This window comes from Ovis canadensis, chromosome 1, assembly GCF_042477335.2.
Source record: "Ovis canadensis isolate MfBH-ARS-UI-01 breed Bighorn chromosome 1, ARS-UI_OviCan_v2, whole genome shotgun sequence".
In the NCBI taxonomy this organism is placed as follows: Eukaryota; Metazoa; Chordata; class Mammalia; order Artiodactyla; family Bovidae; genus Ovis; species Ovis canadensis.
In genome coordinates this window covers 72580329-72702224 of record NC_091245.1, presented here as the reverse complement: position 1 = coordinate 72702224, position 121896 = coordinate 72580329, and the positions used below count along the sequence as shown (strand labels likewise).

Sequence of the window (121896 nt, the reverse complement as noted above, 5' to 3'; positions counted from 1 at the left end):
TAGCACTTTTGCGCATTTTCTTTCAAAGTTGCCCTGTTCATTTCTGTTCCAAGCGGGCTCAACGACAGGAAAAAGTTTGACTCCTCCTCTCAAGCAGTTTGCCGCACCTGGTTCCATGATCTGTTCTGGCACAGCAACTGGTATTTGCTAAACAGAACTCTTACACTAGACTCTCAGGGATAGAAACATGTCCTAAGTATGCAGGAGAAAGTTCTGGCCAGAGGCAAAGCTTCTGAGGCCAGCAGACCTGGGTCAGTATACTTCGGTCTCTGAGTTTTGGCTTTCTCACCCCTAAAATGGATGTGATGTCTACCTACGGGTTGTTTGAGAGGAGTAAATGAGAACGTGTTTGGGAGGTGTCTAGAACAGTGCCAGGCACTGATGGATGAGGAGAGTTCTGTTCCCTTCCTCCTATCAAGTTATTTGAGATCTGAGGGAAAGAAAGTGATGCGTTGGAAGCGGGACCATGAAAGGATGGAGGCCCTTCTGGCCTAAAGGATACAAGTTTACTTAGCTCTACACAAAAGATCTGGCTCAAAGAAGCCTACCGATGAGAGAGAGAGAGAGAGAGAAATAGAACAGTCACCTGGGTTTTTGGATTAGCTGAACCCCGGATAAAAGATGCTTGTGAAAAGGAGTTGGTGCGAATCCAGAAAATGGCTTAAAATGCCCAGGCTCTGCCATGGCACATTCCCCACTTTTTTTCCGTACTGCACACCCAGAGTGAGCTCGAATTTGGCCCGAAGCCTTGACTGTTCCCAGGACGGCAGCAGTGGAGAGGTCAGCCCAACAGGTGTGGGAAGCTGCAGGGTAAGGGAGGAAGAAGCAGGTGTCGGAGGAGGGGGGCCCCCCTTTCTCGGGCACAGGGGCTGCAACGCTGCCCCCCGCATCGAATGGAGGGGTCTGCCCGCCATCTGCGCGCGCGGGGTCTGCAGCCAGGGAGCAGGCAGGAGGCGGTGGATCAGCCACGGGTCAACCCTGGCGGGCTTCCCTCGGCAAGCGGATGCCTGGAAGTTGACGCGAACTCCGGGCCTCTGGGAAGCCCCCGGGAGCCAGGGCGACTCCCATCGCGGGACAGACCTCCACCGGCGCTGCCTGCTCCGCCGGGCCTGGAGGAGGGGCCGCTTCGCCCCAGCGAGGCGTGAGAGCGGGGACCCGGGCCAGAGACCCGCGCCGGGAGGGAGCGCGGCGCCCGCCGCCCTTCAATTGGCCGCGCCGCCCCCTCTCCGGAGACGCGGGAGGCGGCGGCCCTCCATTGGTCGGGCTGGTCGGCCAATCCCTGAAAGTCCGGGGGAGGCGGCGGGGGGCAGTTCGTGCGGGACTCCGGAGCAGAGCGGGAGCGTCTGGGGTACCGCGTCCGGCCGAGCAGCCGAGGCACCGCCCGCGTCCCGCCGCCGCGTCCCGGCGACTCCTGCGGCGCCCAGGAGAGCGAGCTCCGAGCATCTTGTAGTGCGGCCACTCCTCGGGGCCAGGAGCGGGGAAACCGAGTGCAAGAAACCCCCGGACCCGAACTCAGCCTCTTCCCGCCGCGCGGATCATCATGACCCACTTCAACAAGGGCCCTTCCTATGGGCTCTCGGCCGAGGTCAAGAATAAGGTACGCCTGGGCTCGGGTGGGGCGGGACCCTGGGGCCAGAGCTGGGAGGCAGGGCGCCGCCCCGGGACCGAGACCCGGGTGGCTGGGGCCGCGCTGCTCCCCGCGCGCCTTGGCTGGCGGGCTTCGCGGATAGTAGATGTCCGCGACAGTTTCTGCGCGTCCCCGTCCTGTCCCCGGCTCCAAGCGCAGGCTCCCGGGCGCTCAGCTGGCTTTGTTCCAGCGCCGCGGGCCGAGGCTAGCGACGGGCGGTGGGTTCCCAGGCTCTTGGAATCCCTCAGCGCCGTCCCTTGGTTCCAGAGGCGGGTCCGCGGCTGCAGGACGCACCCCCCCGGGAAGGGGGCGCTCCTGCCTGGTCATTCGCCCTTAAGTGGGGCCCGTCGGCGCGGCTGGGGACCCAGCGAGCAGCCTCCGCCATCCACCCCGGCCCCGGCCCCTGGCAGACCCTGGACCTTCACACACTCTAGCCCCCGGGCGGAATTCAAAGCCGCGAGTAAAGTTGGGCGGTTAGTGGGCAAACTGGGTCCCCATTGTTCCTCGCCTCTTGCCGGGTGGGAGACCGCTGAGCGGCCTCAGGCAAGGGCCTTAGGACCACCGGAAGGACGCGAGCCGGCCAGAACCCTTCCTGGTTTTCGAATCCCGGTGCCAGTTGCTACTGCTTTTGCGGCAAGAGGAGACAAAGCCTGAGCGCGCCGCCTCGGGGATATCTGCTGTAGCCTTGAGCTTTTTTTTTTTTTTTCCTTAAAAAAGCCAAAACACTGAAGTTTGTAGTACGTTAGACTTTAACGGTATCAAGGAAATCTTCGTGCGTTGCTTTTGTTCAGGGTTTATTTGCCGAGGTGGACTGTAGTTTGGAGTGATTGGGCTTTGGTTAACCCTCGGTTTTACCACTTTGCCCAGCATAAGAATGCGTTGAGTTTATCTTTGGGACTTTCGGTCTGGGAAAGAGATGAGAGGCGTCCCCCTCCTCAAACCCTCTCCTTCCTTCCTCCCTCCCTGCATTCCAAGCCCATGACATCAGGGGTTTCTGAGGGGAGAGAACAGCCAATCCGCGCGGAACTGCGCACAGAACGCTCATTGTCTCCTTTCTGCTGTTCTGGCCAAAGCGCCACAAAGGAGGGCTGCTGTGGTTTAATTCCCATTAACCTCCCGGGAGCCGAAGCATGTCAGGATTGCCCCCCGAACCGTCCTACCTCTGGTAGAATTCACCGGCATTGTCAGAACTGTAACATCCCAGCTTTGGGGGTGAAGTGTGGAGGGAATTACCTAAGGATTGTCACACCCCAAGGGAGAATTGTGGCTCTGCTCAATCCCTGATACAGAGTCTCCACATCATATTATCAATTCAGTTGTTACTAAATTCTAAACAATCTTTGAAGCAAGCAGTTGATTTTAGTTTGTGTATCTAAAATTGAAATTTAGATCTTTTGCCTTGTCAAGTGTGTTAGATAGCGGTTTCCTGAACATTGTTTAGAAGAACAGAAAAGTGAGTGGTTTGTGAGTACAAACCCCACCAATTGAAAACCCCTAGACTATTGTGTTGTTCTTTCCAAGGTTTGCAAGTGGACCTTTAGGAATCCTTTCAGTGGAATCAGCGTGTCCAATCTGTTGGATGTAATAGCCTGGCCTGGCTTGTGCACATTAATTTTAATTTGCCCTTGAGATACTTGTATGGCAACCCTTAAGTCTCTACCTTTTGCGTTGTAAATGAGGTACTGACCTTGGCAGTCCTTCAAGTGACTGACTTCTCTTGGTGGTTAATATCATCTTTTTGCTGATTAATGAAGCAACTTCTGCCCCTTTCCTACTTATTATTGAGTAGACTGAAGGAAGTACATAGACTGAGGCTAGATCATTAATAACTGTAATTATTATACATTTTTAAAAATAGTAAAACCTCAGCTTTCAGGATCTTTGGAAAGTTGGTTTTCACTTTTGGTTTGTATAACTGTGGGTTTACCCCTTTAAGCATCAAACCAACCTTTAATAACCCCTTTCATTTATATGGTTCCTTCAGACTGTATCCTTTCATAGGAAGTCTTTTGATCTCCACAGCAGAGCAGCCCTCTGAGATGGGGAGGATTCCTGGGATTACCCAACATCATTTACAGATCAGGATGCTGAAGCTCAGAGAGGTGTGATTTGCTCAAGATCACAGGAGAAAGTTGGAATATTCTAAGAATTTTAACTTAGAGTGATGTCTTAGTGGAGTACTTAGGGCTGTTCTGTTACCATTCACTGTTGTCTATCCCCCTCCCCGCTATTTTTGCTGTCCACCTGTCACTTCCTGGCATCATGATTATTCATTTAATGCTGTTTTAATTGGGCTTGGAAATCAAATATCCCTGTCTGCTAATTCTTTGTATGAGATAATGCGTTTCAGCTGAGGGCTCAGAACCACCTGATGAATGGGTCTGTGGAACTTGAACTTTGACACTGCTTTATTTGGATAGCTTTTGATTTCTTCTTGCTTTTTCTCTGTGTATTGCACAACATAACTTGCTTTTTCTCTGTGATAGATTGCTTAAATGTCAGTTTTGGTGTTTGTTTTTTTTTCGTAAAACCTCATTTAACCATGTGGGGGGTGGTAGTGTGATATGGACCTTGGAGTGAGACAGATCTGGCTTCTAATCCCCCTTGCCACTTAACTGCCTTGAGTGATGTTGGGCAAGTTATTTGATATTTCTGTCCTAGTTACCTAATGAGTAAATGGGGGAAGTAATAGTTACCACCTCTAAACTTTGTGTTACTGAGATGTGTCTGGCTTGTAGTAAGTACTCAATGAGTATGTTGTGGATATTCTTATAATAGAAAATTAGCATTGGTATTATATTTCTTAGACTTGTATGTCACTGCCTGTTTAAATATTCCATTTTATTTTTAAAAAGGCTTTAGTCTGTTTATATTTGAGCTGGGAAAGCAGTTTACCAGTGGATTGAGGAAACCTTTGATCTCAGATAGCTTTAATTAACAAAATTTCAAGGGAAAATCAGTCAATTTAAGATATTTGTTTGAGAAGATAATAATACATGGCAGAACATACAGATTTTTTTTTTTGTTTTTAATTGGCAAAAAGATGTTTGGAAACAGCCTAAAAAAAAGTAGAATCCTTTAGCCTGCAGTATAACAGTGTCTCTCTAATAATGAAAGGATTATAACTTGCAATCTACAAAGACTATAATGTAGTAGAAGGTCCAGGAAAACATAGAAGCTGGTGTAGATAGTTCAGTGAGAGGTGGGAACATAAAGTAGAAAGGTCTTACATGGATCATACAGGTTGAGCCAGGCCCTTGGCTGCATCTAAGGGACCAGAGGTAAATAGCTCTGTGCCATATGAACCATGGAAACGTGACACGCCCTGAAGGGAAGCACAGCATTTCCAACACTTGGTGCTGATGTTGGAGTCAGGGTGCATGCATGCGTGCTCGGTCCAACTCTGTGACCCCCACGGGCTGTAGCCTGCCAGGCTTCTCTGTCCATGGGATTTCCCAGGCAAGAATACTGGAGTGGGTTGCCATTTCCTCCTCCAGGGGATCTTCCTGACCCAGGGATCGAACCTTGCTTGGTCTCTGGCAGCTCCTTCACTGGCAGGCAGATTCTTAACCACCTCGCCACCTGAGAATCCAGGGTACTTTCTTGTAAAGCTGAGGATGCAGTGAAGTATGCCCTCACCAGTCTTAGAGCAAGTGCTGCAGGGGGCAGTTACAGTTCTCAGGGAAGTGGAGGAGTTAGCTGTGAGGCAGGAGTGAGTGGAGATGCAGTGATCTTACCTGGGCATGTCTTTGGGGGAGGGGTCTAATTGAGTATTAAGAAGTATGGAATTCGAATGCACATTCTCACAGTTTCTGCTCCCAGGGAATGTCTGATTTGAGCAAAGTAGCTTCTCACACAGTCTTTTTGGTTTCAAGATGGTATCCCTCAACAGACAAAAAACACTTTAGACGATTTACTACTAAAATTGTAAGTCTTTAAAAGGTAAATTTGGAGAAGGAAATGACAACCCACTCCAGTACTCTTGCCTGGAGAATTCCGTGGACAGAGGAGCCTGGTGGGCTGCTGTCCATGGGGTCGTACAGAGTTGAACACGACTCAAGTGATTTAGCATGCATGCATGCATTGGAGAAGAAAATGGTAACCCCCTCCAGTATTCTTGCCTGGAGAATCCCAGGGACAGAGGAGCCTGTGGGCTACCATCTATGGGGTGGCACAGAGTCCAGACATGACTGAAGAGACTTAGCAGCAGTAGCAGCAAAAAGTAAATTAAGCAATCACAGAATAATAATTAAATATCAGTTCAGTTCAGTCACTCAGTTGTGTCCGACTCTTTGTGACCCATGAATCACAGCATGCCAGGCCTCCCTGTCCATCACCAACTCCCTGAGTCCACCCAAACTCATGTCCATCAAGTCAGTGATGCCATCCAGCCATCTCATCCTGGGTCGTCCCCTTCTCCTCCTGCCCCCAATCCTTCCCAGTATCAGGGTGCTTTCCAATGAGTCAGCTCTTCACATGAGGTGGCCAAAGTACTGGAGTTTCAGCTTCAACATCAGTCCTTCCAATGAACACCCAGGACTGATCTTCTTTAGGATGGACTGGTTGGATCTCCTTGCAGTCCAAGGGACTCTCAAGAGTCTTCTCCAACACCACAGTTCAAATGCATCAATTCTTTGGCACTCAGCTCTCTTCACAGTCCAACTCTCACATCCATACATGACTACTGGAAAAACCATAGCCTTGACTAGATGGACCTTTGTTAGCAAAGTAATGTCTCTGCTTTTGAATATGCTGTCTAGGTTGGTCATAACTTTTCTTCCAAGGAGTAAGCGTCTTTTAATTTCATGGCTGCAGTCACCATCTGCAGTGATTTTGGAGCCCCCAAAAATAAAGTCTGACACTGTTTCCACTATTTCCCCACCTATTTCCCATGAAGTGATGGGACCGGATGCCATGATCTTCGTTTTCTGAATGTTGAGCTTTAAGCCAACTTTTTCACTCCTCTTTCACTTTCATCAAGAGGCTTTTTAGTTCTTCACTTTCTGCCATAAGGGTGGTATCATCTGCATATCTGAGGTGATTGATTTTTCTCCTGGCAATCTTGATTCCAGCTTGTGCTTCTTCCAGCCCAGTGGTTTTCATGATGTACTCTGCATATAAGTTAAATAAGCAGGGTGACAATATACAGCTTTGATGTACTCCTTTTCCTATTTGGAACCAGTCTGTTGTTCCATGTCCAGTTAAATATTATTACCAAATGTCCCATTGAGACCCTGCCAGCCTGCCAGTCCAGTGCCATTTGGACAAGCAGTTTGCTCACTGATCAGAGTAACCCCAGGGTGATAGTGGACTCCTGATGTAAATTGTGCTCTAAGGTGGTCTGCCTTGTTTTGCTGCTAGAGAATCCTGATAAAAATGTATGGATAGGTTTAGCTTTAGCTTTTTTTTCACTTTACGGTTCAGTAATAGCTTTTTAATTTAGAACTTTTTATTATCTCTTTATACCATCAGTAGAATCTTTGTCTTATTCACTGGTGAGATATCTCAAAAATCTATCTTTTAGAATACAACTTGGCACATAATGGATGCCCAATAAGTATTTATTGATTTAATGAATTTATTAATCAGGAATGGGTTTTACTGTCTCTAGAAACCGGAAAGTAGCAGTGTTTGAGAAGTCTATGTAAAGAAATTCTATGGTACAAGTGTGAAATTTTTGAAGGATGTGGTGATTTTTATAGTTAATTTTTCTTCAGTTTCTTTTCATTGTTATTACTACACTGAAAATTTATCACTGAGATAATTCCTTCTTGTTGTTGAAGTTCTTTCTTAGACTCCCAGGTTAGGGAGGAACAGTAGAGATCCCCTCTGCAAGACTCTGTCGGGTCATCTCCCAAAAGGCCGCCCTGTGAAGAGGCCCTTCAGCCCACCTGGATATGTGCCAGTCCTGGCGGGGCTGTACCATTGCAGTTTGCTTGCTTTCGGGGTTTGTTTTCCTGTCGTGACCAAAACAATTAAAGGAAAAACAGTTTGCTGAATTGAGAAGATGTACCTACTACCCATTTAAAATGGTGGTTGGTGGTTTAGTTGCTAAGTCGTGTCCGACTCTTGCAACCCCATGGACTGTAGCCTGCTAGGTGCCTCTGTCCATGGAATTCTTCAGGCAAGAATACTGGAGTGGGTTGCCATTTCCTTCTCCAGGGGATCTTCCCAACCCAGGAATCAAACCCAGGCCTCCTGCATTGCAGGCAGATTCTGACTGAGCAACGAGGGAAACCCAAAGAAAACACAATTTGCTGAACTGAGAAGAGGTACCTGTTACCCATTTAAAGTACTCAGAATTATTTACTCTGGAATATTAATGAGGATCATTATCAAACTCACTATCCTATGATCTACAGCTTTTTACATTCTTCTCTTTGTGGAAATTGTGCTATTTGTCTACCTCTGTCCTTCAAAATTCCCAAAGTGAGCTTGACAGTGAAGACCTTGCTGGAGCCATCATCAACAAGAGTCAGATCCTCTATTTCTGTAGGCGTTTTCCCTTCCCAAGTGGAGTCATGAGATCAGTCATTGTTTTCTTTCACTGCACAACATATCAGGAACCCCAGTTAATATATATTACATTAAAAGAAAAAAAGCACAGTTGGGTGGTTTCAATTTTTCAGCCAGTCATGACCATTATATCTAAGAGAGAGGGGAAATGCTTATTTCTCATCTCAATATGACTAGGTCATGGGAAGGAGCTTGTTAGAATTTTTTCGCAGGTTTGATTTTCTTCTAGGCATCCTTCTATAGCGTATACTATGTGCCTTGGCTTTCCTGAACTCTGAGCTCTAGCCATGTGGGCTCTTAACTGTTACTCATGTACTTGTGCTTAGGTTTTTGATAAGAGTTTTTTGAGCCTGCAGTTGATTCACGCTGTTTGTGGGGCCTGAAGCTTATACAATTTAGAGTTCATCATTACCAAAAAAAAATATTTTGCACATTTTATGAAAACATGACCATGGGAATCTTTGTGAACTTGAAGATGTCAGGCGGGTCCCCTGTAAGTTCTTCTCCATGAGAAAGTAGAACCTGGTAGCCCTGGAGGCTCTGACTGGCTCCTAATCTTGGTTCTGCCTCGTACCCTGTGACTTTGGGCAAATAACCTCTCAGTGTCTCATCTGTAAAGTGTGGATATGCTAGTACCTGTCCGTAGGGTTTGGGGTGAAATAAGCAAGATAATCTGTGTAACATGTTTCAAATAATACCTAGAACCCAAAGTACACGTTATGTATATGTTAGTAATTGTTCCATTTTGCTCTGCTGGTTAGGTTCAGTCCTGTGTTTTCCCCAGCTTCTTTCACCTTCTAGATTTTGAGATTATCTTGAGAACTTGAACATTCATGCACCAATCTGTGTCTGAATGAGGCTTCTGGCAGATAGGGGGCTCCAGAGCCAAGCAATATCTCTCTATTTCTAACTCAGGACTGTGCTCTGCTCCTGCGTCCTGATCCACACCTCCCCCAGCAGCCTGTAGTGGAGTCCTGCAGTGAACCCTGGGCTGTGTCCCGCGTGTCACACCGCCCTCAGGGCCATGGACTTCTGTGTAGAGCTAGAGGCCTCGCTTTCTGGGTGTACCAGTACTTTGCTTTTTCTTCCTAAGAAATTGATTTCTGTTAGACAAGATACACCTTTCATTTCTGGATTTCAGACAGGGTGGGTATCCTCTGCAGTGGACTGATAAGCATATTTACCTTGTAGTATTGTCAGTGGAGGCCTTCAGTCTTAAATGGTCTTAGGAAGGTTCTCCCTAGACCTGTGTGAAGCAAGTCCATGAGGAGAAAAGACTTAATTCCTAGGTTCCCCCAGGTTGGTAGGGAGGGAACCTCTTCGTCTTCCTTCCTCCCAGGACCAGGAAGCTTCAGGGTGTGAGTGTGAGGCAGGCATATCCGCCCTGGGGAGGTTAGGAATTAGGGATGTGCGTCCAAAGAGAGGAGGCCTTCTGGGCAATTCATAACCTAAGCATTTATGGCCCTTTCCTCTCTTCACCCACACGTCTTCTAGGGGACCCCAGCTGCTGAGTGGCTAGGCACACTGCTATGATATCATTGTTGTTTCTTCTTTCCTCTTCTCAGATGTTTGCACACTAATCTTTCATCATTATCTTAAGCCTCTCTGCCTGCCTAGTGCTGCAGAAGGCTCCTCAATTGGATGGAGAGAGCGTTTTATGATTGCAGTTTTCCCTCCTTCCTTTTGTTTCACGTGGGAGGAAATAGAGAAAATAATCAATACCATGTGTAGTGAGTCTCTTATAACTCCAACATGTGATTCTACTTTGGAAGCAAAAATAGCAACAGGAATCATACTTCTAATTGAGTATAGAAACTCTACTTATATGAAATAGCACATTTTGAGCTTGTTGGAGTCCTTGGCCCTTAGGAGGTGAGCTGGAACCTTAGGGCGGCTCTTCAGAGTGCTCCCACAGCCAGATCTCTCCCCCTGAATGGACACGCCTTCGTCTCTGTCTTTCCCTTTCTTCAGAGGCCTAGATGTGAATAAAAGCCCCTCCCGCAACCTCACCTCAGACAGACAGACAGACAGACACACACACACACACACACACACACACACACACACACACGGGCTTTGCACACACACACACACACACACACACACACACACGGGCTTTGCCTGCCAGGTGTTTGTTCCTAAATTTCTTCCTCTCTGGACTTTGTTTTTTTCATTTTCTGTTTCTCCTTTCATTGACAACTCTGCTGTTGACATCCTTTCCAGCATTTTCTAAAACATGCATGTGGAAGCAAGCTACTTTTTATGGGGGCCAGTGGAAGAACTGAAATGTTTTAGGTCTGAGGCATCTCTGCCAAATCTGTTATTATGAACTTTTGAACCATGCTGGCAACACCCTTCAAGACTACAGATTCTGGGGCTGGTTTGAATCGAAGCCGCAGCAAGTTCACGGTGCACCGATCTGCTGCACTGATGGTGCTGGTTGTTGTTGGATGCCTTCTCACATCTCCCTGAGTTGGAAGGATTTTTTAAGCCACAGAGTCTAAGGCACCACCCCGTTCTCAGTTCTTAATCCTTTGTCTGCAGGCCGCAGAGCTGCCTGTGCTAGCTTAGAGAGTTCCTGTCTCAGCTTAGTTAGAAGGGTGGGAGTGGGAGAACATTCAGGGGTGGAAAAGACTCAGACTTTGGAGCCACGCATGGTCCAGATGAATCCCTGCCAAGCCTGTGACCTTGGCCAAGTCATCGCTGCATGAATATGATGCATCTACCTTGGGATGCCATCTTCTTTGCTTATGAGAAACTCTTCTCTTTTTTGATCCTTATTTTATGAATGAAATATTTATCAGGAAGAATGCAAACAGTACCAAAATATGAAAGTAAAGAAGCGAAAGTATTCTGTATCCCTTACCCCCACCCAACTGCTTGTACACCTTTAAATATCATTTGGACATTTTAGAAATTGAATTATAGTCTATCATGTGGACTTCAATTATGTATTTATTCATTACTTCCATACTGGTGGATATTTCCTTAAAAAGTCACTTGTGTGGAAAAGTGTATAACTTCTGATCCAACATTTAAATATGTTCATGGATATTGCCAACTTGCTGCCTAAAAAACAGTTGACTAGTTCCCACTAATGGTTCAAAAAAGAAGGGAGATCTCCTCTTGATGTTAAAAACAGACAAAACTATCTGTGAGCAACCTTGTCGAAATTCAAGTCACGGGCTTTAGTTCTTTATTTTCAAGTCTTGATTCAGTGACATTCGTGGCCCCTCCCCCATCTGTCACCTCCACCAGACTCAAGTGGGGGTTGGCAATGAGATGAGGCTAAAGAATGGAGTGAGGGCATCTCTTTTTATAAATTATTTGACTGTAATTTTTTTAAAAATAGCTCAGTTGGCATCAAAATGATAACTTTATCAAAATAGCTATCAAAGAGTAGCTGGATAGGAGTGGCCAGCAAAATGTAGATAGAAAGTGAAGGGTTAACATTTATTGGGGTCTTAAGATTTATGTAAATGAGGTCATTGATCCTTCTCAGCACCTTCTGATGTGAGTTGTTATTAATGATCTCTGATTTACAGGTGAGGAAGTGGGCATGGCAGAGATGAGATTCTAAATAGAGCATTCAGTTTCCGGGGCTCATGCTCCTAACCATTTTAATTTGAGGTCAGAACTCAGGGCAAATTGGCATCTCTCAGAGGAGGAGGAGAAGGCAGACCAGAGGGGGAAGCTCCAGATCTTTTAACAAGAAGTCAGAAGGAAGAGAGGTGGGAGGGGGCCCCAGGAGTGCTGCAGAGAGGCCCAGAAAAGGAAACAGGCCACTGGACTTGGCCATGGAGAGATCACTGGTGACCTTTTAAGAGACCATTTTCAGTAGAGCACATTTCTGATGGGAGTGGAGTGGGGTTTAGGAATAAATACTAAGAGAGGAAATGGAGAGGACTGTCGTGATATAGAAGAGAAACAAGACCGTGTTTGAGGCTGGCAGCAGGTTCAACTGAAGATGTGCTTATTTCATTGCGCTTGTCCATTGATGGACGGGATAAAGGCCAGGGCTCAATACACATGGCAGGTGGGAGCAAAGCAGCACAGAGAAGAAGCTTTGCCATGAAAAACTGGGAAGGTATTGGGCTGGCCAAAAAGTTCTTTCAGATTTTCCCATGTTTCAAAAAGCCGAATGAACTTTTCGGCCAACCCAATAAAAAGGACGAGGACCAGAGAAACAGAACCGAGGTGGATAAGACATCCCTTTTTCTGTTGCAAGTGCTGTGTTGCCCTTCTCACAGAGCCCCTGATATCTGATGGCATACTCAGCAGGAGCAGGAGAAGAGGGTCCAGGCCAAGGCCTACGTGTGGAAAACACTGTTGATTCAGCCACTTCTCTGCTTAGTCCTCCTGGAGCCCCCTTTGCAGCCTGGGCACTGCTGTCTCTTCATTCCCTTCCTTGGCCCTTGATTGGAAAGGATGTGAAGTTGGGTTGATTTTGTTATTTGTGCCTGGGTGACCAGCAAGCCTTCACGACACAGCATCTGGGATACCTTGGTGTTGGGTGTAGCCATCTGATGGAGGCTTCCGTGCTTCCAGAGAAACTCACTTTTTCCCTCCCTTTCTGTGCTCTCAGATTGCATTACAATCAGGTACAATGTGAAGTTAGTTTTTACTGCTGAGATGCAAGAGTGCCCTCATGGAAAATTCCTTCCCTCTAGTTTTCTTGGGGGAAGAAAAAAGGCAGTGATAGCTTGAACAGACAATACATCTTAAGACCCTCATGAACTATCCCTAGCCAGCATCTATGCTACATGTAAAATAAGATGTGTCAATCCTGTTCTTTGCTGATTGTATAAAGCCATCTCTCCAATGGGTAGACTCCATCATAGTAAGCAGAAAAGGACCCCCAAGAGGAGCTCCCCTGAGAGCTAATAAGATGGTGAGGTCTGTTTCTCCTTGGCCTGCTTTCCACTGTTGTCCATCAGAAGCTCAGAGTAGGGGGCAGTGTGTGTGTTCTGACTCTGTGCCAGGGCAGGCAGCTGGGAACACTTGGGTGAGCATGGTCAGGGGGCTTCCAAGCTGGGGAGAGACGAGTTTACAGGTGACACTTGGGAGGTGAGGGTGGATTTCATGCCTTCTTCCTCAGGTCATAATGGACTCCAAGACTTATCCTATGAAGCAAACTTGCCAATGAATAGACATTCTCAAGCTACAGAAAAACTACTGCCATGATACTCCTTGTAATTACAGAAAAAGAAAGGATTAATCTTCAGTCCTATTCGCATGCCTGACTCAGATTATTTGAGAGGCTTCTTGGGTAGCACAGTGGTAGAGAATCTGCCTGCCAATGCAGGAGATGTAGGTTCAATCTCTGGGTCTGTGAGATCCCCTGGAGTAGGAAATGGCAATCTGATCCAGTATTCTTGCCTGGAAAATTCCATAGACAGAGGAACCTGGCGGGCTCCAGCCCATGGGGTTGCAGAGTCGGACACAACTGAGTGTCCGAGTACGTGTGCATGCACACACACACACAGAGTTCTATGAGGACACAAGCGCCTGAAGATCTTGCTTAGTCCTAAGTTGTGTCCTTGCCTGTGCTGCCTTGGTGCACGTCGTCTCCCCGCTGTGTGCCTCTAGTTGGCTCCCTAGGATTTCTGCGATTTATCCAGGGTCCACCGTCTGTGTGGCATTCAGAGTAAATCACTCCCTCTTCTATATGACGTCCATCTACATAGTTAGACGGTACTAGTCTGTTTCGTGGGCCCCCAGAGACCCTTCTAGGTCAAACGGAGCTGTTTCCAGCTGACCAGTCTCATGATAGGCTATATACGGTTTTCCTAATCTTTTCCCCACCCAGTTTGCTCCTTCTAGAAACTGACCCCAGTTTGTCAATGTCTTCTTTTAGAGTGTGGCACACAGAACTGACTACCAGGGCACAGTGGGATTATTAACTAACTCTTTTGTTCGACTACAAAGCACTAACTCATTCTGTTTTGATCAATGTCATCATCTGATGAGGTGGTTTGAAGGAAGATTCCAATCCGTGCTTTGGCAGGTTGATTTTTTTCAGTCTCTAAAGTAGGGGTGATAATTGCCTAAGGCTTTATAGTTCACATACTCTTCTCACATTTGTTTCATTTAAATAATCCTTTCCTTGATTTACCTCATGAGGCTGCTTTCATCAAACAAATAAGATGAGCAATAGTGTGTATTTTATAAATAATTGTAGACCTCTGCAGACCAAGATAGCATTCACTTTTCTTAGGATCACTGAGTAAGCATTACTAGTTAGTTCTAGAACTTTGGGGCAGGATTTTACATATATCTTGAAGAATTTGTTTATTAAGCTAGGAGCTTTCAGAATTCAAAAGAATTTTGTTTCTTTTTAACTATTCCCGATTTATGTTTTGTAAGTTTAATAAGTGTGTCTAATAGTTTCAAATCATTAATTACCAAAACAGAAGAGCAGAGATCTCACTCTTAGCCTCTGGGTGCCCATCCCTGGGAGCCCCTCCCGCCTTGACGTAGATCAGCACAGTGGGCACGTTTGTTGCTTCTGACCTGGCCCTACTTCTAGAGTTACAAAATTGGGCTTCAGGAGTGCCATAGACATAAGGGACTTTTATCAGAAAGTAGAACAGATATGTCCCTGGTGATCCATCTAAGATGACTAGATTGGTAGATCAAGGAGATGTGATGCCCCTAAGAGCCAGGCATTCACATGCAGATGCCTTTCGGTAACGAGAGAGATTTTTAAATCTGTGGCGTTTCCCTAGTCTGGTAATAAAAAAACAATTTGCTGAGTATCCACTATGGCAGGCATGGGCTGTAAGGGTGGGAAGGTGAGTGAAGCCTGCTCTGCCGTCAAGAAGACATAGGCAGGTGTTCTTAGACGTGCCTTCATGTCTTCACTGGCTCCTGGTGGTGACTGTCCTGCCCACTGAGTGCCAACACACCTTTCGTGGAGTCCACTCAAGCACGACAGCCAGGCTCTTCAGCCTGTAAGGGAGAGGCCCTTGTGTTTGGGCGAGAGTGGGGAGGAGTGGGCTCCTCTCTAGGTTCCTATTAACTACTGTTTGCCCAGATTTCTTACACAGGGAGCTATTCAGTGTGCACATCTTTACTCATTATTTTTGAGTCTGGATTTTTCTGGGAATCCAGCCTCTGTGATTACTTCCTCCTTGTGTAAGTTTTAACTTTCTAAATCTGCTTTTTAACTATCTATACTCTAAACTCTGTAGTCTGATGGTCATCTGCTAGACAGAGAAGACAAAGTTGGCATCCTGTTGTTTCTGCATTTTCCTGCCATTGGTTAGTCATACTGCTTGCTTTGGGCCCTGGATCAGCCCCTCTTAAGTTATTTTAAAATCTCTAATTTCTTGTTAATTTCACAGTATCCATATGTTGAGTCATAGTGTTTTTGTATTTGTTTGACTATACATATTTGGAGGGGAAGTTTCGTGGTGGTGCCATATGTTGCTACCTTGATCTGAAGATTCAGCTGTACCTCTCAGAGATGCGCCCACATTTAAAACGCCCTTAGATGTTTCTCCGGTTTACCCCAGGCAGATGTGGATTTCCATAGCTGGGGAATATATAGTCATTTCCTGTAAATATTTAGTAAGTTCAGGCCATAAGATGTGTCTCAGATTCTACAGTGAACTTGAGGAAGCTGCAGTCTGCCTTGATATCAATGTAAAGTGATTTCCTCTAGAATTCCTACCCCCTACTCCCCATAAGATATAAACCTGCCTTTAATTTTTTAAGTTAAAAAAAAACTTTTTTTTTTTTCCCCATTTAAAAAAAGTATGTTAAAGTTACAGTTGAGCCCCGGATCCCATGCTTCTCTCTTCCCTGGAGAAGCTGTTGTCTTGCACTTGGTATTTATCATTCCCACAAGAGCCAATTTTAATCCAGTGTTTAAAGTTGAGGATAGTACCAATTTCTTTTTTTTCCTTCAATTTTATACTTTTTATTATTTATTTGAGAAATTTTTTAAAAACTTATATAACTTTTAAAGGTTATGTTCCGTTTATAATTGTTACAGAATCTTGGCTATATTCCCCATGTTTTATAATACATCTTTGAACCTACCGTACAACCAACAGTTTGTACCTCCCACTGCCCCATCCCTAAATTCCTAAATTGCTCCCCCCCAGGTGTTAACTACTAGTTTTGTTCTGTGTGTTTATGAGTCTGCTGCTTTTCTGACAAACCCACTTAAAAAAATCCTTTATCCCTTTCACCAGCAGTAATCTGAGAAGAATGCGAATTTGGAATGCAGACAGGCAGGAAGGAGAGTGAGATGTGTGGTGATGGGACTGGACAGGAGCTATGGGCAGTGTGTGGGATGAGCCTGACTGCAGTGGCATGTTCCTTTTGAATTGTGGATGGTAAAGAGAACAGGTCAGTGTGGGGTTTGGTTCATACAGGTCTGTGCTCAAGCTTGAAACCAGAGGGGAGGGGGCAGCCCGAGCACACTCCATAACCAGAGGGAGTTGGCTTCTACTGGCTCTTGAGCCTTGGTGTATGTTCACTATAACACATCAGCAAGCTAGATGACACACCCACAGGTGCCCTGACTTAAAGCCCTGCAATCCTGCAATGAAGGTCAAAACGTGGCACTAGCCCAGTTCCTGGAAATCCCCACCCCTTCCCCAAAATAGCTAGAACTCTCCTCCCACTCATTCAGTTCAGTTCAGTCGCTCAGTCGTGTCTGACTCTTTGTGACCCCATGAAATGCAGCACGCCAAAAATCCCATGGGTTGAGGAGCCTGGTAGGCTGTGGTCCATGAGGTCGCTAAGAGTTGGACACGATTGAGTGACTTCACTTTCCCTTTTCACTTTCATGCATTGGAGAGGGAAATGGCAACCTACTCCAGTGTTCTTGCCTGGAGAATCCCAGGGACGGGGGAGCCTGGTGGGCTGCCATCTATGGGGTCGCACAGAGTTGGCCACGACTGAAGCGACTTAGCAGCAGGCCTCCCTGTCTATCACCAACTCCCGGAGTTCACCCAAACTCATGTCCATCGAGTTGGTGATGCCATCCAGCCATCTCATCCTCTATCGTCCCCTTCTCCTCCTGCCCCCAATCCCTCCTAGCATCAGAGTCTTTTCCAATGAGTCAACTCTTCGCATGAGGTGGCCAAAGTACTGGAGTTTCAGCTTTAGCATCAGTCCTTCCAAAGAACACCCAGGGTTGATCTCCTTCAGAATGGACTGGTTGGATCTCCTTGCAGTCCAAGGGACTCTCAAGAGTCTTCTCCAACACCACAGTTCAAAAGCATCAATTCTTCGGCGCTCAGCTTTCTTCACAGTCCATTCTCACATCCACTCATTACCCTATGTAATTGTTGTTTGGTTACATAGCTGTATCTGACTCTTTTGTGTCCCCATGGCCTGTAACCCACCTGGCTCTTCTGTCCATGGGATTTCCCAGGCAAGAATACTAGAGGGTTATGCCATTTCCTTCTCCAGGCGATCTTCCAGACCCAGGGATCAAACCTGCATCTCCCGCGTGGGCAGGTGGATTCTTTACCACTGAGTGGCCTGGGAAGCCCACCCTATGAAATTACCCACCTCTGTAAAAACTGACAACCCCATATTCTGGGGCCACTCTTTGCCTTCTGAGATAGGGCACACTCTGTCGAGTGAGTTTCTAAATCACTTCTTATCTATCATTTTGTCTCTCGCGGAATTCTTTCTGTGATGGGACATCAAGAACCTGAGCTTCATTAACTCCTGAGACCATATGTGATCTCAGTTAAAAGATCAATTTGAGTCGCCATCTGAGTTGCACAGTTTCAAGCTGGTATAAATGGCTAGTGTTAATTCGGAGGGGGGTGTGTGTGTGTGTGTGTGTGTGAAGCACTGAGATGGGCTTCCTCCTCACAGTGATCTTGGAAGGAAGAAGACTACTTGTAAGAAATGAGGTCGCCAGAGTTAAGTTACTTAGGTCACTCTGGAACTGGAAACACAGTTTTGAAAGTTGGACTTCAAAGCATCTGATCTTTGGTCTGTTGTATCCCCAATGTGAGTACTTAAAAATTTACCAAGGTGTGTACATGCTTGGGAGATCTGTTGGGGGAGGGGTTTAAGGTAGGTAAACCCTGTTAAAGCCTGTTCATTGTGTTGCATGAGGTATCAATTGGGACAAGTGAAAAAGCAAAGGAAAGAAAGCAGCATCTTGATATTTCAGTTGGAAATTGACTATTTGTTTCTTGTTTTGAGGCTGGTGGTCCCCATCTTTCTATTTTCCCTTTAGTTTAAGTACTCTATTCTTTTTAAATACCCTTCTTTATTTTCCATGGGGTCGCAGTGAGTCAGACACGACTTAGCGACTGAGTAACAATAATTCTTTTTTTGGTGAATGTCTCAATACACCTTGTTTAGTATTTGTCTCTTTCCACTAGAACTTAAGCTTTTAGGGCAGAGTCTTTGCCTTTGAATCATGCCTATTACACAGTCACCATTTGAGTGAAAGGAAAAAGGAATACAGAAGGAAATTGAAGGAAGAATCCGACACACTTGGATCACTTTAAAGAAGGAAGCTGACATTGAATGTGATTTTACTTAGAGAGTTTGGGGTAATGCTGGATTGTCCCGGTGGCTTGAAACAGTCTAGTGAGAGTTCAGGCACAGCTGAAATTTGGGGGACGCTGTTGTACCTACCAGAGATAGAAACCTGTCTGTCTGTCTGCTCCAGGTTTTAACAACAGGGAAAGAATAGAGATGCAGACATAGAGAAACTGACGTGTGGGCACGGACGAGGGGGTTGTGATTTGGGAGATTAGCATTGATAGATGTACACTACCATGTGTGAAATACAGAGCTAGTGGGAAGCAGCTGTGTAGCACTGGAGCTCAGCTCAGTGCTCTGTGATGACCTAGGCGGGTAGGATGTGGAGGTGGTGGGAGTGAGGCTCAAGAGGAAGGAAAGTGTTGGTCAGTTAGTCTAGTCTCTTAGCGCCCCCGTGGACTGTAGCCCGCCAGGCTCCTCTGTCCATGGAATTCTCCAGGCAAGAATACTGGAGTGGGTTGCCATTCCCTTCTCCAGGGGATCTTCCTGACCCAGGGGTTGAACCCAGCTCTCCCGCATTGCGGGCAGATTCTTTATACCGTCTGCTCCACTAGGGAAGCCCCAAGAGGGAGGGGATATATGTATACATATCGCTGATTCATTTCATTGTACAGCAGAAACTAACACAACATTGTAAAGCAATAATACTCCAATTTAAAAAGAAAGAAGAAACTATACAGAAAAACTCCTGTACAAAAAAAATTGTATTGTGAGAAGGAATATATGGGAAAGACACGCCCTTATTCTTTAGTAGATTCTAGGATATCCTGGGTGTGAGTGGGCCCTCAGACACTTCTCGTACGTATATAATCCTCACTCTTCCTCATGCCAGGCACCACTCCATCTTTCTACTAAATCACCCCTTGGCTGGACGCTCCATAGTACAGTGTGGGAACAGCACTTTCAGGTCAGTTGTTGAGATGCTTTTGAGGCTTGGTTTCCCTTGTTACTCAGTGTCCCCTTGTAGGGATTCCGAGGGAAACTTCTCAGACTTCAGTGCCAGGAAGGGCTGGGCAATTCCTAACAGCCGGCAGGAGCAGGCGTTTATCTGATCTCATGTCGCCCTTTACTCTTGGGAAGTGTAGGCCCTCAGGGCCTGTGTTTTTGAAGGGGATCTTTTTCTAGTGCTGTTTTGCACACAGTTTATTGTAAGAGAAATGCGATCTGGAGAAGACTTGCAGACAGGACAGGCTACCCCTGGGGAGGTGGGAAGGATGTGGGATTTGGGGGAGGAGTGAAGAGAGACCTGTACTTTAAAGTGTGTGTGTGTGTCTGTGTCTGTGTCTGTGTGCATTTCCTTCTCCGGGGGATCTTCCCGACCCAGGGATCGAACCTGAGTATCCTGTGTCTCTTGCACTGCAGGCGGATTCTTTACCTGCTGAGCCAACAATTTGTTTTCCTCATCTTTTTCCCAAAGAGTCTTTTTAGATGTTTTTCCTAATTGCCTCCTAACCTCCCCCAAATTTAATACAAAAGAACAGTTTGTTGGGGGAGGGTCATAAATGATTGTAATATCTAAGAATGCGCTGCTCTACATACTTAATTTTTTAAAACAAGTTATTTTAGAAATCCAGAAGAAAGCTCACACCACTGGAGGGCTGCGCTGCCTTTGAGCTGTAGGGTGACTGCACACGGGGGCTCTGGGCTGCTCTGTGGAGAGCGTGGGAAGGAGCAGGGGCTGGAGCCGCTGTGGGCCTGGGCCCTGGCTCAGAAGCACTGTAACAGGAGGATGGTCTACGCCATCAGATGCCCGGGAGCCTTTCTCCCAGTCTTCATTTCTGCTTTTTGATTGTATTTGGCAAGGTGGGGGTGTTTGGTGAGCTTTTGAGAGAAGCCTCCAACAGGTGTTCTCTGCAGCTGTAGGAAAGTCATTTGCAAGAGTGTCTTGGTGTGAGAAGAGTTCGTAGGCCCCGCGATAGAGAACTCCTGGGCTTTAGGGAAGGAGGCAGGGCCATATGAGGAACCAGGGACTGCCGCGGACTTGAAAGGACCAGGCAAAAATTCCGAAAGCTGCTTAGGAAGGTCAAATAAAATAAATCTTAAAGACTAGTATAGAAGTGAATGTTTATAAACAACTTAAAGGAGTGATTTTTAAACAGACTAAAGTGAAGTTTCCATAAGGTATTAATGAGATAAGATTAAGTAATTTTTAAAGGTAACTTTTTTGGTGCAAGGAAAATAATGTCAGCATTTGCTTACTGCCTGATGTTTAGAAGTGAAAGATTTTTAGATAAAAATAGTAAGTAAATTTTATTGGCCAAAGCCTACTTTTTATTTTTAATTGCTCTCAGTCCCTTGATTTTAAAAGATGTGCACAACAGTTTAAAAATAACCTGTGTAGTTAATTGCAGTAGTTTGAGGTGTATTCTAGTATACTTTTAAAGGAAATTTTTGATTTCTGCATCCAATGGAACAGAACTGCAGGCTAGAAGCTGAGACAAATTGAAATAGATTTTTCTCCCTAGATGATTTAATACATTTTTTAAACTTTAAAAAAGTACACATTCCTGCAGGATGCAGCATGCTTGGGGCTGGTGCATGGGGATGACCCAGAGAGATGTTATGGGGAGGGAGGTGGGAGGGGGGTTCATGTTTGGGAACGCATGTAAGAATTAAAGATATTAAAATTTTAAAAATAAAAAACTTAAAAAAAAAAGTACACATTCCTAAGTCTTGAACTCTATTAAGCTGACACTTATTAGCAGTATTTGGGCAGAAAAATCCTTGCCTCTCCTTCACTTAAAGGAAAACTCTTAAGTGAAAACCAATCATTACATGATACGGAAGCATACCTAGTTTTCATTTTTAGTTTGTCACTTGGGGTGCTGAGCTTTGCATATATGAGCTTACGATTTTTTTCTTTGCATGTGCTATTATTACATTAAATCTCTGTCTCAGAGATAGTCAACAAGTGGTCTAGAGCCCCACCTATAACTAGTAAGGGTTTGAACCCAGGTCCCTCTAAGTCCAGGCCTTGATTTTTCTCTCATCACTCTCTCGATAAGTACAGTGAACAGAGGAGATAAAAATTCCTCTCTGGTGTTCCTTCTGGGATATTTCATGTTACATCGGTAACCACTCTGTGGTTTGGGACATGGCGGCACCGAACCTGTCAGAAACATTTTGAACACAGGAAATGTAAATATGCTTTTACGTTTTTTTGGTGGACTAATAATTGGTCGGATTCGGTTAAGAATTACCACCACCAAGAAAAACAAAACCCCTCCAACATAACTTCCATCTCTACAATTGAAAATATGAAGAGAAAGAATTTCTTTTAAAATTTTATTTTGGAGTACATATAGTTAACTATTGTTAGTTTCCCTTGTATGGCAAAGTGATTCAGTTATATCAGTACGTGTATCTATTCATTTTCACATAAGAGAAAGAATTTCTTTACAATTTTTGCTGATTAACCAAATTATTTAACAGAAAGCTTAGAATGGGAGCAGACCTGGTTCACTTATTCAGCCTTTCTGCTGTGTAGACAGGAAATGATTCAGAAGTGAGATGAATTAACCAGTGGTCCTTAGCAAAATGGGTAGAGCCAGGCTTCAGCCAAGGTAGAGCTCCTCCTAGCCTAGGATATTGTGTTTCTTTCATTCATTGAAATGCTTCTCCCAGTTGAGAGTGCTTTGCTTTTGAAAAAAATTCAACTCACTCTTAGATATTGTTTGTCATAGCTGTGCTTAAGGTGGAGAAGGAAATGGCGATCCACTCCAGTATTCTTGCCTAGAGAATCCCACTACTTTCTAGTTTTCTTCTTTGCTTGTCCTTTTCCGTCCATTTTCCCCTTACTCCCAAATTTATATAGAGAACTTGTTTTCTAGCCACCTAGAATAGGATTTCAGTGTGAAAATAGAGCCAAGTCTTAAATTTTTTCCAATTTGTTACTTATTCCATTTTCTAACGGTGCCATGCGTGAATAGGTATATTTGGTGTGTTGGAGGAGATGTGTTATCCAGGAATATTTGTCTGAGGTATATATAGTAGGAGATGGCTCGCTCCTTCACACCAGAGGCTGTGTGTTCCCGAGGCAGAACCTTTGAGCATCACTACCTCCTTCTCCCTCTTCGCACATCTAGATACCCCTGTAACTCAGACTGGCAGGAAGTCAGAATAGATAGATGTGTGATTTGGGGGGATTGGGGGTCCTCGTGCAGGAAGTTAACACAGTATTGTGCCTGAACTATCTCATATAAACTAATCTCCAAGCCAAACCTTAATCCGGGAAACACTGCACAGTGTTACTTACCTTAACTTGAAAATATAAACTCATTGAATTTCCATTTTCGATGGCTGGTCAAGTAAATCTACAGCTTAAATAAGTTACTATTTTGTCAAAGGCTGTTGAGCTTTTTCTCTAATTTGGGGAGCAATGCAGATGATAAGGACTGCTGTCTCAACATGTATGCGTGCTAAGTAGCTTCAGTCGTGTCTAACTCTTTTGCAACCCTATGGACTGTAGCCCATCAGGCTCCTCTGTCTATGGGATTCTCCAGTCAAGGATGCTGGCATGGGTTGCCTTGCCCTTCTCCAGGGCATCTTCCTGACCCAGGGATAGAGCTGCGTCTCTTATGTCTCCTTCATTGACACTAGCACCACCTGGGAAGCCCCTGTCTTCTTAAAGGACACAGTAATTACTGGAGCAGAAGCCCCAGTGTGGTGGGGGAGAGGGGAAAGGTTTCCTCTGTGTCTGGGATAGACTGGAACTTGAAGGGCCTCTCCATGACAAAAATGTCATCATGCCATCTCATTTCTTTCAGTCATATGTTATAGAAGCAAACATTTCTACCAGTTCTTTCCACCTCCATCAATGCTGCAGCTCACTCCCAAGCTTACTGTGATGGCCATCCCCCTGGGCATTGTCTGTGGTTTCACCTGTGCTAATGAGCAGAAAAATGACATAATCTTTCCTTCTTCCCAGCTGTGTTCTCCTTAATAACTCTGTTTGACCAGCCTGTTTAAGGACTGACCCTGGGATAAGGAAGAGCTTAAGAACTTGAGCATGTGATCTTTAACAATATTTACATTTTATTATTATTTTTTGTAATTGAGGTTTATGGTTTTATTATGAAGGGATCTTTTAAAACCTGCTCTTAGCAGGTATTTTTAGCATGTATGATAGTAAAGCAGATATCTGTGTTGGTAATGTTGCATTTATTATTGAATTCTGTAAGTAAAGAGTTAACTTTTCTTTTACTTATTAAATGGTTGGGTGTTGGAGGCAGTGCTGGCTACTAAGAGTCCAAAAGTGAATTAAATGCTTTTCCTTCCTGTGTGGAGTCTAATAGGATATAGACCATGCATAAGCAGAATTTCAATATTCTACTGTAAGTACAGTAATTATTGTGAGGAATGTGTGTGTATATGCGTAGGGTGCAGTGTATTTTGCCAAATAGACACAGAAACACCCAAACTTTCTAGGCAACAAAACTATTAGACTGGTAGGTATTGGCCAGTTGCAGTATTGTGTAAAATAGTTGCATGTATCAGAATCCTGCCCCTCGTACTCTCTCTCACTTCATGTGGTAGCTGATGACTTAGTCTTCGATGTTTAATGTTGCCGATGCCATACTGAAATACACTCTTAGCCTGTCACTTCCTGTGTGTCGTGAATGGGAATCTGTTTTAGCTTGATCCGTATTTTCTCCCTCTCAGTCCCAGCTTCCCTCCATGTGTTGTTCATCATTTTGTATGACACCTCCTTAATCACAAAAGTTTTATTAGTTACTGAAGCTCAAATGGTTAGGTTTGTCAGTGAGCTCCAGTGAAGGTAATTTACTTCAGGTCACAGCTATGGTCTGAATGAATAATTAAGAAGAAGCCAGCAGCTTTGGGTGCTTTAGTGTGAAACTTCTAAAGTTAGTTAACTTGCATTTCAGATTGCTTCCAAGTATGACCATCAGGCAGAAGAAGACCTCCGCAACTGGATAGAAGAGGTGACAGGCATGAGCATTGGCGCCAACTTCCAGCTGGGCTTGAAAGATGGCATTATCCTCTGCGAGTAAGCCTTGGTCCTGACGTGGCTGCTCTTCCAGTCCTCCCTGTGACCTCTGTCATGCCTCTTGCCCAGTCCAGGGTCTCAAAACCTTGATATTCTGCAAATGTTTTTAATGCTTTCCTTTACTGATGTTAAAAGGACCAACTTTACATTCCACTCCTTGTTATTCCAATAAATACGCTGTCACTTAATGCTTTTCCTTTCAGACTCATAAACAAGCTCCAGCCAGGCTCAGTGAAGAAGGTCAATGAGTCCTCGTTAAACTGGCCTCAGGTAACAGCCAAGTCAGCAACCCCTGATTCTAGCTGGTTACTCTCTATGCAGCAAGAACTTGGTTATAGTTTTTAAATAGACAATTTAGCAGAAATCTGTGCACATGACTATACTTGGTTCTCTTATAGTGTTACTTTTAAAATGTTTCCATAATTACCTAGAATTAGTTCTGTGGCTCTTAGATGTTTAGCTTAGAAGTTTTCTTATTCTGTATTTAGTCTGTATACTCTCAGGAGTTGACACAGCTTACACAGAGAAATACGACCTAGACCACAGGATGGATAAGGGAAAAATCAAGGAATTTAACATAACCATGGGTGGACTGTAGAACATGGTATTAACCTTAGTCGTTGTTATGAATGTGTATGACTAAGTAAAATTGAATCTTTTGTCTTGAGCATGTTTTGAGATATAAGAGAATAAACATTTAGTAACCACATATTTTTTAACATTTAAACACAATAAATTGTGCATTAATGTAATTTTGTACCATTTGAGAAAGAAAATTCCAGTCTTGGATAGTTCAGACACTGAATTCTTTAAAACATGTAAGGAAGGTCTTGACTTTAAAGAAAAACCCTGACTGCTTAAAAAGACCATTATGTAATCTACTATGAAATACTCTTTCCCTTTTTCTAAGAGAGCTACACTTACTGTGTATCTGGTCATGAATCCTTGCCAAGTAGCTTTCTGCCTTGCATCTTGTATTTAGTCATAAAGACTTAAAATTCCTAGATAATATGAATGTCAGTGTTTAGCTCCAAAAGTTATATGCTTTTTTTTTTTAATAGTTGGAGAATATTGGCAACTTTATTAAAGCTATTCAGGCTTATGGCATGAAGCCACATGACATATTTGAAGCAAATGATCTTTTTGAGAATGGAAACATGACCCAGGTTCAGACTACGTTGGTGGCCCTTGCAGGTCTGGTACGTATATGTCTTTAATGGCTGTTTAAAGAAATCCCTACTACATTGGTGATTAATTGCGTCTTTGCCCTCATGGGAATTCAGGCTAGGCCTGTCTCTCTGTAATTATTAGCTTTGGAGAAAGGCTGCTGACATCAGCTGCCTAATACTGGATAGCTTAATTAGAGTACTCACGTTTCAGAGGTCTCTAGTGTGGTTTGAGTGGCCGTAGATATTTTTTTCACCACAAGCTTGGGTCTTACCGAACTTAACCTTTATCTCTGGACCATATAGTTTCTCTGTTGTTCTTCTGTAAATCTCTGTTGGCAGAATCTCTGTGTAAGTGTTCCTTTTCAGTTAGTGTGCATATTTCTGTGTAGGCCAAAACAAAAGGATTCCATACAACCATTGACATTGGAGTTAAGTATGCAGAAAAACAAACAAGACGTTTTGATGAAGGAAAATTAAAAGCTGGCCAGAGTGTAATTGGTTTGCAGGTGAGTAATGTGGTATTGGGGCTTCCCTGGTGGCTTCAGTGGTAAAGAATCCGCCTCCAATGCAGGAGATTTGGGTTCAGTCCCTGGATCAAGAAGATCCCCTGGAGAAGGAAATGGCAACCCACTCCAGTATTCTTGCCTGGAGAATCCCATGGACAGAGGAGCCTGGAGGGCTACAGTCCATGGGGTCGCAAAGAGTCGGACACGACTGAGCGACTAATACTTTCACTTTTTCATTCTTGCCTGGAGAATTCCATGAAGAGTAGAGCCTGGCGGGCTACAGTCCATGGTGTTGCAAAAGAGTCGGAGCTGACTTAGTGACTAAACAACAGTGATGTGGTATTGTTTATTATTTTTCACCATCCAAAATTGTCTCTTATAAGTAAGGAATAGATATATACATTTTGCGGCTTATACAATTTTTCTCCATTTAAAGCTGGTTAGACGATGATGGTTTTAGAAGAAACCTCAGACATGTCCTCTGACTTGGTAATTGTTTCTCCAGGAAATGTTTTTTTTTAGTCCTAATTACATTGTCCTAGTTTCCAAGAAAACATATTTTATAAATTCCTAAATGTTATTGACCAAATGAAGCAATTTTACAAAACCTCAAAGCCAGTCGTTTATTTACCCTAAAGCATGGTTTGTCAGTCCTGGGGAGTTCTTCATTCAGGTATTTTTTTCCTGTATGTTGTTCTCTTAGAGAATGTCACAGAAACACCACTGCTAAATGCCTAGTATGCTGAGGGCTTTTCTATCTGATCCTTTTGGACACAATGCCTCTCTGTTGATTGAGTCAAATGAGGTGGATCTGTTCATTAATTTCAGCTTTATTGGAGTATAACTGACAGATGAATTTGTTTTTTACACAGTACAAAATTGTACTGATGGCGAGAGATTACAAATATGAATTTCCAAACTGGAAATATGAATTTCCAGTAATCAGTTATTTAAATTATGATAACTGATTACTCAAAAAAAATATGATAACTCCATAAATGGAAATAGTAATGAAAAGATGATAAGAGTTCAAAGATTAAGGAAAACAAATCAGGATTATAAAATACTGTCAGCTTGATCCTAGTTTTATTTTTTAAATGCACGTGCATATTTTTGTGTGTGTGTATTTATACGTATATGTATCTGGATATGTACACAGAAACAAGATACACAAGAGAATGTCTAAAGGCTAGAACTATAGTGATTTTCCCCCCTTTCCTTTTTGCTTGTATTTTTTATCTTCTCCAATAAACAGGTTTGACTTGTAATAATACAGCTTTCCTTTAATAGATCATTGTTTTTAAGGACAAAAGCCCAACAGTAGAAATGTGTCCCCAACTAGAACAGGGTATGCTGGTTAGCCCTGAAGCCATGTTACTCACAGTGGAGAAGAAAAGTTAAAATTTTCTCTGAACATGGTTGAATTTAAACTCTTCATTCTGCCTCTCTCTGTCTAATGATATGTGAATTAGAGATATAAAATATAGCTTTTTTCTCCTAAAAATGTTGATTTTAATGACACTTAAGTCCTTGCTAAGCTGCCAGACAAGACACCTGGCATTTACTATCACATTTTATACAAAACACATCTGGAGTAGAAAAGCATGTTGTTGAGCCAGAGATTGCTCTGTCCCTTTAAGTGGCTGAAGCAGGTACTCCTTAATTTGGTTGCCTGTGCTACAGAGTGTGGGGGAAAGAGTAGCATAGGAAATTATTCACAATTCTGCCATTGTCGTAATTTTATGTGTGTCTGTCCTCTTTCTATGTGCACATTTTTATCTGATTATGTTGTGAGGTTTTATATCCAATGAAGTCTTTGAAATTTTTCTTTTGCAAATGAGCACCTTAAAATTTTATTTGTAAAAGCATAAAGGTTTTGTATTTAGTTAATGGCAACCTCAGCTCTGGAGGGGACTTGTCAATGGCGTCCCTTCTAAGAAATCTTTTTTAGCAGAACAGAAAGTTTGGTTGTGTCAGATAGATTGTTGACTTCTGATAAGTAGTGATTTTATTTTTAACTTAAAAGATGGGAACCAACAAATGCGCCAGCCAAGCAGGTATGACAGCCTATGGGACGAGGAGGCACCTTTATGATCCCAAAATGCAAACTGACAAACCTTTTGATCAGACCACAATTAGCCTGCAAATGGGCACCAACAAAGGAGCCAGCCAGGTAAGTGATACCTTGATTATACTTGTTTCAGAGAGTACAAAAGGGCCATTTAAATTCACACTTAACCTTATTCTTATTAACCGAGTTCAAAGTGGTTATTTTTGTGCGATATATATAGAGTATACTCCTTGAGGAAAGTAAGATTTGCTGAGAAAGCAAAAGGATCAAAGGGCCTTTTCTGTAGCCACATAAGTACCGTGTGGCCCACGGCTGTTAACGGCAGTAAGAATAGCTGGCATTTCTACCAAACCAGAAGAAAAAGAGACTTTTTTTTACAGTGTTATTGCTCCAAATCCAAGTGAATTGCTCTGACTTTTATTTATTTCTAATGCTTCTTAGTTTTAAAGGAGCCCTCAACAAACTTGGTAGGTAAAAGTATCTACAACTAGCTATTTTACTATCTACAACAACTATTTTACAACTAGCTAGCAACCTGGTAAATGTGTGAACAAGTGGATGGAAATCAGCGCAAGGAGAATGCTATTAATAGTATTCTAACACTATGCACAATGGAAGTATTTCCTGTGAAAAACAGGTCACCAGTGCCTCTCAAGGAGGTGTACCCGTGACTTACATCAGAGCAGGACACGTCTCATGTCCAGCAGGAGTGGGGATAAGGTTTGGGGGAAGCGTTGCGCCGTGACCCCATGAGGCGTGCTGTTGTTGCCCTTTATGGAGCTTGTCCTGTACATGGGCTCTGTCTCAGAGCTGCCACTCAGGTATTTTTTACCGATTAAATCTGAAGCATGTGCTTGGCATAAATGAAGAGATGAGGTGAGTTACCAGCCTGTGAAAAGGCGGGGAGTAGATGTTCTGAGATGGCTGGCTCTTTGGCACCTCAGAGCCTCAAGTCCTTAAGGACTGCTCAGAGTGAAATATTTTTTTTTAAGTTATAATATTTTGAGAAAGATATTTGCTTTACACAGTAGTAAGAATTTTATATTACACATTGTGTATGTGTGTGCTCAGTTGTGTCTTGACTCTTTGCGACCCCATGGACTATAGCCGGCTCTTCTATCCATGGAATTCTCCAGGCAAGAATACTGGAGTGGGTTGCCATTTCCTATTCCAGTGTGATTTTTGTTCAATGTATTACAGACTTTTGAAATTGGTAACCTGGATAGCGTGTATGGTCATAGTAGGCATTCAGGTATAGCTTTCAGGTATGCCAGCATTATGCCGGGTTTTTCTATTCTTTGTGCCCAGTCTTCTCCCTGGGCACAAAGTAGGTGGTATTGTCTCCATCTTGTGCGTGAGAACCCTAAAACTGAAAGTAAATTAACTTGTCTGAGGCCACAGAGCAGTGTTATAGCAGAGCAAGGACTTGAAGGGAAGGACTGACCTAGCTTGAAAGCCAATGAATATTACTTTGTAAGAGAGATTCAGCATCGAGATATTTTGGTAAGCTAGCTTTACCCCTGAACCAAATGAAAGTTATTAGTGTTCACGTTCAATGTGCATTTCATAATTTAGAGACTATTCACAGGAAAAGATTTTAGCTGCTGTTTTGACTTTGCTATGCTTTAATCCTAGGCGGGAATGTTAGCACCGGGTACCCGAAGAGACATCTACGATCAGAAGCTAACATTACAACCCGTGGACAACTCGACGATTTCCCTACAGATGGGTACCAACAAAGTCGCTTCCCAGAAAGGAATGAGTGTGTATGGGCTTGGGCGGCAAGTGTATGATCCCAAATACTGTGCTGCTCCCACAGAGCCTGTCATTCACAACGGAAGCCAAGGAACAGGAACCAATGGGTCAGAAATCAGTGATAGTGATTATCAGGCAGAATACCCAGATGAGTATCATGGCGAGTACCAAGATGACTACCCCAGAGATTACCAGTATGGTGATCAAGGCATTGATTACTAGGTTCACAGAGGCGCTCACTGTTTAGCCCATTGTTCTTATTCGGTGAGAACCAAGCTAGCCTTGAGTAATTTTTATCTTGTCTTCCTAAAACACTATTATGCTTATTGTACCTAAAGGAACTATTGCCTTACATACATTCCTTTTTCCTTTTTCTGCCTCTTCCCTAAATAGTTGCCTTTTAGTGCTGTGACAGTTAAATCCTACAGCATAACCAGTAACTCACATATGAAGTAAAAAGGAATACTGTGAAAGGGGAGTACTCTTGTACAGTCAATTCTTTCATTAAAAATCTATGCATTTTTACAGTCCTCTACTTAAACTGGTATTTTCAAACAATAGGAAGCTATTTTTTTTTTTTTACAGTTTAGTATCTTGTTTCTACATGGAAGACTAAACATGCTTATAGCTAAATGTGGTCTTTGCCAACTAAATTTAAGATGCAGCGTTTTAGAAATTTACATATCAATGTTTCTGCAGTATTGTTTGCTAATTTTTAAATAAAGTCCTGATCAGTGTGCATTTGTGATTATATGTGTACTTATTTTTTACCTAAGCCGACGAGATCTTTTCCGAGTGGTGTTTCAAAAGGAGCATGTACAAAACCGGCCTGCAGACATCAAAGTCTGGGGGTGCCTTTGCTCTTCCTGTTTGTGCCAATGTATCGATGTAGAATTGCTCTGTTTTCCTCCACTGTATTTATTGCTGCATTTCTCAGCATAAACCTATCCCATTGTATTTTTTATAAATAAATATTTTTTTTGAACATTCATACGAGCCACAGGCTGATTATTTTTCTAGCTAATTTCAGATGAGTAGAGTCAGACTTTTTTTTTTTAAGTATTCTTTCCCAGGTATTGTTACAAGATACTTTAACATTTCTTTACTGAATCTACACACCATTACTGGGACTGAATGCTCTAGACAAAGCTTAAAAAAAGGAAGGGACCTGCCCATTGCACACAGGAAATGCCAGCCAGGATTCAAACTATCATTTGACCCTTTGCTTATTCCATTGTCCTTCAGCTGCCTCTACCTCATTCTAAATCCAATTTGGAATAATCTTAAAATCATCTTGGGAAACACTGGGGATGGGGTGGGGTGATTTTATGTTATATTCTAGGGTGAATGATACTAAGAAACATCTGGATTAGGAATAGGACATGCTGTTTAATAACAGATGAGGATTTATAATAAGTTTAGCAAAACCTATGGCACCCCACTCCAGTACTCTTGCCTAGAAAATCCCATGGATGGAGGAGCCTGGTAGGCTGCAGTCCTTGGGGTTGCTAAGAGTTGGACACGACTGAGCAACTTCACTTTCACTTTTCACTTTCATGCATTGGAGAAGGAAATGGCAACCCACTCCAGTGTTCTTGCCTGGAGAATCCCAGGGACGGGGGAGCCTGCTGGGCTGCCATCTATGGGGTCGCACAGAGTTGGACACGACTGAAGCGACTTAGCAGCAGCAGCAGCAGCAGCAGTAGCAGCCTTCAGTTATGACATGGAGGAGGTCGAACATCTAAGTGTTGTAATGATAAAAAAACCCAATCATGAAGAAGAGACAAGTGGTTAACATACTTTCAGATGTTTTCTCGGCCAAGTGATTTCCTCCGATAGCACTGGCTCTCTCAGGCCTTGGGGGTGAACCATGCCTGCTTGTTTTTCGCTGAGGCAGATAACAAGGACATAGGGGTGTCTGTACCCGCAAAAGCAGCCCAGTTGACTTGCTCATCACACAATGACTAAGTTTTACGCTTCAGAGAAACTGCTCTGTAAATTCTTTTCTTAAAAGGAGACGAGTTCAACTAATTCGATGGTGCTGTTTAAGGGAAAAGTCATAATCTGCATCTGTTATAGGAGACCTGAGCCGCCACGGCAGTTTTCTGCCCTCCGTGAAGAGGGGTTTAGGGAAACATATTTACTGTTTGCCCTGCCAAATAAGCCAGACTGGCTGTCCTGTTAGGAGAGTGGGTAATTCTGTTTACCTGTTCATCTAGTTGAAGCAAGGCTGCCCATTAACATGTTAGATGTTCCTATTTGTTTAAAGCTTTAAAAAGGAAAAACAGCCCAAGGACACCCCTCCCCCCATTTCTCTACCCACCACTGAATCTAAACCTGGGAATGGGGTCCAGGCGGAACTTGAAATCTTCCTCTAGGCAGTCCTCAGGTGGGCCGGGCTTGGAAACCACTTATGCAGAACGTTTGCTCATTTCTACGAGGTGGCCTTGTACTTTGAACAAAATTTAACTTCACATCTGGTTAAACTTGTGCCTCTTCTATGCCATGCCCATCAGGTGGTAGTTCCAGTTACACTGTTGGTTTTAATTGTCCCTAAATTGAAGAATTGTACTTCGAAAAGCTGTAACGTACATAGCTCATTTCCAGGAGTGGAGGATTAGGAAAAAGTTCTCTGTAGTAGGGCAATATTCCAGAGATTTCTGCTAAGGTTTATTGATTGTGAGTGAGGAAGTCCTTTTCAGGGTGCGCTGAAATGAGTATTTACATAATGTGCTTTTTTTTTTTTAATTGACCTCATAAACAAGGTCTTAAAAGATTTTTCAGTCTCATTTGGTGCAAAAAAGGTTGCATACTTTTTCTGTGGTTCTAGTATTGTAACGTGGGGACAAAAACAGTGGCAAAGAACTGGGGCCACATTGGGCCTTATCGTTTATCCTGCGCACAGCTCTTAGGAGAAGGAAACTTTTTCAGGTACAAATACCTGATGGGCACTTATCTCACAATGGCCGGAGTTCTGTTCCCTCTTCGCTTGTTAATGAGTTCTTGTTTCTCTGTGCCCTTGTGTTTAATTTATTGATCCTTTTTACAAAATCCTGAAAAATAAAAGAATGAGTTAGACCAGTGTTCTGTATCCACACTGATTGGCAGTCATTTACGTGGCCATATCATTTTGGGGAATTTTGTCCTTAAAGTTTTCCCTGTTGAACTAAAATATCTTGGGGGGTAGATTTCAAAGTGGGTTTTTAATTAAAAACAAGTGTAAATTGTAGAAAGAGACCTAGTTAACTTCCTAATACCATAAGAACAACCATAAGAAGCACGTTCTTTGGGATACATACCAAATATGTTAAAGTGTTGTATTTTTATGATCTGTTGGGAGAAGGATACACTTATTTATGAAACTATAGAAGTGTTTTTAAACATCAGTGCCTGGCTGGACTAAGGAGTGCTTTGCATTCTCTGTTTCAAAGCAGAAGGGCCTTAATGCCTAGATTTTATGGTAATCGAGCGAAAGAAAATTGTTAAAATGTTACTTGACAGAGACAACAGAAAGAGATGAGAAGATTCATTCAGCTGTTAAAATATTCCTGTCTACACAGGATAAGGCAAATATGCAACAACTGTGTTGCAAAAACTGTTGGGAACAGCTGCCTGCTATTTCCAGATAGGATGGGGGCTCTACTGAGGGTGTGGCTTTTCTCAACCTTGTGCCCTGGTTAACAAAGGGCCTCAGAATCACAGATCTGTCAATAGTGGCCTTGAAGGTGATTGGTCTCCATGGGAGTGGGCGTTCCCTAAAATACAACGGGTATGACATGATATTTGGGGATGCAAAAATACCTTAGAAAAAAGATCAACTGTGAAAGCTCTGGACCATACAAAAGGCCAAAATAAGCCATTAAGACCAGTAGGGACTTGGATGGCTACTGCACCCAAAATACCTTCTACCCTGGGTCATTTACTAAGTGCTTAATTGTTCAGCTTCACTTTTCTCCAGGAAGGTTTCAATAAGGGAGGTGGGATCAGCCTCAGAAAATACAACGCAAATCTCACTCTCAGGACATTTGGGTCTTGTGGTGGAAGCTCACAGAGCCTGCCTACCTGGGAGAGAAAATAAGCTGGGTACCAGCCTCCTTTATGTGCGAGTCAAACACTTTCGAGATTATGAGGATGGAGGTTGAAAAAGGAAATGAGATGTTTACTTACCAAAAACTCTTGGTCCATAAAGTAGGGCTTTTCTGAGGATCCATCATTTGTTTCCAGATCAACAGCAAAACACAGGAAAAGTGCATCCAGCACAGTTTCAAACACAGATAAAAAACTGTGGGCTACTAAGTAGGCAAAAAAAGCAACCAAGAGCAGTGGGATTGCCCACACCTGAAGCACACGGTGGTAGTTAAATGCCATCAGTCCTCCAAAAACTGTGAAACACACCACTAACACCTGTCCAAAACAAGAGTTTGTTGAAAATATCTATAAATTGGTTAGGATATTGTAGAAAAGATTTTTGTCAGGGATAAGCAATAGTTTCATATATGTGCATACGTGGGGGTGTATATGCCTTCCTATAATGAGTACTTGTCAGAAAACTGGATTCAGTAATACAGGAAGAAGAAAAAATGAAAAGCTATGATGATACCAAAAGAAACCCCAGTTAATCCGGAGAATGGGAAGAGTATATATATACTTTCATTTTATCTATGCCTAATTTTTTTTATTTATGTAGATGTAATGGTACCTCAGGGCTTCCCTGGTGGCTCAGTGGTAAAGAATCTATCTGCCATTGCAGGAGGTGCAGGTTTGATTCCTGGGTCAGGGAAGATTCCCTGGAGAAGGAAATGGCCACCCACTCCAGTATTCCAGCCTGCAGAATTCCCATGGACAGAGGAGCCTGGCAGGTTACAGTCCATGGGGTCACAAAACAGTCGGACTCAACTGAGCAACTAAACAACAATGGTACCTCACAAAATTTTTAGTCTGTTTTCTTTTCTTTTACTAAAAACTACAATAACCATCTTCATTAGAACAGTTTTTTTATACACCCTTATTTTGAAAAACAATGATGCATCAATCCATTGAATGGATGTTCTGTAGTTAAACGTGCGATTGCTTCTATCCTGGGGATTAAAGTGGATGGGCTTTCCAGTGCTGGTATAGGGATAATAGGATAATAGGCTTTTGCTATATGTAATTGCTATATTTCCAGGAAATGATTATAGGCCGTGAAGAACCTAATTCTTTACCAGACAAAATGGAACCCCCTGGAGCCTTCATTGTGCTTGGATATCCATAAACCGTCATTGTGCTTGGATATCCATAAAGATGGATGTGAATCTGCATGCCACTTCATTAAAAAAAAACCATCTGTAATTATGTGTTCCTTTTGAGAAATACAAGAAAATGAATTACTGCCTAAAGTAAAACACAAGTCTATTATAAAAATGAAACCTCTTAATAAAAATTTTTGGAAGTAGCTATTACAAAATGTATCACCGGCAACCCTACCAAGCAAATGTAAACAATATTATCCATTTAGATACAACTACAACTTGGATTATTAGGCTGTTTTAAAAGGCATAATCAGTTTGTGCTTCTCGAGTACTGTCACACGAAAAGTCTCTGGGACCCAGCTGTGCCTTCAAATATATATGCAATTAGCACACACCTGTGAAATCCAAGCGTGTTCTGACTTGTTCCTGACGGCATTATGACAGTGATGCGCTGGAGACATACGCCAAATGCCACAGGAGCACACAGTGCTAAACAAGGAGTCACGAGTCCCCGTGTTTGGCACCGGCACAAGTGGAGACTAGGGCTCATTCACTCTGGGGCCACGAGAGCCACCGGCATTCCCGTCCTTGCAGAGGCATGGCTGGAGGGGCACGGGTGGCTAGCTTAGAAAAGTGAAGATGTGGAAGGAGGGTCAGGGTGTCTGTCTGTGAAACTGTCTGTGAAATTCCAAGAATTTGAAAGGCAGGCAGGCGGAAGTAGGGCGAAGCAAACAGGTGTGTGCAGAATTAAGCCCAGTGAGTGACAACTACACGAGAGAGAGGCACTAGCCGGTACAAAGAACCTTCAACCTGAGGCAGGTCAAGAAGGGGCTGGAGTACTACTTCTACTCCAGGGACTCTAACCGACTACCTGGAAAGGGGATGTTAGTTTTAGTTTGTAGGTAGGAAAGATGAGGTTTTCACAAGATGACATACAACTCCTTAGAAAAAGACGACAGCAGGAATGCAACTGGCTCCATCTGAGATATCAATAATTCTGTATATTTAGGAAATTAATGCTCTTAATAGTGTAGACATTTCATCAGGTTTTAACACTATGCCCATACATATTTTTTTTTAATATTTATTCATTTATTTGGCTCTTCTGGGTCTTAGTTGTAGCATGTGGGATCTAGTTTCCTAACCAGGGATTGAACTCAGGCCTCCTTCATTGGGAGCGTAGAGTCTTAGCCACTGGACCACCAGGGAAGTTCCAATTTTCATATATTTTTATGACAACCTCTATAAACCATTTATTCTCTGAAGTCATAGAGTCTTCATTCTAGATATGAAAAAGTGGGATCACAATGGATAATAGCTAAGAGTAAAACCAAGATTTGAATCTTGACTCAAGCTGCTGTGAAATCCTAGCCAAACTATTAAGCCCTAGTTTCTTCACCTGTAAAACAGAGATACTTCACAGGATTGATGATTAAATGAGAGGATGAGGCCCAGCACAGAGTAAGTGCTCAGGAAACAGTTCTCTGTCAAAGTCTTGTTGTATGGCTTAATTTTTGGATCCCAAGTTACTTTACTATTTTAGTTAAGATATCCTACCTTTCCTAGAAAAATTATGAAGTCTCCAAAGCAGTTAACAGATGTAAAATGACTTGAATTCTTGGATAAGAGTGTGAGAGCATCTTTTGCTGATGTACAAAAATCTGTCCCATTAATGGCAGTTGTAGTGTATGCATTCTGAAATAAAAGACAATAGTTAAAAACATGATGAGCTTTACTGTTTTAAAAATAATACAATGCCAGTACAGAATATTTGCAAAATAATTGCTATAAACCCACTATCTCTACCCATAAAAGTCATTTCAAAGTCCCTTTCAGTCTCTGGAATATATGCACATATATTTTCACATAATTGTAGTAAATGGAAAAGATATATTTCTGGTCAATACGGTAGATTAAGTGACAAGTGCTGCATAACTATACAGTTATGCATATACATAGCAGAGTTTGAGGGCAAAGAAGTTTAGGTACTAGACACAAAGCAGACCCTACCTGATCGGGAGCACTGAACCACAAGGACGCAGTGGGCAGGGAATCAGGTAAGGGCTGTAGTAGTGAGGGGCTGGGGTTGGACCCCTTGTGGGTAAGAAACTGCTCAGGCCCATGCCAGGAAACTGAACTGTCTGCACAATCACAGAATTTATACTCAGTCATTCAAGGAAATTGGTCAAGAAATGCAACTTCTGCCTGGAACCCCTGAAATGACTAGGGTCTGGGCAGAGGCAGAGGAAACCATATCCCCCAGGCCAGGGAATGGTGGAGCCCCACAGATAACCATACTTGAAGAAGACGAAGTGTTCGCAGGAAAAACTTATGAGGAGACTCAAGGAAATGAACAGAGCCTCCACCAAGAGAATCTGCACCTTGAGAACAATCTGAAATAAAGCATTCGAAGAAGTATGTTTAAGATGTTAAGGAGACCGAAGGAAGAGTGATCATAAAGAATGACAGTATGGTATGAAACATGAAGAGGCAGAGTAGAAGACAAATGGGACAGAAACCCTAGAAGTGGAAAGACATACAGTTTAGATGGTGCAATGGCATTGTTATATGTCTGACTTACGCTACATAGGAAATAAGCATCTTCATGTTTCTCCTTGACTTTTATTATTCTAATTTTTAATAAATACATTTATATCAGGAGTGTGTATATGCATGCACATATGTAGCTAGGACATATTTAAACTATTTGAAATATTTGCTATTATAAATAACTATGCAAGGAACATCTTAATTTCATGAATTTTGGATCATTTTTTAAGGATACATTTCCAGAAATGAGATTACTAAATCGAAGAGGACAAGTGGGTGTATGTGTTCATATGAGATTTCTTGGGTCATTTTTCCAAAATACCTTTTCCTTATAACTATATGATAATTTCAAAGCCATCTATTTACATTTCCCCTGAAATCTTTAAAATGCTACTTGCACTGCCAGTTTACAATAATTTATAACTTCCCTGCGAATATTACCTGCTTCTGTTTGCCTTTCCTTTTGGCTTAAAGGATGAAAGTTTTATTTCATGATATAAAGCTAATCCTTCCATACACCCATTCAAAAACACTGTAAAGAACCCAACTTGGAGTCTACTGCAGTAATCCAGCCCCCAGTAGTGCACGTCTTAATCAGAGTGAGTTACAGAGGAGAAGGGGAGCAAGGCCGTGGAATTATCTTTTATTTTTTGGCTATGTATACATTGCTATGTTTAAAATGGACACGCAACAAAGACTCACTGTGTGGCATATGGAACTCCATTTAATATTATGTAACAACCCAAATGGGAAAAGATTTGAAAAAGAATAAGTCCATGTACATGCACAGCTGAATCGCCTTGCTGCACACCTGCATCCTAACTCACCCTCTCTTGGTAATTCCCTCTTCCCCACAGTCAACTAGAAAGGAATATTTGGTTCTCAAAGACGAAAGATTGGGTATTCACCTCCCCAGGGAGGGCACCCTGCCTGCCTCAGCAGGATATTCTCCGTCAGATGTCTGATGAGGTCCCTGCAGAAGTGCCTTAATGGTATTCCACAAGAACTGTGGATTTCCGACTTACAACAAATGCATGTAAAATTCACGTTGAAAATCTCAAACTGGCTGTTGGCAGACTTAAGTCCACTAGTTTGAGGACTTAAGTCTTCAGAAGTGATATGAAAATGCATTGCTCATTATCTGATTAAGCATCTGTGATCACATAAGATTCTCAGAGACCTCACCACCAACTCAACATCCTGAAGACGTATGTGCAGGGCAGGTAGGTAAATGACGGAATCAGTCTTTTACAGACTGAAAACCAAGGTCAAAGGCATTGCCCCAAGTGCTCTGGAACATCAGGGAGCTTTTTTTTTCCATTCTAACTTTCTGGATATGACACTGTCAAAAGGCTACTTTAAAAGCATGGTGCTTAAGGTAAGCACAGGCCCTGTCGGCAGGTAATCTCTGGGTCCAAGTCCCAGTCTTCAGTCTTCACCACTGACTGGCTGTCAATTTTGGTTGATTTACCCCCTTGTCAGTCTTCAATGTCCTGATCTATAAAATGAATTATAGCACCTACTGCAAAGGGATGTTGGGAGGATTAAAGAACATTTTCCCTATAAAGCATTTAGCAAAGCACAGGCACACAGAAAGCATGTAATAGAGGGTGGTTATTCTCCTCCAGACCTCACCAATGATGATCTCATTTACAACTGGGAAACACAGAGGCCATTCTTTAAGCACTGAGGGGTTTGGAAAGAACCGGCGTTTTTTTCATCTGTAGGCTTTAATCCCTCACATTCGCAGGGACCCAGGAGAGACAGGACCTGCTTCCCAGATGATACCCCAGGTCCCCGCGTGATCTTGCTCAGCAGCAGGGCCACATGCCACTCGGCCTCTTTCTTTGGATTCTGTCCTCAGCCCCCACCCCTCCACGTCTCCTCTTAAACTGCGGTTCTTGGTGGTCTCCCTGTATCAGGCTGGGTATACAATTTCTGTGAAGATTTCCTTTTCCTACAGATCACAGCCTTGTAGTCAGCTTAGCACCACTGCTCATAAGCAATAAAATATATTTTATTCCTTGGCTAAAATAATTAAATGTTAAAATGGTACTTTCTCACACATGTGTTGACTCCACAGATCTTGGGGGCCCGTAACCATTTATCTTTTCTTTAATGTATCATGCCCTATGAAAGAGAGCATTAAAACCACTCTGACAGGGAAATTATATATATGCCTTCCTGCTGCTACTGCACCACTAGTATTTTACCACAAGGTTCAACCCTGCGTGCTGCAGAGAGACCTAGAATTAATGGCTGAATGAGGAGCTGGGGGACGGAAGAATCACTAACAATACAGGATACGGATTGAAAATTTCTGCAATTTCAGCATTAGCTAATTTGTACTTATTCTGAGAAGTGTTTCCTTGTCAGGCAACTGGAAGCTGGATGGCAGTAAGTGTCCAGTGCTGTAAGTCTTGGCTTGGAGCACTGGCATCTTCCTGGGATGACAGAACGCTAAAGTGATCTGTAGACCCTAGCAACACGTTAGGAAAGAATTGATACGATAAGGAACTGAGAATACATTGTGTTGGTGGTCATGGTTAATCATGAGATCCTGAAACAAGAAAAAAGGAGGTAGTGGCACCAGGCTTTTATTACCAGACAAAATTAAGTGTGCATGTTTCTTTAGCATGGCTGAACAAGTGGACGTGTCTATGCCTTGAGATGGAACCCACAAAAACACAAAATCGATATAAGGAAGGTTTACCCACTTGACACCTCAACACTCGGTCCCACTGTCACTCTCTTGCCTGGGACTGAGGACTCCCTGCAGGTACAGGTGGATTAGCTTTCAGACTCTCATGGACGGTCCACCAGGGTCTGTCACAAGCTGCAGAGGAGGGGTGGAGGGGGGGCTTGTATGGCTGGGAGGACTCGTGAATAATGAGCTGCAACTCAAGCTCCAGTGAGAAAGCAGCATAGTGGAGTGGAAACCCAGCCAGGGGTGAGGGGAGGCGGGCACATGGGGGAGGGGAAGGGGTGGAAGATGTCATAGAACTGGCATTGGGCTGGCTTCCTACAGGGGACGGGGGTACATGGGGCCAAGGTGCAGCAGGAGACAGTGAAGTGAGACTTAGGGGTCAAGCAGAGAAGTGCGCTGGGACTCCCCCAGACCCGGACTTCAGCGGGGCTGAAGCATCATGCTGTGGAGCAAGGGGGAGGACAGGAAGGCACAGTCTGTGCTTCTGGAAGCTCCCCCAGGCTGCTCCATGAAGGCTCAGGGCAGATCTCTTCTCACCGTCTTCTGTTGAGCCAGAAAGCCCTGCACCTCCCAAAGATCATTCTCACCAAAGCCTTTGGGGGGCCCCCAGACACCTCCACTGTGCCTCCTGGCTCTGCTTGAGTTGTACCTAATGCCCAGTTGTTAGGGGAAGCACACTGATTGAAACCGCCCACGCTGGCCAGGCACCATAGTAACCATTTGCATGAGTTGTTTTATGATAGGAGGTCCTGGTAAGGAACATGGAACTAATAAGCCTCCACCAACTGGAAGAGTTGGTGTATCCTTTTGAACAAAGGGATACACCAACATGTCCAGCCACCTCCCAGAATCCTTCTCTCTGGCATCCATCTTAGCTGAACAAGGCATGCACCACCAGGAAGGACTCTGAGTCAGAATGATTGGCTAAAGACAACCCGGAAACTAACCCCATCACCATAAAACCCGAGACTGCAAACCATGTGACAGAGCTGTTCTCCTGGGTTCCCTTACCCTCCTGCTCTCCGCCCAGGCGCCCTTTCCAAATAAAATCTCTTGCTTTGTCAGCACATGTGTCTCCTTGGACAATTCACTTCTGAGTGTTAGACAAGAGCCCAGTTTCAGGCCCTGGAAGGGGTCCTCCTTCCTGCCACACACTGTGACTACTCAAACTGAGCACATTGGTATCATTAGCTATCAGAAACCAGGGGCCAGCTTCCCCCAAAATGAACTCTTCTGTGGGCAGAAAATAAGAGTATGAGGAATTAAACTCATGCCAGGTACTCTGCCCCCCTCTGCCCCACTTCAAGGGATGCCTTAGGGATATGTCTGCTTGCCAGAAACCTGGAAGCAGCTTCCTAATTTGTTCCTGTGGCCTTTTTTTTTTTTCTTTTGCTATCCGTAGGCAGGTGTGCAACTTCTGTGTATAAATAAATAACTGAAAATGGCAAGCACTCACAGAGTACATACTATGTGCTAGGCCTTGTTCTGTATTCCCCTGAAAACATTTAATCCTCTTAGCAACCACAAGTGGATGATGAGAACTAGAGCGCAGAGAGGTTGGGTAGCATACCCCCGACACACACATGCAACCAACAGTGCATCACTTACAAGAAATGGACCTCTGACTCATTCAGGCCCATCAGGAAAACATTTACTTTGAGCTGTACTTTGTGCTTCCTTCCAAAAGATTCAAAATAATAAAGTGGTGCTCTCAGGAGACATATCATTAAAAAGACCCAAGGATGTGGCAGGATGGGTTAGTAGAAAGAGGCTGGGTTCCTATTAACATTGCCTCCACAGACTGGCTCACCAGCCCCGCTCAGTAATGTCACTTCACACTAACACCCGCTCTCAGGTTCTCGCTAGAGATGCTTCATGTCTGTACAGCACTTCAAAGAGGGCCAGGCACCCTCCTGCCATCATCTTGCTTGATGTGCTTCTCACCACAACTCAGTGAAATAATCACCACGGGTATATTATTCCCATTTCACAGAGAATTCTTATTTTTGAAGAGAAAGGAAAGAGATTAAAGTGTAATTTTAGGCAACAGAAAAGTTGGATTATTTCTTTGATTCACTCTGAGAGTTGTCCAAGAATGTTAATTGCAGCTTTTACACAGAAAGCACATTTTCCCTCCTTAACTCAAGCCGGAAGCCAGCCCAGTCCACTCTGCGTCCTTCATCAGCGAAGGGCAGCCATTAGTCCGCCTATGAAACTGAAGCGGGCCCTTCTTCGGGTGGTGGAACTGTGAACCCGAGCTTCTGTTGACTCTTCAGAAAGGTAAACAGTTTCCCTCTGCACAGGAGGAAAGGCGTTTGCCAAAAGCCCTGCCATGAATAGTCAGCTTTATTTCTGGAGTGCCTTCCTCACAAAATCCTGATATTTATTAACTCAAAATAAAACAAGAACTATGAAAACAAACCCGAGACACTGGATGATGAATAAATAACACTGGTGTTCATACTTTCCGAGGGACTGAAAGAAATACAGTGAAATCTGTGCCCAGAGCCGTCCTGGTCCTTTCTGGTGAGACTTGCAGGAACCATCGCAAGTGACTTTCCTCTCAGCTCCGTCTTTATGACAAACACATGCTGAGGAAGAAGGGGCACAGCCTCCGGGCCTGGCATCTGCCGCTCGGATCCGTCCAGGAGTTCACCGCTCACCAGTTACTCAAGTCCAGGGAGATGGGGAGTGGGGAAACCTGCCAGACCCTTCGGGGTTGGGAGCGGGAGGCCGGTGAGGAAGAAACTTGCCTTGGCTGGGGCCTGATACTGCCAGTAAAGCCGGGTGCTAGTATTCTTGCCTGGAGAATTCCATGGACAGAGGAGCCTGTGGTTGCAAAGAGTCGGACACGACTGAGCAACTAACACACACACACGCACACACACACAGAGGCAGTGTGGTCCTGTTTGCTCCTTTAAAATGTATTTTCCTTTTGCTTATTTTTTTAGAAGAATGGCTCTATCATTTGCATGCTCGTCTTTAAAGAAAATCAATCAACATAGAGACAAACAAGAAAGCAAGAAAAAGTTACTCTGACTCCTCCCCTCAGAAATAATCATTGCTAATATCACGTGGACTTCACCCCAGTGTTTCCCCACAAAGCTATACAGCAGGGAGACAGACAGAAGAGAGGATGGATGGGCAGGTAAGCATGGGTCCTAAAACCGGAAACAAAAAGTACTGTTCAATGAAAGCACGAATGTGAACTCAACTTTAACAAAACGAAACTGAAACTGCAGGACTATTTGAATGTCAGACAAATGTATCTTCACACACAAGACTTCGGTTTCTAACAAAAAACAATCTTTCTAAAATTACTGTGAAAAATGTTAAGAGGTTAGAGTGCTTATTTTTTAACACCATGGCTTAAGTTTCAGCAGCACGAATGGTGAAAGATGAATCCTCCTCTGTTTTTTTCCTGCCTCCCGAGTTTAGTGTTTCGTTATTGCCGTTACCTTATCAGAAGTTTGAACATATACAGCTTCTTCCATAGTGACAGTCTTAATTACTGGGTGGCATTTACGCAGCGCAGCCACTGTCTCTGCTGCCTGACACTCAGCTCTGGGCCAGCTGCTCTGACTCTGTCCTGCAGGGCACGGAGTAGGGGGCCGGGGGAAGCCCTCAGCTGAAACGTCCTCTCTGTGAGGCTCATGCACACTGAATGCATAAAGGAAGATGCTTTCTGCAAACCAATGGCCTCCAAATGATTCTTCATTCAAAGTCAAATTCAATTCATTGGTACATTTGTTCTTTCAGTAGAATGTTAGGATTAAAAGGTTATCCCAGATGCCACCCTGGAAAACCCTTTCATTTGACTAATGAGGAAGCAGAAGTCTCAAGAGGCTAAATGACCAGGCAGAAGGGACAAAAAATGGACATGAATCGGATATTCACAGTCATGCCCTCTCCTCTCCCCACATCCAGAAAAAGCCAAGTCAGGCCAATGCATCTTGCTGAACTTGGCCATCACTGATATGCTAGCAGAGTTCTGCGCCCCTCCAGGGAAACCCGCCAGGACAAGGATGCAGTGCTTAGTGGTGAGCAGGCCCTGGATACAGGGCTGTGCAGGAGTGCCGCCTGCCTCCCCCAGGCCCTTAGGGAGGGCTCTCCCTGCTTCAGCCTCATCTGACCTGGAAATCATTGGTGGTGGAAAAGACGGAGGCAAAGGGAAGCCTGGGCATCCATGTGGCAAAAAGTTGTGGATCTGGGCAAAGGGAAATATAGGGGATGGGAAATACTCCTACTATTTTTTGACATTAGGCTTTATTAGAAAGAAGACTAAATGGATTGGCTGTCCCTGGTGAGTGAAGACCATTAATTTCCTCTCCTCCTTACTCTTACCCTTGACAGGGAACTCCAGGCAGCTCGGTGAAGCCAGTAGGGCTACAGACTTGAAGTCACAGGATCCCCACATAGCAGCTAGCATCCTGGGTAAGCTCTTCAGCCTCTGGCCTCAGCTTCCTCATTTGTACAGTGGCAGTAACAGCTGCACGGTGTCCTTGAGAGGACAAACTTAGACCATGTATGTACATGTTTACCAGGGTGCCTGACAGACCATAAAAAAATGACTTCTTAGGTGGCACAGTGGTAACGAATCTGCCTGCCAATGCAGGAGACACAAAAGACACAGGTTCGATCCCTGGGTTGGGAAGATCCCCTGGAGGAGGAAATGGCAACCCACTCCAGTATTCTTGACTGGAGAATCCCATGGATAGAGGAGCCTGGCAGACTATAGTCCATGGGGTTGCAAAGAGTTAGACACGACGGAGCAACCATCTGAGCTGAAATGGCTATGTTTTTCACAGGCCCAAGAAGATTGGTTCTCAAGAGAATGTCAAACATCTTTGATTTGAAGCTCAGGCCCGAGGAAATGGCAAGAGGGAGATGGGGAACAGAAATGGGAATAGTTACATGTTTTCATATATTGCACACTTTGGGGGAATAATTTCTAAATCAGGTGCATGTCCCTTTATGAACATGCTGCTGATGGGAGTGGGGCGGGCGAAGCAGCAGTTGATCTGCGAGGCCTGCTGACAGAGAGCCTGGTAATCGATTGAGAGGTTGCTGGGGGTAATCACTGCTCTGTGCATGCTTGGCCCAGCATGCAGTAGAAACTCTCTTATAAGAAAAATGCTTCTGTTTAAAGACACTGGCTGTAATAACAGATCTCTTCTTCCTGAAGCTCCAAAGACTACTTGCTCTTCCATTCTGGCCTCCTCTAATCACTAGCACTTCTGCTCAGAAAGCAGATTCCCTTACAGTCAGTCCTAGGTGTTGTCAGGGCAGCTCCAACAAGCGAGGGCACCTCTTATGAGCTGGCATTTTTCTTTATTGTCTCCCTGATATTCCTAGCAGATGCTCTAGGCCGTGAGAAGGCAGCACAAACCAGGGCTGGTGCTGAGAGAGCAGGGGCTCATCCTCCCATCCAAAGACATGTATGGAGGGTGTGCCTCTGCTAGGCACTGGGCACTGAGCCAGGCTGACAGGTTTGTGTTCTTGGACCTCACGAAGTTTCTTTATTGCTGCCTTGATGGAGGCAAGATGTTGGCAGGGCCAACAGTCCCCAAGGGCCCTTCTTGCCCCCACCAAGATGCTTCCTGATGAAGTCATCCGGCCTCAGCTGTCTCACTCCTTGGATGAATGCAAGTCTAGCAAATGCTTCTCCCTGCCCCACCCTGTGCCAGCTGAGGCCTCCTGGACAAGGCAAAAGGAGGGAGAAGAGTTTCAAAGATTGGATCCACTTGACAAAACTTTAAGGAATTTTCTAGCCCTGCCTAGATAAAAATGCTAACTGTGCCAAAATGCTCTTAGTCACTTCCTCTCCTATTCTTCACAGACCTCGTTTCTGCAATGTTGGTAGAGACGAGCCCTTAAATGGAAGGAGGACTGTCTAGCGGTCCCCAGTGTGTGTGACGGTTCACTCTGCTCTCACGACTTCTGTTTCTCTTCCTGCCTCTGTTTTCTCATTTTTTGGTCTGTCTGCCTCATTCCCCCAGGACTCAATCTGTGGCTCATTCCCCCAGGTGAGGGGAGGGAGCTGGGGGTAGGGTACTAAGCAGACACTCAGTGTGAAATTCTCACTGGCTTTTGATTTCCAAAATTTTAGCTCTCTAAACCTTTCCTACTGGTGAAGAAGGTGAAGAAGGTGAAGGAAGGGGGTTCCCAACATGACCCCAGTGTCTGGGAACAAAAGGTGGGCGTGGTCTTCCTCTATCCCCCAGTTAGAAAAGGAGACCCCATTGAACTGGGGAAGGAGAGGGAGAGATCTGTGGGTTCCAAACACATGTCCAGGTCTGCCTTTTTTTTTTTTTAAACAGAGCATGGTGAAGTGGCAGGACTCTAAATGGAAGTGTCCATCCCTACGGTCTGGGTTTGCTGGGTGGGAGGGGGTTTCAGAGACCTGGGGCTTTCAGAACTAAAATCAGAACAATCTCAGGCAAAGCAAGAGGGTTGGTTACCCTACCCACAGGCACATCTAGGCAGATAGGGCCATAAATGGCCTTCCAGAAGACTCCTGCTTCCCCAGCAGGGCCTGAAGGAGCCATGAGGATAGGAGGATGTATGTCTCAATGGCAAGCTGTGTGTACTAATGCCCCGGGCTACCTGATACTTTGTATAACACCATGGAGGGATAGCCCAAGAACAATGGATTAGACTTTCTGCCAGTTCAGTGGAATGGGAGTTCACAGCCAGAAATGAGGTTGAGAGTCATGATATAATATTTCTTGCACATCTGAGATTGTGGTTGTGGTTCACACCCGTGTGGAAGTCAGTCAAAGCTGAGACTCACATGGTGGCAGCAGCAGCCTGGAACACCGTCAGGCTCTAGCTTGTAGCAGAATGTGAGATCAGTACCTGCCACATCAAAGTGGCTTTTACTCCCTCCACCACTGTGATGCACACCACCTTCCTCTTTAAAAAAAAAAAATTATGAATGCATTCTCTAGTCTCTGGCCAACAATCAACACCTTCTCCCAACAGGTCTAATGCCTAAGACAAAAACAGTTGGGGAGCGACAGCCCCTTAGAAGGGTATGGCAGTGAGGAGGCGAGGGCGTGTCTTCAGAGGTGGGCAGTCTGAGCCTCGAACAACAACTCTGTTCCAGAAGCAGATGCAGATAGAGAGAAATGACATGAAGACACCTGCTCTCCATCATGAGGAAGATTAGATTTGAGGTAAGAGCTAGTTGATGGTTTAATTTCATTTCCCACACTAAATGAATTTGGGAAATGTCAAAGCTAATCTATAATCTTTCTGTTTCTTAAGCACTTAGGATAATGTTGCAAACTTGGATTGTGAAGTTCTGTCTTCCAACTGAACCATCCCCCTGCCTGGCCCCGACCATCACAGATGCTGACCCAGCCTCAGTTGTAAGTGTGGTACCCACAACAGGCACTAGACTGCGGGTGTGAAGAACACAGGAGGAGTCAACAGGCAACTGCCTTCACCTCAGGTCAAACACTGTTCACTGGAGCTCAGTGTTTGCACGGGTCACCTGCTTCCTTATTTATAGGAAAATTGGATTTTGCTGACTCAAAAGTCAGTTTCCATAGATCAAAGTTAAAACCACAGGCCACCTCCCTCAGCATTTTTGCAGTATACCTAGAACATGCCACGACGGGAAGGGACAAAGAGCGATAAGGCACATGTCTTGAGAGTTTGGAGGGAAGGGCAGAGCACAGTCTGGCTCAGCACTTTGGGATCCACCTGCCCCTGGGAACACACCTTCTCAGCTTATTCACTGAGTTTACAGGGGAGACTTCAGGAGCTGGGGTACGCTGTTGGCTCGACCTGGGAAGAGAATGGTTTGGTCTCTTTGTTTCAAGGGTGAAACATTAATCACCTGCTTTTACAATGCACTTTCCACCCCAGGCATTAGATATTCAAGGTGGTATTTTTAATCTTCATCTGCTGTCTCTCGGATCTCTCTACTCAGAACTTTATTAGGAAGAGGGGGTGATTTATTAGGTCCCCAAAACCTTAACACTCAACTCTTGTACTTTCCTTCTGTGTAACCTGGAGCCTCTTGATCAAAGTGAAAAAGGAGAGAGTGAAAAAGTTGGCTTAAAACGCAACATTCAGAAAACTAAGATCATGGCATCTTGTCCCATCACTTCATGGCAAATAGATGGGGAAACAGTGGAAACAGTGACAGACTTTATTTTCTTGGGCTCTAAAATCTCTGCAGATGGTGACTGCAGGCATGAAATTAAAAAATGCTTGCTCCTTGGAAGAAAAGTTCTGACCAACCTAGACAGCTTGTTAAAAAGAAGAGACATTACTTTGCCAACAAAAGTCTGTCTAGTCAAGCTACAGCTTTTCCAGTAGTCGTGTGTGGGTGTGAGAGTTGAACTGTAAAGAAAGCTGAGCACCGAAGAATTGATGGTTTTGAACTGCAGTGTTGGAGAAGACTCTTGAGAGTCCCTTGGACAGCTAGGAGATCCAACCAGTCCATCCTAAAGGAAATCAGTCCTGAATATTCATTGGAAGAACTGATGCTGAAGCTGAAACTCCAATACTTTGGCCACCTGATGTGAAGAACTGACTCAATGGAGAAGACCCTGATGCTGGGAAAGATTGAAGGCAGGAGGAGAAGGGGACGACAGAGAATGAAATGGTTGGATGGCACCACTGACTCAATGGACATGAGTTTGAGTAAACTCCGGGAGTTGGTGATGGACAGGGAAGCGTGGCGTGCTGCCATTCTTGGGGTAGCAAAGAGTCGGACACAACTGAGCGACTGAACTGAACTGAACCTGGAGCAAGTTGCTACTTAACCTCTCTGAGTCTAAGTGTCATCTTCTACTAGAAAAAGAAAAAGGGTGATAACTGTGCCTTTCTCACAGGATCATTTGTGAAGATGAAGGGAGTTAACACATGCGAAGCAGTCACAGCTTGGTGCTCGGCACACATAGTGCCTGATAATTGGGAGGTATTCCTATCTTGAGGAGCTGCACACCTTGTGTGTGTGTGTGTGTGTGTGTGTGCACATGTGTGTGTGTTCAGTCATGTCTAATTCTTTGTGACTCCATGGAGAGTAGCCTACTAGGCTTGTCTATCCATGGAATTCTTCAGGCAAGAATACTGGAGTGAGTTGCCATCTCCTCCTCCAGGGGATGTTCCCGACACAGGGATAGAACCCCTGTCTTCTGCATTGTCAGGTGGATTCTTTACCACTGAGCCACCTGGGAAATTGCTGCACAGCTTGGAGGGAGCCCAATAGTTGTGTCCCAGGAGCGTTTTCTGATTAGCTGAGGGCTCCCGACATAACTCACCCTTCCTTCCCTATAACAAGGCCATCATTCATTCAACAAACAGTAACTGCTTCTCTGAGAAGGTAGAAGAATTTCAAGTCAGGAAAGACAGATGGCAACTGTGTACTGGGCCTTTCCCCAGAAGGACGAGAGGCTGCGGAGGCCCACTTGGGGCAGAAGGCTTTAGGGCCACACCTCTTGATGGCTGAGCCTTGCAACACACCCACGGCAGGCGGGAGCCGGGCTCCAGCAAGCCTGCTCCCCAGGAAGCCACATAAAGCCAGGGTCCTCAGTCCAGCAGGTTCTGAGCTACACACCAGGAAACATGAGGATATAGTCAGTTTTCTCCCAGACAGTCTGGGGCCTCTGATAGATAGGTGTCTCAATTCCTTTCTATCTAAAGTCAGGACAGTAGCATTTGGCACAAAACAGCTGGGCTGTGAGGATTACCATCGTCTATAAATGGGCTTTAATGTAAATGATCATATTGACACACGTGTGTGTTTCCTTCTACCCCATGCTCACACAGAGGCATCTCTCCAGGGCTCTCGCCGTCAGCTGGCCACCCCAGAATAGCTCTAAGCCAGTCGGCGGGGGTGGCAGGATTCGGAACCGCCACTGTCATGGAAAGGACAGCTGTCTGGATGCTCTGTGATGAGGCAATGTCAACTACTCCAAGAACCACGTCCTCTTAAGAACCTTTACATCATTTTCATAATCAACCTGGAGGAATTGTACAATATTCATTACTTTTCTTTTCTGAGCTGCACATGCTGCTCTGGGGAGAAGAGGGGAGTCCCTGGAGGTTTGCCAGCTGGCTAAGGATGAACCAAAACCAGACACAGAAAAGCCACCGAGTGCCTTCGCTCTTGATGGACTGTGAGAAAGAGAAGCATTGAAATCGAGCTAACTTCAAGGGAGGTGGTGGTGGGGAGAGAAGGTTTTTGGGGTTTTACAGAGTTAAGTCTGCCACAAAGCCTTAGATGACAAAGACCAACTTTCTGTGCCCTGAAAGACAAGCAGTGGCAGGCAGTGTGGGCTGGGGTATGAAGTAGGGAGGGGCGAGATGTGTATGTCTGCCAGGTGGCAGCAAGTTTTTTTCTGTACTGGATTCGACAGGATTATCTGGAGTTCTTCTGACCAGTATATTTGTTAGTCAGAAGTCAGGAAGGGCATTTCCAGTCAAATGCTAAGAGGCAATAATCTCCGCATGCATTTCTTGATATTTCATATCTAGACATGTCACAGTTAAGCGGCTGGCAGCTTGATGGGCTGCATTAAGGCAGGTCTGAGTCACCCCATCCTCTCAAGTTGCTGACCAGGAGATACAGCAGAGAATCACCCAGCTACCCTGCATAGTGGCCCACAGTAGAAATGGGGGGTAAAAGCTTCTGGACACTACCCTCCACTGTTAAGAATGACTGAAGTGACTGGCATTTTACCGGCATCTGGTCACCAGTTGGATGTATTTGTTGCTGTCATTACAGCAGCGGTGTTGGGAGATTTGCCATAAGGGGATGAAGATAGCGGTTCTCTCACATCTTGACAAGATTCTGGAGGCCTGAGATCCAGGCAACATAAAGCGTCACCCACCTTGTGATCCCAGGGTAAGTCCTCACCATAGATAAGAATAACCACATGAAAAAAAAGATTCAGGACTTTCCTGGTGGTCCAGTGGCTAAGACTCCATGCTCCCATGCAGGGGTCCTGGGTTCTAGAACTGGTCAGGGAACTAGATTCCACATGCTGCAACTAAGACCCAGTGCAGCTGAATAAGTAAATAAATAAATATTAAAAAGAAAAAGATCTTGCTGTTCTGGACACAATGGGAAGACACACAGTTCAGGTTTTCCAGCCTACCCCACATTCCACACAAAGCATGTCACAGCTGCAATGTGGTGACATGGTGCCTGTGTGCCCGCGCTCTCAGCAAGTCACCAGGACAAGGCTGAGCACACCCAACAAGGACTTCAGGTCATTTAAACTGACCCTCTTCTTCTGCAGAAGCTCAGTGAGGTGGAGGGATTCACCCAAGTTCCACCAAGAAGGCAGAAACCAACTGCTGCCATACTTGGCTAGGGGCTGCCTTTACTTAAGAGCTCCTCCCAGGAGACAGGTTGGAAATCGTTTTCAAACCTGTTTGACCTCAGCCCATAGCTCACTTTCTACAGCCATTCCCACTTTTCTGGAAGAGCAAAGAATTGAAAAGGAAGGCAATGCTCAACATGATAAACATACAATGCATTTAACAACAGCCAAATACTCACCAGAAATGAAGTGGGAAACAAGACAAGTAGGACTGTAGTTGAACAACACAGCCAAACCAAGGGGACTCCGGTGGTACCCACAGTAAAGGTTCCTTCCCCAGTCTGCAAAATCCCAACTCCGCCTGGGCTCACTCACAAGCCTTGAATGCTCATCAGGCTTCACTTTAGGAGTCAGACATCTCAACAGAATTATGAATTTGAGACCTCAGGAAATTAAATAAAACACCACTTGATTCCCAAATGACACACTTCAATAAGCTTTAAGGTGGTTCAGCAGTAAAGAATCTGCCTGCAATTCAGGAGACGTGGGTTTGATCCCTGGGTTGGGAAGATCCCCTGAAGAAGTGTGTGGCAACCCACTCCAGCATTATTATTATTTTTTAATCCACTCCAGTATTCTTGCCTGGGAAATCCCGCAGACAGAAGAGCCTGGTGGGCTATGGTCCACAGGGTCCCAAACAGCTGGACACAACTGAGTGACCGACCATGCATGTGCAAACATACCAGGCACTTTACTGACTGGTAAAAAGCCTTTAGTCGTAATGTGAAAACAAAAATCCATGAAATTCTACCATTTGGTAAGAATTGAAGAGAGAACATTCTGGAACATTTTGGTTCCAAAACCAGTGAGCCCGCCAGTTGGTGTCAAACCTAGAGGAACACTGATCTAAAGCCACCATCAGCACTAGTTCAGATGTCTGTATCCTCTGTGAACAAAATGTACACTCAGGAAGGCATTTCCATGGGGAACCATGTGTGGACCATAAGAATAAGGGGCAGGCCTCCTGCTGATGGGCTAGCCTGCAAGGTCCCACTTGGGGATTTCTCAGCTGGGCTCCTGCAAAGTGCTGGAAGGAAGGGGGAAGCTGCAGGATCTCATCTGAAAAACTCTGAAAACAGCCTGGCCAGTCGGCCTCCCAGAAGCTCTGACACAGGCATGACTGAGGGGAGGAGGTGGGCTTAGACCACCCCGACTGGCCTTTTCTGGGTTTATAATTGCCTGATCCAGCCCCCACCCTCTTCATTGTTCCCACACCTTTCCTGTCCTCCTCCACAAAAATCTGCCTGAAATCAGCCTTGCTTCACAGCCAGTCTGGACTCTGGCTCAGGCAGGCACTCAAGAGACCCGCCCTAGACAGTGGTTGTGACTCCCTCTCTGGCTGTTCAAAATGCACAGTGTTCTGGGCTTGGGTCCCAGGGGCAACATGGATATGGCTTCAACTCCTAGTTCCGTCACTAACTAACTACAGGCCCTCTCTAAGCCTCGGTTTCCTCATCTATATGTTGGAGATAACTATTTCAAGGGGCTGCAGTGAAAACTCACAGTTGATTTACTGCGGGAAAGTGCTGAGCACCCAGCTAGCCATACAGTGGGGGTTGAGGGCATGCATTGTGGGCTCAGGCGTGTCCAACTCTTGGTGACCCCATGGACTGTAGCCTGCCATGGAATTTTCCAGGCAAGAATACTGGAGCAGTTGTCCTGTCCTACTCCAGGGTATCTTCCCAAACCAGGGATTGAACCCGTGTCTCTTGCACCTCCTGTATTGGCATGCGGATTCTTTACCACTGCGCCATCTGGGAAGCCCGTGAGTGCCAAGAAGCCGTGGCTACTGTTGTTGCTATCAGCTGTGACCTCCAGTGGTGCTCTATGCTCATGCCTGACAAATCCCACCTCTTCAGTGCAACCTCTCCTAATCATCAAGTCAAAGCACCTCCCCATACCAAGACTCCCTTTCCTGAACTTCAAAGACCTCATTCCAGCACACATAGTTATATATATATCTCAAGCAAGTGTCTAGCAGTCTCCCTCATTCCCCACACTAGTTTTTCTGCTCCCTGAAGCCCTGTCTTGCTTTATATTGACTCTGTTTCATCACAGTCCCTTTCTTGTTATACCTTAATGGTTTGAATACAGCATAAATAAATAGATGTTGGATAAATAAATGTGTGAGGTGTACACACACTTGGGATTTACAAAGTAGAGAGGCAAGTAATGAGAAATGATGAGATGTGGAATTTCATTCCCTACCCTGCAGGTGAATTACCTGGTACTCTTAGGCTGAGTATCGACAAAATGCAGCAACTGCCACTAGCCTCCCTCCCAGGGCCGTGCAAGACGGATTAGGCTTTTAAGCAGCAAAGCTGAAACACAGCCCGCTCCTTGATGTTAAGTAAAGAAGAGCATCTGGGTTCTGATGGTAACAAATGGATCTCATTCTCCTCTAGCATTTCCCGGCTCTTTCTGCACAAAACTAGCAAAATTTAAAAAAAAAAAAAAGCCTCAATTCTTTTAAATCGGATTTCCAGAGAAAATCTTTTCCTAGCAACTCATTCCAGTGCCAGGAAATTTTTCAAAGGCTAATCTAAATTCCTTCTCTCTCCCTTTCCTTTGTCCACTGCCAAATGAGATCGACAATAGCTCTGGCCACAACTCCACAACAATCATCTTTATTCTTACAAATCTTGTTTTTTTTCCTTACCATGCTGCATGGCATATGGGATCTTGGTTCCCCAATCAGGGATCAAAGCCGTACCCCCTGCATTGGAAGCAGAATCTAAACCACTGGACTGCCAGGGAAGTCCCTACAAATCTTCACTTCAGTCTGCTTTCCAGGAGTTGTTTGGACGACAGGTGACCTTTTCCCTCCTCATCAGTATTCACATTGCTTCTTTCTTTTTTATTCTTCCTCCTCTTCTGTCTCAATCTCCTAAACCTGAGGCTTCCCAGCAGTGCCCACATCACCTAGCAGCGCCCAGTCCTATAGGAGTCACCCCATGTTAAAGCTGCTCTAGGAACCTCCCCTGTGGTCCAGGGGCCAAGACTCTGAGTTCCCAATTCAGGGGGCCTGGGTTCCACCCCTGCTTAGGGATATAGATCCCATGTGCTGTAACTAAACAGTTCGAGTGCCACAACTACAGATCCCACATGCCACAACAAAGACTGAATATCCCATAGCCAAATAAGTGAATGAAAAAAAAAATATATATATATATACACATTTTTTTTAAAAAGCTGCTCTGGCAGCTGGTTTAGGCCCAGGCACAATGCACTGGCACCAAGATCAAAATTCAAAGACCTATCCCTGTTTGCAACACTGATTCACCATGAGCTGGATCCTCGAGGCTAGCTGAGTCTTTTTTGTGATTCAGGGACAATCATTCCCATTGTACGTCTGTTAAAAGGGTTTCAACAATTTATAATAATTATACTGTGATTAATACTAACACTATTTATGATTTTGGAAACATTCTGAACTCCCTAAAGTAAAGGTACAGGGTTAATATAAGATGCTGAAATGTCAGAATGCAGAAAGTACATCCTTTAGGATAAGAGGGCAGATAAAACAAGCAAGAACATAGTCTGAGACAGTGGCTTTCAAGTCTGTTCAAGAAGCAGAGCCTGTCTTTAAAGGAAACCTTCAGTGGAATCCCACTTCTCAACCAGATAAAAGTGGGGCTGCTCTGGTTGGAGGCAGGGGCGGGAGGTGGTGATGCTGATACGAGCCCAGAGCCCATCCTTCCTCCTCACCCATTTCTCTCCTCTCTTGAAGTGGTGGTCCCTGCAGTATCCATAGAGCCCCAGGGGTCTATGAAGCCATGAAAGAGGGACATGCAGAGAACCTGAATTTCCTAATCCTGTGAGGGAACAGCAACTCAGCTTTAGGGCCCTAAAGGACCATGTGGCCAACATATTGATATATCAAAGGTTCCACTGCTTTTGTCTTTCCAGTCTGTCTGTATGTATCTTAGCTTGATTTTCATGTATGTGTGTTTTATCACAGTACATATTTGTAATGCATCTCAATAGCATCTTCATAGAATAAGTTGGTATCTGGATGTGTACACAGAATTCTAGGGGAGAGAGGCTGGTACATTACACTGTGACAAGACATTCACAGGGTCTGGCTTGACTTGCTGCGGGACCTACCATTCTGAAAGGTGCAATAGTATTTTACTGTGCTTTATACATGCTTGCTTGAAGTGATCCAAGTGAAAGCTAAACACACTCTAAAATGTATGCCAAGAGTCTTAAGAAGAGCCTTAAATATAGGGCTTTACTACAAGAAGACTACAATCTCCCCTGAATAATGAAAGGTATTCTTAATACCATTTATAAGACATTAAACATAGATGGCCTAATTAGTCCCTTTACTTCTACTGGTACATTTATTAGAACGAGGGGCAAAAATAAGAAGTATTTTTCTAAGCGAGTACTGTGAACATTTAAATTATAAAACAGCCTGCTGACTTACAAAAATACTGCTCTGTGTAAGTTTGACTAAAGGTTATTAAAATTTCCTAAATTATCAACAGAAAAATAAAATACATATCTAATTTTCCACCAGTTTGAAAGACTCAGGAGGAAAAAAATCTGAAATTCAAACAATCACAGTATATAATTTTTCTGATTTTTAAAGGAATATTTATAGCTTGAAAGTGAAAGGCTTGTGAAATATATAAAAATTAAGGAGGCAGTCCTTTTCCTATTTCAGGAAAATTATAGTTCTTGGAGAAGACATTGAAAATTTGCTCTCAGTTGATACATATGCCTTGTATTAAAGTTTCTAAAGCCTCCTCCTCTTTTTTTTTTTTTGAAAGAGAGACACATTTCTTTCAGAATTTGAAGACTTGTATTAATGACCTAAGGTTCTAAGGCAAAGGACTGCAGACAACAGCCAAGGAACAGATCCTTCCATCCAGCTCCGCTTCCCTCAGGACAGAGCTAAGAGTAATTTTCACATGTTAAAAAGTTGGAGAAATTCAAAATAAGGAGAATACATCTTCAGATTTCAGGCACCTCCCTGGTGATCCAGCAGTTAAGAATCTACCTTCCAATGCAGGGGATGTGGGTTTAATCCCTGGTGGAGGAACTAAGATTCCACATGCTGCGGGGCAACTAAGCCCTCGCACTACAACAAAGACACAGGAGAGCAAAAACAAAAAATAAAATTCAGATTTCAGTGCCCATAAGTTCTGCTAGAACACACTCAGGCCCATCCAGTTACATCCTGTCTGTGGTTGCTTTTCTGCTGAAGCAGCAGAGCTGAGTAGCTGTGACCGAGACCCAAATGACCCAAAACCTGAAAACTTTTACACAATCTGGCCTTTACAGAAAAACTGGCTAACCCCTGGCCTAAGAGACAGTGCCCACTGGCAGGCCCTCACACCGCGTGTCCCCAGCGCAGGAGACGTACCTGGTTGAGATGGCGCAAGCCCTTGTCAAGACACCAGAAGCAGCAGCAGCAGCATTGGGACACGCACCTTGACAAGGCACCGTCCTGCTGGGTCAGGTTCAGAAAGAAAGGAACAGTGTCACCAACAGCACAGGAAAGAGGCAAACAGAAGTGTCTTCCAGCACACCCTGTTCCTACTTGGAGATCTGTGTCCCTGGAGAAGCATCACAGCAGTTCTCATGGGTACAGGAGTTCTTCTATTCTGTGTATGCTACTGCTACTACTAATTACTATCATTACTATACTGATGAGCAAGGGTTCTCTTCTGTGGGCTTACCTGTTAGGAGTGCCGTTGAGTTCAGCAGAAAGGGAAATGGATTAGCTTGTTTTTACTAGCAAAGGTGAACCAGACCTTTTGGTTCTAGTAAAAAAAAAAAAACAACACCTCTCTTCCTTCATCTTTTCCTAAGCGTCTTCAATCATAAACTCTGCTTTTTCAAACCATAGTTTATATTCATGAGAAATTCACATCCCACAGACAATAAAACTAATGCATTGTAGTTATGTGTCCACACACATACACAAAATCAGGTTTAATTTTTTGGAAATACATCCCATATTAAGACTTTCAGGGCTAAATTTTGGGGGATAAATTAGTCCTTTGAAATATAACTTGAACTTGTGTATAACTCAAGAATGGATGAATTAATAAAACTTATTGGGGGAAGGGGTGATTAAATGTATCTTACTGCCCAGACTGGGGTGGGGGTGGAGGAAATCCCTGAAAACAATCCTGAAATAGTTTTCTATTAGGACCCCAGGGACAACTTAGCCTTATATAGACATTTTCTTGTCCCAGTGTTAATTCCACTAGATGAAATCTGACCTGCATCCTTTTCAGCCTGGCTATCGTTGTGAATGAGCCATTTAATGTAAGAAGGACCTCACAGTGGCCATGTGAAATGCTTATACTGCAGGTACAGTATAGGGCTGTAAGGCTGCTGAGGAAGACTATTTTTTTTTAACCTAAGAAAGGACACATTTCTCCAACAGTGACATCACCAAAAGGGAGTTTGACCCCTTTAGCCCTTATGGGATCTAGGAAGTGATAAATAACCTCTTAGACCTCAGCCAGAGAGGCTAACCCATTGACTGTTAGATATATGGAAGCTGTTTCCCCAAAGAGTTTAAGGTGCCTAGCTCTGGGGGGTTCAGTGAGTTCCCTCATGTTTATTAACTTATGATTATCTAGTACTAACGCATATTTATATATAAAACACATGCATATGTACATATATGAGGACTTCCCTGATGGCTCAGCAATAAAGAATCCACCTGCAATGCAGGAGCCACAGGAGACGCAGGTTTGATCCCTGGGTCAGGAAGATCCCCTGGAGGAGGAAATGGCAACCCACTCTGGTATTCTTGCCTGGGAAATCCCATAACAGTGGAGCCTGTTGGGCTACAGTCCATGAGTGAGTGAGTGAAGTCGCTTAGTCATGTCCAACTCTGCAACCCCATGGACTGTAGCCTACCAGGCTCCTCCATCCATGGGATTTTCCAGGCAAGAGTACTGGAGTGGGTTGCCATTTCCTTCTCCAGGAGATCTTCCCGACCCAGGGATTGAACCCAGGTCTCCCACATTGTAGGCAGATGCTGAGCAACTAAGCAGAGCATGAGATACATATATGAATATATTTAATGTATATAAACTATACGAATCTACTTGAAATAAAAAGTTGCTCTGTTCTTCAATAAATCTTTCTCTAAGTTTCCTAAGGTTGAAGGATCGATTTCAAAATGCACCAGCCAGAGCAGCTAGATTTATCCTGGATGTGCAAATGTCTCTTTAAGTCCCAACATGTAGTTAAGCAATATTTCAACAGAAAATACTCTCTGATCAGGGGGGTGAGGGCTTAGTGTGCATTTCAAGGTAAGGAAGCTAGATAATTTTATGTGAAAGCCAATCAACTGCTCTTAATTAATATACTAATCTTAAATCTTGATTTACAATTAAATCTTGATTGGGCTTCCCTGGTGGCTCAGAGGGTAAAGAATCTGTCTGCAATGCAGGAGACCTGGGTTTGATCCATGGGTTGGGAAGAATCTCTGGAGAAGGAAATGGCAATCCACTCCAATATTCTTGCCTGGAGAGCATGGACAGAGGAGCCTGACAGGCTACAGCCCATGGGGTCACAAAAAATCGAATACAGCTGAGCAACTAACACTGACTGACTGAAATCGTCAACAATTCAGATTTCTGCTTAAAAGAGCAAACAAAGACAATTTTAAAGTATAATTACGAATCCACGTGTAAAACTTTCCCAGTTTACTAAAAGCACATACCTATACCCAAATTGCTGGACTCATTGTTTGTGAAACTCTGACTAAGTCACCAACACAGAGGTGGGGCTGGGGGGCTGCGGGGGTGGGGGTGGGGGCTAACATTGTGTGAGAACAGAAAAGTTGGGGAAAATCCAACCTTTCCTTATTTGGCAGGCCAGAAATACCACAAGAACAGCTGTTTTCCTGGTGTTTTGGTTTCCACTGGCATTCATAACCAAATGTGCATGGAAATAAAAACGGAGAAGAAAAACCCCCAGGCACAAAAGCCCCACAGTTTTCTGTCTTTTGATCTGAGATTTAGGTCAGCTTGCCCATTTCTCACTATTAGGCATGAACGCACACACAGGCACATGCAACTAACTTCCCATGACACCCTCCAGGAAACACAGAAGGTGGGGAATATTTTAGCATTAAAACAGAAACAAGCAAATCTCCTCATGTTATGGTATATTTTTCTTTCTTTAAAAAAGCATGATAAATGTCCATAAAACCTTGCTTAAATTTCATCTTAAGAATTTCTCCCATTTGTTCAGCATTTAAATAGGAAGAAAAAGCAGCAAGCTAAGAACTAAGCACTCCCTACACCACCTGTGCCACCATGTTGGAGAAAATCCAACAAAATTACACAAAAAGGGAGCTGGACAGGAAAGTTGCTGGGGGTGGGGTGCGGATGGGACCTGAAGCCCATTGGAGCTTTCTGAATGGTCCCTGGCACAGGTCACATTCCTGTCCTGGGACCCAGTGCAATTCTCCAGTGATTCACTTTTCTGTAACCCAAACACAGAGCACACTCTGTTTTAACGTGTTGCCTTACCTTCTCTTTCAGAGTGTTATACACGTACATGAGAACAGCTCTTGGAATCCTCACCACAGTGATTAAAAATGACCCTTTGACAACTGTTCCCTGATGGTAGCAGAAAAGAATGGAGAGAGATGAAAGGATCGGGCGATCAGGAGGGTCACTTTTATTTCTGGGAACAGGAGAAAAAAAAGACAGCATTTTAAAAAACACTATTTAGAAAGAAACAAAAAAATTTCTCTCTGGTTCAAATCATCTACGGTACTAACAATTTAGAAAGCAGTGACGCCATCTGCATTTGGCAAAATTTTTATACTCCTTGCTAGCTAAGGTTAAATTATTTAAGTTAAGAAATATTTTTGGAGGTATTTAATGTTACAAACAAGGAAGAGAAAATTTTAAAACATACTGATGAGGTGAACACTTTACAACACCTAACCACCTCCACAAATCCATTAAATTGGGTATTGATCCCATTTTCAGTTTCAGAAGTTTAATTATATAATAATCCCCTAGATTTAAATTACATACTTGCATCTGTAAATATTGCCAGTATTAGCTTGGTGATGAAAATCACTACCACATCACATGACCAGGATTGGCTCACAGCAGAGGGAGGAAGAGTTTTGGCTTCTCCAAAGCTCCTGAAACCCAGCTGATTTCTCCTCTGTTCTGTAAAGGTCACCTCACTGTGAATCATTTACGGGACTTGTCATGACACAGCTCTTAAGAATGCAAAAGTCAGTTTCACAGGCCGGGGAAAAAAAAGTGAAACAGAACAGAATGGGCACATCTTTCTTCCCCCTCCCCAACACCTGAAAGATAAAACAAAGGCGGGAGGGCTGATGTCACCCCTCCCCCGGCCCACTGAGGCCAGCTCTAGAAAGTGAGGCCCTTTCCGAGAAGTTCCTTCACGCGATTCCAAGGGAGGCTTGCTTTCTGCATAACGGATTATTCTACAGCTCGCTCTGGTTGCTAATAAGTCACTATGAATTAAGGTTTTGACCAGAGCCTAGGTTTTCGGGGAGGAAAAGGAACGCAGCCAGAAATGTTTCCAGAGCTGGCAACGGCCACATTTTGCTGTTACTTAAATCATCCAGGAAGGAAGAGAGAACATGAAAGTAACATTGGGAGCAGAGTAGCTGCAATCCAGCCGTCCCACAAAAAGGGTGATGTGTGTTTCAACTCAATATTGTTGGAAATAGGAAATGCCAGGGAAGCTATTGCTGATATGAATTCACTTAGATCTGATAAACTAGAAAAGTAGCACAGCCAGGAAAGTCTGACACATTTTTCTCCCTTTCCTCAGTCCTTTTTTTTTTTTTTTTAGAGGAAGACTGTTTACTTTCCCATTGAGGAGATCCATGTGCCTTAGAACTGACTGGTTCTCAAGCAGGGATGCGAGCAGACGAGGGCAGCGCTTGCTCTCCATCTGATACGGAAACAAGTGATTCACAGGCCTGGAGGGCTGGTCCTCCAGGCATGAAGTTTGGGCTTAGACATCCATTCTCTGAGGTTTCGCAGGGATGGGATTGACCACTTAAGGCAGGGTGGTGTCTACACTGTCTGGATGGCCCTCATCCGTGTCACATCCCAGTGATGGCTCCAGACGCTTTGGGGCTTGGCTGGAAGAAGACGTACATGTTCCAGAAGCTGACTTACCACTTGGGAGAGAAAACCTGAAAAGAGGGCCAGCTCACAAACCAGGCCAGCCTGTGGAGCCAGAACTCACTCAATACCCAGGAAAGGGTCAATCACTGGGGGGTCTCGGAGACCCCCCCTTCCTGCTCCAGACTTTTTCCACATTCAAAGGTTATATCACCCTGTCACCCCTCCTCTGCTGTGCACATCCCTAGGGCCTTCATCTCTTCACAAGCAGCAAAATCTGCCTTCAGGAAGAGGCTTTGATTACACCTAGTGAAGCTTAAACTAATACTTCACCACATTTTGAGAACTGGAGTTTGGGACCACAATGCAGCGAGGGACATACTGAGCAGCTCAGCGATGGGCTTATGAGGATGCCACAGCCTCCTGGTGGGCTTCCGCTTCTGTCCACAGGGAGTACTGCATGCAGGGCACCTTTCGCTGGGTTCTGTGGGTGGTGGCAGTAGCAAGGCCCTGGGCAGCAGGGGAGAGCTGGAGACTCCAGGATGTACCCCACAAGCCCAGCTCCTCTAGTTTTAAGCTTGTGGCTGCTCTGAGTGCTAAAGGTGCCTGGCTCTGTGTGACGGAGACAGGGGGTCCCAAGACACAGCATCAGTTCAAGTCCCTGGGCAAACCATTTTCCTTTTTTTTCAAACACTACTTTTTAAACATTTTTATTTATTTATGGCTGTGTTGGATCTTCACAGCAGCACACAGGCTTTCTCTAGTTGCGACGAGCAACTATGAAGGGACTACTCTTCATTGCGACGGCTTCTCTTGTTGCAGAGTACAAGCTCTAGGTGCACAGGCTCATTAGCTGTGGCACACAGGGCTTATCTACTCCGTGGTACGTGGGGATCTTCCTGGACCAGGGATCAAACCCACGTCTCCTGCACTGGCCAGCGGATTCTTAACCCTTGGACCACCAGGGAAGTCCTGTGCAAAGTGTTTAATGTTCTCGTTCACCTAAGTCTGTAACACCTTTGGGTCATGGTATCTACGTGCTATTTTACAGCTATGATTTGCTTCAACATAACTTACTCCAGAAACTTAGGAATCTTGGAGGCACGTTTTAGTTCTGGTTAGATCCAGTCGAGTGCTCACTGAGAACTCTTCAGCAGCATGGATAATTCATTCTGTGTTGCGGCTCCTGGACAAGGATCAGGCTGCACAGGATGCTTGGCCTCCAGTGTCAGTCTGGTCCTGGGCAAAGGAGTGCGGTGTGTCCCTGAAGAGACCTTGTCCTTTCCTGACATTTCTTTCAGCAGAATCAGTGCAAGATGGGGTTGGGAGGACTGTGGGGGGAGCTGTGAGGTTCATTTATCCAATCCCAAAGGAAAAAGGAAACTCTTTGTTATGAAGAACAGGTCCTCGGCAGCTCCCATCAGGGTTAGCAAACTCATGTGTCTCCTACCAAAATTCCTTAGGCTCAGCTGTGAATCCACTTCCTCACTTCCTCTTCAGCAAATCCAAAGCAGCTGGAAACCATCTTCTGTATACTTGCAAGCGATGAAGTCATGACTCAAGCGTCCCTTCTCCAAACTGAGCAGTGCTGGCTCCTTCCTATCACACCCCAGCCCCATCTTTATGGCTTTCAGTTGACCTCTCTGAAATTCAAGCAAATGGTGGTAAAAGGGAAATTACACAGGATGCCCATGTCCTGGTACTTGATGCTCCTTGGATGACCTCTTCATCCCTCTTACTGCTTAAATGAATGACAGAGATGAATGCAGTCTGGCTATATTTAATTCTCACCCTGCATGCAGACTGGAACATGAGATTAAAGAATTATAAGCCCTGAGATAAGGGAAAACCTTGAGGTTTCAAAATTAGCACACAGTCAAAAAGAATGCAGAACTCTCTAATAAATGAAATAGCAGTGCTAAAAATAAGTCAGTATGCATTTTATTTTAAATTAGTTTATTTTTATCAAATATGTGAAATATCTTAAAAAGGCAAATAGCACTGCTAGGTGTAACAGGAAAAACAGCAGTTTTTTTTTTTCTCCACCACTAATTGTCTCTCCCTAGAGGCAATATTTTAGCTGTTTCTTCTGGAACCCACCTTCACACTCCTAAATTACTTGTTCTTACTGGCATTTCTTCATTTTTTCAGTCTCAGAGACTGTCTACTGACTTCCCACTATGGAAGACACAGGTTTCATTCTCTTGGGCAGCTTAAACTCCCAAGTACACTCATTTTCCCACTCCTCTTCTTCTCAATATAATTATACTGAAGTTCTAAAAGATTTCTCTCCAGTTTTACTGAGATATAATTGACATGTGACAGTCTGTATGTCCAAGGTATACAATGTGTTGATTTGACCCCATATATATTGCAAAATGATTACTATCTTAGGATTAGCTTATGCCTCCATCACTTCATATAATTAACTATTTCTTTTTTTGTGGTGAGAACATTTAAGGTCTCTTCTCTTAGCAGCTTTCAAGTATATAACACAGTATTGTTAACCATAATCATCAGGCTATAGTTAGATCCCCAGAACTACTCATCTTTTAACTAGAAGTTTGTGCCCATAATCCATATCTCCCCTTCTCCCCTACCTCACTCCCGGGCAACCACCATTCTACCTGTTTCCATCAGTTCAGCTTTTTTAGATTTGACATATAAGTGGTATCATCCCTATTTGTTTTTCTATGATGTATCACTTGGCATATTGCCCTCAAGGTCCATTTGTGTTGTTTTAAATGGCACGATGTCATCCTTTCTCATGGCTAAATGATATTCCATTATATACGCTAGTAAAGTAATGCTCAAAATTCTCAAAGCCAGGCTTCAGCAATACGTGAACCGTGAACTTCCTGATGTTCAAGCTGGTTTTAGAAAAGGCAGAGGAACCAAAGATCGAATTGCCAACATCCGCTGGATCATTGAAAAAGCAAGAGAGTTCCAAAAAAACATCTATTTCTGCTTTATTGACTATGCCAAAGCCTTTGACTGTGTGGATCACAATAAACTGTGGAAAATTCTGAAAGAGATGGGAATACCAGACCACCTGACCTGCCTCTTGAGAAACCTATATGCAGGTCAGGAAGCAAAAGTTAGAAGTAAACAGACTGGTTCCAAATAGGAAATGAGTACGTCAAGGCTGTATATTGTCACCCTGCTTATTTAACTTCTATGCAGAGTACATCATGAGAAACGCTGGACTGGAAGAAACACAAGCTGGAATCAAGATTGCCGGGAGAAATATCAATAACCTCAGATATGCAGATGACACCACCCTTATGGCAGAAAGTGAAGAGAAACTAAAAAGCCTCTTGATGAAAGTGAAAGTGGAGAGTGAAAAAGTTGGCTTAAAGCTCAACATTCAGAAAATGAAGATCATGGCATCTGGTCCCATTACATCATGGGAAATAGATGGGGAAACAGTGGCAGACTTTATTTTTTGGGTCCAAAATCACTGCAGATGGTGACTGCAGCCATGAAATTAAAAGACGCTTATTCCTTGGAAGGAAAGTTATGACCAACCTAGATAGCATATTCAAAAGCAGAGACATTACTTTGCCAACAAAGGTCTGTCTAGTCAAGGCTATGGTTTTTCCTGTGGTCATGTATGGATGTGAGAGTTGGACTATGAAGAAGGCTGAGCGCCGAACAATTGATGCTTTTGAACTGTGGTGTTAGAGAAGACTCTTGAGAGTCCCTTGGACTGCAAGGAGATCCAACCAGTCCATTCTAAAGGAGATCAGCCCTGGGATTTCTTTGGAAGGAATGATGCTGAAGCTGAAACTCCAGTACTTTGGCCACCTCATGCAAAGTGTTGACTCATTGGAAAAGACTCTGATGCTGGGAGGGATTGGGGGCAGGAGGAGAAGGGGACGACCCAGGATGAGACGGCTGGATGGCATCACTGACTCGATGGACGTGAGTCTGAGTGAACTCTGGGAGTTGGTGATGGACAGGGAGGCCTGGCGTGCTGCGATTCATGGGGTTGCAAAGAGTCGGACACAACTGAGCGACTGAACTGAACACCAAATCATCTTCATCTATTCACCCTTCGATGGACACTAAGGTTGTTCCCATATCTTGGCTATTGTGAATACTGCTGCAATGAACATAGGCGTGAAGACATTTCTTCAAGATTCTTTTTTTATTTCCTTTTGATATATACCTAAGAAGTGGGATTGTTGGATCCTATAGTTCTGATTTTAATTTTTCGAGGAGCCTCCATACTGTCAGTTTCCATAATTGCTGTATCCCAAATTTGCACACCCCATCCCACAGTGAATGAGGGTTCCCTTTTCTCTACATCCTCGCCGACATTAGTCACCTCTTGTCTTTTTGATGATAGCCATTCTAACAGGTATAAGGTGGTATCTAATTGTGGTTTTGATATGTATTCCCTGATGATTAGTGATGTCGAGCACATTTTCATGTGCCTGTTTTTGTATCTTCTTTGGAAAGGAAGTTCTGCTCCTCTGCCCCTTTTTTAACTAAATTTTTTTTTATACTATGGAGTTATAGGAGTTATATATATTTTTTGGTATTAACTCCTTATCAGACAAATGATTTGCAAATATTTCCTCCCATTCCATAAGCTGTCTTTTCATTTTGTGGATTGGTTCTTTCACTATGTAGAACTTTTTAGTTTGATGTAATCTCACTAATTTTTGCTGTTGTGGCTTGTGCTTTTGGTGTCATATTTGAAAAATCATTTCAAAGACTGATGTGAAGGAGCTTTTCCCCTATGTTTTCTCAGAGGAGTTTAGGGACTTCAGGTCTTATGTTTGAGTCTTTAAACCATTTTGAATTAATTCTTGTGAACCATGTAATACAGGGGTTTAATTTTATTCTTCATGTTGTTATCCAGTTTTTCCAGAACTGTTTATTGAAGAGATTATCCTTTCCCCTCTCTGGGATCTCAGTTCTCTTCCAATGATCTATGGGTCTATTTCTATGCCAGCGCCATACTGTTTTGTGGTATAGTTTGAAATCAGGACATATGATGCCTCCAGGTATGTTCTTCTTTCTTAGAATTGCTTTGGCTATTTGGGCTCTTTTGTGATACAAATTTTAGAATTTTTCTATTTCTGTGGAAAAATATAACTGAAAGGTTGACAGGGAATGCATGGAATTTATAGATGGCTTTGGGTAAGAAGGATATTTTAACAATATTAATTCTTCTGATCCATGAACACAGGATATATTTCCATTTGTTTGCGTCTTTCATCAGAGTCTTATACTTTTCAGTATACAGAGCTTTCATCTCCTTAAATTCATTCCTAAGTATTTTATTGTTTTCAATGCCAGTGTGAATGAGACTGTCTTCTTTCTTTTTCAGATATTTTGCTGTTAGAGAAATGCAACTGTTTTCTGAATGCTTTGTATCCTGTACCTTTACTGAATTCACTGATTAGTCTAACAGTTTTTTTGATGAAGTCCTTAGAATTTTCTTTATATATTAATAAAGTCACATTATCTGCAAACAAAGGCAATTTTACTTCTTTCTTTGTGATTTGTATGTATTTTTTCCTTGTTTTCTTGCCTGATTGCTCTGGCTAGGTCTTCCAGTACTATGTTGAATAGGAATGGTAAGAGTGAGCAGTCCTGTCTCATTCCTGATCTTAGAGAAAAAATTTTCAATCTTTCACCACTGAGTATGTTTTAATTAATGTTTAGGGCTTACATTATCAGTACATAAATAACATTCACAACTGTTTGAAACAGTGTATTCTGATTATATTTTCTTTCTAGCTTTTGACTTTTCTTTAATAATATTTCACATCTTTTATTTGCTTGGTTTTCCACATGCTTCACCAAATGCTTCATCAAAGTATAATTCTTTTTCTCCACATATTCAAACAACATATCTGATATGCTCTAAGTTTCCTTTTTATTTTTTCTTGGCGACATCCCTCCTGGAGCCCACTGCTCTCCTGCTCCTCCTTGGACTGGACGTTTTCTATACCTGCTAAATACCTACCCTCCTGGAAATTCCCTTCTCTTCTTCACTGTGTTGGAGCCCATTTCATGAAACTCATGTTTTTTTTTCCCCCCCACTCTGGTTTACTCAGTTTCAGAGAGAAAGGATATGGGGAGGAAATCTTTTGAGATATTGCATGCCTGAATAGGACTTTGTCTTCCTTTATCTTTGACTGATAGTACGAACAGGTATAGAATTCTAGGTTGGAAATCATCTTTTCTCAGAATTTTGGTAGTTTTGTCCTACTATCTCCCTGGTTCAGAGTTGCTGTTGAACATCAGATTCCATTCTAGTTCTTTTTAAATTTTATTTTTTATTGAAGTGTAGTTGATTTATAATACTAGTTTCAGATGTATGACACAGTATTTCAATATTTTGAAAGATCATACCTCACTTAAGTTATTTTAAAATATTGGCTGTATCGTACAATATACAGCTTATTATAGTATACACTATACACAGTAGTCAATATACAGCTTATTATAATATACACAGTAGTCAATATACAGCTTTTTATAGTACACACAGTAGTCAATATACAGCTTATTATAGTACACACAGTAGTCAATATACAGCTTTTTATAGTACACACAGTAGTCAATATACAGCTTTTTATAGTACACACAGTAGTCAATATACAGCTTTTTATAGTACACACAGTAGTTTGTGCCTCTTGGTTTCCTATCCCTACCTTGACTCTGTCCACTTCCCTCTCTCAGATGGAAATCACTAGTTTATTCTCTAAATCTGAGTCTGTTTCCATTTTGTCATGTTCATTTATTTTTTAGATTCCACATTTAAGGGATAACATATAGTATTTGTGTTTCTCCTATTTATTTCACTAAGTCTAATGCCCTCCAGGTCCAACCATATTGTTGCAAAATAGCAAAATTTCACTCTTTTTTTATGGTCAATATTCCATTGTATAAACACATCACATCTTCTTTATCTATTCATCTACTGATGGACACTTAGGTAGCTTCCATAACTTGCCTACTGTAAATAAAGCTGCCTGAACACTGAGGGGGGAGCATATAACTTCTGGAATTAGTGTTTTCATTTTCTTTGGCTGTATATCCAGCAGTGGCATTCATTCAAACAGCAATTCTATTTTCAATTCTTTAAGGAATCCCCATACTATTTTCCACAGTGGCTGCATCAATTTACATCCCCACCAACAGTGTACTTGGGTTCCCTTTTTTTCATGTCCTTGCCAACATTTGTGGTCCTTTTGACAACAGCCATTCTGACAGGTGTGAGGTGACATCTCATGGTTTCGATATGCACTTCTCTGATGATTAGCAATGCTGAGCATCTTTTCATGTCTTTGCTGGCCATCTGCATGCTTTCTTTGGAAGAATATCTACTCTTCTCATTGTTAAACTGCGTTCTTTTTTTTATACTGAGTTGTATGACTTCATTTATAAATAGTTTGGATATTAACCCCTTATTACTCTTATCAATTACAAGCATTTTCCCCATTCAGTAGGCTGTCTTTTCATTTTGTTGATGGTTTCCTTTGCTGTGCAAAAGATTTTAAGTTTAATTTGTTTATTTTTGCTTTTGTTTCCTTTGCCTGAAGCAATAGATCCAAAAAAAACACTACTACAATTTATGGCAAAGAGTGTCCTGCTTGTTTTCTTCTGGGAATTTTATGGTTTCCGGACTAACATTTAGGTCTGTAATCCATTTTGAGTTTATTTTGGTATATAGTATGAGAAAATGTTCTAATTTCATTCTTTTACACCTAGGTGTCCATTTCCTGGCAACACTTATTAAAAAGACTTTCTTTTCCCCACTGTATATTTTTGCCTCCTTCATTGTAAGTTAACTGAATATAAGTTCAGTTCAGTTGCTCAGTCATGTCCGACTCTTTGCGACCCCATGAATCACAGCACGCCAGGCCTCCCTGTCCATCACCATCTCCCAGAGTTCACTCAGACTCACGTCCATCGAGTCAGTGATGCCATCCAGCCATCTCATCCTCTGTCGTCCCCTTCTCCTCCTGCCACCAATCCCTCCTAGCATCAGAGTCTTTTCCAATGAGTCAACTCTTCACATGAGGTGGCCAAAGTACTGGAGTTTTAGCTTTAGCATCATTCCTTCCAAAGAAATTCCAGGGCTGATCTCCTTCAGAACGGACTGGTTGGATTTCCTTGCAGTCCAAAGGACCCTCAAGAGTCTTCTCCAACACCACAGTTCAAACGCATCAATTCTTCGGCGCTCAGCCTTCTTCACAGTCCAACTCTCACATCCATACATGACCATAGGAAAAACCATAGCCTTGACTAGATGGACCTTTAGTTGGCAAAGTAATGTCTCTGCTTTTCAATAGGCTATCTAGGTTGGTCATAACTTTCCTTCCAAGGAATAAGCGTCTTTTAATTTCATGGCTGCAGTCACCATCTGCAGTGATTTTGGAGCCCCAGAAAAGAAAGTCTGACACTGTTTCCACTGTTTCCCCATCTATTTCCCATGAAGTGATGGGACCGGATGCCATGATCTTCGTTTTCTGAATGTTGAGCTTTAAGCCAACTTTTTCACTCTCCTCTTTCACTTTCATCAAGAGGCTTTTTAGTTCCTCTTCACTTTCTGCCATAAGGGTGGTGTCATCTGCATATCTGAGGTTATTGATATTTCTCCCGGCAATCTTGATTCCAGCTTGTGTTTCTTCCAGTCCAGCGTTTCTCATGATGTACTCTGCATAGAAGTTAAGTAAGCAGGGTGACAATATAGAGCCTTGACGTACTCGTTTCCTATTTGGAACCAGTCTGTTGTTCCATGTCCAGTTCTAACTGTTGCTTCCTGACCTGCATACAGATTTCTCAAGAGGCAGGTCAGGTGGTCTGGTATTCTCATCTCTCTCAGAATTTTCCACAGTTTATTGTGATAAAGGTCACATAGTCAAAGGCTTTGGCACAGTCAATAACGCAGAAATAGATGTTTTTCTGGAACTCTCTTGCTTTTTCAATGATCCAACAGATGTTGGCAATTTGATCTTTGGTTCCTCTGCCTTTTCTAAAACCAGCTTGAACTTCAGGAAGTTCTTGGTTCACGTATATCTGAAGCCTGGCTTGGAGAATTTTGAGCATTATTTTACTAGTGTGTGAGATGAGTGCAATTGTGTGGTAGTTTGAGCATTCTTTGGCATTTCCTTTCTTTGGGATTGGAATGAAAACTCACCTTTTCCAGTCCTGTGGCCACTGCTGAGTTTTCCCAATTTGCTGGCATATTGAGTGCAGCACTTTCACAGCATCATCTTTCAGGATTTGAAATAGCTCTACTGGAATTCCATCACCTCCACTAGCTTTGTTTGTAGTGATGCTTTCTAAGGCCCACTTGACTTCACATTCCAGGATGTCTGGCTCTAGGTGAGTGATCACACCATCGTGATTATCCGGGTCATGAAGATGTTTTCTGTACAGTTCTTCTGTGTATTCTTGCCACCTCTTCTTAGTATCTTCTGCTTCTGTTAGGTCCATAACATTTCTGTCCTTTATCAAGCCCATCTTTGCATGAAATGTTCCCTTGGTATCTCTAATTTTCTTGAAGAGATCTCTAGTCTTTTTCATTCTGTTCTTTTCCTCTATTTCTTTGCATTGATCACTGAAGAAGGCTTTCTTATCTCTTCTTGCTATTCTTTGGAACTCTGCATTCAGATGCTTATATCTTTCCTATTCTTCTTCGCTTTTCACTTCTCTTATTTCTGGGTTTTCTATTCTGTTCCATTGATCTATGTGTCTGTTTTTATGCCTCTGTAGCTTTGTAGTTTTGATTATTTCAGCTTTGTAGTACATTCTGAAGTCAGGGAGTATGAAACCTCCACACTTGTCCTTTTTTTCAAGATTATTCTGGCTAGTCAGGGTCTTCTATGATTCTGTATAAATTTTAGGATTTTTTTTAGTGCTGTGAAGAATGTCATGGGTATTTTTTATTAAATATGTAGATTGCTTGGATAGTATGGATATTTTTATAATATTAGTTCTTTCAATACATGAACACTGGTTATCTTTCCATTTATTTGTATCATTTTCAATTCCTTTCATTAGTGTTCTATAGTTTTCAGAGTACAGATCTTGTACAGGTTCTAGTTCTTCATATTTTGCCTGTGATCTTTCTTTCTAAAGCTTCTGGGATCTTCTCTTTACCCATGTCCTCCAGCTCTGGGAAATTTTGACAATTTCCTTTTTTCTTTGTTCTCTCTTTCTAGAACTCATATTAGTCAGGTGTTGGGTGACCTAAATTTTATCTTTTTTATCCTATTTTCCATCTCTTTATCTCTTTGTTCTATCTTCTGGAGGAGTTCAACTGTATATTTTAATCCATCAGTAGAAAACTTTCACTTTTGCAATCATATTTTTAACAACAAAGAGGTCTTTCTGTTCTCTCACTATTCTTTTTTTCTTGGTTCTTATTTTATGAAAGCAACATTTTTTGGTTCTTTCTGAAGATATTATTAGAGTTGCTGTTGCAGTTTTCTTCTGCTGCCTGCATTGCCCCTATTTTTCCTAAAGTTTTTTGGTTGCTTGTTTTGTTCATTTTGATCCTTTTCTTTCACAACAGGCTTCTTCAAATTTTTAATAATCACTGGCTATAGGTTCACATTTAAGCATGAGGAACCAAAGAGTGAATTGGAGGTTCTATACAAGGGTGACTGCTGACTGGTGAGTTTCACCATCTGCTTCAGAGTCAGGACATCAGGCAATTTCATTGGGGGATCCCCACGTGGTACTATCTGCAGGTCTTTGCTTTGGGTTATATAGTTTCTCCAAAGAAGAATCCAATAATCTCATGCTTAAGAAATATCAACCTGGCTGTCAATATCCCGGAGGCTGAGCTGTGGAGTGTGGGTTAGTAGCAGGTAGAATGAAAGTGAAGTGTCAGTCGCTCAGTCGTGTCTGACTCTGTGATCCCATGGACTGTAGCCTGCCAGGCTCCTCCATCCATGGAATTCTCCAGGCAAGAATATACTAGAGAGGTTAGTCATTCCTTTCTCCAGGCGATCTTTCTAACCCAGGGATCAAACCCAGGTCTCCTGCATTGCAGGCAGATTCTTAGACTTCCCCTTGCTCCCTCTTCTTTCAGGGCAAAGCTTTGTCCCTGCCTTGGCTGTGCCAGATACCCTACATCCAGGCCCTCTCTGATGACTTCTCCAGAGAGCAACGCTCCCAATTATATCTGCTGGTCTGAAGGAGGGGCCGTGGGACCGAACTGCTCCTTAGTAAGACCTTTAACTAATCTTTGCAAGCATGTTTCACACCTAAATTCCTGAATCTCTCTAGATTTTCACGGCTCAAATCAACTTCCTCTCCCACCAGATGCACAGAGATAGGCTTTTTGAGGCTTCTCCAATCTGCTCACCGCTCATTCATCCTGTCTTCAGTTTTCAAAATTTGACTGATGTTTCTTCATTCATTCATTTGCGCTCAGTCATGTCCTTCTCTTTACCACCTGGGGGCTCCTCTGCTCATGGGATTATCCCGGCAGGAATACTGGACTGGATTGCCATGGTGTTTCTTAGCTGCTATCACTGCCTGTTTCCTCCTGTCCTTGTGTGTTTATGCTTTCTTCACTTTTTCATGATTTTGGGGGAAGGGAGTTAGAGTCGGGGAAGGCATTAGGAGATATATATATACACTTCACTGGAGGTTAAATAAAAAGCCCTCACTGAAAACGTTTTGATTTTGTGTTACTAAAATAGAACAAAATCACTGCTGTCAGGCAGATGTGAGTTGCTGCTGGCCAGTTTGGTTAGAATAATCTCTGCTCCTGTACTCAGGAGCAAGCAGCACATACCGCCTCCTCCGAAGGCGCAAAGGCTCTCAGTGCCAAGGACTACAGCCTTTTGTGCGTCTGACGGGGTCTCTAAAGAAGGAGGCTCCCAACAGCACCACTGTAATAAAACCCATAGCACTCCTTATCGTTGGGAGGTAATTGTTCTACAGCATGAATCAGCCCTAGATGACTTTCTTGCCCCCATGAACCCTCATGTTTTTCTGCCCATTTAGTCTGAGACATTAGAGGAGGACCAGCCCCATGAGAAGTAAACTTCCTGTTCTGAGTCCAAGCCTGTCATTGCCCTGGCCATGTTCTTCTTGCCTGTGGTTTTATCTGCTTCATGGAGAACCTCACAAACACGAAAGAGGTAAAGAGTTGAGACGTACGTGCATGTGTCCTCAATTATTTTGATGAGGTAATGGAGGATAAACACTTAAATAGCATAGTGAACAGAAAAGCATTTAATGAATTCACTAGCATTTAACTATAAGAACATGAACTGTATTTTATAGTCACGTACAATTCCCTTAGGATTTAAAACTGCTTTCAAAGAAAACATTCTCCTCATTTTACATAGGATGAAATGATGCTCATAGAACTTACTGAAGTGTGTTCCAAATAGATCAGTAATTTTTTTAAAGTTTGAAGTCAGTAAGAATGGATATTTACAGGAGAAGTCAACCCTTTCATTTGAATATCTTTCAGTTCTAAGCAGTTTGATAACTTCTGTGTTTGGCTTCCTTTTGGATATTCTAGCTTAAAGCAAAAGAGGTTGGAAATGTGACAGATTTAAGATATAGTATTTCTTTTTACTACTAAATAAACATCCTGCCAAATTTTTTTTGCCTAACTTTTTAAAATTAATTTCTATTGGCGTATAGTTCCTTTACAATGCTGTGTTATTTTCTATTGTACAGCAAAGTGAATCAGCTATATGTATACATTTATCCCCTCTTTTGCTGGGTTTTCTTCCTATTTAGATCACCACAGAGCACTGAGTAGATCCCCTGAGCTATACAGTAGGTTCTCGTTATCTATTTCATACACAGTATCGATAGCGTACCTATCTCACTCTCAGTCTCGCAATCCATCCCACCATTCTGCCTAATTTTGAGCTTAGTCTTTTTCTCTTGCCAATCTCTTTTGAGGGGTCATGTCAAAGTTCCAAAATATCTTTTGAGACACACAACATGAAGCACATAGACAAATCAATAGCAGTAACACGCTAGACCTACCTGTTAAAATAACACGTCACCACTGTCCCAGCTACAGTCATTTGTTGGCATGCAAGGATGAATTCACTAGTCCAGATGAGGCCAATTAAATGGTACCACCACATATACCGAATGCCCGAAAGAGGCTTATATTCCACTTGGCCACCTTCAATGACCTGTGCAGCTCCTAAAGTTTAAAACACAAACATGCTTTATATGTGTGTTTTCCTAAATATGGAAGAAGGTCCAAGAGGCCATTCTTCCTCAGTTCTAGACTTTGGCATCACACGAAACACAGATGTCAACGTCAAGTTTGAAGTTCCCACCATAATTTAAGATCTTCACAGCAAAACTAAAATTGAGAACCCACTTTTAACTTATGAATAATATTGACAGTGATAATTCTGATAACTGGTAGGCAACTTGTATAAGATGACATTTGATCTATCTTCTAATAGTCACCCCACTTTGCAGATATGAAAACTGAGGTTTGGAAGAGTCAAGTGACTTTTGCAAAGTCTCACTGCTCATAATTAGTGGAGGGAGAATATAGACCTGGACACAGTGGACTCTAAAACCCATGGTTTTTCTATCACAACACTTTGTGATGCAAACAAAACTTATGTTGATGAAAGCTGTGTTATAGAACCCTGTGTTATAGAAACATACTTCACCAAAAATTTAGACTCAATAAAGACAAGAATCTTCATTTGTTCAAAAGGATTCATTTCAGATTTCAAGAGCAAACTCTCCTAGTACATTTAAAATGGCTAGTGGGCCTCGGTGTTAATCTCCTAGATTCAGACGTCAGCTTTATCCCTTTTTGGGTAGCCTGGGGCAAGTTATTTGGCCTCTTGGAGTGTTAGTATCCTTATCCGTAATACCCATTTTCTGATGGTTCTTCAAGAAAGAGTGGGATAGAATGGGGTTACCTGGTGAGTACTGGCCCATAGTAATATCAGTTCGCAAGTGATGACGATTTTTATTACTTAAATTTCAGGAGCACAATATTATATTAAACTGAGCCAAGTGAGGTAACCCCAGCAATGCTCTGCTGTTCACTGGCTATGTCCTGCTTAATTTGCTCTCATCTAAAGAAGCCCTTGAACTGGCTCTGCAGTTCAACTCAATTCCATACCAAATCTCAGTTCTGCAACTGCACTTGATTTCTAGGTGTTCTCTGCTCTGTTTCATTTTATTATTATTAGATTTTTTTTATGTGGACCATTTAAAAAAACTTTATAGAATTTGTTCCAATATTGCTTCTGTTTGATGTTTGGGGTTTTTGGCTGTGAGGCATATGGGCACTTAGCCCCCCAGTCAGAGATTGAACCCATACGCCCTGCACTGGAAGGCAGTCTTAAGCACGGGACCACCAAGGAAGTTCCCTGCTGTACATTTTAAACAAGCTACTGTAAGAAAGAAGATGGCACTTTGGTCTCTGGCAAAACCTACAACTTGAAGAACATTTAAAGAGAGTTTCATACTAATATTTCCTTTCATAGCTATAAATTGCTCTCAGGTTCATAATTCATATGTCTTTAGACATTCACAATAGGGTCTGGGCAAAGGAGGTGGGAAAGATGATCATGCTGTAGAAGGAACTGATTCCACAGACGAAGGCTGGTCTTAGTAACTCCCGCTCTGTGTTCTGCTGAACAAGAGTCACATTGTGAGAAATACCAGATCAGTTTGGTTCACAGACAGAAGTTAATATTTTATTGGACACTGGATTCATTCTGGCTTGGAGGCAATCTCTATTTCAGGTAAGGCGCTAATAAATGCTTGCTGCTGCTGCTAAGTCGCTTTAGTCGTGTCCGACTCTGTGCGACCCCATAGATGGAAGCCCACCAGGCTCCCCCATCCCTGGGATTCTCCAGGCAAGAACACTGGAGTAGTGGCTTGCCATTTCCTTCTCCAATGCATGAAAGTGAAAAGTGAAAGTGAAGTCGCTCAATTGTGTCCAACTCTTAGCAACCCCATGGACTGCAGCCTACCAGGCTCCTCCGTTCATGGGATTTTCCAGGCAAGAGTACTGCAGTGGGGTGCCACTGGTTACACCTTTCCAAAATGGATGTGTTTCAGAAAAGCATCCCCAGTTCCAAAGGAGGCGGCCCCTCATGACTGACAGGCACATGGATATAGTGGATCAGGTGAGTGGAGACTCGGAGAGCCACTCCCGGAACAGCAGAAGTGATGGGGCCAGTCAACCAGCACGGGATCACCAGTGACGGGGACACACTGCAGTCTACAAGCACAGGTCTACAATGTCACACGTGATTTGGGGATGGATGAAGCTTCCAGAGAAGAGGAGGGACGGTTTCCTTAACAGACAAAAGGCAAGTAAATACAAAGGCCTTGGGTGCTGAGGAGGAATTGTGTCCCCTTGGGGATGCCAATGGCACATTCACACACACCCCAGCTTGGCACACTGATGGCAGCAGTCAGCAAGCAGAGGATGGCTAAACGGGATACATCAAGATCCATACAGGATCCACACTCCTGGCATTCCTCGAAGAAGCAGAATGGGTAAAGATATTATTCACTGACCACCTTACTGTTTTTGACCATCTTTACTGAAACCATCAACTATTTATTCTTCCGGTTCAGTAATAACCAGGCTATTTACAGACTTTCCTTTAGGGCAGGGTTTTTCAACTTCTCAACATAGCATTTGGCATTTTGGATCACATGATTGTTAGGGGTGTGAAGTGAGGGAGTTGCCCTATGCATTGCAGGATATTAAGCAGCTTTCTTGGCCTCTACCCATTAGATGCCAGGAGCATCTTCCCTCCCCTCCTCCAGTTAAGACAACCCAAATGTCTCTAAACATTACCAAACTGCTGCTTGATAACCACAGCTTTAAGCAAACGTTCTCTGAAGAATCGGGAGCTCTGGCTTCAGGGAGAAGCTTAGAACATGACTGTGGGTGGGGCAGGTGTGTTTATGCACACACGACTGCCCTCTCCTGGATGGCTAGGTTAGTGCAGGCAAGAGCCTCTCATCAAAGTATCAGTTGCTTTGTTATTAATACGAACACATTACAATACTGTTACCACCATGTGTAGCCAACAGATGCTAATGGGAACTGGATTCCAAGATGAGATTTGATCTGGGATGGTAGTGAAAAGGGCATTGAACTGGATGAAGGCCTGGTTCCAATCTCGGCCTGACATTTGTGATAAGCAACCTGGGCCCCTGTTCTCTAACTGTAAACATGAAGAGGGAAGACAAGATGAACCCAGGGCAGGGGTTACAGAGTCTGAGAGTCACACAGACTGAGACTCATATATCTCTTCTGTCTCCTAATGGCTGAACAATGTCAGGCAGGTTACGAGGTTGCAGGGTCTTTTAAAAGCTCTGTTTCAATGTCGGTAATCTGAAGATACTAATACCTACTTTCCATTTCCTTGTTGATTCCATCCAGTCTCGTGGCTCTAAATGCCATACATGTAGCTGTTACGAGGATTAAACAGGCAGTTGCTTAGAATATTAAATACAAGAGACGATTAGCTATAATTGAGGTATAAGTAGATATGATTTCTGTTGTGAAGTTAAGAAATATTTATTTAGCATTCTAGATTTATGCTGGACGTCAGCTATTAAGGGAGAAAAATGAAAAAGGCAAACAAAAAAATCAGAAAGAAGATACAATCAGAGTGAATATCAGGAACTCACATGCTGCTCCATTAGTTTATTCACCTCCCCTTCTTCTGGACTGTTTATAATCTCTCCTCCAATCTCTAAGGGTTTTTTTCCTATCCTCATGCTCAGTCAGTGACCTCACTTTTGGTTTCTCTGAGAAAACGGAAGCCATGGGAAAATCTCTGGGAGCATCTACTCCATCTCTACCCCTCCGCAGCATGTGTCCATAACTGGACAGCAGTTCAGTCGCTCAGTCGTGTCCGACTCTTTGCGACCCCATGAATCGCAGCACGCCAGGCCTCCCTGTCCATCACCAGCTCCCGCAGTTCACTCAGACTCACGTCCATCGAGTCGGTGATGCCATCCAGGCATCTCATCCTCTGTCGTCCCCACCTTAATACGATAAACTGTCCATGATTCTAAGGTCAGCCCCTGCACTAGATTTCCCCCTTTCTCATCTACTTGAAGATACCACTTCAGAAAACTTCCCTCTCTTTCTTGCTTCCTTTAAAGTCTTCTTTACTGAGTCATCCTTAATAATTTCCTATCTTAAACCCCCTACTTTTGAACTCCCTCTACTCCTCCAGCTTCCCTCCTACTTCTCTGTCCCTCTTCGCAGCCAAATTTCTCGAGGCCGTCTCTTACTCTTTCCAATCCCTTTTCTTTTTCTCTCAAACCCGCTCTAATTGCGATCCACCCCCACGCTGCTCTGAAACGGCTCTGTTTCACTCCCATGCTGCTAACCTCAGTGGGCCATCCTTAGCTGTTAGCTGACTGATCAGCAGCTTACGAGGCAGTCAACATTTCACCCCAGTTCCGTGCAGCACATTATTCTCCTGCTCACTGGTTGCTCCCTTTCAATTTCCTTTCCTTTTCCTTCCTCATCTCCAAGACCTCTTAACATTTACATGCCCCCAAACACAGTCCTTGGATGTCTTTTCTGTCTGCACTCATTGAAGTCTCATGGCTTTAAATACTATTCATGTGTTTTCCAGTTTCCAAACGTAGACCTCTAGCTGGGTCTCTCCAGAAACTTCAGACTGAAACCGTTAACTCCCTACCCGAAATGTCCACCTGGATGTCTAAAATATATTTCAATAAACACAACTAAAACGAATTTTTGCTCTTCCTGGAAGATGTTCCACTCAAAGTCCTATCCTGTCTCAGCTGATGGCCATCTCATGTTCCAGTTGCTCAAGCTAAAAGACCTCAGTGTCATCCCCAACTCCTCTTTCACATCCTTAATCTAATACCAGGAAATTCTTCAAAACAGACACAGAACCTGTATGTCACAGCATGTCCACCATTACGACCCTGTTCTAGGCCACTAACACCTCCTCCCTGAATCACTGCCATGAAAATGTGAGTCACACCATGCCACTCTGCCGCTTAAAATGCTGCAACGACTTCCTGTCTCAGAAACAAAGTTCTGTAATGGCCCACGAGGCCCAGGATCTGACCCTGTGCTCCCTCTGACCCCGGCCTGAACCATGCCCCCCCTCAACCACAATACTCTGGGGAGCGGCCCTCCTGACTGTGTCCCCAGAGCCTCTGCTGGTCCCTTTGCCTAGAACACCTCCCCTTCCTTAGTCTCCTGGCTCTGCCCTCACCTCCTGCAAATCTTTGCTCACAATTATCTTCTCAACAAGGCCTTACCCAATTATTAAATTAAAAATTGGAGCCCCCTCCTCAAGCATTTGTTGTTTTAAAAATATACTATGAAAATATAATCAATGCTAGAATACATTTAAGATGTCTGAATTTTACACAGTTTGAGGGTCCCTTGATAAGACAAATACAAAGTTAGGTAGTTAGGTACTGAACCTTGCAAGAGTCCTTGCAAATGAAAGACCCTGAAGTTTAAGCTTTAGGGGCTTGAAGGTAAACTTGTCTCGAATCTGATTTAAAGTGTTATGATAAATTAATCTGATAAGTGTTATGGCAAAAAGTAGAATAGGTTAATTGGGGCTACTTAAGCATTTATTCTGGAGTAGGAAATGGCAACCCACTCTAGTATTTTTGCCTGGAAAATTCCATGGACAAAGGAGCCTGGCAGGCTACAGTCCATGGGGTTGCAAAAGAGTCAGACATGATTGGGCACACATAGTACAACACAAACATTTATTATTCTTCTCTGCTCTATTTTTCTCCTTGCTGCTGCTGCTGCTAAGTCGCTTCAGTCGTGTCTGACTCTGCGACCCCATAGATGGCAGTCCACCAGGCACCTCTGTCCCTGGGATTCTCCAGGTAAGAATACTGGAGTGGGTTGCCATTTCCTTCTCCACCTATCAAATTTGAATATACTATAAAATTCACTTACTCATTTTATTTAATGCTTTATCTCCCTATAGCCTCCAAACTGGAAGGAAAGCTGTATCTCCAGCATCTATAACAGGATCTGATCTAGTAAATGTTCAATAAATACTTGTTCAGTGAATGATTGCACCAATCTTCCTCAAGTAATACATCCTATCAAAGAGATTTGAGGCAACTTTCAGGAAGTCTGCCTAGAGATCATCGTCATAACCTGGAGGAAATGCAACATGCAGCTAGCTGGAAATTTGGGTATTACAAGCAAGTTTTAAAGCAGTTTGAAAGACTGACATATTACTAATGATTAGTGTAAATGGCAGTTTCTCAAGGAAGGCAGTGTAGCTGATTGGGATAATCTCCCAAATGATGCAGGCCCAACTTAAAACAGTCCTATGTTCTACCACATTCTGTGCACTTGGCCTCTTCCAGCCAACTGGCTGGGTGTCCTGCTGACACCCAGCCTGCCTGTGCCTCCCACTGTGCTCTGACAGCACAGGGATCAAGGAAAAAGAGAAGAAAATCGCATGGCCATCAGGTCTGGAGCTTACCTAGTTCTTTCTGGGTATACATCACATTCAGTACAACATAGATGTGAATTCACTCCTGACTCAGCACGTGCTGAACTCACTCAAGGGCTGTGCATGGACCTCAGAGACAGACAGAAAAAGACACAGGCCCTGCCCTCCAGATGCTCATTCTCCTGAGGGGGACAACACACAAGTCATTATCTTGTGTGATTGCTTAGAGGCCTCGTCACCGCCTGACATAACACATTTATGCTCCTTTCCCCATTCCCTGTGTCTGGTTCACTGCTGTATCTCTAGTTCCCCAGCCACGCAGCAGGCATTCGATGAACAGTTCTTGAGAGAATGAAGCATATACAAAATGTAAGAAAAAAAAAGAAGAAAAAGCTCGGTATGCTTGGGCAATTTATAAGAGAGTTTCCAAGAAATATATTGAAAGTGAAAGTATTAATCGCTCAGTTATGTCTGACTCTTTGCAACCCCAGGGACTGTAGCCCGCCAGACTTCTCTGTCCATGGAATTATCCAGGCAAGAATACTGCAGTGGGTTGCCATTTCCTTCTCCAGGGGATCTTTCTGACCCAGGGATCGAACCCAGGTCTCCTGCATTGCAGGCAGATTCTTTACTGTCTGAACCACCAGGGATAGTTCCAAGAAATATATTACTCAAAACAAATCTTGAATAATGACTTGTTTTCCAAGCTGTGATGAGCAGAAAGTTGAGGTGAGGCTTAGGAAGGGGAGAAGATTCTAGACTAAGATCACAGTAGGTGCAAAGACAACTATGTTCATGGAGGCTGTCTCCCTTCACACTTCCCCACAGGGACATAAACTTCAGAAATGCAGGAGCTGTTTCAAATCTCTCCTGAGCTACCCCTCTTCCCCCTGTTCCTAGGACAGGGCTGGGCTACGAGGAAGCTTTTGTGAAATAGCTTCAATTGTCTTCCAGATCTCTGATAACCTAAAAACAGGACAATTTTCCTTTAGACTGTGTTCTCAAATATGCCAGGCAGAGAACAAACCACAAACCTGAAGTTACTACTAGACATTCCTTGGTTGACATTAATTCCTAATATAAGAAACACATACAAGCGCCCTATTTGCAAAGCAAAGCTCTGGTCTCATCTCAGCCTCCTAACTTCTTTATGAGGCAGGCTGGGGAAAGCACCGTTTGTCTACTGCAAAAATGGGAACAAGGAAGCCCAGATTAACATTCAAGGAAGGCCAGAGCCAGCCTAGATCCCAGGTCCCTTGATGGGAGTCCCTCTATCTGACCCTGCTTCTTCCTTTCCAAGCACAGGCCTTTGCCTTTCAGCACGTTAAGCACATTCCTGTGATGATAGATCTCATCCGACTGTAGTACCGCTGGGAGAGAAAGCCACCCCCAGCCCAAACAGGCCCCTTTCTTCTACTGTTTCAGCTCTGAGGCTTTCTGACCACCTAATGATAACTGAGGGTCATCAGATCATCTGGGCTCTTTCCAACCTGCCAACCACACCTACTGGATTCCCAAGGTTGTTACCGTGTTCCTGTAGCTACTTCTTCCACTGGATTCGAGTAATCACTGTCGCATTGCTGGTAGCATGCAAGTCCCAGCTAATTACTGTCAGTCATTTCTTCTGCTCCACTGAAGGAATCCCCAAACAAGCCCGAGTTCATCAGCCAGTTAAGGGCCTTACTAACAGTCACTAGAGGAACAGCTCATCAAAAAATGGCAAAATCTTACCAACCTAAGTTGACTTTTTCTGTATTTTTTCTTTTTTACACAATAAAGTATTAACTATTCAGTCATGTGACGCAATAAAAATCTCACAGTATGCACCACTGAGGACACCCCCACAACACTGGGGACCTTGGGCGGAGACTGGAGAGAGAGTCTGAGGGCTCTGTGACTGCCTGAGGGGACATGAGATGAGACAGGTGCTGTGCGGGCGTCCCTCACCACCCTCCACCACCTGGGCATCTGCGGAGGGAAAGTGAAATGAGACAGGTGCTGTGCGGGCGTCCCTCACCCCCCTATCACATGGGCATCTGCTGAGGAGCCAAACAGCAGCAGATGACCCGCCCAGGCCTAGAGCTTGTCATCCTGGCACTGCATGAAAAGGCCTTTGAAGACAAAGGGACCTCTGTGCACCACGCTGCCCCACAGGTGGGTGGAAAGGAGAGGCAGGTGGCCTGGTTTCTATGCTGCCCAACCCTGGGGAGGAGGGAAGGCGGGAGCTCTGTTAACACCAGGCCTCCTGGAAGCCTGGTATCTACCTGCTCACAGATTCCCGCAGCACGTCCTGGGCACCCAGTTTCCTTTCCTGCCCTTCATATTTATTTTTATTTATTTGGTTTGGTCTTGGTTGCAGCATCTTGTAACTGCAGCACGCAAACTCTTAGTCGTGGTCATGTGGGGTCTAGCTCCCCAACTAGGGATTAAACCCTGGCCCCTGCCTTGAGAGCAGAGTCTTAGCCACCAGACCACCAGGGAAGTCCCTCCTGCTCTTCAATTCATCTCACTTTTGCTCATTTATCTCCTTCCAAAATGGCCACGCTTTAATACATAACCTTCCAACATGCTGCCTTCTACCCTACAGTGCAGCCCCCACCCCGTCCCTGCCCCCGCCCCTCTCAGCCCTGGGGCCCAGGCTGTTTAATGCTTCCCAGGCCTTGGACCCAACTGGGGCCTAAGAAGGAGACCCGGAGGGGCACCCTGCAAGCGGATCAAGTCACCCCCCGCCCAAATCGGCCTTGGGGCATGTTCCTCTCCGACTGGGCCCCCAACTCTCAGGACCAGCTCTCGCCTGTCCTTTATGATCAGGTTCTCTTCTGTGCTTGGACATGACCCCACTAAACCCCTTTGCTTCTTTCTGTGCTTTCTGATCTTCTGGTAATTTCCAGCCCATCCTCTGAGAAGCCTTCCTGGTCTCACAAAGTTGGCTGGAGTCTTGCTGTGGTACTCTCACCGCTCCCCATTTCTCCTCTGGTGATGGTCCTCTACCTTTGGCATCCTCAATGTGGGCAGAGGCCACCTCTCTTCCCCAGTGCCTTGCCAGGACCTTGTCCCACAGCCCTCACCTAACATTTGTGCATTAAAGAAAAAACAAAAGAATGTGTCCTGCTCCAAACCACAGAGACAATTCTCTCCACCCAGACTCACAGCCCATAATGACAGCAGAGTGGGCCACTGTGCCCTGGAGGCTGGAGGAGGAAGGTCCCTCCCTGGTCCCAAGTCATGCTTCCCAAGGCCTCACCTCGTCCCTGCGGTTCTGGAGGACGAGGGCTCAGCACCACAGTCTACCACCCAGAGCGTCAAGTCCTGCCACCCCCTGCCACACCTCACTCCCAGCCCACTCTGGCTTCAGCCCCTGGCCTGCCATGTTGCCCTCTAGTCGCAGGCTGCAAACACCACATTATGGGCACAGCCTGCAGCCACCACCAGTCTCTGTGGCCACGACACTGCTTCGACTTGAACGGACAAAGCTCAGGAGACCTAGTTTGATTTCCTAGCCCCGTATCCCAGACATGGGGATGTGTGAGGCAGTGGAAAGAGGTCAGGTTCTAGAGCTAGAGCTGTTCTAGAGCTCTGGTGTCAGCTAGCTGGATGGCCCTCAGCAAATTACTTACTAGGACCTCAGTGTTCTTGCCTATAACTTGAACATAACAACACGGGCATAAAAAGGGGGTTGCGATGGTTAAAGGAGAGAACATAAGGACGCACCTAGTACAGAACTCAGAATTCAGGAAATTTTCAACACGTGTTCACTTTCCTGCAGGGACCGAGGCCACTGCCTTCCCATCTGACCAGGACTGAGACTGCGTCGAGGAAATGAGCTAGAACATGATTGTCCAGTGTTGCCCCAGTTGAGACTTCCAGCTGTCTCATGATTTCTGTTCTTTCATCTTTTCTTGGTAACAGAACCTCTTATTTTTAAACTGTGCATGGCTGCCCAAAATGAAACAGCCTTGTCTTCTCAGGAGCAAGGCAATGCAGAGGTCTGTGTGCACTCACATTAAACTGGTTCTTCTGAGACAGCAACAACATTTCAGAAGGGTCTTTTTTTTTTCTCACATATTGATACAGCAGAGGGAAAAGAATTTCCTGCATTCCCCATGACAGAGCCCCAGACACCATCACTGCTGCCACCAGAGGCCTTGAGCTGCACGGGACGCCTGGTCCCTACAAAAAACAGGCCAGTGGTTCCAGAATGCTGGGGCCTCTGTGCCTGACTCCAGCATCATGGACCCCATCCCCACGGCCCTTACCTGCAGTCCCCAGGCTCAGGAGCACAGCCACCCAGAGGACCCAGAAGAAAATGAGGATGGCAAACGTCCACAGTGGCTGCAACAGCAGGAAGGGAGAGCTGCTGATGGCTTTATTCGTGACTTGGAGAAGTTCAACTGCCAATTTGATCCTCTTTCTGAGGACATAAATCAAGATGAGCAGAACTGCCTGGTGAAAAAGGGGTTAAATTATTCAGAATAATGAAGAACTGAGACGAACTTAAACCCTAATATTTTACTGACATCTCAGCAAACAGCTCTTTTAACACAGCCACCCCCTACTTTTATTATAATGGAATAGACATGTTCTCAAGTACTAATTGAGCATCTACTATGTGCTGATATTTCTGCTAGATTCTGCTGCTACAACAGTGGACAAGACAGAGCCCCTGCCCTAAAGGAGCTTGCAGTCTGGTCAGAGAGAGAGAGAATGAGGTCCTCGGGTGTCAGAGAACTGTCTGTTTCTTTTTCCCAACAGCACCTAACATGCCAGAGAATGCTGAAGGACTGCAGAAGGGCAAGGGACCACAAGGACAATGCTCCTTCCTTTGGGTCTCCTTCTTCTTCAGTTGCTGTTTCTTGGGATCTTTTGGGTGGTCCTTCCTGCCCTTTTGTGGTTATAGCGTCCTTCTTAGATGCTTGAAACTTTCAAATAAAAACCTCCAGGGAATTCCCTGGTGGTCCAGTGGTTAGAACTCCATGCCCCCTCTGCAGAGGGCACAGGTTCAATCCCTGATCGGGGAACTAAGAAGATCCTGCAAGCTATGCAATGCTATCGATTTAAAATAAAAATCTCCAACCTCACCTTTCTCTACATGATGGATGTAAGCACATCAGTTACTGACCAGGTGGTGGGTATCCTCCAGTGTGTCAGACTCAACATGTCCAGAACTGACTTCATCATCTTCACACAAAAATCTATTTCCCCCATATTTCCTACTCCAGTGGTCCTAATTTTTCTGCACTCTCCAAGAAAAAGTTAGGTTCCTCTCTTGCAGGCTTCCATCTTACCCTGCTGTAGCACTCAGCATCTTCTACTGCGGATGTTCATCGCCTGCATGGCACATTACTTGACATCAAGCTTCCAGAGGGCAGGGCCAGGCCTTACTGTAAAGGGCTGGCAAAGCAACAGCCATAGCACAATCTCAGTTTGCTGACAGAGCTCCCAGTCTATTCTCTCCTCTCAATCCCCACACTGATGCCACAGCTCAGATCTCATCTCCTCTCTCCTAGACCCCCAATAACCTCCTCATTACCTTCTGCTGTTAATTCCCTTAACCCCTTACTCCTGACCTTACCCCTCCTCCAATACAAGCTAAAGGGATCTTTGTAAAACGTGCAGTCAAGGATGTCATCTCACAGATCAGAATCCTTTGACATTTCCCCAGAGCTCCTGGATAAAGACTGAAATCATCACCACTGCAAATCAGGACCTCCCCGGTCTGGTCCCTTCCTGCCGAGGGAACATCCTACAGGCTCCTCTCTTGTCCATGTGACCCAGCACACCACTCCAGGGGCCCAGGGTGCCATTCCTCTTCCCGCTGGACTCGGGTGTTGCTGCCTATGAGGATCTCACAGTCAAGTGGTGGGAAGTTGGGGGAAAGAGGGATAAAATGTGCAAAACTGCTCCCAGGGCTGAAGGGCCCAGCTGTGGGGACTAGCCTGAGGACCCAGGGAGAGATGCCTGGAGGAGACGTGAGACTTCTGAAGGCTGAGTAGGAATTTCCATTTCTGTGTCCTCAATGCCTAGCACAGTCAACAAGGAAGAGGGAGTTCATTTTTTACTAAAAATTTTAATGAAGCAAAATGATATAATCTTTAGGCAAATAAACTTGGATCTCCTGAGTGGTTGGTAGCTCCTGAATGGAATGCTAAAATATGTGTATTTAATATGTGTGTTTTTCAACTTAAATATGTGTGTGCGTGTATAAAAGGCTCTCCTCATGTTCAAAGTACACCACGAGGATACTGACCAGAACTGAAGAGTTAACTATCCCGTTATTTCCTAGTCTCAGGGAGATCAGCGTTACCCACTGGGGACAGTGCTTGGGGTGCGGGGTGGGCAGCAGAGCTGAGTCACCACAGGGCTCAAGCCTCTACTCCCATTTCTGGGCTATAAGCTGCAAATTGCTGCATCTCAGCCTGCACCCCTAGGCTGACACCCTGAGGTGAGCAGCCAGTGCCATTCAGCCCATTTTCTCCAGTGCTGCTACTGGGTATATTAAAACCACTGGAATCATAGTCCTAGGCAGCTCCCCTCACAGCTGGAATCTTGCCCTGTGCATCATGTCACGGCATTGCTGGCTTTGTAGTTCATCTCACGGCGGGGTGTGTGCTGGCTGTGTGTTTTTTCTGGCCAGCTCCATTGTCTAGCGCAGGGCCCTGTGCAAGACAGGTGCTCAGTGAATGGTGATGGTGACAGAGAGTCTTAGGGATCTTATTAGAACAAGCTCACCAGAAGCTGGTCCCTGGCAGAAACGCAGCAGCAGCAACACACGCGTCAATGCATGGTGTGTGAGCCGAGGTGCGGGTCTTCCCTCTCCTCTCGCAGCCTCCCCGTTCTCTCTCCTTACAGTCAGTGAAGAGAATCCCCTGACCCGGCATCTGATGGCCACCGATGGTTCAGTGTGTGAAGACAAAGGGAGCCCTATGGAGGGCTGGGAGGGCAATGGTGCGGGGGGAGCGGAAGGCGGTGAGCGGCCCGGCTCCCAGCCCTGCTTCTCCCCGCCCCTTGTGCCCAACAGCCCAGCACCTGGCCTGGGGTGTGGGGGCCCTTTCTTCTCCAGCCTCCTGCCCAGGCCTCGGCTCAGCCATGGGCCTGGACCCAGGACACACCAGGAGCTTTGCTGTATCGGATACTTACTCCCTGAGATGCAGCTCATGTGAGGAACACAAACCTGACACTTCCCTAGAGAAGAGAAAATGTCAGGCCTGTGTCAGATGTGAGAACTCAAGTATTTCCTTAAAGGAGAGAGCTGAGTCGGTGAGAGAATTTGAGGCTCTTATGAGAATTGAGCTGCTGAAACATTTAATGGGCATGTGAAAACCCCTGCTGCAGCGCCGCCATGACATAATGCTTAGGAAACAACACACTAAAGGATGGCCATGGGCCGCCTGAAGCCACCCCCTGAGCCTGTCCAGACCTGTGATGCCAGCACCCTGATCAGTATCCAGGAAGTGGCCTGAATGACCCTCAGTTGCCAACCATCCTTCCCCAACAACCTATATCTCCAGGCTCAATATTCTGTTTGCCCACTCTCAGCCAGGGAATTCACTGGGGAGGCAGCAGGTTCTCTGAAAAACAAATGAACCTAGTGGCCGGCAGGTTTGGCGACAAAGGGCTCTCTGTGTTCAACAGCAGTGGGAGCTGTCACGCCTTCGGGAGCAAAGCGTCCACTGGCTGGAGGAGGTAGGGGGGCTCTTCTCAAACCAGGACATAGGAACTGTTACAAGTCTGCCTCCTTCTCCGCATGGTAGTGTTCACCCCACAGCTGCCTGGGGGTGAAAGCAGTGCTGCTATAGCAAGGGTAACGGATCCGCAAGGGTAACAAATCAACTTCTGAGATGGCAGAAATGACTTGGAAAGAGATAAGATTGTTTTTTCACTTTTTGAGGCTGCAGTGCATTCCTACACAGGTATCTCAAATGAAATGTGAAGGCACTAAATGCGTTATGTACACTCACTACATTACTATGTACGCACCTTCTGCAGTGAAAGAAAAACAAATGCTCATTGTTTGGGGTTAAAATGCAACTGTTTGGACTTCAGAGTTCTGGCAGGCTACCTGATCTACTGCTGGAAGAGTGCCTCTTACCGTGATTACTGTAGATACAATAGCAAATCCCAGCAGACACTTCATATTTTCCCTTTCTGTGTCCAGTTCTATGCTGAGGTCATTGGTATAGTCATAGTACAGCCACCATAAGACACCGCAGACAACTGGAAAGCAAAACAGCAGTGGAACTCAGCACGCATGCCAGCAGGTGACCACCTTGGCCCCTGACACCGGGTGGCCCTGCTCAGGCAGTGGGTCCCAAATCCCTTGGGCTTTACAGGCAATGACCAACCCTCTGAAGCAGCTGCCAGGAGCTGCCAGGCCTAGGGCGGCTGTGTATCTCTGGGAGATGCAGGAAGGTGACTCCAAAACACAGGTGTGTCCTGTGAGCCTAGCCCACAGGTGGGGCTGGGTGTGAGCATAGAGGAACCTGAACGGACAGGATGGTGAGAGGAACAACATTAGAGTCCAAAGGCTAAAATTTCCAAACCAGCTCTGCGGTGACAACTCCGGAGGAGCCTGGATATTGGTCTTGCTGTTGTTCCACTGTCAAGCCGTGTCTGACTCTTTGCGATCCCATTAACTGCAGCATGCCACGTTCCTCTGGCTTCCACTATCTCAAAGGACTTTGATCAAATTCATGTCCACTGAGTCTGTGATGCTATCTAAACATCTCATCCTCTGTTGCCTCCTTCTCCTTTTGCCTTCAATCTTTCCCAGCATCAGGGTCTTTTCCCAGTAAGTTGGCTCTTCGCATCAGGTGGCCGAAATATTGAGTTTCAATTTCAGCATCGGTTCTTATAAAGAATAGTCAGAGTGGATTTCCTTTAGGACTGACTGGTTTGATCTCCTTGCTATCCAAGGGACTTTCAAGAGTCTTCTCCAGCACCATAATTCAAAAGCATCAATTCTTTGGTGCTCAGCCTTCTTTATGGCTCAGCTCTCACATCTGTACTGGAATGACTATACCTTTGACTATATGGATATTGGCTTGACACCTACAAAACTGGGCAGATGTCCCAACATCACAAATGCTCTGCCCAGTCTTGCAGGTGTGATGTCCCAGCATCACAAATTTAGGGACTTGGTGACACCTGCATCACATCCACAGTGGCTTCAGGGAGGCGTGTTTTCCACTCGCAGGTGGGGAAGGGCATCCCTCACAAGCCGTCCTGCATGTCCCCGAGCACGGGCATGCTGGGCACCTGTGAGCTGCAGGGCTGGGAGGTGCTGAGGACAGAACTGATTGTTCAGAAGATGAAACACTATGGTCATGCCAAGTATTTATTTGGGCATACCAATTATTAAAAATTAAAATATCCTATACCAGGATCCTATACTGCTGCCTTGATCTTCCTGCCTGCCCCTGTCCCTCAGATCTTCTTCCCTGACAACAACTGGATGGACCCAGGATCCAGCCCTGGAAAGGAAAACAGTGGGCATGGGACATGTCTCTGGTACCCTGCCCAGCTCAAGGGCTGTGTCTCTTCAGACTGGCCTGAGCCTTTGCAGGGCAATATGGGCCCCTACGTGCCAATCGGGGATATGAAAATTCAGAAAAAATTCTTTAAAGGGCTTCTAACAGGCACTGGAATTGCCTTTTAACGGATGAAACCAGTACAACTCACTGGGCTGGCTCATCTGAGAGTGCAGAAGAGACGGCAGGCCAGGCAGGAACTTTGCTGTTAGCTGTGAGACAGAAGCAATCCTGTAGTCCTCCCTGTCTTCTGTGGGCCTGTATTTCCTCTTATATAAAATGAGGGGGCTGGACAAGAGCTTCTCTAAGATCCCATGTTGCTCAAAAATGCCAGCTTTTAAGTTCTACATGTAATAGAAAGGTTTTCCATTTAATCAAGAAGAAACCAATCAAGTGGAAATACTTACACAACAATCCCAAAACAATCAGTGCAATGAAAATGTGAACCAAAAGGGTGGTGATGAAGCGGAAGGTGAACATCATGGCCAAAGATAAGGCTGGAAAAGTAAGCAAAACATAAATTCTAACAACAATCGAGGCATGAAGGTGACGACACTGGGGCTGGAATGACTAAGCGTTTCGAAAGAGTGAAGGCTGAGGACTTTCTTCAATCTCGAAATATCTTGGACATTTATCAAACAGAAAAACAAGACATACCCAGGCCACCCTCTGAAGCACGTACAAGTTCAGTCTGTGACAGTAAGCCATGTCCTGAAAGCGCTAGCATGCTTCTTGAGTTATAAAATGTTTTCAAAGCAGCTATTTTTCCCAAATGCCCTAAACTTTTTTTAAATCCAAATGAAATATCTAAACTTCTTTTTTTTTAACTAAACTTAACTCTTGATTTCATAACTTAAAAGTTCTAATTTTGTGTTCTCAGATATCCTCACTAAATATGAAAGATGAATGCCTTTAAAAATGAAAACTTTAAGATTATAATTGTATGATAAGATATATGTATAAAAATTTTCGTATCTGTTTCCACTTTGGGGGTTTTTAAGCCTAAGAATTTATTGAAAGTGAAAGTGTTAGCCACCCAGTCCTGTCTGACTCTGTGATCTATGGACTGTAGCCCACCAGGCTCCTCTGTCCATGGGATTTCCTAGGCAAGAATATTCCAGGGGATCCTCCCGACCCAGGGATCAAACCTGGGTCTCCTGCATTGCAGGCAGATTCTTTACCACCAGAGTCACCAGGGAACTTCAGTGAATTTATAGATACTACTTCACTTTCTTTCTGAATCATAATTCAAGGTTACATATAGGTATTTCAGTGTAGTGATTAAGATCATGGGTTTGAAGTCAGACAGATCTGGGCCGAGTCCCAGCTCTGCCATCTCCACTAGATGTGTAACCTTGGTCAAGCCTCAGACCTCTCTAGGCCTCAGTTTCCTCTCATACACAGGGTGATAGGATTCTGATGAGGTTTAAAGAGTTAACAATAAGCACAATGCCTGGTGCATGTGGGTCATAAGAAGTCTGAATGGTGGCTAGTGAAGCATCCCCAAGCATTCAGGAATTAGTAACCTTTGGGTAATGAAATTATGGAGACTTCAATTTATAAACTGGAAACATGATGTTAATGGATGATCAAAGAGCTTCTTTCAACCTTCCAAGGTTAGGAGGCAGCCATTGTAAATGACAGGGGTAAATAATAGGCCACTACTATTGCCTAGAGCAACAGAGAGTATTAACTCATTCAAAGAGAAGGCTGACTCTTAAAAGGACTCATCAAGCTAAAGTAGCAAAAGGGAAGTTAAACCATCAGGAGTGGGGAAGTGGCTGCTTCCAGAAAGACCCGGAAAAGGCAGGATCCAGGGCAAGGCCTTGGCCTGCCTGCACCCCAGCAAGCCTGTTCCTAGAAGGAGCTGGGTCCACCGGCTCAGTGCCCTCTGGCGCTAACAGGATGGACACACCTCCTTCCCCTACTCAGTAGGCTCTGACCTGGCTTGCCTGCAGGAAGAGGCGCTACAGAATGTCCACACTTGCTGGACATGCATTTCTGGCACTTTCCCTGGCCATTTCACAACGTGGCAATCTGCTCTGCACATCCGTCTTCAAGCAGAGCTGAGGAGCAGACCCTGGAACATCGTCAATGTCTAAGGCAACCCGCACCTAGTGAGACCTCTAGGCAGGATCAGCTGGCCTTTTCCCAGTCTTTCTACCCCTCCCCCACTTGAACTTGAAACACTGACAATATCTACAGAGCGAATATATGAACTGACCTTTCAATATTTAGGTCAAGAGGCTAATTTTCATTGTGCACCACACATAAGCACTAGAAATTTTGGTACAAATAGTCACTGAAGAAAAATTAATGAAAAATTACCAAAGGCGAGGATACAGAGGCCGAGGACTGTGTCTCTTCCTGACATTATTCCACTTAGAATTCGATGGAGGGAGTCCACATCATTGATCAGAACAGACGCAAACAGAGAATAACACTCAGGAGTCTGAGGGATGCATCGATTAAACAAGGGAAAAGACTTGCTAAAAAAAAAGATAGAATAAGTGGCAAAGATGTTGATTTATCTTTAAAAAGATACTTGTTTAAAATTCTCAGCAACCAAAATGTATAAGATCTAAAGTAATAAAAAGAAGGTTAAAGTCCTGTTTGCAATGTACACTTACAAAGCCAAGCATCTGAGCTATCACACTGTTTAGCTAACGCCTGGGTGGGAAACTGATCATAGGGACCCACAGACACCCAAAACCTAAACTTGGCGAGTGACATTTCTGAGTCTCATATCTTGGCCCTTCCTGGATAACAACCACCAACTCCAACACAAGAATCACATTTCTTTAGGGAACTTCTAGAGCTAAAGACTGGCTCAGTCAGAAGGTGAACTAATGAAAACAAAAGCTTTATTTCTATTCTCTTTATGAAGACCTATAAAGCTTCAGAGTTTTGTTACGAACAGAGTGAGTGCTTTAGAAATGAGTGATAAATGTATGAGTGAAACTGTGGTTGGTACCTGTCTTAGGTAGATGAGAAAGCTGACCCCTTCTGAAGCCCTTCCTGAAATGGAAAAATGCCCAGGAATGTTCCTCCTAATGACTTTACCGTAGCCACAAATACCTTCACAGCATCCTACTCTTCTTTCCTTCTGTGGGCCCCAAAGAGTGGAAATAATCCAAACTTATGAAGTGCCTAATTATCTGACAAATTGCTAAAGTATTAGGCAGTTACCAAATATTTTGTGAAATGCGTGAAGATGAAGCAAGGGGAACCCAAATGTCATTTGACATTACAGCATTATGAAGGAAAAAATGGCTTCGAAACACCCAGTGAATCTCAACATAGAACATACAGAAGGATCTTTCTCAGGAGGCTCAACAGTAGAGAAACAGTTCCTGAGTCATCAAATATTGATTCAAGAGTAATACAACCAAGCATTTTTTTAAATTAAAGATTTTACAGATGTAATACAATCTGAATGGCTCAGATTCCAAAAGTATCAGAATAAATCATAAGAAATTGCTCTTTCTTCTCCTTGAGCCACTGAAGAACATTTGTCCACAGGCCATTAGGTTTTGGTTTCTTGCATATCACCATAGAGATATTTGTTAGCATATATGAACGTAACAGGAAATTTAAATAGCAGTCTGCTGCTGAGTGTCAAAAATAGTAAAAATTATATCCCTAAATGAGATACCAGACCTACCTCAAAAAAGAGGTAGGAAAAAAAAAAACTGTTACTCTCATAAATCTTTCACCTACACATTATAAGGGGCTTTCCTGGTGGCTCAGTGGTAAAGAATCTGCCTGCCAAGGCAGGGGACTCAGGTTCGATCCCTGGGTCAGGAAGATCTCCTGGAGCAGGAAATGGCAACCAACTCCAGTATTCTTGGCTGAAGAATTCCATGGTCAGTGGAGCCTGGCAAGCTACAGTCCATGGGGTCGCTAAAGAGCTGGACACGACTCAGTGATTAAACAGTAACAACACATTATAAGAGTGTTCGAGGCTGGAGAACAGTAAAGCATTTTAAAATAGAAACTTTCATTCTGGAATATCTTTAGCATTACTGAAAAATCACAAAGAAGGTACAGAGAGTTCCCACATACCTTCCCTCACCTCCACCTTATGTTAACATCTGACATAACCACAGAACATTTGTGAAAATTAAGAAATCAACACTGGTGCTACATTATTCACTAAACCACAGACTTTATTTGGAAATGGCCCTTTTCCACCAATTCCTTTTCCGGTTCCAGCATACCACACTGCATTTATTTGTTGTGTCCCCCTTGGTCTGGGACAACTTCTTAGTTCTCCCTATTTGTCATCACCTTGACACTTTTGAAGATTCATGGTCAGGTATTTCATGAACGTCCTGCAAGCTGCAGAATGACCCTCATGTTCTCTCATGATTAGACTGCAGTGACAGGTTTAGGGTGGTGGCCTGCTGCAGGGCTGGGGGCACTGAGGGTAGCATATATGCATGGGATCTTTTGAAGGAGGTCACCATTATCTTCATTACCTCCACCATAGTTGGGCCCCAGGTAAATAGCAGGGAGAAACACAGCTCCATCCATCAACAGAAAACTGGATTAAAGATTTACTGAGCATGGCCCCGCCCATCAGAACAAGACCCAGTTTCCCCCTCAGTTAGGCTCTCCCATCAGGAAGCGTCCATAAGCCTCTTATCCTTCTTCATCAGAGGGCAGACAGACTGAAAACCACCATCACAGAAAACTAACCAATCTAATCACATGGACCATAGCCTTGTCTAACTCAATTACTATGAGCCACGCTGTGTAGGGCCACCCAAGACGGACAGGTCATGGTGGAGAGTTCTGACAAAATGTGATTCACTGGAGAAGGGAATGGCAAACCACTTCAGTATTCTTGCCTTGAGAACCCCATGAACAATATGAAAAGGCAAAAATATAGGACACTAAAAGATGAACTCCCCAGGTTGGTAGGTGCCCAATATGCTACAGGAGATCAGTGGAGAAATAACTCAGAAAAATAAGGAGACAGAGCCAAAGCAAAAACAATACCCAGCTGTGGATATGACTGGTGTGAAAGCAAGGTCCAATGCTATAAAGAGCAGTATTGCATAGGAACCTGGAATGTCAGGTCCATGAATCAAGGCAAACTGGAAGTGGTCAGACAGGAGATGGCAAGAGTGAACGTCAACATTCTAGGATTCAGCGAACTAAAATGGACTGGAATGGGTGAATTTAACTCAGATGACCATTATGTCTACTACTGTGGGCAAGAATCCCTTAGAAGAAATGGAGTAGTCATCATAGTCAACAAGAGAGTCTGAAATGCAGTACTTGGATGCAATCTCAAAAACGACAGAATGATCTCTGTTCATTTACAAGACAAACAATTCAATATCATGGTAATCCAAGTCTATGCCCCGACCAGTAACGCTGAAGAAGCTGTGGTTGAACGGTTTTATGAAGACCTACAAGACCTTTTAGAACTAACACCCAAAAAAGATGTCCTTTTCATTATAGGGGACTGGAATGCAAAAGTAGGAAGTCAAGAAACACCTGGAGTAACTGGCAAATTTGGCCTTGGAGTACAGAATGAAGCAGGGCAAAAGCTAATAGTTTTTTCAAGAGAACACACAGGTCATAGCAAACTCCCTCTTCCAACAACACAAGAGAAGACTCTACACATGGACATCATGGTCAACACTGAAATCAGATTGATTATATTATTTGCAGCCAAAGATGGAGAAACTCTATACAGTCAGCAAAAACAAGATCAGAAGCTGACTGTGACTCAGATCATGAAGTCCTTATTGCCAAATTCAGACTTAAATTGAAGAAAGTAGGGAAAACCACTAGATCATTCAGGTATGACCTAAATAAAATCCCTTATGATTATACAGTAGAAATGAGAAATAGATTTAAGGGCCTAGATCTGATAGATAGAGTGCCTGATGAGATGGAGATTCGTGACACTGTATAGGAGACAGGGATTAAGACCATCCCCAAGAAAAAGAAATGCAAAAAAGCAAAATGGGTGTCTGGGGAGGCATTACAAATAGCTGTGAAAAGAAGAGAAGTGAAAAGCAAAGGAGAAAAGGAAAGATATACCCATTTGAATGCAGAGTTCCAAAGAATAGTAAGGAGAGATAAGAAAGCCTTCCTCAGTGATCAGTGCAAAGAAATAGAGGAAAACAATAAAATTGGAAAGACTAGAGATCTCTTCAAGAAAATTAGAGATACCAAGGGAACATTTCATGCAAAATGGATTCAATAAAGGACAAAAATGGTGTGGACCTAATAGAAGCAGAAGATATTAAGAAAAGGTGGCAAGAATATACAGAAGAACTGTACAAAAAAGATCTTCACAACCCAGATAATCATGATGGTGTGATCACTCATCTAGAGCCAGACATCCTGGAATGTGAAGTCAAGTGGGCCTTAGAAAGCATCACTATGAACAAAGCTAGTGGAAATGATGGAATTCCAGTTGAGCTATTTCAAATCCTAAAAGATGATGCTGTGAAAGTGCTGCACTCAATATGCCAGCAAGTTTGGAAAACTCAGCAGTGGCCACAGGACTGGAAAAGGTCAGTTTTCATTCCAGTCCCAAAGAAAGGCAACGCCAAAGAATGCTCAAACTGCCGTACAATTGCTGTCATCTCACATGCTAGTAAAGTAATGCTCAAAGTTCTCCAAGCCAGGCTTCAACAGTACGTGAACCATGAACTTCCAGATGTTTAAGCTGGTTTTACAAAAGGCAGAGGAACCAGAGATCAAATTGCCGACATCCTTTGAATCATTGAGAAAGCAAGAAGAGTTCCAGAAAAACATCTATTTCTGCTTTATTGACTGTGCCAAAGCCTTTGACTGTGTGGATCACAATAAACTGTGGAAAATTCTGAGAGAGATGAGAATACCAGACCACCTGACCTGCCTCTTGAGAAACCTGTAGGCAGGTCAGGAAGCAACAGTCAGAACTGGACATGGAACAAAAGAGCAGTTTCAAATTGGGACAGGAGTATGTCAGGCTGAATATTGTCACCCTGCTTATTTAACTTATATGCAGAGTATATCATGAGAAACGCTGGGCTGGAGGAAGCACAAGCTGGAATCATGAATGCTGGGAGAAATATCAATAACGTCAGATATGCAGATGACACCACCCTTAAGGCAGAAAGCGAAGAAGAACTAAAGAGCTTCTTGATAAAAGTGAAAGAGAAGAGTGAAAAGTTGGCTTAAAGCTCAACATTCAGAAAACGAAGATCATGGCATCTGGTCCCATCACTTCATGGCAAATAGATGGAGAAACAATAGAAACGGTGGCTGACTTTATTTTGGGGGGCTTCAAAATCACTGCAGATGGTGACTGCAGCCATGAAATTAAAAGACACTTACTCCTTGGAAGAAAAGTTATGACCAACCTAGACAGCATATTAAAAAGCAGAGACATTACTTTGCCAACAAAGATCCATGTAGTCAAGGCTATGGTTTTTCCAGTAGTCATGTATGGATGTGAGAGTTGGAGTATAAAGAAAGCTGAGTGACAAAGAATTGATATTTTTGAAATGTGGTATTCGAGAAGACTCTTGAGAGTCCCTTGGACTGTAAAGAGATCCAACCAGTCTATCGTAAAGGAAATCAGTCTTGAATATTCATTGGAAGGACTAATGATGCTAAAGCTGAAACTCCAATATTCTGGCCACCTAATGTGCAGAGCTGACTCATTGGAAAAGACCCTGATGCTGGGAAAGATTGAAGGTGGGAGAAGGGGATGAGAGAGGATGAGATGGTTGGATGGCATCACCAACTCAATGGACATGAGTTTGAGTAAACTCCGGGAGTTGGTGACAGATGGGGAGGCCTGGTGAGCTGCAGTCCATGTGGTCACAGCAGGTCAGACACGACTGAGTGACTGAACTGAATGGGTTTAGGGGAAGAATGCCACCAAGGGGAGGTGCTCTCAGAGGACTACACTGGGGACATGGCAGCAGCCTGACTTCACTGCTGAATTTGACCACGATCACTTGGTTAAGGTGGTTGGGCCCTGCCAGATTTCTCCACTGGAATGCGAGTATTTTTTCTCTTTCTTCACTCTGTTCTTAAAAGTGAGTCACTAAGTCCAGCCTGCTCTCAAAAGGAAATTAACTTCCATATCCTAGAGGAGGAATACCAACACACATTATCAGAGATCCCTCTGTAAAGATTTATCCCTTTCCTCCCCTTTATTACTTAGTCTCTTATTTACGTAAGTATGGACTCCTGGATATATATTCTTTGGGTTATAATCCAGTATGAGTGTTATTTAGTTAGTTGCTCAAATTGTTCCATCTTTGTCCACTGGGAGGTATTTCAGATTGGCCCCTGTGTCCTTTTGACATGGCCAATCCCTTTTTTCTCCCTTGAGCACTTCCTTACTTTCTAATTTGACAAGATGATGCCAGGCTTATCTGGTATTTCCCTCATTCAAGCCCTAAAATCAGACCCTTTGGAGAACAGCACTTAGAAACCAAGCTCTGGACATTGGGTATGTTTATTGCTACTGGAGAATCACTGGTCCTAGGCCCTCTTATAATCAGCCATAATATGTAGCTTCAAAATGGCTAAATCGTCCCCTTTGAGAAGTAGGGAGGGGGATCAAGAGAATGTGGAACACATCCCACCTCCACAAACACATCAAAAATACATCTACATGTGGAACAATTCTCTTAGGAAACTAACTGGAAACCAGCAGAACTCCTATACAACCAAACCTGCAAGAAAAAGTGGTTCCATGTAACTGGCTGGGACAAAAAGGCATTGCCTTGGGACCTGTGCCCCTGAAAAGCAAGCTGTCGAGCCACAATCTGGGCATCCACATCCTGGGCTCCCGTGCGGAGAAGACTAGCCCCCGTGACTGCTGGAAAATCTGCAGAGACAGAGAGAAGGACTAGAGAAGCCTAGATTCCACTTACACAGAGTGTGTGCATGCTGGCTTGCTGGGAATCAGGGTGGAGAGAGCCGTGCACTGGTGGCTGCCAGCTCACCACACTCAATCAGAAGGGGCAAACACCCTGGCGCTGCTCACTCCAAACCACAGCCTGGTGCAAGATCAGGGCACAGATTCAGTTCAGCTATGCAGAAACAGACCAGGGCACCTGGGGTGTGATGCAGGTGAAGCCACACAGGACACTGTTTAGTCACGCACGGGGCGAGTGGAACCACATCGGCCATTGGCGGGGTGAGCACAGGGAGGTGCCAAAAGTGCACAGAGGCTAAGGGCTGGGCAGACAAGCCCTGGGACTCATCTAGCTACACAGAAACTGCACAGAGGCTAAGGGCTGGGCAGACAGGCCCTGGGACTCATCTAGCTACACAGAAACAGCCCAGAAGGCCTGGAATGTGGTCTGGGTGGGGCGGCAATGGCCATTGTCCGTGCATTCAGAAGTGGCAAGTCCTCTCCCAGTGAGAGCTCCTCAGCTTCGCCCACATCACACCACAGCCTCGCCCTAAATCTGGGGCAGACAGGTCCTGGAGAAGACTGGCACAGAGGCAGCATAGATCCTGGTAGGGGGGCACAGGCACATAAACTTGGGCAACCACAACATCCAACCCCTAGCCCCAGCCTACTCCACGCCACAGCCTTGCATTAGATCTGGGACGAACACAACAGAGAGAGGGATGTGATCTTGGGCTGCTTCCAAGCAGAGCCATGGGGACCCATAGGTCCTTTGTGACCACAGAGGCCTCACTTGCTTCAGCAATCACCTCCGTAGGGGTAGGGGAACACACTCAAGGGCCATAAAGCCTCACTGACCCTGACCTTTAGGGTTTCTAACTCAATAACTGAGGAGCTCCTAATAGAGTCACAACAGCCACGGAGCAAAAGGGAAGCCCCCCCTCATATCCTGCACAGGTTCTGGAAACAACCCTCCCCACGAAGGGCAAAATGGCCAGCAAACTCTGAGGAAAGTCCTCGCTGGCAGCCATATGGAAGCCAGCAACTTACACCAAAGACACTGGACATGCAGAGGCTACACGGGGATGCCCCCACATAAAAACTTCTCTTCAAGACCATAGTAGATAATTGTTTCTCCTGAATTTATAAAGAAAAAGAAAGTTAAATAGAATAAAAAGGCAGAGGATCTCCTCCCAATTAAATGAACAAGAGAAATCCCCCAAAAGAACAAATGATGAATAATGAAACAGGCCTTTCTAATCCACTAGACCCCAAGTTCAAAAAGGTGGCAATAAAAGTGCTAACTGAATTAAGAAAGATTATTGACAGAAACAGAGATCATTGTAACAAGGAACTAAAAACTATAAAGATGAACTGATCAAAAAAGGACAATTCAACTGCCAAGATAAAAACCAACCTAGAGGTAATTAATAGCAGAATAAATGTTATAGAAGAATGAATAAGTGATCTGGAAGACAGCATGATGGCAATCACCCAGTTAGAACAGCAGGTGGACATACAAATGGAAACAAATGAGAGCAACATACGATCCCTATGGGATAACATGAAATGCGCCAACCCACACATGATAGACATTCCAGAAGGAGAAGGTGGTGGGTTGTTGAAAATGCATTTGAAGAAATTATGGCTGAAAAATTCCCAAACCTAAAGAAGGGAACATATAGTCAGGTATAGGAAGCACAGAGGGTCCCAGACAATAAGAACCCACGAATATTCACACCAAGACATCTCATAATTAAGATGGCAAATGTTAAAGATAAAGAGGATTCCAAAGGCAGTGAGAGAAAAACAAAGAGTCAGTTACAAGGGAATCTCCTTAAAGCTATCAGTTGATTTCTCTACAGAACTTGGCAGGCCAGAAGGGAGTGGCAAGATAAATTCGAAGTCCTAAAAGGGAAAAACCTGCAACTTAGGATGCTCTATCCAGTATGCTTATCATTTAGAACAGAAGAAGAGATAAAGAATCTCTCAGACAGGCAAAAGCAAAAAGAATCAGCAATATTAAACCTACCCTAAAAGAAATATTGAAGAGTCTTCTCTGAATAGAAAGGTAGCAAGAATCTATAGGAAAGGGAAAATCATAATAGGAAAGCCAAATCATAAAAGGATTGAAGATCACTTAAATAAGCCAGCATATAGACAAAACAACAATCAAAAAATTGTAAAAAAGAAAAAATATATATATATATATAACTACATTAAATAGTGAAAGAGGGCTTCCCTGATAGCTTAGCTGGTAAAGAATCTGCCTGCAGTGCAGGAGACCTTGGTTTGATTCCTGAGTTGGGAAGATCCCCTGGAGGAGGGCGTGGCAACCCACTCCAGTATTCTTGCTTGGAGAATTCCCATGGGCAGAGCAGACTGGCAGGCTACAGTTCATGGGGTTGCAAAGAGTCGGACATAACTAAACAACTAAGCAAGGCACAAATAGTAAAACGATAAGCATGAAGATACAAAATACAACATCAAGAAAACAAAATGTGAGGGAAGGGAGTACAAAAATGCAAATCTGTTACAATGTGTTTGACCTTAAATGACTGCTAGTTTAAAATGAGTAGATACAGTCATGAGTTAATATGCTTGAACTTCATGGCAACCATAAATCAAAAATATAGACTATATTCACAAAAAACAAAAGGAAAGGAAATCAAACATACTACAACAGAGAGTCATCAAATCACAAAAGGAAAAATAGAAGAAATAAGCAAAGAAGAACTAGAAGACAACTAGAAAACAAAGATTAAACTGGCAGTAAGGGAACTTCCCTGTTGGTCCAATGGCTAAGACTCCGCATTCCCAATGCAGGGGGCCTGGGTTCGATCCCTGGTCAGGGAACTAGATTTCACATGCGGAAACTAAAAGATCCCATATGCTGCAACAAAGTTCAAAGATTCTGCATTCTACAACTAAGACCCAGTACAGCCAAAAAAATAAATAAATATTTAAAAATAATAAACATAAAATTAAAGGAACTTGAAAAAGATTTTTTTTAATGGCATTAAGTACATACTTATAAATTATCACTTTATATGTTAATGGGCCAAATGCTCCAATCAAAAGACACAGCATGGTAGATTGGATAAAAGACACAAGAATGTACAATATGCTGCCTACAAGAGATTCACTTCAGGGCAAAAGGCATACACATACTGAAAGTGAGGGTATAGAGAAACAGACTAACACATATAGAAAACAATCTTGAGGCTACCAAGGGGAAGAGGGAGGGAGTTTTATTAACAGATTAAAAACTACTCTACATAAAATAGGTAAACAACAAGAATTTACTATATTATACAGGTAATTATTTTCAAAATTTTGTAATGAGCTATAATCAGAAAAAAAAAAAAGAAAACAAGAAGGAGGCAGAGGTAGCAATACTCATAGAAAAAATAGACTTTAAAACAAAGGCCATAAAGGAAGATAAAGAAGAGCATTAAACGATGAAAAGGGGATCAATACAAGAAGAGGATATTATACTCATTGATATATATGCACCCAGTAGGGGAGCACTTATGTTCCTTTTACACCACTTTGTAAACCATTTATGGAAATATAAATTGGTGCAGCCACTAGAAAAAACAGTATGGAGATTTCTTTAAAAAACTAGAAACACTGCTATCATATGATCCAGCAATACCACTCCTGGGCACATGCCAGAAAAAAATGAAAACTCTAATTTGAAAAGATAGAGGCACACCAATGTTCATAGCAGCACTATTTATAATAACCAAGTCATGGAAGCAATGCTTGTCCATCAACAGATGAATGGATAATGTGGAATATACATATAATGGAATATTATTCAGTCATGAGAAAGAATGACATATTCCCATTTGCAGCAACATGGAGAGACCCAGAGAACATTATATTTAGTAAAGTAAGCCAGGCAGATAAAAACAAATATCATATCATTTAGAATGCAGAATCTAAAAAGTAATGCAGGTGAATCTATATCCAAAACAGAAACAGACGCACAGACATAGAAAACAAACTTGAGGCTACCAAAGGGAAGAGGGAGGGAGTATGGGATTAACAGATAAAAGCTACTCTACATAAAACAGGTAAGCAACAAGAATTTGCTATATTATACAGGTAATTATTTTCAATATTTTGTAATAAGCTATAATCAGAAAAAACACTGAGTCACTCTGCTGTACACCTGAAACTAACACAATATTGTAAATCAACCATACTTCAATGCAAATAAATGAAAGCATGTATTATACATTAGTGACTGATGAATACTGATGAATTACCCGCCTTAGAATCCTGCTTCAGGATTGTATAAAAGTGCCTATTTCCCTACCCTTTTGCAAAGCATGCTTTTTACTTAAAAAAAAAAAAACATGTTGCCAGTCTAAGCCTGGTGTGCAGCAGTCCATGGTGTCACAAAGAGTCAGACATGACTGAGCAACTGAACTGAGTCTATGAGGTGAAAACATCAGAGTCTTAAATGGAATTTCCCCTATTATAAGGGAGGTTCAGTCTATTTTAGTATCTTAAAAAAATACTACACTTTTCTTTGAGCAACTATTCATATTCTCATTTCAGTTTTATATCGTGATACTGGTGTTTTAAAAGTTGATTAGTAAGACCTTTCATAAATTAGAGGTCAATCTTTTTTTATATGAATTGTAACTTATCTGCCTGTTAATTTTGCTTCTACTGTTTTGTCATGCAGAAATGTTTCTTTTTAATGTAGCCAAATTTACTGATGTTTTTAGTTTTATGTCTCCTGAATTTTAAGTCATAGGGAGAAGCCTTCTTTACTTCCAGGTTATAAGAGAATTCTCCCCTGCCTTCTAGTACTTCCTGATTTCACTTTGTAAGTTAAGATCTTTAATCTATTTGGAATTTATCCATATAAGCCATGAGGTATAGATCCAGTTTTTCCCTCTGGATTCCTACCCAGCTGTCCCAACACCACTTGTTGAATAGTCCAAGTTTCTGTCACTGACTTGAGATGCCATTTTTTATCGTGTACTAAATTCTTGTAAGAATTCCTGTTCCTGGATTATCTAGTATCCTTTACTGACCTTTCTACATATGAACTAGTACCACAGTATTCAATTATTAAACATGGTTTAAAAACTGGAAGGACTAGTTTTCCTTCATTGTTTTCTTCAGATTTTTCATGGTCATTTAAGAGAATTTTTTTCCTTACAGACATTCAAATCAGCTTATCTAGCTACTGAAAAAATCCTATTATATTTATTTTAATCATGATAAACCTATATTTTTCAACTTAGAAATAACATCTTAAATAGTGTAGAGGGAAGTAACATTTTTAACATGTTGAGTCATACCATCAAGAAGACATTCTATCTTCCTATTTGTTCAAGATTATTTTGTACCTCAGAAGCATATGTAAGCTTTCATCCTGTGGTTCTTATACATTCTTGTTAATTTCTAGACTTTTTTTGTATATACTTTTTCCTGCTGTGATAAAAGCAGTCTTTTCAGAAAACATATGAATGCTACAGATTTCAGTATATTAATCTTGTTCCCTGCTACCTTAGTTTTTTTTTATCATTTGTTGTTTTTCAATTAGTTTTCTTACCACATTGCTGTTCAGTCGCTAAATCACATCTGACTCTTTGCAACCCTTGGGACCATAGGACATATAGAGCAGTATGTATATCTTACCACATATAAAGTAATAATTTTAACTCCTGCTTTCCAGTGTTTACATTTTGAATTTCTTTTTCTTTTCTATTACTAAACAGTCTTAACACCAAAGAATCTGAATTGTTTTGAAAGAAAATGCTTTCTGAACTTTTATTTAGTGTTTTCAAAAAATAAGATCAGATAAAGATTTCACGTCATTTTATTTGCTTTTCCCCAAACACAATTCTCCATAAGACCCTAATTTTGACAACATGGCTTGTTAAATATTGTGCTTTTTAGGCATTTAATTCCCCTATGCTGATTCCGTCTTAGTTCTGAGAATGATGGAGGGAGGCATGTAAAGCGTGGGTCATCCCTGGTAGGCTGTGGACCAGATGCACATTAATGAGCTGGGGCAGGGGATGTGTCTACTGGTCCACAAATGGTGGTTTCTTTCCCACTTCTGTTTTTCCTCCCCCACCAGGAAAGCCACTCAAATACACAGGGAACTATCTAGAGAGCTGATTGTGAATTTAGATGACCCTATACATGGAATTTACTCAAGCAAACAATGCAGTGACATGCACAGGCTCCTATGTGAGAGGCTAGAAATAGAATTTACTAGAGGGAAAAACCCAAGCCTTTTAGACTTCAAATCTAAAATCTAATGGGGGTGGGGACTCAAAATACAATATTACATTGAACACCAAAAGGAAAAAGATATGCTTGCTTGCTATCTTCTGCAGTATTTTTTCACTGCTCTTAGCAGCTTGTTCCTAGGTATACAAACCTTCTCTATACTCAGTCATTGCTCTAAAAGGGTGTGTTATACCTCACATGATCAACCCAGAAAGAAGAAACAATTGGTTTATCAAAGAGAAGTATTTAGAAAACGTTCCTTGGCTGTATGGTCCCACTTCTCATGTTTTCAAGCTTTTCACTCTTGGCACTGCTCTTCCATGATAAAATATGATAATTTCCATCTTAAAACAACTGCTTGCTTGTGTAGGAAAAGGAAATGGAGCCCTCGAGGCTACTTTTATCTCCCTCACTCCATCCAAGAAAAACCAGTCAATCAGCAGTTTTGTCTTCACTTGAAAAGCTAAGTGTTGGAAAGGTCTGCATTTAAGGGGTGAAAGGACTAAGACTGGCTTGAGATGTAGAAAAGATGGTGTTCCGAGGACGCAGGGTACAGGACCAACCCCGCCATCCCCTCCCCAGCTTGGTGTGAGCCCTTTAGGCTGTTTGCCAGACGAAATAAAACCAACAAAGACCTGTTTGCTTAGAGTTACAGGAACAAACGTGGACGCTGTTTGGGTTTGAATGCCAGCTCTTCCACTTGTATAACTTTAACCTGCCTCTGCAATAGCTTTCTCAGCCATAAAATAGGGATGGAAATATCTACAACACATAGGTTTTATGAGGCCCAAGTAAATTAGCACATGTTAAGAGCTTAGAAAAGTACATGATAATTTTTGGGCAAGCATCAGACTCAATAGATGTCTGTTATTATCATCAATATCAAAATATAAGCTTCCCAGGGAATTACAGTAATCATCCCATTGATAGTAAGAGGACAGTTTATTCAACTCTGGTTAAATTACAGCCTTAGATATTTTATTCTCTTTCAATTCCTTCTTCAGGCCCAGAACACACATAGTGTTCTTTTAAAAATCCTTCTCGAAAGACAAACACTGCATGAGCTCACTTATATGTGGAAGCTAAAATAGTTTATCTCACAGAAGCAGAGAACAGAATGTAGTAGCCGCAGGGTGGGGGCGGAAGGGGAGGTGTGGTCAAAGGGTATAAAGTTAAAAAAAAACTTCTCTCCACATATTAAATCATTTTTCTTTGAGTTACTGGAATATTTTATTTTTTTTCTGGATTTAGTTATGTTTCATTGAGATATGTTTATGACATCTAATAAGAAATCAAATTTTAAAAAAGGTATTACAGAAAAATAGTATGGTATTCTCCTCCGGAAATAATTCTCTCCTCTTTCAATTACTTATAACACAGAGTATTTTGGAAAAGGACACAAGGATGGTTTACCTATAGTCTTCCCCCTGTTCTGTTAAAATCTACTCATTTTTCTTAGCACCTGCTATCTCAGCATTTTTCAAGCTCTTAGAAGATTATGAAATAGATTACTTTTTAAAAAACTGAAACAGACTAGGAACTATTAGTAAGGAAGAAGTCTTGTTTTGTGAGACTTTATTTCTGTTTCCATATACATCAGTATGTATGAAGATATGTGTATACTGGAGTTGTGATGTAATGCACTTCTTACTGGGAATCCTGACCACAAATTTGATGAACATTATACTAGGGAGCTGGCATAATGCCTTGGTTCTACTTAAATTGTGATTATCTTGAAGGGATTTTGCACAGAGGTCTCATTCACTGTAAACATATAATTTTCAAAAGAATGGTAATGCAAAATAAACCTAAGTCCTTCTTCAGTACCTCTCAGCATCCTGATGGTGGTGGTGATAATTAATTGCATTTCCCCCCTCAGCCTTCTCAATGGCTCACACGTGAGCCATTAATCACGGCAGTGCAACTACACCCTTAGAGCTTTAATTACAGGAGACCTCCTCTGTGCCAGGTATTGCCCTAGTTGATAGGGATGAATAAGACTGTGAAAGCAGTTTGCTGAGTGATGTTCTTGAGAAGGATCTGTTTTCTATTCTCACTGAGAAAAAAGGTGTGTTGACCATCTGGCCTTGCCCACCAAGGCCTGCTTCTTATGGAGAACGTAAGAGACTCTCACCAAGTACCCAATAAGTTTTGTTAGTGGATAAGGAAAACGTTTGAAAGCTCTTACCTTGGGGGAACTGGTAGCCTGGGGCACAGCAAATCCGCATTTGGAATCTGGGTGTAGTTGAAGGAATTCAAATTATAAACACACAGGAAGGATCCTGGAAGCAGAAAACACACAGGCTATACCATTTTCCTACATTATACTTATCTCTCTAGGGGAGCTAGTAAAGAAACCATAGTCATTTTACCCAACTGGGGAAAAGACAGAATAAACCATTAACAGAAAACAGGTCTCTGGGTGTCCTAAAGACAAAAAGAATTAAGCATCCAGTTGAGATCAAATCAGGTTCTCTGCTTTCCTCTCTCCAAAAGGCCAAATTCAAAAGTTATAAAATGATTGGTAACAAAATGATTTGAAGATGATTTATTATATAGGCTTGATATTTTTAACCCAGTCTTGCAAATAATTTTTAAAAATCTGGCACCCCACTTCTTAGGCAGATGAAATTTGCAGTGGGCTGCCTCGAATTTCTTACTTCCCTTTGCTTGTTTAATCCTTAAAATATAAATCTGAAAAGCAGGCTCAGAGCAAGTTAAGTGCTTTTGGAACAACGTACAACTGTCCCACTGGTCAGTGAAACTATCCACAGCCCGAATATTTTAATGAAAGAACATACTTGTTGGCAATTCAACCCGAAGCCTGTGGGTGCCTCTCTAGGACTGGACCTGCCAAGTGCGCTTCTCTGACCTCCGTCTGACCCTGCCTTCAGGCCCTCAATGTCTGCTGTTCCCTCCCACTTTCTACGGCAGACCAGACCCTGGCAGTGAGCAGAGAACAGCTAGGGTTTCAGATGAATTCCAGATAAACCTGAACGCAATTAAGCTCAGGAGAAAATGTTTATGGCCCTTTCTACACAAGGAAAGGCACCCACAAGGAAAGACAATTTCCCACTTTGCAGAGGAAGCAGAAGCAAGGCAAGTGATCTCATCTATGTCTGTACAGGTTACCCTGCCATAATCCCCAGCCTCAGGGAGAATAGAGACCCCATCCTTTGGTACCCACCACTGGTGTTTGCAAAGAGCTGGACCTCTTCCAGGGTATCAAGCTGCTCTTCAGGACAACTGGATACACAGAGAACGGTGGAACTGAGCCTCACATCCTTGACTTCCAGGTTGCAGGAATTCATAAAAAACACGTGTCTAGGAGGCAGATGAAACAGAAGGAGAATGTCGTAGAGCCATTTCCTGTTGTTGAGTTTAATTGTGGGACTTAAAAGATAGCCACACGCTATCAAACATGGGAATAATTAAAGCCAACTTTCATCATCAAATACTTCCTGCATAATTTAACAAGTATTATGCCCACCTGGGTCATCTATGGAGTTGTACAGTTTGGGAGCTGTATTCAAATGTTAACAAAACTTCCCTCTTTCAGATTCAGCATTTTCTGGGATGTTGATAACACTAGGGTGTTCTGGGAGGAAGTCGCTGAGAAGCAAAAAGGACTGATAACACTGCCCGGGTTCCCTAGGTGAGGCCAGTGCATCAGTGAAGTCCACAGAAAGCATAGTGAATTCAACTATATCTCAGAGAATAGCTCAACCCAGGGAAGTGAGAAGGGGAGAGGAGGAGGCCAAGGTTGTGAATTAAAGGCTAACCCCTCCCCCTGCCTCCCAGTTTGAGCCAGGAAACTCGAGACCCTTCCTGCTGCAGCTGCCCAGCCACTGGGCACAAGAACAAAACTGCTTGTTGCCATTAACAAGGTCACGTGAGGGTTGGCAGCGGCAGCTCCCAGACCCTTGCCCTACACTTATCCCGGCTGCTGAGATCAGAGCAATGTCAGGTCAAGAGCCCTGTAGGCAGTCCTCCAGGAGAGAGACCCGGAGAAGAGGTCCCAGAAGCTTCTTTTTCCTCAACTGGGGTTGGAAGGGGGGTGGTGGTGTAACAGGAGATGGGGGAACAGATTTCCAAGTGTATGATAACTATATACTTTATTCTACTTATTTTATTAAGTTTTAAAAATTGCAGTAAAATACACATAAAATTTTACCATCTTAAAGATTTTATGTGTGCAGTGGCACGAACCACATCCACGTTGATGTACAACCGTCACTACCACCCACCCCACCCCTCCTCCCACAAGAATCTTTTCATCTTATAAAACAAGCTCTGTACCCACTTAATAATAATTCATCACCCCCAAATCTTGGCAACCACCATTCTACTTTCAGTCTCTATGAATGTGACTACTCTAGGCAGCTCATATAAGTGGAATCAAACTATTTATCTTTTTGTGATTGACTTACGTCACTTATCATAATATCCTCAAGATTTATCTATGTTATAGCATGTGTCAGAATTTCTTTCCTTAAAAAGGCTAAAAAATTATCCCATTATATGTATATACATTTTGTTTACTATTCATCTGCTGGACACTTGGTTGCTTCTACCTTTTGGCTATTAATAATAAAATATATACTTTTCATTTCAAAGAGGGTGACTATTTCCCAGCACTGCATTATGAACGCAGTGTCCAAAGAGAAGCACAGGTGTATCTGGGAAGCCTCTTCCTCCCTGTGTTCTTTGTGAGTGACACCCACAAGTGTAGGGGGAAATGGCCCCGGGGCAATCCATTTCCAGCAATGCAAAGCCCCCTACTGGAGAGCAACATTCAGGGGTAGAAGAGGCCTGCTCTGGGATCTGTATTTGGTGACTCCAAACTTATACCCAGGACCTTATACACTTAAGATGTCTTTCCTAGGAGCTGCTTTTGATTATCAAGTCTTGAAGTTATTATAAGGCCTTATTCATCTTAGAAAATCATGGCCAGGAATTTCTCTCCCCTTGGGGGAGTCCTGTCTTTTCTCTCCCCTTTTGGTTTCTCTTTTGGAGTCAGGGAGATAAGAGTATGCACCACGGTGCCATAGCTGAGAGTGTAGGCTGGGAGAGAGTGGGACACAGGTTCTCAACATCCCCAGGTGGGATTGAGGTATTTCCACATAGAAACAATACTCTCTTTGGTGTATAGTTAGTAACATGATTCTGATCCCAGGTGGTGCTAGCGCTAAAGAACCCGCCTTCCAATGCAGCAGACTTTAAGAGATGCAGGTTCAATCCCTGGGTTGGGAAGATCCTCTGGAAGAGGAAATGGCAACCAGCTGCAGTATTCTTGCCTGGAAAACTCCACGGTGAGGGTTACATTTCATGGGGCTGCAGAGTTAGACATGACTGAATGACTAAGCACACACACACACACACACACACAATGAATAATAATAGTGACAATTAACACTTATTAAGCCTTAGCTCATGCAGTGTCTCAGTGGATCCTGAAAACAGCCTATGAGATAGGTATAATAACTGGCTTAAGAAGATGAAAATTCAGCTCAGAGAAGTTAAGTACCCTGCTCAAAGTCACACAGCTGAAAAGCAGCAAGGATTGAATTTGAACTTGGGATTGGCTGATACTAAAACCTGTGTCCTTACTACCATATCAAAATTTCCTTTTATGAGTTAGCTTGATAGAGTTTTGAGTGAGCTATCAGTTTCCAGGCTCAAAATGACTAATTTATACAAAGTTGTGAACTCTAGCCCCTCTGTAGGTTGAGGACTTACTTCAACACTTACTTTTTCTGAGTCATATCCTGCCCTGAAAGAGGAGCCCCTTCTACGGGGGAGTTCTTCTTGCCACACACGTTCCCAAAGCTGTCGTAGCCAAAGAGGAGTCTTCCTGTGGCTCCAGCCGCCACTGAGTAGCCCATGATGAACGCCTGGCAAAACCCAAGTGGCACGTGAGAGCCTGGCCAAAAGGCTGGAAAGCAGCCCTCACATCCTTAAAATGGAACCTGGTAAAATCAAATCTCCCCAGCACAAATGCACTTCCCTGCTTTAGCAGTGACACCAGCAAGGCAGATCAATTAGGGGTCCCCAGCCTCCATGATCTAATGCCTGACGATCTGTGATGGAGCTGATGTAATAAGAGAAATAAGGAGCACAGTAAATATAATAAGCTTGCATCATCCCCTAACCATCTCCCATCCCCGTCCGTGGAAACACTGTCTTCCATGAAACCAGTTCCTGGCGCCAATAAGGTTGAGGACCGCTGATGGGGGTGCTGCTTCTCTAGTACTTGCTTTACCAGGTTACGGAGGGACACTATTCTAAAACTCTGAAGCAGATTCCTCTCTGCTTTCTCTCCTTCTTCCCCAAGAGTCTGTCATTTTCTCTTTTTGCCTAAGATCACCAGGATAACTCAAACTTTTGTCCCAGTGTCTAAGGCACTGGGGCTCTGCTTCCTTCCCTGAGGTTCTATCCATCTACCTTTCCTCCCTTCCACCTCTCTCTCCTCCTACTTCCTCTTCCACTTTTATTTTTATCTTGTATTTAGGGGACACTGATCTTCAGGGGTAGAAGCAACACAGTTGAAACATACCAAAATATGGTCTGTAACAAGTGAGAAAATGGTGCTTTGGAATAAGTGCTTAAAATACATAAGGAATTTCAGGAATTTTGCTGGACAAGAACATCATGCAATCTGTAGTCACTTTTGTCCAATTTTGTAATGAATGTGGAATATTTAATATTTCAGCTCAAGTGACTAGTCCCTTAATATGCATTGATGGGCCCTCCACTCAGATTGAGTCTGTATCTTCCCATAACATAAGCTTAGTATCATAAATTTCTCAATCTGTAATACAGAAAATACCATTCAATATTTGGAAAAAATAACTGTGGTACCAGATGTTCCAAAAGTATATATTCCCAAAGTCAATTATGTTTCAGATACTTTACATTCATTACTAATTCAGGAATCAAAATAACCATCTTAAAGTGCCTACTAAGGGATACAGAAACAAAATCGAACCCCCAAGAAACAGCCTAGAAGACAGGCAGGGCTCAGGGCTGAGAAACTTCTGACATCCCAGGGAAGGAGGGTCTCTGCCACTCCTATTCCACCAGTACCTCCTCAACCTCAAGGTCAGACTCCAGGACGAGTGGGTCACCTGTGCAAGTGGACAGATGCCTCACCCTTTACTCTCAGGCTTCGGGAGGGGGGTGGGTGTGTGCCCCTGTGGCTGGCACCATCGGCTGACCCAGTCCCCAGTTGGTCCCCTTCCTGCTCTGCCTTTTGGAGTGTGGTCAGATTCTGATTGGCTTTAGACTTAGACAAAGGAAAGGGGTTCTGGTCTTCCACCCAGATCAGCAGAGATCTCATAATAAAGGGGAGCTCCTGCCCAGGAGGGCAAGGGTTTTTTTTTGGTGGGAGGGGCCGGTGGCTGGAGGGAGATTTGGATAATTCTGAGTCCCTGTCATATTACCACATTAAACCATTAAAATTTTCTTTCAACTTCAAACACACAATTGCCATTCCAAACAGTAGGTGGGTATACCAGTTATGGTGGAGCTATTCAAGGAGGTTTCAGTCAATTGTGGGAAGATACGGAAAAAAGAGCCTTGAAAGAAGAGTAAGAAAAGGCAAGGTGGGAAAGGACACTGGGGAGGGAGCACAGGCAGAGATGGCCCAGAATTGAGCGGGTTCTGTTCTGTATATATAAAGAAAGGCTGGCACTCTTTCTGTTTGCCATAGACTGCCCCGGTTCATAATTCTGGTCCCTCACCCAAACCTCATTTGTTCAGCCCCAGCTCAGGACAGCACCATCAATAATTCCATCCAGCACGTGCCTTGTTCCTGGTCAGGATGTCACAACAAAGACCAGAAAGCCAAACAGCAGAGGCAGAAATAACATCCTTGCCCTCTTGGCTGCGGATAAAAAAATATTGCAAAAGATAAAAGCTAGTCACCTCAGGAAGAATTATCATTACTCAAATTTAATACAGTAAAGAGAACATGGGCACACTGAAGTTTTCAGGTTTATTTTGCAAATGATATGTAAATTTGAAGCCATCTCCAGCTTTGTGCCACCGTCCTGATGGTTCTTAGATCTTTCGGCTGTGATGGGCCATCTATAAATCCTTTCCCCAGACAACTGCCGGCTGAAGGTTTGATAGTTAGGCACTGGGTTTGAGCTGTGGAGAGGCTAGGGAAGATCATTAACAGCCCAAGTTCAAAGCAGCCGGGAACTGGCAGAACAGCTGCTCCCTACATTTATACAACAGCAGACCAAGAGAGAAACACCAGCATCTGTGGAAAGTTTAAGAGGAGGTGTTATAGGTATAGTTTTTCCCAACTTCTAGAGAAAAGCTGCAGGGGTCATTATAGAGGCAACACAGAACATATGGTTATGCCTTTAAGGTCCAGCCTTCCGCTGTGCCTGTTATTCACCTATCTGTGTGAAACTAGTCGGTAAGTCAAGGGAGTAAATGCCTTTCTAGCTTGGAAAGAGATCATATTTTAGGGTTTATTCAAATTTAACTCTTTTCAACAAAGGTAATTACATGGTAGCCACTGTTAGGCTTTATAAGCATTTACCATGAAGAAACAGCATGCCTCCATCTGAAATGGAGGATTTCATGAACATATTTTAAGAACTCAAGTGAGCCTTTTTCTGCTGTTACCTACAACTCTAAAATAAGCTATAAAAGCATCAAAGTTCAGCTTCCAAGAGACTCTTCAGGACTAAAATGGAAGGTCTACCAGCAATCACACACACCTGGTAACTAGAGTGGGCAAAAACCTCATTTCCTATCCAACTAGAGGGTTTATAGCAAAGGCTTGTTCACCTGCTAAACACAACATTCCAAGAGCAAGTTACACTCAGCTAAAGTAAGAGGAATTTATTTCTAGGCTTACCTGGATATCCCTTTGTGAGAGGAACATTTTATGCGGGGGACTGAGACCAGATGGTACAAGAACTTCCCCCTCAGTGGGCTGGTACTAAGAGGCCTACTGAATGGCAATCCCACTGCAGACGGTGGTTCTCATTTCCCAATGCCGTCTTGTGTTAGAAAGTGGCCCATGGTAATAAGCCAGCCTCTCCAATCTACTGAGCCTAGAAGGTTAAGAGATACCTGACTGGCACTTCTGAGAACTGCTATTTGCTCTGTGGCAAACGTCTCTAGCCGTGGCACAACCTGTTACCTAGTACAACCTGGAACCCTCACCCCCCACCTCACTTCACCCCCGCCCAGGGACGCGATTTATATTTGGGGCACAGCTATTTCGGGACACACACACACCACACTCTGGTCTTTTCCCTGCCAGGCACCCACACTTACCAAACCAGTCCAGAAGAGAAAGAACAGGAACAACCATGCCGTATCTGTGCATTTCCTATAAATCTGAGGTCGCCACTGTCTTTGCGTGGGGATTCTTTCTGCGGAATCCTTCCAGAAAAAGAAGGAAGAGTGTTTAGGAAAAGAGGATAATCATATATTTAGGTCCCAACCTAGAAAATGAGCCCAAACTTACTCGAAGACTGTTCAAAATAACTTTTTTTTTTTTTTTTAACGTGGCCTCCCGAAACGTTCGCGAATGCTTTGAAACACCTGCCTGTGCGGAGCGGATGAGAAGTTCCCAGCCGCCTAGTCCTTACCTGGAGGCGCACCTAGAGGCGGCCCCAAGTTGGGGCCTAGAGGCCAGCCTCTCCCGCGCCTCCGCCCCAGCAGCCGAGTGGGTCCGCGGTGCCCCGCCAGGTGCCCCCGGGAGGCGGCGGCGCAGCGGCGGGAGGTCGGTCCCCGGGATCCCGGGAGGCGGAAGCGTCCCCGCGGGGCAGGTGCGTGGAGGGGCCCGAGCCTTCCCCGCGCGCGATCCCTCCCCTGGGGCCAGGTGCGGGCCTTACCAGGTGCTCCGCTCCGAGGCACTGCATCTTGCCCTTCGCGCCGGGGGCCGCGCACTGGGAGCCCTCGCCGAGCCCGCTGCGGGCCGGCTCGGGGCCCGGCGGCCGACCGGCAAGAAGGGGCGCAGCGCCGCCCCGCGGCAGCCTCCGAGCGCCACGGACTTCGCCCTGTGCGCCATCCTGAGCGGCCCCCGGCCCCCGCGCGCACCCGGGGCCGCTCGGGTGCACCCGGCGATCCGCGCGAGTCCCCGCGCACCTGCCCCGAGGCCGGGGCTCTTCGCCGCTCGTCTAAACCACCGCGCGGTGCGACTCCCGACTTGCCCGTGTAGCCCGCTGAAGCGTGAGGTCCCCGCTGGCCTCGCCACGACCCTGAGCGCGCCCCCGCTGGGGCCTGATTAGCGTGCGGCCACGCAGACAGCAGGAAATAGAAAGTCTCAGGAAACCATTGCCGAGGGCGAGCCACGGCGGCATGCCGAATTACATCTACATGGCTAACAGGTGAGTGCCCTTTCCCTGCACCGGGTTCTGTTCTAACCGCTTTCAAAGGCATGATGAGAGAGTCAACCAGGCAGAAACTGCCATTGCCCCAATCTACAGACGAGGCAAACCGAGGCACGGACAGTAGCCGTGTAATTTGGGGGACACACAGCCAGCAAGCTGTAGAGTTAGGAGAGCTGGACCCCGAGACTCGAGGGGCTGTCAAGGTGGTTCTCAGCACCAGGATGCGACCCGGGGCTGCTCTCCCACGACGCGTGGAGAAACTAAAACAGCTGGGGGAACCGCAGCTTCTAGGAAGTAAAAAAGAAATAAAAAGGCTGGGGAATCTAAAGAGTGGCTTAATCTGTGAACTTGTAGAAGGTGGGTGGCAGGAGGAGACGCCACCAAGTTAGACGGGATGAACCAGACTTCAGGTTCTGCTTTCACGGCTCTTCACAGTAGAAATGGTAACAACTCAGAAGCCACTGGTGGGGAGTCCTCCCTGGGAATAGCTGACCAACACAGAAGTGGTGCTGGGGTGAGACATTAAACGCTGAAGGTGGACCCCCTACCCCCCTTTCGCTCTTTCCTCCCCCTACGCACCCACCCAGGGCTGCCAGGTTAACCTTTGTTTTTAGCCTTGCTTCTCCCTGAGGGCAGAAACCTGGCTGAGGAGTGATCTGGTGTAGCCAGGGAGTGGGAGGGACGCATAGAGGCTCCCCTGCGCCTGAGACTTCGGTTCTGGGCTCATCACCGACCTCCCACCGCTAAGTCACTGGGCCTCCTGGATGCATGTTTATCAGAGTAGCTGAAACTCCAAGAGAACGTGAATTCACAGGCCAAATAACTGAACCTGCGAGTACAACTACCATAAAACGACAACTGAACAATGTCTGCCTTCTGAAACGGAATAATTAAAACTGATGGAGCAAGATTTTTAAATACGCATGATAAATATATTTGAGAAAGTGAGGAATGGCAATAGCAATATAGGTCAGGAAAAAATCATGAAACTAAAATGAATAGAAACATTAAACATGAAGAATATGATAATAGAATGAATATTCTTTATCAAGAACACGGATAAACCATGGACTAGATGCAGCTGAAGAGAAATCAGTGATTGGAAAGAGTAGTTTCAGCAGCTTGCAGTAAATAAGGCAGCTATTTTTAAAATTTCTAATTAATAACAAGAATAGAACTAGAACAGAAAGAGAATGATATAAAAACAGAGAGGAAGAAATATTTGAAGACAATGGGAATAAATTTCAAGGTGGAAAGAAAGAAATAAACCTCAGATTTAAAGGGCAAGTCTCAAGCCAAATATTTTTATTGTTTTAGGAATTTCTTAAAAATCCACTTTTTGGAGCAATAGATTGACTGCTCAAGTAATACTCATCAGAATTATAGCTTCTCCTTGGAACCATACATCAGTCAGCTGGTTGATCACATGACTGTGCCATTCACAGCTTACTTCAAGCCTGCCCCCTGCTGGGTCTACCCATCCTCAACTGTTAAAGGGCTGCTACTGCTACTGCTAAGTCACTTCAGTCGTGTCCAACTCTGTGCGACCCCATAGACGGCAGCCCACCAGGCTCCCCTATCCCTGGGATTTTCCAGGCAAGAACACTGGAGTGGGTTGCCATTTCCTTCTCCAATGCAGGAAAGTGAAAAGTGAAAGTAAAGTCACTCAGTTGTGTCCAACCCTCAGTGACCCCATGGACTGCAGGCTTCCAGGCTCCTCCGTCCATGGGATTTTCCAGGCAAGAGTACTGGAGTGGGGTGCCATTGCCTTCTCCGGTCAATCTAATCATGCTGCCTGCATTGAAAGGCCCGTCTTATACCAGACCTTAAAGATCTTACAAATATCCTATCCTTGAAATACATCAAATATATTCATGTTCATAAATTCACAGTAATACTCAACAAAAATAAAGCCTCATTGATTGCCATTAGAAGATTCTAGGGAACTAACTCCTTATCAAAAACTGGTAAATGAAAGAATCGAGCACATATCCTGTCTCTTCTACCCGAACCATTCATCAGGGTAATCATGTAATGGATGAAGGAGGTTTCTCTTTATAGAAGTATTCTGGCTTTTAAGTGCCAAAGGGATGATAGAATTTAGGACCTCACAGTTTTCCGAAACAAAAAAGGGACAACTCGACATCAGCCTCCTCTCAGTGAAGAACACACTGCCACCTGTGAAAGAGTTGTGCCAGAGGAGTTCATGCGAATCTATAATTCATAAGAATATAAGGAATAGAGAAAATAAGTCAGATGACACCACAGGGATACCATCAGCAAAACCAAGAATGGGACCTCCTACATACACACGACCTAGTGTTTTAACAACAATAGCAGCAGCAGCAAAACGATTTTCAGAAAAAAGACAGGGAAGGAAAACCTGTAAATTAAAAGAGACTTGGGGAGTATTTTAACTAATGATGTATGGACATTATTTAGATCCAGATCAAACTAACTGGAAAAATAAAAGGAAAGACAACCGTTTGGAGGACCATCTAGGAAATGTGAATCCTGATTGGATATTTGGTAACTTGTATTTCTGTTAAGGAATTTGGGGATCTGATGCTGTCGATGGTGTCATTGGGGTTAATTAATAAAGGAAAGTCCTGGGCTTCCCTGGTGGTTCAGTGGTAAAGGATCCAGCTGCCAATGCAAGAGGCATGGGGTTTGATCCCTGGTCCAGGAAGATCCCATATACGGCGAAGCAGCTAAGCCCTTTCGCCACAACTATTGAGCCTGCGCTCTGCGACAAGAGAAGCCGCCCCAGTGAGAAGCCTGCGCACTGCATCTAGAGAGTAGCCCCAGCCGCCACAACTAGAGAAAAGCCCACACGTGGCAACGAAGACCCAGTGCAACCAAGAATGAATAAAGAAAATTACATTAAAAAAGGAAAGTCCTTATCTCTTAGATTCACACACTGAAACTTTTACAAAATGATACAATGTCTGGGAGTTGCTTCTAAAAATTCAGGGCAGAGGGCAGTGGGTGGAGGTGTGGGGGAAAGATGATTGACCATCAGTTGTGCAGAAGTTGGGGGACGTCTCCATGGATGGAGGTTCATTAGTTTCTCTACTTTTATACACTGACACACACACACACACACGTGCACACACAGAAAACAACACATGCTGCATCGTAGCCTCCAGTTAGGGGGCTTCTAACATGTACTGTATGCATGTACCTGTTTTTAACATACTTGCTGTCTCTCCAGTTTTACTCCCTGCTGCCTAGACCTGAGGCTCAGCCTGACCCCATCCTTCCTCAGGAGCAACACCCACTGCTGGACCTTTAGGACGGTTGTATCTCCAGACACAACCCATTAGTATAGCCAAGGTGCCGGCTCTCATGGTTCCCCTGCCCCTCAGTCTCCTCTTCGACTCCGTCTGGACCCCCAGTTTTTCTGTAGCACTTTGGTTGTAGCATTTTCTCCTCTTCTGTGTGAATCTATTTATCCCCTCCCTCACACTGCCTCTTCGCCCATCTAATCCTAGGTTTCTCATGATTGTCTTTCCTGATATTCTACTCCGTATCAAAGGCTTTGGCACCTGCCTGAACTTCTAGCTGCTCTCCACAGATACTGGGCTCTTGTTCCTTGCCCAGTCAGCCAGAGATGCAACTGGAAGCCCTCAAGTAGCCTGCTTTATTTTCAGGTGTCTGACCTTTACCCTTGGGGTCAGGTTTCCAGATGCAGACTAAGGCCTGAGCTAAGCTTCAGCTGGTGTGTCTTAGTGATCCTGTGCTTGGGGGGCCAGCACCGGGGAAAGGTCTGGTTTCCCACCCTTCATTTCTCTTTCTCAAGCTTCCTCCCTCTCCTCACCAGCTCCTGTGGCCTAGTTCCCAGCATCCTTTAAACCATAGCCTGACGCCCTATTGTTAAAATACTGTGATATTAGACTATGATAACGAAATTTCTTTTCCAGGACTTAGGGCTCACCTTAGAGAGGCCTGCAGTATGGGAGACCTGGGTTCGATCCCTGGGTTGGGACTATCCCCTGGAGAAGGGAAAGGCTACCCACTCCAGTATTCTGGCCTAGAGAATTCCATGGACTATATAGTTCATGGAGTCCAAAGAGTCAGACACAACTGAGCAACTTTCACTTCACTTCACTTAAAGAGACAGTTAGTAGAGGCTCCAGAGGGACCGTGACCATCAACTCAGGCTTGAGGGTCCAGATCGTTCTTCATTTTGCCTCTCCTATCAGTTGTGAAGACTCATCCCTCAGATTAGAAGCCAGAAATAAGATGGATACAGGGGGTCTTGGGTTTGAACTTTGGTTTCGTAGTTTGTCTGGGAATCACTCAAGATGCCCTTGTTAGATAAGAGGGTTGCAAAAGGCCATTTGGCCAGGGGACAGGGAAGGGGGTGGGGGAAGGGAGCCAAGAAAGGTATGTGTGCAAAGGAGTCCCAGCCCTTTGGAGCTGGATTGAATTAATTTCAGGATTAAAAAGTTGGAGACTTAGAAAAGTCTTCTTTTCTCCTTGAGCTCTTTGCACAGAAATCTGGCCTCTGGGATCTTGACTAATTTTAGCACATATCCTTTCAACAAGGATTGGCTGAGCATTTGCTTTGTACCAGGACTTGGTCAACTCCAGGTGTGCAGACACCAAGCAGGAAGATTTGCCCCTTCAAGGTCATGCTCACTTGGGGTTGGTGATGAGACGTGAGACAGGTGATAGTGTTCTTTACCCAGCTGACGTTACCTGAAGCCTTCCTGAAAAAGGCTGCCTGCATGGAGAGGCGAAGGATGAACAAGATATGGCGAGGCAGGGAAAGGTAAGGAGGGTATCCTAGGCAGAGGACACGGCAGCGACAGAGGCTGGATGCATGGGCCTGCACAGACACCACCAAGCAGCGTAGCAAGACTGAAGGAGGGGTGTGAGCCAGGGAAGGAGGGAAGCAGAGAGGGTGTGGTGACTCCGAGGGCAGCCTGTGTGGGGCTGGGCTTGCTGCAGCATGTTGTTGCTTGTCCTGCTATACTTATATCATTCCCACTCACCCTCACTTAGGACAGCTTTTGGAGAATGCTCCCCTGCCTGGCTGTGCTCTGAGGACTGGAAGGAAGAGAGGCTGGTTTTATCCTTGTATCTCCGAAGGGCTGGGAGCAAGAGTGACAGTTTTGCAGCCGGGCTTGGAGACAGCAGGAATCAAGTGAGAAAACTCTTATGGGGGAGTGAGCCATGCAGACAGTCCAGCCACCAGGTTTCCCCCTAAATGTGGTCTTTGGAACACTGCTACTGCTACTGCTAAGTCACTTCAGTCGTGTCCGACTCTGTGCGACT

At 43.9% G+C, this 121896-nt stretch overlaps 2 protein-coding genes and 1 long non-coding RNA gene across 6 annotated transcripts; 2 read left to right on the top strand and 1 right to left on the bottom strand.

The window, feature by feature from the left end:
* The first annotated feature begins 754 nt into the window (after positions 1 to 754).
* CNN3 (calponin 3) lies at positions 755 to 31170 on the top strand. The gene is made up of 7 exons (XM_069598311.1): positions 755 to 1597; positions 24559 to 24680; positions 24884 to 24950; positions 25742 to 25879; positions 26239 to 26355; positions 28382 to 28528; positions 30062 to 31170. The coding sequence occupies exons 1-7, from the start codon at positions 1541 to 1543 to the stop codon at positions 30401 to 30403; spliced, it is 990 nt and encodes a 329-aa protein (XP_069454412.1). The 5' UTR covers positions 755 to 1540; the 3' UTR covers positions 30404 to 31170.
* A 380-nt stretch (positions 31171 to 31550) lies between these two features.
* SLC44A3 (solute carrier family 44 member 3) lies at positions 31551 to 116632 on the bottom strand. 4 transcript variants are annotated; one of them, XM_069598271.1, is made up of 15 exons: positions 116116 to 116632; positions 115553 to 115660; positions 112004 to 112146; positions 109440 to 109576; positions 108441 to 108534; positions 93427 to 93587; positions 91506 to 91595; positions 89661 to 89785; positions 85828 to 86014; positions 75117 to 75282; positions 60528 to 60684; positions 57389 to 57475; positions 36970 to 37107; positions 34349 to 34585; positions 31551 to 33234 (listed from the first exon to the last, which is right to left on the bottom strand). In XM_069598271.1, the coding sequence occupies exons 1-15, from the start codon at positions 116140 to 116142 to the stop codon at positions 33139 to 33141; spliced, it is 1953 nt and encodes a 650-aa protein (XP_069454372.1). In that variant the 5' UTR covers positions 116143 to 116632; the 3' UTR covers positions 31551 to 33138. The 4 variants fall into 4 exon arrangements, with proteins under 4 accessions (XP_069454372.1, XP_069454382.1, XP_069454398.1 ...); XM_069598281.1 differs by having other exon boundaries at positions 57389 to 57472; XM_069598297.1 differs by having other exon boundaries at positions 57389 to 57472; positions 115870 to 116138.
* LOC138444854 (uncharacterized) lies at positions 43139 to 54137 on the top strand. The gene is made up of 6 exons (XR_011258612.1): positions 43139 to 43195; positions 43621 to 43817; positions 45023 to 45103; positions 47654 to 47847; positions 47939 to 48042; positions 51414 to 54137. It is a non-coding gene; the product is annotated as an uncharacterized lncRNA (long non-coding RNA).
* Positions 116633 to 121896: the final 5264 nt, after the last annotated feature.

Bases quoted from the DNA above. Each gene is read 5' to 3' on its own strand.
- CNN3 (XM_069598311.1), top strand. From the start codon at position 1,541: ATGACCCACTTCAACAAGGGCCCTTCCTATGGGCTCTCGGCCGAGGTC. The intron at 24,681-24,883 runs GTAAGCCTTGGT...TTTTCCTTTCAG, and splicing joins GATGGCATTATCCTCTGCGA to ACTCATAAACAAGCTCCAGC. The intron at 25,880-26,238 runs GTACGTATATGT...ATTTCTGTGTAG, and splicing joins TGGTGGCCCTTGCAGGTCTG to GCCAAAACAAAAGGATTCCA.
- SLC44A3 (XM_069598271.1), bottom strand. From the start codon at position 116,142: ATGCAGTGCCTCGGAGCGGAGCACCTG. The intron at 109,577-112,003 runs GTAAGTGTTGAA...TCTGCCTCCTAG, and splicing joins CAGGATATGACTCAGAAAAA to ACACGTGTTTTTTATGAATT. The intron at 93,588-108,440 runs GTAAGAGCTTTC...CTTTTTTTTTAG, and splicing joins AGGCTACCAGTTCCCCCAAG to CAAGTCTTTTCCCTTGTTTA.